Genomic DNA, 144,179 nt, shown 5'->3' with positions numbered 1-144,179 from the left:
TTAGTGATACACGTAAATTAACTTAATTTTCAAAAAGATGATATAGTATTTACGAATAAATTTATCGAAATAATTTTGGTAAAGATGTATATAAATAATAATAATAATAATAATAATAATAATATAAATATATAATAATGAAAGTACTCTTAGTTCAAAGGTACTCATATTTATTACCTCATGCAAGATCAATTTTGAAGATTTTTATTTTATTTTTCACTTAATCAAATAAAAGAAAGTATAGCATTATTTATATCTTCCCTCTTTTTTATTTTATCACTCCTCGCATTGAAATAGACAGAGGTGTGAAAGAGAAATGGCTAAATGACAAAAATCCATTATAAAATTAAGGCTATTTTTAATTTTTGAAAATATAGTGAAATTTTTACTAACTTTATCAAACAGAGAGATTTATATGATTGGACATGCTAACCTTGAAAAGGGAAACAAAAGCACTATTGTTCAAAAAATGTGGCATATTGAATATGATGCAAGAGAATTCAAAGAAACAAAAACCTCTGTGACCACCTCACTCTTGTTGGCCAAAAAATACAACATGTGATCATATATGTCTACATGTGCATGGAAAAAATAAAATAAATAAGGGACGAAAATATACTAATAAAATTGTTGTTATTTACAATGTAATTTTAATAAGTTTAAGAAAATTAAAATTAACCAACAGACTTATATTATATGTTTATTGGAGTGCAGTATATCATGTTTTCTTATCAATAATTAATAATTAATATGAATGAAAGAAAATAAATATTTGATATCATGTCTATGTATATTAGTAAATTTGTTTTAGATAATAGATTAGTATTAAAACATATCTTAACTCAAGAATTATATATATGGACGTGAAATAATTAATCTATCTTATAAAATGACTCATAAATTTTATAACCCAATTAATCATTTCATCAATGGTGTATTTTCTTAAGAAGAGAGTGTGAAGATGAATTCGTGTGAATTTGAAGTGATGAATATGTGTTTCTTTGAGTGAATTTAGATGGTAAAATGAGTGAATTTGAAAATTAATTTTGTGAAAGTTAGTAAGTAATTTAAGTTATATGATAGGTGTTATCAAGAAGAGCTTGAAAACAAATTAATGCAGTTCCAAAGGGTGAGTGAAAAAAATACACCTTGGAGGGATAAATGAAAAATGCCAAATAAGGTTGGAAAAGGAAGAAAGAAACTCATGTCATATGCATATTGTTAAAATTCCTTTCTCAGTGAGTTTTGTTTCTCTTGAAACACCATGCTTTCTTGGCAATCCAACCACATTACAACCCTTAAAAGACCTTAGTGATCAATGCTAATTGTTTGTACATAGTGATTGAAAATAAAAATACAAAACTAAGTGGAAGCTTGCAAGGTTGCCTCAAGTGAAACACTCAACTGGGGAGGAGAATTTCTTGCACTTGAATGCGAATTTTGATGAGAGAAATTGTGTTCAAAATTGTTTAATGATTTTTGCACTTGTATTTTGATAGTTTGAATGGACGTCGTTTAATATTATGAGCAATGCCTTGAGATTTGATATTAGTTCTTGGGCCAACTAATGCAAAAATTATTTTGACCCATTTTGTACAAACTAATTTTGTTTTGCTTTGTTTGGGGACAAACAAAGAGTTAAAGTGGGGTTTTGTGATAAGTGTCTAGAATACATAAATTTTCATATAAATTTGACACTTATCATGCTTTAATTGATTATATTTTGTAAATAAACAATCCATTTTAGCTTATAATTACAGAATGAGGTACTAAAAAGAAGAAAAATAAGAAATTGATGAATTTTTGACGATTTTGTAGCAATTTCTTGAAGAATTAAAAATGATGCAGCTGAGCCCCAAAATTCATGGGTGAGCTCTAGTAAGGCGGTCAATGAAGGATTCATAATATGAATTTTGGAGCTGAGCTAGAACAAAATGGTGTTTAACACTTAAGATGATGTATGATTGAGCCACAAGAGAATGTGCTCAGCACTTAAGACAGTGCATGGTTGAGCCACAAGATAATGTGCTTAACACTTAAGGCGGTGCATGACTGAGCGCCAAAAGTTGGGCTGACCACTGCCCAAAAATTTCTATAAAGAAAGACCTTGGGTACTCATTTCAAGCATCCACTAGAGGCTCTACAGTGTAGCAAAAAGATAGAATAGGGTCTGTGAGGCACGAGGGAGATGCTTTTAGTGTAGATCTTATGTGTAGATGTTGTTGGAATTGCATTGTAATATTCTATGAGTAGCTGAACTCCCTCGTGTCTAAGTTTGATGTAATCAGTTCTGATTCTATTCACTTCTACTTCTTGGGTATTTATCTTTGCTTTCATTCAATTGTTTATGGTTTGATTTATGCTTAATGATGACTTGATCACTCATCTTATTTCACGGGTTTGATTTGAGTTGGAAGATTGATCTCAACTTGTGTGGATGAATTGACGACTCATCCTATTTCACTGGTTGGAATTGAGTTGAAAAAGTGATATCAAACTAAGGTTCAATCGATCATCATATTTCTATTAGTGTTGATTCAATAGCTAAAGGGGATGCTAGAGGTGAAAGTCTTGTACATTAAAGCAATGATTCATTCTACCAGGAGTTGAATCATACTGGGTTTGAAGTCCTTAGGTTCTAGTGTACCAGGGATGAACCTAGATCTACATAGAAAGAATACTCCCAGGATATTGAATGATTTGCAAAGTAAGAAAACAAGATTGTAGTGATGTAGTAAAAAAAGATGAGATGAAATTAATTCATAGCCCCTACTCCACTCAATCTGTCTAATAACTACTATATATTTTTACTTGCACTCTCTATCACAAACATAAAACCCAAAAATCAAACTACCACTACCAATATACTTGTTAAATCCCTCTGGATACCACTTGTTGATACTACTACATACCAGTACACTTGCTGGGAAATGGTTGTTGAGAAACAGTCATCAATTCGCTTCAAGAAATTTAACGAAAAAGACCAAATTGCATCATTTTTTTAATAACCGGGATCAAATTCAAACTTAAAAAAATTGAAGGATCAATTTGACATTTTTGGACAAAAATAAAGATCAAAAGAGTAATTAAACCCTTAATATATTATTGTTGAAGATAAATTAACTTTATGTTACACCTTTATATATATTATTATAATATTTATATTTGCTTTGAGTCAAGAAAATGAAAAGAGAAAATGAAAATGATAATAATTAAAAAATAATAATTTATTTTAAAAAAATCTAGTTTGACTTTTTTGAACTTTTTGTTCAAATTCTGCCATGTTTAATAAATTGATAAAATTTATCCGATTAAAAAAAATCACTATTTTAACTTTTAAAACAACTATTAAAGATCTTTCATGTAATCTCTGTAATTTTTTTAATCTGAGATATATTGAATAAACTAAATAGATAAGTTGAACTTTTTCTAATATGACACCAGATTACAAAACTTGCAAAATTATTCGAAAATCAGTTCACCCATTTGGACGGTATGTTTGGATGAAAAGAGTTCAAACTTCATCCGTAATTGATAGATTTAATCTACTAAAAAAATTATTGTTTATTTTAGGGTTAAATGTGTTTTTATCCTTTAAGTTTCAGTAAATTTTGAAATTAGTTTTTCTTCAAAACTTTATACTAATTTAATCTTTCATTTTCATAAATGCGTGAATTTAATCATTCTAACAAAATTTTGTTAAGTTTATTTGACATTTTAAATGCATTTTATTATAATATTTGAGTTAACATTGAAGCGAAAATGTGTTAAACGGTGTAAACAATTCAAATGCTATCATGAAATGCATTTGAAATGTTAGATAAACTTAACAAAAATTTAGTTAAAAGGATTAAATTCACGTATTTTCAAAGATGAATGACTAAATTGGTCAAAATTTTTAAAGATGGACTAATTCCAAATTTTACTGAAACTTGAGAGACAAAAACATATTTAACCCTTTATTTTATCAACACACATTGTTATTTTAAATAGAAGTGTACGTGAAAAAAAAAATTCCATGAAATTTGGAATTCATAAAACATCAATATTTTTACAATGGAGTTAGTACAATAATTGTGAAGATATTGTTACAAATGTGACCAACTATATGACTAATTACAACGAGAATTGTGTTTGTTATTGTGTATTAATTAGCATTGACTTTCTCCAATTAAGATGTCCTCAATAATGTGGCAACTACTACGAAATTATTCATTGTGTTAAATATGTTTGTATCCTTTTTTTTTTCATTATTAATTCGTGTTTTGAAACTTAAATGGTCACAAACATATTCAACTAATTAGCAATAACACTCTTTTAATGGATATTTATGTATGAATAAGGAAAGATATTGGAGTCAAAAATGAAATAATTAGTGTTAATGAAAGATATGGATGATTAAAAAAAAGAGTCCAAATTCTTTGCTTATGTTTTAGTTCAGATTAAAAATGGAATATGCTTAATATCAGAGAAAAAAAAAATACTCTTTGTTTAGAAAATCAGATTTGATTGGAGCTGGTCAGATTAAAAATAAATTATAAAATCTACCTAAAGAAAACTTATTAAAGAATAAAAATAGGGTTCAAAACTGGTTAAACTAGTTAAAATTAATATTTTTTAAAAACTGATTCAATTAGAAAAAAAAAAACACTTAGTAGTATATTAGATTTAAGAAAAATAAAGTTTAATTTAACTTTTTTATTTTTATTTAAGCACAAAACTATTTATATCACTAAATAAAGAAAATACACTATTTGATAAAATTTTCTGTATCATCCTTTAATTAAATAATTTTACTTTTTAATAAATAAAAAACAATTTATCTTTAATAAAACAATTAAATAACTTCTCTTTATTTTCAAATAACTAAAGAACTTTTGTTTTTAAAAATAACCATGACATAACTTTTCTATTATTATTTTTACAAAAAATTTATATATATATATATATATATATATATATGTATTATTTTTATATTTTTCAATTAATTACTTATAAAAATGGCAAAATAATAAAATAATATTGTTTTAATATAATAAAAATGTAAATACACCAAACCAAATGTGTTTTGCTGATTAATAATAAATATTATAAAATTTTAATTTAAATACATATATTTAATTTATGGGTTAAATATATTTTTCGTCTCTTATCTTTCAAATGAAAATGGAAATTAATTATTCCTCGAAACTTTGATTCAATTTAGTCCTCCAACTTTAGAAATGTATGAATTTAGTCATTTTAACTAAATTTTACTAAGTTTATTTGACGTTTCAACGTATTTCATGATAGGATTTAAGTTGTTTATACCGTTTGACACATCTTCGATTCAACATTAGCTGAGAAACACATCTGAAACATTACATAAGCTTCGCAAAATTTGGGTAAAATGACTAAATGTACGCATTTATAAAGAAGGATAACTGAATTGGTAAAAAATTTCAAAAGAAAAGTAATTTCAATTTACACAGAAAGTTAATAGATAAAAAATATATTTAATCCTTAATTTATATATGTATTTTAGAAGTTAAACTGTATTATAATAATTTTATAACATTGGTTTAACTTCCATCCCACTAAAGTTGAATTATTGAACTTGAATCAATTGGCCAAACCCCACATTGATTGATAAAGTAAGATAAATCTAATCAAAAATTATTCCAATAAATTAAAAAAAAAACTAATTATTTCTTACAAAATAAATAGTATACTTCAAATTTCTCTTATTATTGGACCTTGTTTTTAGAAAACGGAGTTCAAACTTGGTATACTACTATTGGAATTTGCTTCTCCTTTTAGGCAAAAACTAAACCAAACTCATTTTCCATAAAAAACTCTGAAAACTGAAAAAAAGAGCCTCATAACAAAAACTCTCTCATTAGCTTTTATAATTCTTTTCGCTTATTTACACACACGTTTTCAAAATACTATTCTTTTTAACTACAAATTTTAAAAATGAAAAAAAAAAAAACTACATCATTAATAAAGCACTCTTTAACAACACCGTGTTCGATCGGCAATTTTGTCAGCCATAAGTGTTTCCTTAAATAGAATCATCACATATTTGACTTAGGTGTATTTGGTAGAAGATAATTTCACTTGAATTATATAAACTTTTTTTTTCTTAAATAGTCTCATTCAATAGATCCATTATCTTCACGGCATGTGTGTATAGTTTACAAATTATTACTAATAATTTAATTTTTATTAATGAAAATAATTTGATATTTTTAAATTTGCTGTTTTGTAATACTTTTACACAATATTTGTTATTTAAGAAGGTTATTCTATTACATGATAAGATAAATTTAAATAAAAATAAACCTTTTAATTTGTTTTACCGGAAAACTACTAATTTAAAAGAATATTTTAAGCTAAAAATAAATAAAATAAAAATAACTTTCTAAGTTCGTTTGACTTTAAATTAAAAAGAGATTTTAATTTATTTATTGATATAAAATGATGGGGAATCATTTATACTTATTTTCTAAAACCTTTTTTTTTTCTAAATTTAATTCAATTGTTAACTTTTAAACAGAAATAGAATTCAACCAATTTTTAATAGGAATACATGCATTGCTGCATCTACATGTATACACCAACACAAAATAATCTTTTAACATCTTGTATTTTAAGTTTTTGATGGTTTTTGAAGGTCTGACAACCTGTTTAATTGACGTCTGTTATCTCTAAACAAACATTGATCAACATGTGTTCAAAATCTGTAATAAATTTTAACCAACGTTTGTTGTAGGAATAACAAACGTCAATTTGTAGGTTTGTCTTTTAAAATTTTCACCAATAGTTTTCTACACTAAACTCATGAAAAATCAATATACAATATAAAATAAAATCACAAAATATATTCAAGATTTTCAAAGTGCTCTAAGTATCTCAAATAAAGCTATAAGGTATTAAAAAAATTGGTGAAAAATAATACAAAAAAATAAAATTTAAACAATGAATTTTTAAAAAGTCCAAAATCCCAATCCCCTTTGTATTGGCAAACACGTTCGTCATTTCATTTTCAATAACTTTTGTTTTTGAAGCATCTCCATTTGAGGTTCATAGCAAAATTTATGACTTTTTGAAGTTTTTCACCATCACAACTCTTAGTCTAAGACCAATATGTAATATGTGAACATTCTAGTTATTTAACAAAACTCTAAAACTAGGAAAGAAGATGAGAAAACATCAACCTTTATGAAATGCAATCGGAGAGAAAGAAAGCTTGAACCCAAACGATAACCACAACGTTAACATGAAGCGAATGAGTTGAAGATGAAGTTTTTTACGTATGTAACGAGAAAGAGGAAGAACAATGAAGAGATTTCGCCGAAAAAAATGTCACTGATAATTTTTTATGTTGGTTTTTTCGACTTCTAATGTTGAATAAGTGACATTATAAGTTTTTTTTTTGTTAGTGAATATGTGTAGGTGTGTCCTTGATTTTTTTTTTAAATTATTACTATGTACTTAAAAAAAATATTTTGTCTCCTAATTTCATATATTTAAATATGTTAACCGTTGTTCTATGATAAACCTGTGTGTAATTGAGAGTATACAATAATACCACTTGATTTGCTCTACTGACTTAGAGTGTTAGATCTGTTACTCATGTGATTTTTTTTTTAGAATTAAATTTTTGAAAGACTTCATCATAATGATCGGTGTGAATCCAACAATTATTGGATAGATATGCAGGGTAAAGAGATAATACGGGTGTGAGGATAAAATAATTAAAGAAGAGAAAATTTATGAATGGTTCAAAATGAATAATGTTGCTAATATAATAATATCTATGTGACTTAAGTTTAATATTTATATATGTACTGTATTAAAATTTCGTTATTTAAGTTATTTTAAACCAAATAACATCCAAACATTAAATCCATCCTCTCTTTGATCTATTTTTCTTTAAAAGAAATTAATTTCTTTTCTTATTTTATTCAAGGATGATAATATGGGTTGATTTGTCCCATTTTGACCTACATCACATAAGAATTACAGTTAATTTTATTGGATTATACCCACATAAGGACTAATTCGCTAAACAAAATATTAAAAAACATTATACTTATAACAATAAAATTTTATATTTTATATTTCACATGTTTATCGTACTTCATGAGTATATTATTCACAATAAAATTAAAATAAATTAAGCAAACATAAGACTATTAAACTTTATACCATAAATATGTCAAAGTTAAATTTTTTACGAACAAGGAAACATGAAAATAAATTATATTGGTTAAGCTACCAAAAAATTATAAAATATTAATCAATACTAGATAGAAGTAAGATAACTGATTTAAAAATTCAAATATAAAGTAAAATAATAATAATAAAAGAATATAAAATAGAAGAATTATGTCCGAATTAAAATCTAAAATATGATAAAAATTATTGTGTTACGGGATCCATCTTATTGCATGAAAGACTCGCAGAAACTACGAGTTATGCGAGATGAAAGTAAAAATACTGACTTTATGCTTACTTTTGGTTGTATGCTGTTGTATGCTATATTTATATAAAAGAATTATATTTTGACAATTTTATTTTATAATATATAGTGTTATTTTTTAAATGATTTTAGAATATTGAGAATGAAAAAATAAAAAAAATAAAAAATTACTTAAAAAATGATAGCTCGTATTATAAAAGAAAATTGTCAAAATAAGTGTTTTTCATTTATCTATTCTCTCTCTTTGACCTTTCTTTTTTCCTTTGCATTAAATATTTCAATTGAAGCAGCATTTTGTGATGTAAAAAGGCAGAAGTGTTAGATCTATAAATTGTGTTGCAAATGAAGTTGAGAGCATGAAGGTGTGATTTCTGAATCTGCTATATATGAAAATGGGTGAGACAACAAAATCCACTACCTTTGTTCTTCTTCTTTTTCTTCTTCTTTCGTCTTCCATGGTTAGCTCACAGAACAATCCAACATTTACTGACCTCATTCGGATACTCCTAAGCTTTTTACGCATGGGGATTCCTAACCCTTGTAATGTCTTAAGCACATCACTTAATTCCACCATTTGCCCTATACTAAACCGTGTTGCACAAGGATCCAATTCAACACCCCAAGCTGTCTTCAACACTACACGCCTCATTTGTGGATTCAACACCACGCAACCCTTCCCATGCAACTGACCCATGCATATGCATCCATCCACCATCATGTATTATCCCATCTTATATATATATATATATATATATATATATATATATATATATATATATATATATATATATATATATATATATATATATATATATATATATATATATGTCATGTACTGATGTAGTAAAGGACGTGATCCTCCACTGTTGATGCATATGTATATGCATGATGCATGCCAATGGACACAACTATATGTCTAGTATTACCAATAAACGTCCATGTATTCTGTCATCTTAATTATATATATTTCGTGTAAGTGATGTAGTCCTGTTACCGTTAATGCACATGTATATGCATGATGCATGTTAATGGACAGAACTACATATATATGTAATATTATCAGCAAACGTCCATGTTTATGATATATTAATTAATATCAATATATGTAATATTACCAACGAATTTTCTTTTCCACTTAACCCAACATATCAATAACAACAACATAAACAAAAATGTGGGTTTTTTTTATTTTTATTTTGAGGTCTATTTGAAGTGAAATTTGTATAAATAGATTCGTACATTTTTTTTTGCCAAGAAGGATTAAGTCGTCAGGGTATAGAACAACATTACAGGTGAAGTCGTCCTCCACCCAGCCGGTATCTTTATATTTTTTTAAAAGCAATGTTTTCTCTGTAAGAACGTTTTGTGTGTGGTGAAAAAAATGAAATCGTCCTCTAATATGACAACTTCACTTCTTCAATTTTTTTTTTTTCTTTTCATAATTAATGATTTTTAACAAAATACATAAAACTAATAACTGAATTTTTTTTAAAATAAAAAAAAGAAAAATAATCAAAACTGAAAAATTTGAAAAAAGAAAAAATAATGATAAATGATAAATTTGAAAAAAAAAAGAAAAATAATGAAATCTAAAATATTTGAAAAAAAAAGAAAAATAATGAAAAGTGAAAATTTTGAAAATAAAAGTAAAAAAATAATAAAAAAAGAAAATAAAAAAAGCGAAAAGTGAAGTCTTAGAGGACAACTTCACTTTTCATTTAAAACCAAAACCGTCGTCTCCAACGACGACATTGTTTTTTTTTTTTAAATGAAACCGGTCGGGTAAAGAACAATTTCACTTTGATGTCGTCCTCCCCATAACCGTTTGACCCAATTTAAAAAAAATCAACATACCCTATTTTACAATTTTGTGATAAAAAAACCCTAAAATACTAAAATGACACAAAAAATGTGCCACAAATAATACTTTTGGTAATGTTGGATACTAAAGCAAAATTTATATTCATTAAGTTAAGTTCCATTTGGGTGACTTAAAAGCTAATGTAGATCAGCTTGGTCCCCTTTGCCTTTTACCCTTACAGCAGCCTTATTTGTCTGAAAAATCAAGATATTAAATTATCAGAAAAAAAAAGTTTATTCATTGACTATATATAAAATAATTTTTGTGTGACCATAAAAGGTTTTGTAGGCACTCAACATTTTAAATGCGATTTCTTAATTTGGCAAGGATAGAGTCTTTATAAGAATTAAAACAATTGATAGTAAAGAAGCACTTAAGATATAAACAATTGATATATATATATATATATATATATATATATATATATATATATATATATATATATATATATATATATATATATATATATATATTATGACAGGAAATATGACAGGAAAGAAATTAGATGGGGGTACATAACCTAATCACTAGGAGGATTATTAAATTATTCAATTTGGCAAATAAAAGAAAATTCTCTTTAACATATATTTCCTGGTGTGATTCACTTGAGTTATTTCTATATTTTTTTGTCCAAGTACACCAGTAAAGTGTGTTCTAGTCAACTACAGAATTTTGCATAATATTGCTTTTTTCAACTTCATTAACACTACATGAAAAAAAATGTTTAATATAATATAATACCGTATGCAAGAAACTACATGCATCTTTCCTATGTACTAGGAAATGTTTAATCACCCTTTGGAATGGACTTCAGTTTCTACTTCCCGTTTTCTCTCTTACGTGTGTACTTTCTAATAATGTTTGACCTTTGTGTAATTAAAAATGGAGATTAAAATAAATATTTTTTATGTACAAGATGGTTTAGGAAGGCAAAAGTACGCATGCTGAAATTAATTATTAAAAATATTTGAAATAATTTAAATTTCATATTTAATAAAATTAAGAAATTAAAGTATTATATAAAGATAAAGATTATAAATCTATTATTTTAAAGTTTTAGATAAAAAATATGTACATCAATTTTAATCGGACACGATCGATTAGACAGAAAAAAAAAATAAAAAAAAAAAATTTTAATAGTTTTGAATAAAAGAGAGGAACCAAATACCAGGAGGATACATACCATTTAGAGATGGCAAACAAACCCGTCTCCGTGGGTATTGTCCGAACCCGTCCCCGTTTTGACGGGGAATCCCCGCATTGACTGGGTATGGGTATGGGTATGGGGAATCCCCGATTTTTTCAATTGGGTATGGGGATGGGGATGAATATATCCCCGCCATAATACCCATCCCCGCCATATCCTCATCCTCATTTAAATTATTAAAATATTTACAATTAATTAAGTAACCCTATATATATATATATATATATATATATATATATATATATATATATATAGGGTTACTTAATTAATTGTAAATATTTTAATAATTTAAATGAGGATGCTTTTTATTTTTTATTTCTTCTAAATATTTGGTTTGTCATGAAACTCATTTCGCATCTCCAATATATTTTTTATTTTATCACAACATTTATGTAATTATGTTAAAATGATGTATGTCAATTAAAAAAAAATTATGTCTAACATTTGAATATTTCTATTATTTTTTAATATTTTTTTATTGTATATTTTCCTTTCACATGAGAATATTTAATACTTTCAATTTAAGTGTTTAATAGCATAAACATTTCATTTACTAGGTAATATAAAAAAAAATTCTTTACTTATTATTATTAATTTTTGTTTCATTTGAAGAACTCTTTTGTTTCGCTAAAATAATTTTTGTTATTTCTCAACCATTGAGTATATATGTTGATATTTGAAAAGTTTTCTTAGATCTCTAAGATGTTTTTCGTCTTATCATACCCTTAATTATACATTTGTTTTTCTTTGTGCAGTTCCTTCCAATAATCTCCAAATTATTTATAAGACACACATTTGTTAATTTTTTAATATTTTTATTTTTGTTTATTTTCATCATATAGAATACTATTTCGATACATTTTATCTAATTATTTTTTATTTTCTAACTCATTACAATCATACTTTAATATTTTCAATATAATTGTATAAATAATTTTTATTTACTACAATATAAAAATTTAATGTACTTGTCATGAATATTTTTTTATCACCATTCAACATATATTGGAGTTTAAAAAATACCAGATCTATGATAAAATTTTATTATGTTTATTATTTGTTTGTCATTTTTTTTATCAAACATTGAGTATATATGTTGATATTTGAAAAATTTTCTTAGATCTCTAAGATATTTTTCATCTTATCATATCTTTAATTATATATTTGTTTTCATTTGTGTGATTCCTTCCAATACTCTCCAAATTGTTTATAAGACACACATTTGTTAATTTTTTTATATTTTTATTTTTTGTTTATTTTCATCATGTAGAATACTATTAAATTTTATCTAATTATTTTTTATTTTCTAACTCATTACAATCATACTTTAATTTTTTTCACTATAATTGTATAAATAATTTTTATTTACTACAATATAAAAATTTAATGTAATTGTCATGAATATTATTTTACCACCATCCAACATATATTGTGGTTTAAAAGATACAAGATTTATGTTAAAATTTTATTATTATATTTATTATTTGTTCTTTGCGTTATTTTAATCAAATGATGTATTATAACTTTTATTAGTGTATAAAAAATAGATTCATTATAATTTAAAAAATTGAAGTAAACAAACATTTAAAATATATTTTAATTTAAATATTTTTTTCCTTTTATATTTTTTTAAGAATTTTTTTTCCTTTTATATTTTTTTAAAAATATTTTTAAAATTTATCAACTAGGTTTCATTAATGTTTGCAAATTTAATAAATGTTTTGGTTCTCATTAAATTTTATTTGGTATTCTAATATAAAATATAAGCAATTATAATTTATTTCAAAGTATTTGATATCGAAAAAATAACCATACTCTTAATATTGAATATTTGATAATATTATGTTTCCTTTACCATAATTTTTTATTATTTTATAAAAATTAATTAAAATTAATATTAAAGTAGTAAGAAAACGGGTACGGGTATGTGTATAAGATTATACCCGTTACCCGGTGGGGATGGGGATGGGATAAAAGTTTGATACCCGTTGGGTTTGGGTATGGGGATGGGGATGAACTTTTTTTACGGAGATGGGTATGAGATAGTGAAACCCGTCCCCGCCCCGTTGCCATCCCTAATACCATTACACGAGTAGTCATATCCTTAAAAACGTATTTAATTATATAAAGAAAAAGATTATAAGTACTAAGACAACCAGGATGATTACATTCTTTTCAAAACATATTTAATTATTTTTTTCATTTATAGTTTTATAATTTTTTTTATATTATCTTATAAAGAAAATTATTATTTTTATAATTACTTTTAAAATATATTTTTATTTTATTTTTTTTTAAAACGTGCTTGTTTGAAAATTTAAGAATCAGTTCAATTAACGGAAAAAGAAAAAAAAAAAGAAAAATAACATGGAGTGTGAGAATAGAAAAAAATGGTGCATTGAGAAGTGTGTGTAATGGAAGTAAGGGTGCAACGAGTAAACACAGAAACACAACTAAAACAATAAACAAAGTCAACAGGGGTGTAGATTAACAAAATACGACGGGGTGCACATGAACAAGCCAATACAAAATACAAAATGAGGAGGTGTAAGAGATGAAACCAAGGGGTGCACGAAGAAATGATAGGTTTAGGAAGCCCTTTCTTCTGTCTTTTGCAGAAAACCCCAAAGGATTCTTCTCCCCTTCACGCAGCATGGGACGTCCTCCCACCAAGCACCACCGCAGACTACCACAGATGCAAACAACAGCTACAGCCACCGCACGTACCACGTTCGTCGCCGACGAAGCCGTTCGTCACCGGAGTGCCCATTAACGTCGCTGGCCACCACAGAAGGCGTCGTCGGTGCTGCAGCGGCATCATCCTCCTTCCCTCCCGTGGAATGCGCGAAACGCAGCAGCCCCATCGGCGAAAGCCATCGCCGGCGATGTCCGTCGCAGTCAGAGCCTCCATCGGCGTCACCCGAACTTCTCACTCTTGGCGTTGAATCAGGGCTCGCAACCATGGCACGACACCATGCCGCTGTCGCGCATCTCAATTCGAAGCTCCGACTCACCGGCAGCGGTGCTGGTGCTGGTGCCGGCGATTGTTTTCTCCTCCTTCTTTTGTTTCTCTTTTTCTCTGTGTTGGTTTGTACTGTATTCTGGAAATGTTGGAGTGGTGACTAGTGTTGGAGGGACCCGACGGTGAATGGATGATAACGAGAATGGGAGAGGCGAAGGAAATGGTGTTGGTTGATAGTGTATAATGGATATGTTGGTGTGTGAGCCTGGACTTTGTGAATGTGATTGAGATTTAGTGGATGTGAAAAAAATGAAGAAGGAAAGATTGGTGTTGGTTCGGTCAATTTTGCGTGTTCAATTGTGTCGATGGAGAGAGAAATGATGATTGAGTTGTTGGTAGTTGCTTGTGTGGTGATGGGTTTGTTTACTGTGACTGTTGGTTGGAAGAATGAAAATTTTGGATTGTCACACCAAAAAGTGTATCATAATGAGAAAAAAAAATAGCTATAGGTGTTAAAGCACGTTGAATGTGTGTTTAAAAGACGAGAGAGTAAAGTGTGTTACCTGAATAATGTAAGTGAGAGAGTGAATGAGTGATGTGTGTGAAGTGAGTGAGAGAGTCAATCAATGATGTGTGTGAGAGAGTGTGGGTTATTCTATTTATTATTTTTTAATTTTAAAAATACATTTTATTTATCCGGATGAATTTGAATGTTCACAAATATTATATAAATATTTTATATGTAAAATAAATTTTATTTTATAACCACAAGTCATAGTCCACTTAATATATCCTATCCTATTCTACTACAATCATGAATAAATTTCATTGGTATTATATTTTTTTATTGAATCTTACATCATTTTTTTATTTATAAAATATCTTACTCATTATCATTAATAAAATAAAAAAAATATTATATTTTAAATATAATTATTATATGAAATATTAGATAATAAATTATTATATATCTTAATTATATTAGATAATCGATTATTCTATAGTAATGTTATAAAGATAATAAAATATAATAATAAAGAGTTATATTATAATATATTAATTAATATTATTTTACAGATATTTTGCAATATTTTAGGAATATAACAAAATTTGATAATAAAAAATATAACAAAGATAATAAATTATTAATAAATATTTTATCAATATTTTGCATGTAAAATAAATTTTATTTTATAACCACAAGTCGTAATCCACTTGAAATATATTTATTATTTAATTCCATTTTACATTTAAACTCTTAAAATCAATGTGCTATTCAGAATCTAATAAAACTAAATATTTATTAGTTTGTGAGCATAGTTGGATCTCTGTAGTTGAGGAAGAGAGAATGGGGTTATCCAAAGAGGAGATAACAGAAGAAACAAAGAAACAGCTATGGCTGTCATGGCCTATGATATTTGTGTCTGTATTTCAGTTCAGTTTACAACTAATATCTCTTATGTTTGTAGGCCATTTGAGTGAATTGCCTCTTGCTGCTGTATCTCTCTCTACTTCAATTGTCAATGCTACTGGTTTCATGCTCATGGTAAGTTCACACCATTTTTTTCTCTCTCTATAGTTTAATGTCATGCTAACTTCACACTTTGTTGGATGCTAATAAGAAGAATATCTGTTTTCAATAAGAATCTCTGTTTTCTAGGTTGTTCTCTTGGACGACTCAAATTCCTTTTTCCTACTTTGATGTAATATAATGAGTAATTTTTCTGTTATCAGATAGCATAGAACATGTTTTATATTGTCTATGTTATCATTATAATTCACTTCTTTGGTTCTGATATATAATGGTAATGTTTCTGACTAAGGTTGATGATTGACTTTATTTAGATGGGTCTGTCAAGTGCACTGGACACATTTTGTGGTCAAGCACACGGGGCAAAGCAGTATCACATGCTGGGTGTACACACCCAAGCAGCCATGGTGGTTCTCACCATTGTTAGTATACCTATTTCCATTATTTGGGTATTCTTAGAACCTATTCTAGTCCTTCTTCATCAAAACAAAGATGTTGCAGAACTAGCTCAACTATATGCCAGATATTTGATCCCAAGTCTTTCAGCCAATGCTCTTCTCCGGTGCATCATTAAGTTCTTACAAACCCAAAACATACTCTTTCCTATGGTGCTAGCCACTGGCCTTACTACCTTACTGCACTTGCTACTCTGTTGGGCTTTCGTTCAAAAACTTGAGATTGGTATCAAAGGATCTGCCATTGCATTTTGCATTTCAAATTGGTTTAATACCATAGTCCTTGCACTTTACATACGACTCTCCCCTTCATGCCGATCAACTTGGACTGGTTTCTCTAAGGAATCATTGCATATCATCCCTAAATTTTTCAGACTTGCCTTTCCTTCAGCAGTCATGGTGTGGTATGATCTTGTTTTCTGAACTACAACTTTCTGTCATCAATATCTCTATTCATCTTAGGATTAGGTTATGTCATGTGACTAATAAATAAAGGCTGTGTAATTAGTAAGAACCTGTTTCTCTTCCCTTGTGACTAGAATGGGAATGATTGATGCTGAGATATTCTAATTCTTGCTTCTGTTGTATTGTATCATTTATTTATGTTGCAGCTTAGAAGCATGGGCGTTTGAGATCACTGTGATCTTGTCTGGTCTTCTTCCTAATGCGAAATTGGAAACTTCAGTTCTTTCTATATGGTTAGTTTTTGTGTTGATATCTGAAGTGATAAGCTATTGTTTGTTCTGGATACGTATAGAATATGCTATAATAATTTTATCTTTCTCGTTTGAAACTCCACTTTTTTTCATCACAGTCTTAACACAGCTGGTATACTTTGGATGGTGCCATTTGGGGTTAGTGTTGCTGGAAGGTTAGTCTTTCTTAAAGAATTGCATTGTTTATATTCTGTTCATTAGTTTTCAAAACATCATGTTCAACACTGTGTATGCTATTACCATATGTAAGATGCAACCACATGTCATTTTTTTTTCTTATTATTGACCATAACAAGTCTAACTACATGTTACCTTTTAAACAGTACAAGGATCTCAAATGAATTAGGGGCTGGTAAACCAAAAGCTGCATATTTAGCGGTTAAAGTCACCATGTTCCTGAACTTTTTGGTGGGACTCGTAGAATTTTCTGTCCTTATGTCATTAAGGAAAGTTTGGGGACGTGCTTTTACCAATGTGGATGAAGTGCTCACACATCTGATTCCCATGATGCCAATTCTCGCAAGTGTTAAATTCTTAGATTCAATTCTAACAGGATTTCAAGGTAAATGAGGTTCATAAATTCCACTTTTCCCTTTTTCCCTGTTGATTGATACTCAGGAATTGGATTAAACTGGTTTCAAGAAAACAAAGTAATCTCATCCAATGCCATTATTTCTCTTACTTTACCATCATATTATTAGCTCAATCTCATTTAAACCGATCTAGACTTCTGCAGAATCAAATTATAGAATGTGAACTTTTTCACTAATTGTGAACAGGTGTTGCCAGAGGATGTGGTTGGCAGAAACTTGGTGCATTTATCAATCTAGGATCTTATTATATTTTGGGTGTTCCTTTTTCTGTTGTCTCAGCTTTTGTATTACACATGAAAGGACAGGTAAAGTTAACCATTAACTTTTGATTCTGCAGAATAATAGCATTGTGTAATGTATTAACAACTTAAACTAGTAAATGTTATTTGTTGATTCTCCATGAGTACAGGGACTATTTTTAGGGATCGTATTAGCCCTTATTGTGCAAGTGGTGTGTTTTCTTGTGGCCACCTTACGCGCCAATTGGGAGGAAGAAGTAAGTTGTGTTATCTTCAACTCAGTTTTGTGATGTCATGTATTCAAGCAATTATTATTCATAAACTCTGTTAGGAATTTAAGTGTGAGTTTAAGTCTCACATTGGTTAGAAATGAGAAAGTAGAGCATTATATAAAAATAAAGACTCATAAACCAATTGTCTTAAGGTTTTGAGTTGAGAGTGGTGTCAATGCCTTATATGGTTAGGCTTAGATCTCATTGGTGTTGTATCTCCCCAATAAAATTTCCTCTATCGACCTGAAAAAATTGTACATCTCATTAATATTAGGAAAACTTTAAGAAAACAATGTCAACTAATTAATGTAACTAATTAAAATGATTAGTTTTCTTAATCTTGATGAATTAGTTAGCTAGTGTTACAGAAAAAAAGATAATCAAATTTGATTCTTTGGTGGTTGTTCCTTAACTAGAAGTAATTTGTTAATTTTTCAGGCAAAAAAGGCTTTTGCAAGAGCAGGAGGCAGTAAAGTCCAAGTTGAGGAGCGTGAGGGTGACCAAAGTGTTCATACTCCTTTCATAGTTCAACAATCTTTGTGATAAGCTCGAAAGCAATGAGGTGGACTGATAAAGTAATGAAATAATGTTTCAGATATTCCTTATCAGGTTGTAGAATCCATTAATTCATTGAAAGATAGTTAAAAGACATTCTAGTTTAAATTATTGTGAAAAATTAATATAATTAGTCGAACTTTTTCATCCAAACTCCTTAAGAACTCTTAAAATCATTTGACTCCTTCATTGCTTACTTGGTGGTCATGAATATAATGTATTAATAGTAGAAGAAATTTGGCCTTATGTTATGAAGCAAAACAGTTATACCAAAGAAAGAGTTAGCATTTAGCAATTTTTAAGTTCACCTGATTATCTGAAATTTTCTTTTATAATTTATACATCAAAATACTTCATCTAAATACTCAAATTTGCATTAAAATTCAAATTCTAATGTTATGAATGACTAAACTTTTTACATGTATGTCTAGTATGTGAAATCTATTAATTTTTTTATCCTACTCAAAATTTTCAAACTATCCTCAATTGACCGGTACTTTCAAATATGCAATCAATAATCATGCGCGTTAAAACAAGAATAGAACACAAGAGTGATGAGAAAAAAATATATTGAATAGTAAATTTACTAAGACTTAAAATACATTATACCAAATTCTTATGAATAAGGAAGTTGACTACTCCTTAATATTTTGAATACTAGAATCAAAATAAAGATGAATGTCTACAATCTTCGTAATGCACCTCTACCTTTTCTCATTTTAGGTAAGTGTCCTCCTCAAAAGAATTATTATTCCCTCTTTCCCCAAAGGAAAAGTTATTCCCCAAAAGTGAAAATTATTTTTAATCTCTATTAAACCCTTTATTTATATATTTTTTTGAAACTCACAACTTGTTGGACGAGTCACATATTAGGAGAATAAAAAATTTTCTATCTTTTATCTATTTTCATAACAATGGATGAACGGTAACCGAATAAATTAGGTAAGAAATATTTGGGTGCTCAATTTAAAATATTTGGGTTTTTATATATTTGGAATGATTTTTTTAAGAAATATATTTTAAGTTTAACTCAATGTTATAAAATTAATTTGTATGATGAGATTTGCATCCACTTATATACTATCTCTACTCAATATATATGAGATCCAATATAATTCTTAAGATATTCTTCATCCAAATACAATAAGAACAATAACACTATTTTAGTTTTAATTTATTTATTACTTTACCTCAACAATTTTCTTTCATTTTAATGTCACTTTCTTATCAACAAATAAATATATTTTTACTCTTTCTTTTTTCTTTGCACATTTTTTTCTTGCAACACAATATGGACAGAAGAAACTAAATCATAATTTTTCAGAAAACTTAGGGTTATATTGTTTTGGTAGTGTGTGCTGCAAAGGTATAATGGTTGTGTTGTAAGTACATTGATGCTAAGTTTGGGATTCATATATAATTAAGCAGCCTTAATTTTCCAAGGTAAATGAGTTTAATTAGAATAAAGATTAATTTTCCAAGGTAAGTGATTCTACTTAGAACAAAGATTGTTGAACTATGAAGTAGTAGTATGCACATTTTGGTCACCCTAATGCTCCTCAACTTGGACTCCATTCCCTCCTACTCTTGCAATTGCCCTTTTTGCCTGAACAATTAACAAACTGCTATTAGTTAAGGAACAACCACCAAAGAATCAAATTAGAAAGATAATACTCTCTTTTCTTTTCTTTTTTACCACCTAGCTAACTAATTAATCAACACTAAGATAACTAATCGGTTTATTCACTCTAAATCTATCTTAAATAACATTTTTTTTTTCTTAAAGTTTCCCTAGTATTAACAAGATGTACAATTGATCAATAATAATTGCTTGAATACATGACATTGCAAATGTTGGGTTATATATATATATATTCTTTCATATATGGATTATGGTTATGATCATTGAGAAATTGTGGTTCCATATGGTTATATGACATTAGTCTTACACATATAAGATATTTGACACAAGTTTTACACCAAAACCTTAAAGCAATGATGTTATGGATCTTTATTCTTATATAGTGTTTTAACTTTGTCTATTATATCCAATGTGAAACTTGATTCACACTTAGACTACTCCCAACCGTAAGACACTTCCTTCATAATTGCTCGAGTTAAAGATAAGACAACTTACTTCTTTCTCCCAATTGGCGCGTAACGTGACCAGAAGAAAACACACTACTTGCGCAGTAAGTGCTAATACGATCCCTAAAAATAGTCCCTGTACTCAAGAAGAATCAACACATTAATGTTTACTAGTTTCAATTGTTAATATATTACACAATGTTATTAGCTTCAGCTACAAACCAGATTCTCAAGTATTTTATTGTTTACTCTAAGATCTTTTCTCAAAAGTTAAATGATTAATGTTACCTGTCCTTTCATGTGGAATACAAAAGCTGAAACAACAGAGAAAGGAACACCCAAAAGATAGTTACATCCTAGATTGATAAGTGCACCAATTTTCTGCCAACCACATCCTCTAGCAACACCTGTTCAAAATCAAGGAACAAGAAAATTTTACATTCTAAAATTTGTTTCAATTCGATGTAAATCACTTTAGATGATGAGACTGAGTTAGTAATATGACAGTGAAATAGGAGAAATGATGGAAATTTTAAACCTCATCATTGAATGAATTTATTGAATACCTTGAAATCCTGTTTGAATTGAATCTACAATGGTAGAACTTGCAACTATTGGCATCATGGAAATCAAATATGTGAGCACTTCATGCACATTGGTAAAAGCACGCCCCCAAACTTTCCATAACGACATTAGGACAGAAAATTCTACAAGTCCCACTAAAAATGTCAGGAACATGGTGACTTTAACAGCTAAGTATGCAGCTTTTGGACAATCAGCCCCTAATTCATTTGAGATCCTTGTACTATTTAAGAGGTAACATGTAGTTAGACATGTTATGGTTAATAACAGGCAAAAGTGACATGTGACTGCATCATTACATAGATGGTAATAGCATACACATTTTTTAACATGTATTGAAAACTAATGAATGTAATATAAATAATGCAGTTTTGTAAGAAAGACTAACCTTCCAGCAGCACTAACTCCAAATGGTATCATCCAAAATATACCAGATGTGTTAAGACTGGGATGAAAAAAGGAATATAGTTGATCATTAAGAAGGGAAGAAAAGTGGGGTTTCAAATGAGAAAGATAAAAATATAATAGCATATTCTATGATGTGGTATGCAGAACATAAAGTAGCTTAACACTTCAGATATTAATAGAAAAACTAACCATATAGAAAGAACCGAAGTTTGCAATTTTGCATTAGGAAGAGCTCCCGACAAGATCACAATTATTTCAAACGTCCATGATTCTAAGCTGTAATATAATGATACAATACAGAAGGAGCAAAAGTTAGAATATCTGAACATCAATATAGGATTAATTGAATACTTTGACAAACTATGGATTAAATAACTCATGTATCTTTAAAATGATAGAGGAAAATGTACTCATGCAATGTTATATTCTATGAAAGAAAGTTGTAGTTCAAAAAACAAGATCATACCACACCATGACAGCTGAAGGAAGAGCAAGTCTGAGAAATTTTGGGATGTTATGTAGTGATTGCTTAGAGAAACCAGTCCAAGTTTGTTTGCATGAAGGGGAGAATCGTATGTAGAGTGCAAGGATTATGGTGTTAAACCAATTTGAAATGCAAATAGCAATGGCAGATCCTTTAATACCATAATCAAGTTTTTGAATGAAAAGCCAACAAAGAAGAATGTGCAACAAGCTAGTTAAGCCAGTGGTTAGGACCATAGGAAAGACTATGTTTTGGGTTTGTAGGAACTTGGTAATGCAGCGAAGAAGAGCATTGGCAGAAAGACTTGGAATCAAATATCTGGCATAAAGTTGAGCTAGTGCTGCAACTTCTTTGTTTTGATGAAGAAGGATTAGAATAGGTTCTAAGAATACCCACATAATGGACACTGGTATACTAACAAGGATGAGGACCACCATGGCTCCTTGGGTGTGCACACCAACCATTTGATATTGCTTTGCTCCATATGCTTGACCACAGAATGTGTCCAATGCACTTGAGAGACCCATCTAAGCAAGTTGAACCATCAACATTAGTCAAAAAGATTAACATTATATATGAGAAGAAAAAAAGTGTATGATAATGGTACAAGCAATATAAAACATGTGTCATTCTATTTGATAATATGAAAAACTTACTCATTATATTAAATCAAATTGAAGTGTAAATAAATTTAGATTAATAATATAAAGAGTTTAAGTATGGAGTGAATTTCCGAGTGAAGATTAATACATGAATATATAATATATAAAGAGGAAAACCAATAAAATTTACTACATTTAAATTTTAAGTTAAAAGTAATATTTTTATATATGAATTCACCATATAAACTTGATAAATTTATCAAATTTCTCACATTCAAAAAAAAAAACAATTTTAAGTTTTAAAAGGACTAACTTAAAATATTGGTTATTTAGTCTATAAACTTGTTGTTATTAAAAATATTAAGTATGGCAGGATATTTTGTATACACTTCTAAAATTGTAGTTTTATATTCTTTATAAGACTAATTGAACTTTAATTTGGTTTCGTTTGAGATACTAAACCCTAAATTAAATCAATGCATGTACGTTGACCAAATCTAGTGAGGAGACATTTTAATAGTTATGCACATCAAAATAGGAAAATGATGTTTGAGTTGTAAACAATAACAACCTATGAAAGAGACATTCTTATTATACCATCAACAAGGCATTAATAGCATGTTGGAGTTGTGACCACACTCCAACCTAAGAGTTATTTTAATATTTAAAACAACAATCACTCTTTTAGGAGAAACAAAAACAATAAAATATAAAGTTTTATAAGAATTTTATTAAAATTAAATATATATATATATATATATATATCTTTTTATTTATTTATTTAAAAAGCCTTAAACCATCATTTAGAAACATACGAAGACAGTAATATGAAAAAAGCGACCTCAATAAATAAATTCAAACTCATTCATGAATTAAACCCAACTTTAGCAACTTTTGTAAATTTACATTTACAAAAAGAATTAGTGTTTGAACACATATTTATCAATATACAATTACTAAAAATTTTCATATTACATATAATTTTTTTTTAATTTATTAAAAAAATTTGCAAGAAAATATTTTCTTCTGTTATCTTTTTTAAAATTTTAATTGGTAAATAATTTTTTCGTGAGTAATTATTTTTTATAAAATTATAAAATTTACAAATATATTTTACAAAATTTATTGCGAAAAATGTTTTATATATAAAATATTTTATAAAAAAATTAATAATACTTTCTTGCAAATCTTTTTTTACAACAAAATTTGTAAGTATTTTCTAAAATAAATTAAAACAAAATTCACTGAAAATATGAGATTTTTAATAATGTATTAAGATATCAGTTTAAGAAAAACACTGTAAAACTAAAATGGTAACCGAGAAAAAAAGACTTCCATATATGACATATAATAACGCAGAGTAATTATTATCAGCTTGTACGAATAGATCTCATCTCACAATACATTTATCATTGAAAATTTTTATATTAGATGAGTTTTTCTTCAAATTTGTTAAATAAATTATGTTATTATTTTTAAAATTTTAATTAAGAGATAATTATTTCTTACAAAATTATAAAATTTGTAAATATTTTATATAATTTTTATAAAAAATGTTTTATACAAAATATGTTATAAAAAAATTAGCAATAAGTAATTTGTTCAAAAAAAATATTAATTCTTTAGCAGTGATTCTGCAACCATGACATTGAAACCAAAAGCATTGTAACAGAGAATGGTGTGAACTTACCATGACATTGAAACCAAAAGCATTGGTAATGGAAGAAGAGAGAGATACAGCAGCCAGAAACAACTCATTCAAATGACCTACAAACATAAGAGAGATTAGTTGTAAACTGAACTGAAACACACACACAAATATCATAGGACCTGCCAGCCATAGCTGCTTCTTTGATTCTTCTGCTATCTCCTTTTTCCATAACCCCATTCTCTCTTTCTCCACTCTCCCACACAACACAACTTTCCCCAACACAACATTATTTATGTACTGAGAGAGAAACACGGAATTCTCGTATCCTCAGAAATTAATAAATATTTGCTTTTATTAAATTCATATAAATACATTAATAACATTAATTACAACTCTGCAAGACTTTATGATTACTAAATAGTCAATAAATCTCAACATGTTCATTCTCAAAGGTTGGTGCAGATTTTACTATAATTTTTTTCGTTCAATATTGATAGCTTTTTGGTAGTCTAGTGTCTTCTCATAAATCTAAATTAAAAAAAGAAAACCAATAAAAGACTAAATTTATTACGAGAATTCATCATATCATTAAATGCTACACGTTTTTATTTAAAAGCTTTAAATTTAGAAATTGACATCTTCTGAGACTTTTTGGAAACATAAAAAATAAACAGCTTTTTGGTTTTTGCATGGCTACGTGGCTTGATAGCCCTGGTTTTCTCGTAAACGTCGCATTGACGTGGTTGGGTTGGAAAATGAATAAAGAAAACAATACTTTAAAACTTCTTAAAAGAAATACACTAATTTAATAACTCACTTTAATCCATTTAATTACACACTTTAATAATCTAATAATACATATCAAAGTTTTAAATTAATACTTTTTTTTCTGAACCTCGCCCTTAATTAATTAAGTTTTCCTGTATTTTCTTCCTAATTATATTTGTTCTATAATTTTTTTTAATTCAATAAATTATTAGAGACTAATCTCACTTGATAATTAATTAATTAATAAATTTTGAACACGTGAGAATGGTATGATTTAACATATGGCTCCCATCTTCCCACAAATTAAATTAGAGTAATGTTGCTTGATTTCATGTTCAACCATTACACGTGAAACAACTGGTAACCTAATTTTGATTCGAAAGTTTGAAACTCCAAAATGTTCGAAGTGAAACTAAACGTAGTAGTGAAAAGTTAATCAGAAATATTTTTATTCATTTATATAGTAAAATAACAAATATTTTATAGTGATTATCCCACCAAATGTTTGGCTTACTTTGAAAATTTATCTATTACCAAATTGTATTAATAGAATATTTATTTGTTTTTTCAATATGATTAAATTAAATGTTCTAAAGTAGGGATGACAATGAAATTGAACGAGGTAGGAACGCATTTTATTATTACATCTTTGAAAAAAGAATTTATCTTTATATCTATATTTATATATAACGGATATAATATTTTTATCTCATTTTCATCTCTATCAAACAACATGTATATTTGTATTCATGTTCGTATCCACTTGCTTGCTATTTTATATTAATTAATTAATTTTTATAAAAACATTAAAAATCACATAAGGAAAGTATTATATTATCAAATAAATGCATTCTCATTTTTTTTAATATCAAATATTTAGAAAAAAATTATATTGTACATATTTTAAATTAAAATTTCAAATAAAATTTCATGTTTATTAATTTAACAAACATTAATAAAAAAATTGATAAAATTAAAAAAACACGTTCAAAAAATTATAAAAACAAAACAAATATTTAGGTTTAAAAATATTTAAATGTTTTTTTACTTTATTTCTTTGAATTTTAATGAAATCTCGTTTTTCATATTTGAATAAAAGGTACAATACACTATTTGAATGAAAATGCATGAAGCAAGTATTAAACTAGTAAAATTTGAAATGTAGTATAAATTGTTCATATTTTTAACTTTAATTTTTCGGTGGTAATAAACAAGATTCATAATAACATTAAATTATTTTATTATAATAAATTAAATATTTTTATATAATTGTGATGATAAATTGCACTTATAATAATAATAATAATAATAATGAGTTACAAAATAAAAATATTTATGTATTTTTTTTCTTAAATATAAAAAATTTATTATATATATATATATATATATGTATATAAACTTTTTTATAACAAGAAGTTATACGTAAGCTTGATTTTCAATAAGTGAATATAGTATTTACGAATAAATTTATCAAAATAATTTCGTTAAACATTTATATAAATAATAATAATAATAATTATTATTATTATTATTATTATTATTGTTACTTTGAACTCAACTCTATCGCCTCGTGCAAGTTTCCAATTTGAAGATTTTTATTTTATTTTTCTCGCATTCAAATTGACAGTTGAATAACACTATATACATTTTTAGAAGTGACCATTGAAGTGAGAAGAACATTCTATAATTATTTATGAAAATAAAAAAATCCAGAAAACTTATCATGAAAGCACGTGTATGAAATAGAAAATGCCTAAATGGCAAAAATCCATTATAAAATTAAGGTTACTTTTAATTTTAAAAATATATTGAAATTTTACTATGGATTTTGGTGGGACCACTTTATCAAACAGAGTGATTTATATGATTGGAGATCATGATCTTGAAAAGGGAAACCATCACATGCAAGACAAGATAAAACCATTGAAAAAGACAACCTTTGTGACCACATTGTTGTGCTACGTGTGTTATGTGTGTTGAGTGTGGGTGGGGACTCAAAGTGGTGATAGATTCAAAATCTAGGGCTGTCTTATTTGTTAAAGTCATTTTATTAATATGATAATAAAAAAAATTATGTTATGACTTATATTTTTTTTATTATTTATTTTTTAAAAATTATCTACACTAAATCATATCAAAAAATAAAAAATAGAAGTTAAAATATAGGAACCATACTGATATCTTAATAATAACAATAATCAGACAAATTTTGTATCTAAAAGTGAGAGATCTATGTAATGGCATGCCATATAAAATTTTGTTTAATATGGAGGTTGTTTTTATTAATTAATAAATGTTATTGAACATGTAAACACTGTCTCTTATTATTTAGGGAAATTTTCTTTTCCACTTAACCCAACATATCAATAACAACACAAACAAAAATGTGTCTCAAAAAATTCTTTTGGTAATGTTTCATACCAAAGCAAAACTTCTCTTCAACCGTTTAAGTTCCATTTTGGTGACTTAAAAGTTAATGTGTTTCAGCTTGGTCCCCTTTACCTTTTACTCTTATAGCAGCCTTATTTGCCTGAAAAAAAAATCAAGATATTACACTATCAGATAAAAAGAGTTATTCCTTGTCTATATAAAATAATTTTTCATTGTCATTTAATTACAAAAAACTATTCGTGCTGAAGTTATTGATTTTTTTTATAATATTTGTTCGAAAAATCATATCAACAGATACATAATTGCATGACTGTTACACTGTTACTGCATAAACATTGAATTCTTATAATATATATTTGAAAAATACCGTTTAACTATTAAATTTTGACAATTTTCTGTCATAACTTGATATACAATATATTTTAAATTATTTTTTATATTTTATTTTTGTATTTTTTTAAATTTTAAAATCATTTAAAAAATATCATCTTAAATTATAAAAATAAATTATCAAAATTAAAGATGACAATGCAGACCGGTCCGATTTGTTTAGGACGGGTCACACAGACAAGGCACATGTTGCCATTCCGTTATCCAAATATCATTGTTTTGTTTAATAAAATTGAAGACAAAACTGAGTATAGAAGACAAGAAAACTTTACTTCTTTCTCCCAATTGGTGCGTAAGGTGACTGCAAGGAAACACAGCACTTGTATGCTGAGTGCAAGTACAATCCCTAACAATAGCCCCTTTTGGTTTTTAAAACAATATTTGAAAGCATTAGGTTAGGTCGAATTGAACAAGTTTTAATATTAAAAAACATGGTAAAAGATGGGTTAAATCTTACTTACCACTCCCTTCATGTGGAGGACAAAAGCTAAAATGATGGAAAAGGGAACTCCAACAACATAATATGATCCAAGATTCACAAATGCACCCAGCTTCTGCCAGCCACATCCTCTGGCTATACCTTTTAATTTCACAACCTAAAGAATTAGCCATGGCCAAGTTCACGTTGATGATGCTAATGCCTCTGTTTTTAGGCCATTGATAAACTTCAGAATTGTCTCTTTTATCTATTTATTTTGTATGGGAAATAATGTTTCTCAAAATCCATGGAGTGTTTTTCATTGAATACCTGAGAATGCTGTTTGAATTGAATCTACGAAGACACAGCTTGCAAGAATTGGTGTCATGGATTCCACATATGTGACTACTTCAGGTACATTGCTAAAAATTCGACCCCAAAAGTTCCTTGTCAGTATAAGGAGAGTAAATTCTAAGGCACCAATGATGAAGGACACTAATAAGGTGACTTTAACTGCTAAAAATGCAGATTTTGGACAGCCAGCTCCTAGTTCATTAGAGATCCTTGTACTGTTGAATGGAGATAAAATGGAATGAGGCAGGTTAAACCAAAAATATATTAAAAAACAATCGAAAGATATCATGTTAGAAGTGGATTTTAAGTTTAACTGAACCTTACAAAATTGGTTTGTAAGGTGAGGTTTATACCTCACTTATATACTATAAAATTGCTCTATCTCTAGTCGAAGTGAGACTTTCAACAAGATACATTTTAGTGATAGCAGGCACATCTTCTGATCATGAATCATCTTCATTATACATTTTTTTAATTAAGCATGAAAGACTAACCTTGCAGCTGCACCAACTCCAAAGGGTATCATCCAAAAGAGCCCTGCTGTTTGAAAACTGGGGATAATTGAGAAAAGTACAATTAATCATTGACGACAATGGTGCATTCAAACTATCAATACAATAGCACATCCCTAAACTCTTAACTCAGCAACTAACCATATAGAAAGTACTGAAGTTTGCAATGTTGGATTAGTAAGAGCACCAGATAAGAGCACCATCAGTTCAAAAGTCCATGTCTCTAGGCTGTAACAAGGTAGTACCACAGACAAGCAATTAGAACTTGTTATGAACATTGGTTACTCATATATTATGAGTCATAAGGAATAGATATTTGAGAGTTAAATATGTTTTTGGTTCCTTAACTTTCAGCGAAAATTGGAATTAGTCCCTCTTCAAAACTTTTATCTAATTTAATCGTCCAACTTTATAAATGTGTGGATTTAATCTTTTTAACCAAATTTTGTTAAGTTTATTTGACGTTTCAAACATGTTTCATGATATCATTTGAGTTGTTTACACCGTTTGACACATTTCAATGATATTTGAGAAACGCGTTTGAAACGTCAAATAAACTTAACATATGTTTGACGATGGTGAAGAATTACAAGTTGCTATACATATATGGAAGTTAAGTTTTGAGGGATATCATACCAGACCATGAGTGTTGAGGGAAAGGCAAGTCTGAGAAATTGAGGAATATCATGCAAGGATTTCCTTGAGAAGCCAGTCCAAGTGGTTTTGCAGGAAGAGGAGAGTCTGATGTAAAGTGCTAGTAGCACTGTGTTAAGCCAATTTGAAATGCAAAATGCAATGGCAGCTCCTTTGATGCCAAGCCTAAGTTTCAGAATGAAAAGCCAAGAGAGAAGGACATGAGTCAAGGTGGTGAATCCAGAAGCTAGCACCATAGGAAGGACAATGTTCTGTGTTTGTAGGAATTTAACAAAGCACCGAAGAAGAGCATTGGCTGAAAGGCTTGGAATCAAGTATCTGGCATATAGTTCAGCATGTGCTGCAATTCTTTTATCTTGATGCAGAACAACCAGAATAGGCCTCAAATATGCCCAAATTATGTACATTGGTATAGTAGCAACCATGGTAACCACTATGCCTCTCTGCATGTGTATGCCAACCATATCATACTGTTTTGCCCCATATGATTGACCACAAAATGTGTCCAGTGCACTTGACATGCCTATCTGAATCACCAATCAACATAAGCAACAGATAGAGAAACAACATTTGAAAAATACGATGAAATACGAGAAAATAACCATGTTATCCTTTCTTAATCTGTGTTCCTGGTCCGCACAAAGGCTACACAGATCTGTCGCAACAACACTCATTGAGAAGAATCAACAACATTTTCCGTTTGGTCTAAGAGGTCAAAGTTATGCATGTTGAAATTAACAATTAAAACCAAATGATGTGAACATACCAAGACACTGAAACCAGTGACATTTACAAATGAAGCAGCCAAGGAAGCACCTGCTAGAAGAACTTCATCCAAATGACCAACAAACATGAGAGAGATCATCAGCAAACTGTACTGAAACACACACACAAACACCATTGGACCTGCCAGCCACAGTTGCTTCTTTGCTTCTTCTACAGTCTCCTTCCATGTGGCCATGCCCTCTTGATGAACTCTCTCACAGACACCAATAAAGATCTTGAAAACTTATACACAAATGGTGGAGGAGCTCTTAACGAGGAAAAAGACCTTCCATTATTATATGATCGTGGTCAACTTGAAAGGATAAAAGATAGACAAAGTGGAACTATTTTTTTTGTGAAAGTAGTGTTTTGAGGAAACAGAGTGCATTGACTTTAGACAGTTTTTTGTAGTTTATAAACAAAAACTGTTTGAATAATAGTGATGCAGAAGATGATGACTCCAAGTTTGATAACATTAATATCTAATTACTGGTTCCTAGTGCTTTTAAAAGAATTTTTTTTCAAATTGTGATCATTGATTTAACTGTACTTGTTTTTCATCCTTACTAAACTCAAACTAAACTAAGTATATCATTCTCTAAAGTATCTCTTTTGGAAATATCCCGTCTATTTTGACTAAAAATAAGATAATTTTATAATATATAATTGAGATGCAAATCTCCCATTAAAAATTGATTTTGTGAAGTTAAATTAGATTTAAAGTCTACTTCAAACATAATATTAGAATCATTGTTTAAAAAGAATTTATTCTAACGAAATTTTTTGAACATTTTAATTTATCTGTTGTCGGACCGCTAACGGATCATGCATTAATTAATTTTTAGTGATATCGGAGCCGGTAATTATAATTAGCATGCATATATGATCTTATTTCATAGTTCATTCTGCAACAAGTTGGTAAACTATGCAATGATGTGAACTTCCAGGTAAGGAAGCTGCAGATATATAACAAAAATAGACATTGTGGTTGCTACATAATCTACAACTTGTGTTTCACTATTATAAAGATTATAAAGATTGCTCCTTATTTGATGTGACAACACGTGAACATACAAATAAATAATGCTGGTTACACTTCAGCAAATTTTTAATGTAGTTTAGTTACGATGATTACGTTAAAGTCTAAGAATAAAAATTATTCAAATTTTAGAATAAAATAGGAACAAAATTCAATTTCTCGTAAGGGATTAACATCATATTAAGTCTTTTAATAAATATTTTATTTTTTAATATATATAAAAATTAACATATCTTATTCTTTTAGCGATAATTATTGAAATTTGCTCCACTGAAGTTAATTGAAGTTTAAATATCTTAAATAATAATTAAAATTTAAATTAAAAAATATACATATTAATATGTAAAATTGTAAAAATTATTACAATAATTTATAATATAACATAAAAATACATTTTCAAATTTGTAATATAAAATGTATTTCCAGATTTTATAATTATAAAATTCATTTTTAGACTGTGCAAAGACAAATGTAACATATCTGAAGGAGCTAAATTACTCGGGGACTTGTTGGAGGAGGAGGCCGCATATTCTCAGTGAACCTAACAATGTCTTTGTCAAGAACAAGGTTAGGGTTTCGTCTTTCTTATCCCATTCTCAAGTTTCCCCCTTTTCTTCCCAACCCTTCTTCTCTCTCTTTCTTCCATTCTCACTCTCAGACTTCATTACATGACCATGATAATGTTTACGACGCTGTTTCTCACTTCAATAAAATGCTTCATATGCGTACTGTTCCTCCCATCATCGAATTTACTAAGATGTTGGGATTCCCTGTGAGAATGAAGCACTATACTACTGCTATTTTCCTTTTTAACTACGCTCATGAGAGGTCTCTGTCTTAAGGGTGAGGTCAAGCAAGCACTCATTTTTCATGACAAAGTGAAAACACAAGGATTTGGATTTTTGCTCGATCAGATTACTTATGGAACTTTGGTGAATGGATTGTGCAAAATAGGAGAAACCAAAGCTGCCATAAAGTTACTTAGAATAATTGAAGGTAGATCAACCAGACCCAATGTGGTAATGTACAACACAATTATTGACTCTCTGCTTAAAGATGAACTTGCAAATAAGGCATATGATTTGTATTCCGAAATGGTTGACAAGGGAATTTCTCCTGATATAGTAACCTACAATGTCCTACTTCATGGCTCTTTTATTGTCGGTAAGTTACAAGAAACAATTGGTTTTGTAAATGAAATTATATCAAATAATATCAGACCAGATATTTATACCTATACTACACTGATTGATGGGTTATGTAAAGAAGGAAGGGTGAAAGAAGCAGAAATTGTGTTAGCTGTGATCATAAGAGCTTGTGTCAAACCGAATATCATTACCTTCAACTCTTTAATGGATGGGTATTGCTTAATTAAAGAGGTGAATGGTATGGAACATGTGTTCGATGTTATGACCCAAATGGAAGTAACTCCTGATGTCTACAGCTATAATATTATGATTAATGGATTGTGTAAGAGTAAGATGATGGATGAGGCCATCAATCTCTTTAAAAAAATGTATTGGAGAAATGTGGTTCCTAATATAGTGACTTACAATTCTCTTATTGATGGTTTATGTAAATCTGGGAGAATCTCTTATGTTTGGGATTTTATTGAAGAGATGCATGAGAGTGGTCAACAAGCAGACATAATCACTTTCAATTCCTTGTTACAGGCTTTATGCCAGATCCATCCAGATAAGACAAATGAATTATTCATGAAAATGATAGAGAAGGATATTCAATCGAGCAAATATACTTACAAAGTACTTATTGATGGAATGTGTAAAGATGGACTACTCAAGAATGCACGAAAGGTTTTTCAAATTCTTTTGATTAAAGACTACCAATTGGACTTCTGCACTTATAATATCATGATCAATTGTCTGTGCAAAAAGGGTTTGCTCGATAAGGTATTGATCTTGTGGTCCAAAATGGAAGACAACGGTTGCATGCCTGGTGCCATAACTTTTGAAATAGTCATCCTAAGTCTTTTTGAAAATGGTGAGAACGAAAAGGCAGAGAAATTTCTACGAGAAATGATAGCTAGAGGCTTGTTAAAATGATAAAAGGTATTATCATTTTTTCTTGTCAAATTATATTTTCGTTGCTGTAGAGTGTGCATTAAGGATTTGTATATATTTTATCTGTTTGATAGAAGGATTTGGGTTATGTAGTGGCTTCTCTGCCACTGATGTTTTCCATATTGGATGTGAAGAGATTTTTTTTTTCTCTGCATTTTGGTTGTTATAACACTTGTGTGTCTTTTAAAATTACATTTTTATTGTAGAACTTTTAAAATTATTAGTAGAAGGGTTGATATCAATGATTTCATTGTCTTTCAAAGACCAAAAATGTGAACTCGAACTCTGTGCAAAATGCTGATGGCTTTCTTTTTTTTTTTTTTCTTACCAGTTTGATGGTCAAATCCCGTGCTGAAATATAATGCATAGCTGCTGAAGTTGCTTCTTCGTTATCCTTGTACAAAATTTGAATTTGTGTATCAAATATGAAGTGGAAAATACTTAAATGTTGATGTCTTTGTGTAATTTTATTTTAAATCCTTGCAAGTGTCTATACTTGGTTTTTAATTCTTATAAAGACTCTATCCTTAGTCAAATTAAGAAATCGCATTTGAAATGTTGAATGACTACAAAATCTTTTATGGTTACACAATATTCTTTCAGAACAGAATTGGTAGCAGAAGAATTCATTTAGGTTGGGTGCAAACTTTGAATGACATCTCTCATGCAAAAGATACCACCTTATTGGTTGATGTAATGATAATGCAGTTTTTTTAAAAATCAGTTATTAACTAAAAAAATGTAATTACTCAATTATCTTTTTGTTTATCTCCATTAATATTAATTATAACAACTTTTTGAACATACAATTACCTATATGTAGATCTCCTTTAGCTGATTTAACTTATTGAGAAAAATTCTTATCTCAATAGATTCCCTACTAGATTTATAAAACTGGAAGTAAAAACAAATAAATAGATTTGAGGCACATCAAGAGACAATGATAGAACAGAGATTTTGGTTAAAAAGAACATCTAGAGGACGAGGAGAAATCATAGGTACTAAAACTTTCTTAAGGGAAACAATGAGTTGACTTTGAGTAGAAGAAAAAACTTTATTGAGAAACAACAAGCAACAGAAAAAAAATAATTTGTTTGGTTTTGATCAATGGCAATTAAAGTACTTTTTTATGAAATATTGAAAAATGATAACAAAATCTTTAAGTGGTAAATAAAAACCTTAGAAAATGATTTCTCTGATTAACATCAAAACATCCCTAACACCAGTACACAGAAAAACCACATTATTTACGTCTAATCTTCAACTGCATCATCTATTATCTTTCAACCATACATAATATAATTGTCCCTAAAGTTTTTCTGCCAAAGAAGGATAACAAAACTTATATTGCTTTAATTTCACTCACTAGAATTTAACTCAGAATGTGCAATTGCAAATATATTGCACCTTCATGAGACTAAGCTTTCTGGTGTTACTGAATTATAGACTCTATCTGTTGCTTTCTTTGCCTGTATGAGTTAAAAATAGAGGCATGTCAGGAATGAAAGGACAAAAGAAAATGAGAAACAAGAAATGAAAAGTTTCACCTGTTGCTCCCAATCAGTACGAATAGTAATGATCATTAAAGAACAGACTTGAACAATTAGTGCACATATGATTCCCAACCAGAGCCCCTACATGAAGAAATTAGCATGAAAAACCAATATCAGGTAATTGCAATGTAAAATTGATCATCACTCATTAACATCAAGGTTATGGTAGAGAGGGATGAACTTTTGTTTACCTTCCCACCAATATGCAATACAAAAGCTAACACAATAGCTGATGGAATTCCAACTAAATAGTATGATCCCAGATTCACAAATGCACCAATTTTCTGCCAGCCACATCCTCTAGCAGTGCCTAAATTATGTTGACAAAGCGAAGAAAGATGATTATACATCATCTAGTTCATTCTTGATTGATGTGCAATAAGTAAAATGTGAGTTCTACAGAAGATTGACTACAAAATGAACCAATCCTGTTTAAGTCTCTGTCTTACAAATTTAAGCAATCAGCCTATACCAGTGTTTTTGAGTCATAACTTCAGACAAATAATAGTAATGGTGAAAGAAAAACCTGAAAGAACACATTGGAGTCCATCCAGAAAGTTGGATGCTGCCAGAATTGGGAACATAATTGCTACGTATTTGACCACTTCTACTTCATTGCTATATGCATAGCCCCAGACGTTTCTTACAAGTATCATCACTGTTCCTATTAAGAGGCCCTGAACAATGGCTATTGCTAAGACAACACGAACTGCTAAGCGTGCAATCCATGGACGACCAGCTCCAAGTTCATTTGAGACACGAATGCTGCAAGAACCATACAAGAATTGATAAAGAAAGAAAAGTTTTTTCAAGAAAGCAAATTGAGAAGTGAACAGAATGTCTGACAGATGCATGCTTCAGTGAATTTCATAAGTACCAACCTCACTGCTCCACTGAGTCCAAAGGGAATCATCCAAACAGTTGCAGAACTGTTCAAGCTAGCAAAACAAATCCAAGTGTGTGACTTAAGGTGAAGTGTCGTGTAATACTTATGGAAATAATCAAACATATGTAACAAATGCGAAAAGCATCTCAAGTATGAAACCAACCAGATGGAAAGAACTGATGTTTCCAACTTTGGATTTGGAAGAAGACCAGAAAGGAGAACCATCAATTCAAATGACCACATTTCCAAGCTGCTCATCATGATCATGGTTAAAATTTTTGAAAACCGGCAGTAGGATCTTAAGAAGAATTGAAAGTACAAGGTTAAAAGAGTTTATTGTAAGAGATGTTATTAAAGTATTAAGAGAATGCAATTACCAAACCATAACAGCTGAAGGAATGGCAAGCCTAAAAAATGTGGGAATGTTATGCAATGCCTCTTTGGAGAAGCCTTTCCAAGTTTTTGCACAAGAAGGAGAAAACTTGATATAGAGTATCAGCATAGTAACATTCAACCAATAAGATATGCCATTTGCTAGAGCAGCTCCTTTGCTTCCTAGTCCTGATTTGAACACCAGGATCCAACATGTAAGTACATGCAGTACTGTGGTAATTCCGGAGCTGCACATCATTGGATATACAATATTCTGTGTTTGCAAGAATCTGTTGAGGCATTGCAGAAGGCCATAGGCAAAAACTGTTGGAAGCATAAACGTAGCATAGCTCCCAGCTGCTGCAGCTATTTCAGGATCCTGGCCAAAGAAAATCAGAATGGATCTTGTGTTTGCCCAAATAACTGCAAGTGGGATGCTGACAGTCATGAGAATCAACATGGCTCTCTGCATGTGTATGCCTAACATGTGGTACTGCTTTGCTCCATATGACTGGCCACAAAAAGTGTCCAAGGCACTCGCCATTCCTTGCTATTTCAACCAAAAACCAAACAAAGAAAAGAAAAATCATAATGTGTTATCCTGGACAAGATATGTTTGCAATGTAAACCACAGACCAATCACTAATATTTTTTTCTGCTTAAATGATCAGCTCAATTGTTTTGGACAAATAATGTTGAATTTTTCAGCCATATCAAGTCCTATTTTCAAGCAACAGAGTACAATATATAAAACTATGGAAGAATGGAACATTTGTCTTCCCCTAACAGCTTAAACTCTGGAATTGTTAATTCATGGCACAGTATCAAAGCCTCTGAAATCAAGTGGTCTGGAATTTGATCCTCTTTGGAATGAAATCTAACATTTTATTTGGATAAATTTCTCATAAACATGGAAAAGTAAAGAAGATCATGTTAATTTGTGAGTAATGATATATGGTAAAGTAAAAGTATATGTTCAGTTATACTTCTAGACAGCTAGTTGAGTTGTTGACACCAACTTGCAGTAATATATGATTTGCAGAAAGTGAGGAACTAGCTCTCAGAACTCTACTTTCAATTCTCAATTATCAACATTCACTCTCCATCACAGAAGTCAACAGGTAATAAATAATGATCAATTATTTTAAACTAATAATGTTGACTTTCCCTGCCATTTCCAACCCTAGCAAAACTTCCCAAGTTTTTCTCAAGATATGTACTATAAAACCAGATAAGGTTGTTCTGATCCATCAGTTTAAACTTGTGGAATCATCGGAAAACTACATGCTATGAAGGAAAACAGAAGTAACATACCAACAAACTGAAACCTGTGACAGAGGCAAAAGAAGTAGCCATGGAAGCACCAGAGAGAGCCAACTCACCAAGATGCCCCACAAACATAACAGATATAAGATTAAGGCCAAAATTCAAAAGGGTCACAGTTATCAAAGGCCCTGCAAGCCATAACTGTTTTTTCATTTCTTCAACAACATCACTTCTTTCAGTTCTCCTCCAACAGCTTTGCTTTTCGTTCAATACCTGTTCCTCACCCTGCCCTGATGAATGTGAGTGCTGAATCAATGGAGACTGAAGATATGCACTTTGGCTTTGATCTTCTCTCTCCATTTCTCTTCTCTTTCTACTCAACACACAGAGACAAGTGTTGGGTACTGCATATATTGCATGTATAAATAGATTATAAAGGCAGCACCTTGCAGGGTTTTTTTTTTTTTTCACTTTACAAACAACACTATTTCAAAGATTAAATTTAAATTTATGATACTGTAGTTGAATATTTGGTTCTATATTTTTCCCTATAAATGTTACCAATTCGAAAACTTTATGATCCAAGTTTTTCATATCACACATTTCATTTTGTTGCAGGAATTATTGAGTGATGCGATGTATAGAAATTGAAATTTTTTAATGATAGAATCATAAAAAAGAAAGGGTAAAATTTGAGGAGAATAAGGATAAATAAGTGATAAAATATGATCAAAGTTGATATTAAGTAATTTCCTAAAATATTAATTATATAAAGGCTTAAATACCTTTTTCATCCTCATTCTCGTAGTGTTTGTTACAGATGGTCCTCATTTTTACCAAATGTTTAAAATGGTCCTCATTTTTGTAGTATTTGTTGCGGATGGTCCTCATTTTACCAAATGTTTAAAATGGTCCTCATTTTCGCAATTCGTGTTTAATTTAGTCGTGACGCCGTTTAAATCAGTAACGGAGTACTGTCTGTACAGGTGGTACTGTTTGTAATTGTATTGGGGTATATTACATGTACTATACAGGTGGATTATTAACATTAGCTCTTCAATTTGGGGAAAAAATTTTCCAATTAGGTCGTGCTACAATTAGGAATTGACGAGTACAAGCGATTTCTTCATCAGTTGGGGTTAGGGTTTTCGTAATTCTATTTTAGGGTTTGTTTGTGGTTGGAATGTTGTGATATTCTCTCCACAGTTACAAATTGGGGTTAATCCCCCCATTTCTTGTTGAACCACCAACATTGTACGAATTGCTACAACACTGTTGTCTCCAACGATTACAACCAAAGGTAAAGGAAGAAGATTGGACCATGACATGGGATTGCAGGAAGAAGAAAATTGCAACAACACAAACTGAGAATGGAGCAAGAAGATTGCAGCAACTGACCAACTACCCAACAATTCATTTTCAAAATTCTAGTTCACCTATTTATCCCCAAATATCTAATTACTACACTTGTACCGTACACGTAATACACCCCAGTACAATGTAATACAAACAATGTCACTTGTACAGTGCCCCGTTACTGATTTAAACAGCGTCACAGAAAATGACTAAATTAAACACGAATTGCGAAAATAAGGACCATTTTAAACATTTGGTAAAAATGAGGACCATCCGCAACAAACATTACGAAAATGAAGACCATTTTAAACATTTGATAAAAATGAGGACAATCCGCAATAAACACTACGAAAATGAGGACGAAAAAGGTATTTAAGCCTTATATAAACAATTTTCATTAATATTAATAAATTATTTATTTATCTCTTATCATATAAAACATCAGAATTATTGCATTATTATAATTTATGGTTGAATAGATTTTTAGTTATGAATGTTCACGTACTGTTTTATGTTCAAAATGTTAATATATTTATAGATATAGTTATTTAAATTTAATTAATTTAAACAACTTAAATACAAATATCAAACACATTTAATACATAAAAAGTATTTAACATAATTAAATTAGAAATATTAGATATGTTTAGTTTTTAAATTTAAAAATCAAAATATATGTGTTTTATATATTTATAAATTTTAATTTCAAAACTAAAAACACAATTAAAACTTAACCTGTGTTCATTTCTATACACTGTTAACACACAGGTAATGAACTAGATTCGTTACTATTAAAACACTAAAAATAGTGTTGTACTATTAAAACATTAGATCTGTCCTTTTTTACTTTAACCAGGTAAAAATAACTTTCAACCTGTTTAATTGGGACATTATTCTTTTTCTTATTATTATATATTAAATATTTAAACACGATGAGTCATGATTATGATTTATAAAGGTGGCTCTGCCGCAGAATTTTAGTAGCAGAAGAAGAAAATTTGTACACCGACAACCACGTGGTGTGGGAAACACAGCTCTTGCTTCCCATAAAGAAAAATAATAGGCTAAATTAAAGATAAAAAAAACAGTGTAAATAAGATTTTTTTTTTTAAATTACTCTCTTGGGAATCTTATGTTAATAAGAAATAAGATAATATTGATGGTCTTTTTTTATTTCAAGATCTTTTGAACTCAAAATTGTAAAAATGAGTTCATTCTTCAACCTACGTAAAAAGTAAAAAGTGAAGTCGTATTGGACGTGAACATTTTACTTTTTTATTTAATAGAAATCGGTTTTTAAGATAACGATTTTATTTTTTGAAAGAAAAAAAAAATTGGTAGGAAGAAAGACGACTTCACCTGTAATATTGTCTTCCACCCACCTTGACTTGTTTCTGTTTTACAAAAAAAAAATTCAGTTGACCCATTTTTATAATTTTGAATTCAAAAGAACTCTGAAATACAAAAAAGTCTATTCATGCTGACAATTTTTATCTTATAAATTATTTTGGGATAATTTTCACGGTTTCATCAAAATGAAATAAGTTTAAGTTCATTTTCTAATTACAGAATCAAATCTATTTTAATAAAGTTTATAATGAAATTTGTAGCACTTATGGTATGTTATGGGAGTCATTTCTTAACTCTCTTTTATTTATCTACATAAGAATCAAAATTTGATGTTTCCGTTTTTAAATAGTTAACTTTTTAATTTGCAATGGAAACACATCATCATAAAAACAAGGAGACTAGTTGTTGAATAATAAAATAGAGAAAAGACAACTCCAAACCCAAGACTTCCATAAAACAAAACTTTTGTATGAAAAATATAAAGAAAATTACATTTGACAACTCAATTTCCATTAACAATCAATGAAAAATAACTTTACAAATATTTTTTAACGGAATAAATGTTTGATGATAAATTGTAAATTTATAAAATTTTAAGTTATATAGGTATGAAATAATTTTGGATATATCATTACTTTTTTTTCTTTTTAAGAATTCTAATATAAATTTAAGTCCTATATTCAACAACGATAAAAAATGTTAAACACCGTATAATATAAAGATAAATATTTACAAATTTATTATCTTAATGAGTTGAAATAATATAAATGTTAAATTTTATTGTCTTCCATAAATCATTTAATGGGTTAAATAATTTCATTGTGTTAGGTCTCCTTTCATTTCTTTTTTTATCTGTCTCTTTCTTTCATTTTGCACTTTTTTCTAATTTTGTTTGTTTAATGTTTTCTGTTTGACACTTGGATGCTGCAAGACAAAGCAAAATTCCACAATACATTTTATAACAAGTTTCACAATTAAAAGATGTAGTTTCCTATTGTTTTATATATAAAATAAATTAGAAGTTATTAAAGTAGAAACTCATTAGTATGTTAATTTAGACTGAAAAAAACTGTTCATTATGGTTTGTCAAACAACGTAGACACTTGGGACACGACACTTCAAAGGATAGCGGATAGCTACATTCTTAATATGATGTATCATTTTCATTACCATTTATGATTAAAATATGTCAAACTAAAACTCAATCAAATTGAACTCTTCTTTTTAATATGATGTATCATTTTCATTACCATTTATGATTATCCTCTAGAATAAAAAATATATATTTCACTTAAATTATACTTTACAAATGAGTACTTCAAAATTATTATTTTATTACTATTTATATAAAATAGTTTAATGAAATTTGTAGGGTTTAACTTTTTTGTTTATTATTTTTAGTGAAATTTAAAATTAGTTCTTTAAAATTTTGATTCAGTTTACTCTTTTAATTTTAGAAATGTTTGAATTTAACTTTTTAACTAAAATTTTGTTAATTTTTTTGACGTCGCATTTTATGATAAAATTTGAGTTGTTTAGCCCATTTGACACATTTATGTTTTAATGTTATCTTATAAATAAATTTAAAACGTCAAATCAACGTAACAAAATTTAGTTAAAAAAGACTATATTTATATATTTATAAAGATAAAAAATTAAATTGGTCCAAAATTTTAAAATAAAACTAGTTTCAATTTTTACTTAAAATTAAGAGACAAAAATATATTTAATCGATATTTTTAAGTTTAGTTCTATTTAAAAATAATTTGGATTTGACTTATCATTTTGATAATGTTTATAGCTATACTTGGACAACAAGTATTGCTTTTTTTCCATTTGGCAGCTACTTGTTTCGCATCTTATTTTATTATATTATATGGTAGTTTATGTTGACATTTCATGTTTTGGGTCTTCTGAAATTCTCCATTCAATAGTGGTGGCTAACTTTGAGAGATACAAGATGAAACACTCTCCAAGATCAACACTTGCTCACTTAAAGAATTAAGATTCTGATAGGATATTTTTTTCTAGATGAATCAGAGTTGGTCAATACAGGATTCATTATTCTATTTCTGGCATTTCATTGGGACTGATATCTGCAAGATTAAGCAGTGTCATACATGATACTGAGGAAAAAAAAATCAGAAATGTTTATTTCTGATTAAGACACAAATGCTGCAAGAAGTTTGCAAGCATTGATTTAAAGCTATGTATGTGTTAATAATCTCAAGTTTTTGTGTAACTGTGAAAAACGTCTGAAATTCATCGCAGTGCAGTTTTTACAGCCATTTATAAAGAAAAAATGTGCAATATTTTTACAACCAATGAGAGTCCCACATCGACCCTGTCAAGAAGAACGCCGAACAAGTAACATAATAAAAGTCAGGAACAATATTTTGTTGCAACTTGTCTATCTTAATGTCTTGGTTGGGGTCTAACTGAGTTAAAGAGTATCTTATATAAGATTAAGTTATTATAATAATTTCTTTAGGAAAATGAGTTAAATGAGTATGTTATTACAATATTAAATTAATTATGTTAGGAATAGTTATTTGTTATTTTCTTGAAAAGCTTATCAAAATTTGAAATGATACACCCAGGACAAATAAATCATTCTTAATTTCTCGAAATTATAAATTCTTGAAATGTATTACCTAAATCGAGGATATGAATTGGAGCTTTTAGAACTGCACAAAAGTGCTCAAAAACCTAAGTGCTCAAAAACCTATCTGAAAAAAGAAAAAGATTTGAATTCAAATATATTATGTATGAAAAAGATATTAGCACTCGGCATAATAAGTGTGAGTGATATAGAGAATTATATATGATCAATCCACAATATATTTAGATATTTGAAAATTTTAATCTAATACTAATATATATTATAGTAGTTGTTATAGGTTTTTACCTTTTTGTTTGTTTAATTACGGTTCAATCATACCTTAATCAACATTAGTTGGTTGATTCGTAATTATTATTGGCTAAGTGTTAGTATGACATTTATTCTGCAATTGGTTGGTCTGGCTAGCCGGTCTAGGAGATCATTCCAAGGATGTACCGGTCGATCTTGCTAATTGGTCTGGGAATGGACCTAAAGGTGTACTGGTTGGTCTTGTTAGTCGGTCTGGGAGATCGGTTCATGGGTGTCCTAGTCGGTCTTGCTAGTCAGTCTAGGAAATCAGTCCAATGGTATGCTGGTCGGTCTAGGGAATCGGCCCAACGATGTGCTGGTCGGTCTTGCCAGTTCGTCTAGGGAATCGGCCAAGGATGTATTAGTTAGTCTTGCATGTCAGTCTGACTAATTGTCCAAAAAGGTATCTACCATACAGTTATCATTCTCTACCTTATTCATTATCAATAGAAAACATGCCATAAAAGTGATTTACAATATGATCCTAGTCCTTCAATGTTTTCTTATCTGACCACCTTTTCCTCAATTTTCAGCATAGAAATAGTATCATGCTAATTTATTTACATTTGAAAGAACATTACACGTAATAATTATCATTCCAATGTTGGCAGTAATAAAATATCTCCACTGATATGTGAACTTTATATATGCAAGAATACTGAACTTGAGAACTATAGCACATAAATTCCACCAAGTCCAGTTATCCATAAGTGTTGTGATTTAATATGGAGAAATGATTTTTAATAGCCACGCAAGAAAAAATGGACACAATTTCTCAAGATTCCTTTTAATATATGAAGACTGAAAAGTGAAAGATAGTCAATATTCATAGTATTCATGTATAGTCAGTGTAACATAGAGCTCAAAGAGTCTAGCTTGTATCTTTGACATGACAAATATGATGGGATAACTACATTTGACCCTGTAATCAAATGTCAATGAATTGGCTTCTCAGATGAAAAGAAATGCACCAGAAGGCGTATTCCTTAATCAAACTTAGCCTTGAGCACCATTACTTTAACTGCTACATCCAAAGTTTCACACTTGAAATGCTACTAACTAGGACCATATATCAGTAGTTATTCAAATTCTTAAAACCAGGACTACACATTCTGTTCTTGTCAACAGATGGACCAGTCATGGTATGTCTTTGGAAGCTGCATCAATTTCTTTATTCTCTTCCTCTGCCTTAAGCAAGGGGTTTGTTAGTGATGATGACTCGGTCACTTTTTTTTCGTTGGTTTTGCCCCATAGGACTAAGTATAGACCAAGCACAATGAGAACTGCACCAATAAGCCTGTAAAAAAGAATTAAACAACTCATTTATGAAATTGTGTACTTCAGTCATTTCATTAATAGGGACTTTTTCCAGTAATGATCAACAGATTTAGCACGTACCCTCCTGAGTATAACTGATCACCAAGAATTAGAGCTGCCATGACAGCAACTAGAATAGTTTGCACAGGCTGGAACACAGCAACAAACACAGGACCACCCTTTTGAATGCACCATGTTTGGAGAGATATGACAACACCAGATGCTATAATTCCCTGCAATTACCACCATCATGGAATAGTGAAGTGAGTTAACTTCAAAATTTCCATTATTTATGTCATATAAATCATATTTAAGAATGTTTGAGAATTGAAGTGATGAACATTACAGCATATAGGATGATAAAAAGCTCTTCCAGTGACTGTATCTTCCAATTCTCCCAGTCATCTTCTGCAAAGGCTGCTATGATCAAGAATTGGATCAATCCAAAGAAGCATGTAAACGAAGTGAGGGTTAGTTTTGCTGGATACTTCTTCACCACAGGAGCCTGCACCAAGTTTTTTGCTTTCACCATTCAGGTCACAAAATGATACTGAGGAAACTGAGTAAATTTCATGAACATATGTCTGATCACAATAAACTACAATATATTTGTATGGATACGTTTATCTTAAGTAAGAATCAACATATTGGTTATCTGAATTCTGAAATTTCAGTTTATATATTTTGCTTATGTCATTAGTATTGACAAGACCTGAAAAACTATCCAACCAGCCCATGACAGACAATGTCCAAGCAAGTATATGCAGCCCCAAGTCCAATTTTGAGTTTTTGTTGATTGATCTACTTCTAAAGTTCCTCCTTGTGTTAGGTCCATCTGCAGGTGAAGAAGAGGAGGACCTTTGTAAAGAGTAATTACTGTGGCACCCCCCACACTGGCAATAGTTCCAAGAACTTTTGCCAACCCATCTCTCCTTGTGATGTTGACTTCCTCAAGCCTGGTACAAATAAAATGAATTCATCAAGTTATGCCAAGATCACAGCATAAAATAATAAAGAATGTTACAAGGAGACTTGATTACCTTAAAGCCAAAGCCAAGACAAAAGTGATTGCAGGAACTGAGTTTTGCAATGCAGAAGCAAAAGTTGGAGAAGCATAGTATAATCCCAACAAGTAAAACCCTTGGTTTGCTGTGATCCTTCATTGTCAATGTGTATGAAAAGAAGAAAATATTACAACTCATAAGAAGGATATTTGAGTATGGAAATCTGCAACTTGGATACATTCTTACCCCAGCAATGCAAGTAGGAAGAACTGAACCAGTAAAGATAAAGTGAGGGGTGGTCTTTGATTCCTGATTATAAAGATTCACATTGCTCCATGTTAAAATTTGAGTAAATAGTATATGCAATGACAGTGTAAAAGTTTGTACATGTCAATCAATTAGAATAACTTGATTAACTTTTACATTAACTATCTTGAAAGTCATACATAACATGATTTCTAATTGATTAACGAAACAAAAGTTTTTACAATGACACTGCATAGAAATTAAACTCCAAATATATATATATAGCTCTAAGGAAAATGAAGTAAAATAACAGAAGGATTTTGATAGGAAAGGTGAAAAGTGAAAACAAACTTCATCTGAAAACTCACTTCTCTAACACATAAGCAAATGGGCTTAGCAAAAGCAAAGCAATCAAATTTCGATAAACGGGGTAAACAACTTGGCTGACTCCAATATTTAGTGCAAGTCTAGACACAATGTGATATCCTGCAAAGCAGAGCTGAAGGGTAAGTAATGCCACAAGAAGCTTCACTTTCTCTGTCACAACACTAGCCATTGTTGTTTATGAGAGGCTGTGAGAGTGAAGGGTGCTTATATAGAGGGAAAAAGTTGATAGGAATATAAAATTATACAACTTGCTATTGTTAACATCAGTAGTTAGTTACTCATCATGGTGTTTGATGTATCGAATAGCAACTACTGTGATATGTAAACGTTTAACATATCCTCTGAGTTATTCATGCACTACAAAATCTTGTATATAATACAATATATTTTGCTCGTTGACTTTGAATTTAATAATTTAGGGAGACAGAGTCAAGGTGCATCACGTTACTTGGGTAGCTTGAGACTAACCAACCTCTATCATTTGTATGAACATGTTCCCACCATCCTTTTTTTCATACTATGTTTATCAGACCATTGTCCCAACTCTCTATCTTTGTAGAGATTAATAATTGCGTATCTTTTTAGTTTAAACTATCCCTTTGGTTCCTTTAGTTATTCTCATTTCAAGTTTTAGTTCCTTTTCAAGAAAATTGTACAATTTAATCACAATACAATTTTTCTGTAACAATTTATAACTGTAAAATAATTTTTGAAGCAGATTTATACTGTTAGAAATTGTTGACTGATGTTTAGTCTCGGTGACTAAAACTTAATTATGCATGTTAGGAACTAAAACTTACAATTTGTTTAAAATAAAGAGACTATAAGACCAAATGAATAGAATGACCTTTCTTTTAGCATTTGCAATAAATCTAATCCAACAGGGGTTTTATTATCTTATATATATAAAATCCAGATATCAGCCATAATAATGATGATGATTGGCTGCTCCAGACTCAATGATTCTTTTGAATGCATTTGAGTGAGTAGGATAATGAGAATATGAATCCACAATGCATGTGCTACTGTTTATAACTAGGCATATTTTATGATTAAACTTTCTATATTGCCTTGAAGATTGGCATAAATTGCAACTGAAAGTTTTTCTTTTGGTCTTCTTCATAGCAGAATCATTTTTTTCTATGAATTGATATATTCATTAAGTTGTTAAACGAAATACGGTTCTTTAAAGAATGAAACTACGTTCTAAGACGATTATCATAGCTAACCTTGAGATAATTCAGTGATGTGAAACATGATAGAAAATGTGTGGGTTCAATCCTTACGAGGTACTCCACCCTTTCTTTTTCTTTATGAGAACTTTCAGTGAGCTTTCTCACAGGTTCTTCGGTGGTTGGTAGGTACTCAGTTGAATAAAAAATAATATCTTAATCATTGCAGCAACTAGATCATCGGAGGAACATTATTGACTGCATGTACTTATTCATGAACCTAAGGTAGAGACTGGTTCATACAAGTGTCAATCAGAAAAGAAAAAAGAAAAATAGAAGAAACATGTAATTGAAGAAATGAGAGAATATTCGGGATTGAGGATGATACATCATGTATCTGCTACGCCGTATAGGTGAGGCAACAAGATTTCTTCACTGAAATTATAAAATCACTAATTAATATGTTGTTCGTTGGTAGCAAAGTTCGTAATTTGTTGTGATTGCATACTTTAATATATTATTGCATTATGTCTCTGCCAAATGCCAAATTGTCAATCCTTTCAAACCAATTCACCTTCCACGAGTCTTGTCCTACTCAAATGTAGCCTCGTTGTTTTTCATTCTGTTGCATTAAACTACTCCTTCGTAGAAAGCAAGACCATCTTTTCAGCATTCAATTCTAGTGTTCTTTTGCACAAATGGTGATAAGGGTTGGTAGAGTCAAGCAGTTCCATTAAATTTTAAATTTTTATTTTTCAAATTGGAAACTGCGCAGCAATTACTCGTATGTTAACGAACTTGTCGTTTTAATTAGACAGTGTAACTAACTTGAACAAAAACTGAGCGACTGACATAACTTATCAGTATCAAATTTCAATTAGCAAAAGCATATGGCACATGTTGTGTCCAAAACACAACTTATTCAATTTGTGATCAAATTAATGTTTATGTCCTACTCAGTTTAATGAAAATAAACAATAATTTCAAGGGGAATTGGCATGCATTACTTTTCTGTCTCTATCATGAAAAGATGACATTGAGTTCTTAACTAGTATCACTTATTATTCAAATAAGAACTTGATTCTAAGGACTATGTTTACCTTTATTATCCCACACTATCATTATCATGCACGAGGGTAGCAGAGCTGTAGAAGTAATGAACTGAAATCAAAGATGCTTTTGCAGCAAATTGACCTTCACTACACTTCAACTTGTATTACAATAACAACAACCTGTTTCAAGTGTGATAAACTAGTTGGTATGCATTTAGTGCCACCATTTGTTTGCAGTGGGAAGAAATTCACATATTTTACATTCCTTTTGAAAGCAGAATCTGAAAACAAAATCCATAGCAGCTGGTACAACACATGGAGATCGTGCCATGGGTTATTTGTGCTTAAATACAATAATAATGGCAGTGCAGTTATCTTTACAGCGACGCTCACGGACAGCCTCCCTTACAAGACGACGGCACACGGTGGCAACAGGTAGCCCCTCCTACAAAGGTTCAATTCAATTTTTTCTAACATAAGACAGAATCCTCAATAAATGAAAGAACATAAAAAGAAAATGAAATGAGCCTATTTGAGAATTATGCAGGTCGCTTGATTGTAAAACTAAAAAGGGCTCGCACTTAGTAAAAGAGAACACCCTCGAATGGAGATATTTCTCCTTTTTTCTGTTCAGATTTCATTCACAATTGTACACCTCTTTTCAAGTTGCAACATAGGAAAAGATATAACAAGCACTTACATTCAATAATTTCTGAACAAAATCAACAGCATCGCTGGGACCAAATACCTGACACAAACAATGTGCCATATTCATCTCAGAATAGCAACTTCTAACCCAGCAAAATGAGTAAAGGAAAGTCTAGGGGAAACAAAGACACATACCCCCCACAAGCCATCACAGCCAAGAATGATGAAATGCTCAGTATCTGTAACTTCAAAAGTATAGACATCCGGGCTTGCAACAAGTCCTACCTGCAAACACAATTCATTTTTGGGCCAATTCTTTCCTGGTCTACTTGATGCTATAAAGAAGTTATCTATAGAGAACTAACAAAAATAATGACTATCTTTGAATATGAGGCAAACCTTTTTAAACTGGCGATCTCCAAAAGCTCTAGAAACTTCAAGACGCCCTAATAATCGTCCATCTGGACTCACGAACCCCCCTGACTGTAAGTAGAAAATATCATACAAGAAAATGAATCAAATATCTGAAAAGAAAAGTCCACTCTCCCCTCACTGATTCTAAATTAAAATGAAACGCAAAGAGTGAATGCTTCAATCTCTACTGATACTTCAAAAAGGGGAACCGTACTAGTTAGAACTGGTCCTTGTATATTCTGAGTAATTTAAGTTGTGATGGATTAGTTAATTTTGAATAAATAAATGCAGCTTCTTGTCCATCTTGAAAGAGTTTTAGGGAAAAGAAAAACAAGATTGTGATAATCAAGTGCGTTTAATTTAATCTCTATAGATCCACTTTCGCTCAACTCAATAGTGAGTGAAGAAGTATGTTAGGAAATGTGCAGTTGAAAGCTCCATCAAAAGAAGTGGTAATGATGGCAACTTCGATGTATGACAGGAGTCAGGGTCTTATTTGCTAACTTCATACTAAGTATCAAATAACTCTGGTGATATAATAAATCATCATTGAGGAATTTCATGCCTTCTGAATGCGTGTACGCTCCAGTGGGAAGATAGGTTTGTGTTCTCTAGTCAGAACAATGGCCTTCAGTGCCTGGACACCATCTGGATTTTGAGATCCATCAGTTGACCGAGCTAATACTGCCTTGGCATCTCCTATATGAGCAACCGCAACCTAACAAATATCAAAATGTAAAAACATATAACTTTTTGCAATTTTGTTGCAAGATTGCTCAAAAAAAAATCCATAACTATACTGCCTGTGATGTCTATCTACAGTAAGCATCAGAAAGAAGCAGTATAAACAACCAGTATGGTAAATGTAAAATAAATAACAGGAAACTTACTTTTTGTCCCAATACCCAAACACATACGGCTGTAGCCCCATCCTGCCATCCTCCTGGAAACAGTGACTAAGAATCAGCAAGATATGAATCACTTCGGAATATCCCATCATTATTAGTACAGGAATTGATAACAGCAATGCCAAAATCACAATAAAGAGTGCAAATAACCTTGCATTGTGGTACATTGTTGCCAAAGCACATAAAGGGAAATTAGATGGGTTTTTGAAACAAGTAAACTTTGAAATTGAATTAAAAACAAGATTAATCCACTTATATAAACTAAGCTTACACTAGATTTAGCATTTATATAACAGAATGTGAACAAAATTTTAAAGAATTGAATCAGAAACTTTACCTTCAGCACTTTCTTGAAGAAGAGACTCGTCAGTTTTAAGGAAACCTAAATCAGAGTAAAAATACCAAATGACAACTTACTGTGGAAAAATAAAACTAGAAATAGAAAATTTCCATGAATATTTAACAAGGCAACTAACAAAAAGAGGGAAGCAATAGGGGCACCAAAATTGAAAAGCTTACCATTCAGAATAGATCGTTTAGTTGCCTTTGCATCATACTGAAATATACACAGAAAGGAAAGAAAACAAGGAAAATACTTAAAATAATGAGATAGATAAAAGTAGATAAGAAACAAAAATTGTTTACATTTTTAAACAAATATCTCTAGAGGACACAAGAATTCCTTATTAGTTTAATTGAGACTCATGCATCAATCAACTTAGGGGACTTTAAATTATTTTCCAAACAGACAAGATTCAAGACTTACAATATCCTACATATCCTTTTTTCTCAAAGGAAAAGACTAATTCTCAATCAAAGTTATTAATAGTAAACTATAGTAGTGTAGTATTGAATGAGGCCCAGCCACTTGAATGAGGCTATTTTCAAAAACCCATTTGCCCTCAAAACAGTCTCATTAGGAGGGAAAAGATGAGACTTCTCCCTTTGTTGTAATTTCATAAATCCCTAATTCAAAGTTTCCCACCCTTTGATATACAGTAACACCCCCCCACTGTTCAACTAACACCCACTCACCTCTGACATTATTTCCAGCCATACTCACATTCCATTCTTTTTTCTACTTTGAACCCGTTCTAAACTCCAAATCATCTGACTCCTCTGTTCTTTTCCTTGTGCAATGCCAACCCCAGCTTTTCATTTATTATTAAAGATGTTTTGTATTAATTAGTAATATGGTAATGCTAAGTATTTTTCTAGTTTTTGAAGTACTTACACATATTTGGAATAAATTGTCCAATCTATATGTAAAAATTCAATACTAACAGTCATCAGACCACATCTTAAAATTATAGCATTTCTGGGGTCAGCCACCTCACACCACTATCTGAGATTGATAACATGTTCTAAATTATTAACATTTGTGTTTATTTCTTGGTGCCTCAACCAACCAAAAGATAAATACATCTCCGTTTCCAAACAATACAACTCTGTTAGAATGGCTGAACATAGAAAAACCAAAACCAAGCAATAAATTTCAATAGATTTTTTAGTTTGCCACAGTCTTAAGAGCCTATTTGATAAAGTATACACAAAATTAGACCAAGTAAACACACCAACTCACGTGGTAATCCTGCAGAAAGAACATTCCTATGCAAATGCTTTTGAGCATATTCTGCAGCTAACCGCCCTCCATGTCCATCATAAATTGCAAAATGTGCACATCTGAAAACCAAGCAGCCAGAGTTACCAAGGAATCAGTACATAATAAGTCCACAAGCACACACAACACAAGTGCTACATGAATAGCAATTCTTCCATCAACACAGTCACAACCAATGAAAAACTCATATAACAATAAAACTAACTTTCACAAGGACTTGGTGGTCTTCAACTATCATTTTGATGTATTTATCTTTAAATGATTGCTTTATCATGCACAATTCTCATTGACATACCCTCTCACTCAAACTACCCAAGAAAGAATCAACATAAACAAAACAAGAATTTGATAATGTATATAACGTGACCGTGTACTAGATATATCCATACATTGTTAAGAGATTCCAAACTAAAAGAAATCCCTACATTTAGAAGAATCAAAACATAGTCATTTTTTTTCTCAAAAATGAAGAAACTGGTTTTTGAAAATATACTTTATGGAATTTGTCAAACTTTAGCCATAATAAAAATAACAATAAATCAGATTAAACAAAAGGAAAAAAAAAAAAAAACCTCAATTTCCCAGGATAATCTAAACTTGCATCGAGAAGCACGACCCATGCATCCTCCATGGTGAGCCTCGAGCCCTTGTCTTCGGCGGCATCTGCTTCGATGAGGAAAGATGGCTCCTTTACACCATTATCATCCGAACCCTTTGCACAAGACTCAATCTTTGGCTTCTTGGATGCAACACCATCCTTCTCGCCCTGTGAATCGGCAGATTCACGCTTCTGGGCGTGTGAGCTTTCGCTCATTTTCTTCCTCTGTGTTTTGCAACAATGCAACAACCAGTGGGGAAGGTCTTCTAACCCTAGAAATCAAGTAGTCTCATTTCTATTGGCCACTACTGCTGTTAATCAATAACAACTCTTTTGAAGAAACTAGTTAATTGCATTTTAGTTTTATTCCAAAATTATTTATTTAGTGGCATAAAATTTATCTTTTCATTTTTTGAATACTATTTATAAATCTATATTATAAACTACTAGAGAGTATAAATATACATAAAAAATTTAAAATATAAAGATTAAGAGGTAAAACTTGTTCAACTATTATATGTGAATTATTAAACTCAAATTTTTGGGTTAGCTATTTTTTTTTTAAGAGAAAATAAGTGTTTCTACTATTATTTTTTTCACCTAGTTTTACAGAAACTTTATTATTATTATTATTAAATTTTACTGAGAAGTGAAATAAATGAAAATCTGTTTCACATTTATGAGATTTTTATTAAACTTAAATGGACAATCAAATATTATTTTAACATCTGTTTTTGTGTGTTCATTCGGACATGACAAAAAGAAAAACCATAAAGCACGCAATTCTAACATTTATGTTTCCATATTCATTTCTACTTAATTCATTTATAAATCCAATCAGTTCTCTTAACTCTCTCACCTTCTTCCCCCAACACAACTCAACAAAACCCTAATCTGCAACTCCGATTTTGCTTCTTCTCGGACAAAACCCTAGTTTTCCTCCGCTCTCCCGCATGACAACCGTGTAGCTCACTTACCCCGCTCCGAGAATGTCGCTCCACGGCAGCGACCGCCGCGACACGTCGAGCGCCGGCGGAAACGGCACCGTGGCGGCGGCGAGTCTGAGGCTGCGGCTGAACCCTAACAAGGAGCACAAGCCAGATGGCTACGAGGACCTGCAGTTGGATTTCAGCCCTAATATCTTCAGCTCCTTGGAGAGGTACCTCCCTCCAAGCATGCTGAACGTGCCTCGTGACGATAAGGCCAAGTTCATGCGCGAGATTCTGCTCAAGTATCTACCCCTTGGGGAACGCAGCAGAGTGTGTTTCTCATTTTGGCCCTGATATTTTTTTTCCACTGCTTCTTGTGTGTATTTACAAGTTGTTATTGGTTTTTACGTGTTTGTTTATTTGTTTGGGAAATGGAAGAAAATTTAGTTAAATGAGCTGATGGATTGGGATTTTTAGTGTTAGTTGCGGGAATTGTGTTACTTGTGTGTCAAGTTAGGCTACTTGCAGGAATGAGGAGTATGCTGTTAATTTATGTTAACATAACCAGGTTGAGTTTAGTTGAAGTACTTGTTACTCACAAACTAACTTACCGAAGTTCTAATTTTTTGAAGGAGGATATAATATGGAAAACCAAAATAAGTAGAATGATTTCTTAGATCAATGATTTAATTTGTCTCTAAAATGACACATTTGCCCCTCTTTCAAGTAGGTTGTGTTGGAGGAAGTGTTATCCGGGTAGGGCCAGTTGAAAACCAGACATAAGATTGGTTTGCTTTGAAAGTCAGATTTGAGCTGTAATGGCACGGTAGAATTTAGTTTGACTCAGCTGGCTTTAGAGGAAAATGGTAACATGCTGGTTCACAATAAATTGTGTGGTCATGTTTGAAAAATATACCTGCTGACATGGGGTGTGCCTCCTTGCCAGAAGTTTACTGCTATACGAAGGGATAAAACAGAGAATTGCGGGTGGATGTTCTTTCTTTTCTTAAGTGACAGTGTGCATTAGTCATTTAGGATGGTTTCATAAGCAACCCAGCCCACAACAGCCAATTTTCTCCATTCTTTTGGGCTCCCCTATTGGATGACTTATTTAATTGAATGACGCCTTTTTAAAGAATTGGGATTTTTTGGTGTAATATAGAATTTATAGGTTATAAAATTTTAATTCTTAATATGTACCATTTCATGCTATTTAACTAATGACTAGCGGGTTCTACTATTCACTCAATGTCTTGACCAGAGTGAGTGATCACTGGGCCGAGTCTGATAACATTGGTTAGAGTTCTGACTCAAGTATTCATAATAGAAGTGATGCTTGTTTGTCATACTCATTTGGAAACTTAAATTGCATGTAGCTGTGTTTTATAATTAACTTTTTAATTTTTTATACCAATACCTGTTTTGGGAATGTTACAATTCATAGATTAACTGTGGCATTTTCTTACTTAAATTACAACTTATGATCAGTGCTTAAACGTTGATTTCATTTTTTTAATTCAGGATTTGCTTTTTACTTTAGTTCCAACTAGGTTGGCATCCTATCTTACATCAATCATCTTCAGCATATTCAAATAACATAAAATAATGAAAAGAAGTACAAAAGAGTATAGGGATTACACCAAACCTACCCAAGGAGCAAACCCATAGAAAGGTTGAAAATACCTATTCTTAAAGAAAACATATCTGTGAAAATCTGGAATGTCATCCTCCCACTGATTACATCTTTCATTCTACCAAAGCATGCGAGCTTATCAACACAATGATTCCTTCCATATAAATATGAGAAACATGAAATCTCATATTTTTATATTTAAGCTTCATATCATGCCATCTAGATAGAAGATGCAAAGCAACAATATGATCATTCTGAAAAGCCTGTACAACCAGCATCGAGTCACTCTACAGCCTCTAGATATCTCGACCATTATCATAGGCAATATCATCCGCATGAATAGGTCCATGATTTCAGCATGAATAGAAGATTGAACTCCAAGAAAATCAGAAAAGCAAATAAGTGTAAATTTGTTTCACGTTATTTTTAAAAAATAATTGCATATTATTTCCTGCTGTCCAAGAGAACTTTTAAAATAATAATTGATCATTTCTGAAAAAATAATCTGTCTTAATCATTATTACCATACCCTTGTGTCTTTTTGTTATTTTACTTCATATTTTTTTATACGATAGTTCCTGTGTTACTTTGGCAGTCTCAAAAGCATAGAGAATACAGACAGAAGATAATAGAAAATTATCAGGTATGTAATAACCAAATATTCATTTTTTTTACTGTTTATCTGGCTGTTTTATTTTTTTGCCTGAAATTGATGTTGAACCTAAAAGAGTTATTTCAGCAGGACTTTGAGAAGAAGAGAGAATGTGTTTCTCATAAAGTAAATTCGTAAATAAAAGTAAACCATTATGGCTAAATCTAGCTATGAATCTATTTCCCGATTTAGACTACTGTTATAATGAGCAGGCCTGGAAATACACAAAATTAGAACCCGGAGCCATAGATATAAATTATGTTCAATAGTGGTGATTCATTGCTAGAAGCTGCTGTAGATATCAGTTCACAATGCTTTTGTGTCACGCCCATTGTTCTGTACTTTGCAGCTCAAACAATTGTGTCCAGTCCAGTTACTGTTGTTTACAGTCTCATGTAGGAGGGTAAAGCCCCATCTTATCCCTATTTTTTTACCTCATCCAACCCTGATTGTATTATGGTTTTGCCATTTCCATCAGAAAATTTGAAATTCACGTTTATCTCTGATCATTATTCATTTTTTAAGCAAGCTTCTGCGTGCCTTGTTCCCATGATCTCGCTTTCATTGATCTCCACTGATTATTTCTAGCCATTTTTGGCATTTTCAGTCACCCATTTGTTGCCATTGACCCTTTGCTTTCTCAACCTCTACGAAGAACTCGCTACCCTTTCTGCATCTTTCAGTTGCAGTAGATTGCAATTCTTTTCCCCATGTTTTACACATTTTTTTAATTATCGTGTGAATTTGAGTTTTGATATTTTTATTTATATGTATATAGTATAAATTCTGTATATTGAGTTTCTAATCCTTGGAAACACGGCCTTCCTTACCCACTGAGATGTGTTTGGGGCCAGCCACCTCATGATGCAATACAGATTTGATAACATGGCCCAGAACCAAATTAAAAATTTCAATCCTCTATTTTTTTCCTACTCATAATGAGTCTGATATTTCTCATTCTTGCTGTACATGTTTTCCATTGATATATTATATATTCTCTCCAACTTAAGGATTTCTATCAGCACCTGAATGTTCTAATTAAGACTTATCACTTTCCATGGGTTAAGAGCATCCTTGGCCCTTTCCCCCGCCCTTGGTGTCATGCCACTCCTTTAAGGGAACAAAGGTGGGAGCCTGCAGTTTAACGAATTTCTAGTTATAAGTTGATTAGAACTTTCTGAGATTCTTTCAAATTTGTGCAAAAAGAAATATGATAGTAATTAAATCTCTTCTCCACTTGGGATGCTGCTGTTGAAAAGGTGCTTAACATCCATGCTAAGAAAATAATGAATGATAATCTTTAAAAGCTGTTATATTTCTGATGTGAAGTATGATAATTCATAACAATATTTCCCTTGTTTTATCTACCTCTTCCTTTCCCATGTTTTTAAGCAAATCTTAAAAAGTTTTTTAAACACAATATGTGAAGTATGATTATTCATTACAATCTTTCCCTTGTTTCTTCTACCTCCTCCTTTCTCGTATTTCTTAGCAAATCTTACAGTTTCTTAAACACAATTTGCAGCCTCTACATCGGGAGTTGTACTCTGTGAATCCTGCTACATTCTTCGTTCCCTCATTTCTGAGAGCAATTAATGATAATACTGAGCAAAGCTTTAGAAGTATAATGTCTGAGCCCTCTCCCGGCATTTTTATATTTGACATATTTCAGACCAACTTTTGTGAGTTATTGCTATCTGAGGTACCTAATCATTTAACTTTTATTACCTATGGTATAAGCAGTGTCTTATCTTTTAAATTGGAAGACTAAAAAGATGACGTTGTGTATACTTATGTTTTGTGTATGTTCAAATTTATTTGTGGTCTCCCTAGATTGAAAATTTTGAGAAGTGGGTGACTGAAACAAAGTTTCGGATCATGCGTCCCAATACAATGAATAAATATGGTGCCGTACTAGATGACTTTGGACTTGAAACAATGCTTGACAAGCTTATGGAAGGTTTTATTCGTCCTTTATCCAGAGGTAAATGAAGACTGCTTTACAATCTCATAGTGGTTTGACATTCTTTTCATTCTCGTAAGACATGTTCAGTCACTCAATTATTTGTTATGCAGTCTTATTTGCAGAAGTTGGTGGGGCAACCCTCGATTCTCATCATGGTTTTGTTGTAGAATATGGTAAAGATAGAGATGTTGACTTGGGTAAGATTTCTGATTGATGTGTTTGTTTTATTATTCCATAGGTCATGTGCATAATATATAATCAATGAACCTGCATCATGGTTTATTATACTAAGGGGTTTTGTGGTTAATAAACAAATTAGACAATTTAATACTTCTTTTGAAGCTTCAAATTCGAATAAAACTTGGATAGAGACCGTAAATGCTTTATGGTCAAAAATGTTTTGATGATGATGCATTCATATGATATGCTAGTTAATACGGCTGCATTGCTGATGTTAATATGCCTCTTGTATTTTACAATTAAGAATCTCTTGCATCTATAGGTTTCCATGTGGATGACTCAGAAGTAACCTTGAATGTTTGCTTGGGTAAGCAATTTTCTGGAGGGGAATTGTTTTTTCGGGGCATACGTTGTGAGAAACATGTAAATACTGGAACTCATTCAGAGGTAAGTCACCACGATTGAATAACATCAAGTTGTATTGGTGTTAGGAAGATTCAATGCCTGCTATTTCTTTTGTAACTGTAAGTGTTTGTTAATCTACTTTCTTTAAATTAGTAATGCCTCAATCAGCAAGAAGCCTTAACACCTTTGCCAACATGCAAGTTGACATCACCACGATGCTTGAGACCATATACATACTAAAGTGGTTATATATCTATTCTCAAGTATGTATGCTAAATACTGACATGTTTTTGGCCTAGATACAGTCATGTGCGTGAGAATAATAATTTCATTTAAAATTTTTTGGAAATTATATATTGATCCTGATGAAGTGTGGGCTTGGTTTAATTAACAACGTGAGCCCTTACAGCAATAACTTGTGAATTAAAGATAATGCTATCAATGTATGTCTTATTTCTGTTTTTAAGTGTAGTTTTAGCAGTATATATATAGCATACATAGTGAAAGGAAATCCAAATATTCTGGGTCAATTTCTGTTTCAATGAAGTTAGTTAGTGTTGTATGTTTACTATTGTAACGAGATTTATGGACCATTGCTTCTTGCTACTTCTCATGGTTGTACACTTTTCTTATGGGGTCTATTATTTGAAAGTAGGAGATATTTGATTATTCTCATGTTCCTGGACGAGCTGTGCTTCATCGTGGTCGACATCGCCATGGTGCTAGAGCTACAACATCTGGCAATCGGGTCAACCTACTTCTGTGGTGCAGAAGGTGATTTCACTTTTTCCTTCAGCTTGTCTAATGATTGTGAGTTGTTTGCTTCATATTAAATTGCTCCTGTCTACTCACTAATTTCAGAAATCACACATTGTCTGATTTCTGTTCATTTTTTCCCTCAGTAAATTAAGTTTGAAGTTTGTACGTTGTTGTAGTTCTGTCTTCAGGGAGATGAAACGGTATCAAAAAGATTTCTCCAGCTGGTGTGGCGAGTGCAGTCGTGAGAAAAAGGAAAGGCAACGGTCAACAATTGCTGCTACCAAATTGGTAAATCCTTATGTAATCTGAATGTTGCATGCATGTGCATTACGTTCTGGGAAGATGTTATAAGTTTTATGCAAACAGATGCAGGTTATGTTGTCTTTTTCTTTTTCCCTTTCTACCCATCTGTTTCCCCATCTTCTTTGTAACCCATTTCCATCTCATGTTTTTGGTGGCCACTTCTTCCTGAGTTGACGAGTAAGGAACTTTCAATCACAGATGCTTTTCCATGCTGCTGTGCCTGAAAGCATCATTGTTGTACCTTATTTTCTTCTCTCCTGTTCACTCCCTCAATCTGTGAGCACGAATCAATCCAGATCTGTTCCACCATAATCATAGCACATAATTCAAGATCACCCCACTTACACAATAAATTTCAAGGCGATCGTTAGGTTCCCTTGTTGCCACACAAATTTTTAGGGATTTTCAACATTTATACTTTCCAGTTGATCAACCCTCATTGTTTTTATTCAGGAAGGGAAACCTTTTTTTAGCCATAGCAACTTTTGTGTTTGATTGTGTTGCAGTGAGGAGGAGGATGCGGGATGTCTTTGATGTTCGTGCTTTGCTTGTCAACGATGTTGCTTGGTTTTTTTTTTTTTTTTGTAGAGGAGTTGTGTGCATGCTTGGAAATTACAGAGATAGAAAATAGGGGGAACAAAATGAAGGAAGGACAGGGAAAGGGGAGTGCTGCGGCCTATGGCTGCTGTAACAGTGAGGTTGAGATAAACGAAAAAAAGAAAAGAAATTGGGAAAGGGAGAGGTATAATGGGAAAAGGATAACTAAATAAATAATTTATATATCTGTAAGGTTGTAAATTTCCTCTCCCCGGAGACATGATTAACCCTCGTACTATAAGCACACAAATTAACTTGACTTCTAATTTTGTGTTGTTGGAATATAACGTAGCTGAGGTTGCGGAATATAACTTTGATCTGATGATATTACAGGAGTTGTTCAGGAAGGAAGGTGAATCCACTGCATAATCTGTTTTACTGGGTGGATCATTGTAAGAGCGATTTACCTGCAATCATTTGTTAATACTAGTAAGCTATATGATTACTGATCCAGGTGTCTGTACAAGATAGCTGCTGTACTTAGATAGTTTTCTGAGTAACCTTGAAGTTTTCCTTAGAAACTGTGCGGTTTATGGGATGCCTATTTTGTGTAGTGGAGCTGGCTGTTATGTAGGCTGGCTTAATGCTCATAGGCCATTTTTTAAATGCGTTAAACCGCAGAATCATGTCCAGAAATGTAGATTTAGACTGTAATTAGTGTATACTGAATTCTTTCTAAGATTCATTGGCTACTGTAACAACTGCATTTTATGTTCCTTTATTTATTTATTTATTAATTTTTGGTAGAGTTGAAGGTATGGATGAATGGTAACGTTGTTCTTAGCATTTACCGTTTTTGTTTTAGCTTTAAAAAAGGTGATATATTTTTTGGAGACATTTTTTTTTTATTTAGCTTTGAAATCATGAAATCACACATTTTACTTTAAAATATAATTGTATTGCATTTTATGTAACTGTATATAACTTGCTTTTTTTTCTTCAGGATATTTATATTTTTGTTTTGCTTTAAATTTATTTTTTTAAGAATAAATAAGTTTTTAGTAGTTTTTTTCATATAAAGAAGGTTGAAACAATGAGGATTATATTTATTGTAAAGGACATGTGCAAAGTACTTTTTGATCATTCAGGAAAGATGTACAAGTGTGCTCTATATTTATCACTCCCCTTTGGGTATAAATGAAACAAAAAAAGAAAGAAAAAAAACAGGAAATTAAGATTAAAGAAAAGGGTTATGCGTTAATCAATGGTTGCTCAAAAAGAATAACTTATTGCCTTTAAAAACTAAACAAGAAATGGCCTAGGAAAAGAGGCACTGGGATTATTTGGAAGAGACAATGCATTGAAGAAATGGCTGTGATCCCACTCTCGACATCTTCTACAAGGAAACGGGACTCAAAATCAATGTTTCTAAAAACAATATATGCAATGAAATAGACATTAATCAATAGTTTTCTATGGGCATAAGAAAGGGTAGAGAACTTGTAACTAAAGAATATTGTGTGGGTCAAGGTGTTGATTCTAATATCTGAAAAACAACTTCATCTTGAATGTGATTACGAGAATGTCACATGCAAACAGGAACTTTGGATGTTGTTGCCTTATCTCGTGACAAGAATGTTTTAATAAATTTGTGGTGATTGCTTCAAATCACAACTCCTTGCATAATCAGAATTTTTATTCAGCAGTGTGGTGGATTTGGAGATGGAGGAAACACAAAATCTTTGACAATGATGCATGGAATACAAAGGAAGTCATGAGAATAATATTCTCTACAAGATGATATTAGCATATGTGTCGTAATGACGAAGGCTTCTGTTTAAATGCAGCACTTCATCACCCAAAAAGCCAGATGAAAGTGAATGCTGATGGAAGTTGTGAATATCCTTATTGTGAAATCAACCTTTGAGGTGTTATCAGATGTCATAATTCAAAGCATACCCTGAAAAGTTCTACTATGCATCAACCTTGCTAGAGATACTCATGTGTTCATAAATAAACCTTTGAATATAGCCTTAAAACATGTTACATAGAGATAAACTAAATTTGACTCACTTACCTAAACAACAGGTTGACCAATTACAATAAATTATTGTATTGGTTAATTCTTGGAAGGGTTAAATATATTTTTGGTCTCTCAAGTTTCAGTGAATTTTGGAATTAGTTCCTCTTCAAAACTTTATACCAATTTAGTCCTTCATCTTTAGAAATGTGTGAATTTAGTCATTCTTACCAAATTTTGTTAAGTTTATTTGATATTTTAAACGTATTTTATGATAATATTTGAGTTAACATTGAAGCGAAAATGTGTCAAATGGTGTAAACAATTCAAATACTATCACGAAATACGCTTGAAACGTTAGATAAACTTAACAAAATTTTCTTAGAATGACTAAATTCACATAATTTTTAAAGATGAAGGACTAAATTGGTCAAAAATTTTGAAAATTGACTACTTTTAAATTTCATTGAAATTTGAGGAATCAAAAACATATTTAATCTTCTAGGAATGATAAAGTAGGTTACAGTCCACGGACCAGCCTCCTAATTCGTCAAAATGAGATAAATTAGTTTAAAAATTTCAACTTTATCTACCTGTTTTGATTCAGTCGGCTAAATCTATCAAATTGACTGATAAAAAAATGAGACTAGACAGGTTGACTTGCTGACCTATTTTTTTAATTAAAAATTAAAAAAATAATTTGAATATTACTTTTATATTATATTTTCTAATAATATAAATATACAAAAGTATGGTAACTTAAATTATTAGAACTTACCAAGTAAATTTCAATTATTAATAGAGTAATTTAATACGTAAATATAATGATTATTTTAATTAATTCAATTAAAACATTAATTAATCAATTAAAAACTTTTAAAAAATATTTTTATAATTACATATACCTTTAATAATTATATATATATATATATATATATATATATATATAATTAAAAGTAAAAAAAAATGGCAAACCAATCCGCTAGCCTGTTAGTCCATCCTTTGACGAAACAGGTTATAGTTTTTAAGTTATTTTGTTGTGATGGGTCAGTCCGGTCCAATCTAATTTTAGTGGGTTAATGACAAATCGGGTCAAAATAGGTTAAATCACCTTGTTTTGTCACTCAAAGATAATTCTTAAGCCTTACTTTGATACAACTTTGTTTAAAGATATTTTATAAGTTTGTATTTTGTTTTTGTTGAAGAAAAAAACAAACAACAAACAAAAGTATTTGTTTTATTCATTTATCTTTTGATTAAATATATATGATTTTAATCTTCAATTGTAATGTGAAATTAGAATTCGTTTGTCTGAAACTATAATACATTATGGTTCCCAAACATAAAAAAAAAATGAATGGATATAATTTTTTTACCCAATTACTTTAAATTTTGTTGTTGTGTGAAATGCGTTTTCATGTTAGCATTTGAGTTATTTATATTGTTTGATACATTTTCGCTTCAATGTTAGTTGAGAAACGTATTTGACCCATAAAAAAATAATATAATTGGATTAAAAGGACTGTATTCATTCATTTTTTTAATTTCAAAACTAAAATTATCCAAATTTCGGACTTAAGTGAGTTTCAATTTTGCGTCAAAGTTCAAGAACTAAAAACATATTTAATCATTTATTTTTATCTTATATATCGTTTCTATTTTACTCATTATAATTCAAACAAATATGGATGATCTCTTCTAAGCAGAAAAAAACGTCATTCTTTTGTTTGATTTTAAGCAGAAAACCACTCTTTAGCACAAAATAATTAACTTAAAGAAGTCTCTGTGTGTTTCTTTCATGAAATTTAAAAGTTTGAAGGAGAAAACTTGAAACTAGTTTTTTTTTCTTTCTTTAAATGTAATGAAACCCTAATTCTACATTTCCCCTTTCATCATTACACATTACGTCCTCCTCTCTCGATAAATGTACATGACTTTTTTTTCTTATATGCTCCACTTGATTTGATAGTATATTTAATATATATATATATATATATATATATATATATATATATATATATATCCAAAATTTAAATATTATTTATTTTTTATGAATAAGATCACTTTAATATTCATGATTAAAAATTCAATTTTCACCTTTTCTGTAAGATGTTGGTATTGTATTGGCAAGGTTCATTCAGCATTAAATTATCTTTAGTTAATAAGATAAAGGTTTTTTTATATAATTTTTTTTTTAAAAAAAGACCTTCTTTTTAAACAAGAGAAAATAAAAATCTGGTTGAATAAAACTGGTAAGATATCGTTCAGTTTTTCAATTAAAATAGTAGCACATCTTCGAGGAGATTTTCTTTTTTTTAAAATATTTTTCTCTTATTTATATTTTTTATAATATCTTGTTTTCTTCCGCAACTTTTTCTATCTAAGATTATCTTTCTTTAGAAAATACTTTATCACATATCATTTAGAATATCAATATTAACTATAACAAATTTACAAATCAATATCTATATCCATATCTATCTATATATTTAGATTAAGTTAAAAAATCATCTAATAAAAATCTTAAAGTTAGTTATCAAAATCACAATAAGCAACGTTAATAAACCCTGATTCCTGAGCTAATTCACTCTATATATCTGACAACAGTCAATAACCTACTATACCAATCATGCTGTGTTCCACTCTCAAGAAGAAATTATTAGAAGCTTCAGATTGCAATTTTGGAGAATTGTTTGAAAGTTTTCAACAACTTTATGATCTTCTGTGGTTTAACAGTTTCTTGGGCTTTCCGATTATTCCTTTTGATCAAGAACTTGAGGTCATCAACTCTCAACACACATTTTCTGATAATTCTTTAGACACAACGCCTTCATCAGTTAGCCACAGAATATGCAGAAAGAGGAGCGACGTAACCCTTGTTCTTGATTTGGATGGTAATTTTCCTTCATCTTTCTGTAATATACTAGGGTTTCTAACCTGTTACAATTTTTGTTTTGTCAGTATATAACTAGTTAGGTTTTAGAATTTGGATTTTCTATCAGTATTTAGTGTTGTTCCTTTTCTGAATACACATATACACAGTAATTTTGATGTTTTAAAGTATGTTTACACTTATACTAATAGTGTATTTTGAAAGTTTAGAAACAGTATAAAAAGTGCAGCAAGATTCTGGATTTTAGGTTTCATGGAGTTCTTCATCTGCTCACTTTTCTTCCCATTCAAATCATTTAGGTCAAATCGAGTATAGTTACAAAATAGACTTATAAAACCGGAAGTTAGGTATTTTGTTTTTTAGGATGAAAATAGAACAATTTTGTTGGAAAACCAAAGAAATCTGAATGTTAAGGATTAACCTTTTCATAACAATGCATCAGAGTCTTGCAACGAAATGTCTCGAGTTGGAACGTTTTATGATATGTGATGTGATGTTTGATTGTGATGATGAATTCTTAAAATTTGAATTGCTCTACGCAGAAACTTTGATTCATTCTTCTACGTTTCCACGCGATGCTGACTTCACATTCACAATGATGAGTAAGGGAGAGGCCAGTACTGTATATGTTAGAAAGAGACCTTTTCTTGAAGAGTTTTTAGAAAAAGTAGCAGAGATGTTTGAAGTCGTAATTTTCACAGCTAGTAGAAGTTCATATTCTGCAACATTGCTTGATATTCTTGATCCTCATAATAAGCTTTTTGCTCGAAGATTCTACAGAGATTCATGCAAACGGGAAGATGGTCACTGCCTCAAGGATCTCACAGTTCTGGGAATTGATATGGCCAAAGTCTTCATCATTGACAACTCTCCAGGGGTATACATATTCTTTCTTTCTTTCTCTTTGTTTTTCTTTACATTTTTTCTATCCATCAAACTATATTTCTTAGTCACCAACATTTTTTCTATCTCATCTTCGTTGAATATTTCCTAGTAAATTCCCCAGAAAGACCATCAAATCTCACTGGATTAGATTTTTGGATTTGTAACTCTAAAAGTGTGTCAAAACCTATAAAGTCTGGATACAAACATAGACACGTATATAAATACGGAGATACAACTAAATTGAAAAACATACCACGAAACATAGCATGTGTATACATATTTTCAAACTTTTAACTAAATTGATAATACATATCATATATGAGTGTCATACAATTGTTGGTGTTCGATATGTGTCAAACACGAAACATTAATGAGAGGTGTCCGGACTTTGTAGGTCAAAACTTATGGTTACAACAATTTCTCTTTACAAAAAGTGGTTATTTGTTTGTTTGAATGATTTATTTATGATGTTCTGTGGTTATGACAGGTGTTTAGACTTCATGTTAACAATGGAATTCCTATCAAAAGTTGGTATGGGGAGTGCCCAGATTATGCTCTGATTGATTTGCTGCCATTTCTGAAGAAACTGGTTGATGTGGATGATGTGAGACCCATTATTGCAGCAAAATTTTGGAAAAAATTTAATTCTGCACATTCTTCTCCTGCCCCTCTTCCCATTAGAAGAATATAGATCTTTTAAGAAACTTCACCTAATATTCATGTATGGAATTATAGTACTTATGGTTTTTGATTATTTAGATGCAGTTATTTTTAAACAATTTATTTTAAGTTTAGTGAATTTTTATACAAATATGGCTATGTATATATCATTTTGTTATAGCCAAAACAGCCTTATAATAAAAGAAGAAAATTGTACTTTAGACAACCTTTTTTGTTAGAGAGGTTTGTTGCTGTTGTCATGTATTATCTTTTCATGAGTTATGTTTACCATTTAGGTGTGGTAGGATTTGTAAAAGTGTTTGATAATTTTTAAAATATTGAATATGATTTTAAAAAACATATGACTAATTTGTATTATTGTAAAATATTTTATTGGGTATATTTGTAAACAGAAAACAATGTAATTATAATATTTTTCATGGTTTTGTGTGTATACCTATAATCTGAAGATTTTAGTATTATATACTCTTCGTATCATTTGAACTTAAAAAGAAATTTATTTGAATAGGTTAATGTGTTTTTACTCCCTCAATCTATATGCGAAAATATAATTCATTCGTCTCCAATAATTTATATAAAACTCATCTTTAATAATTCTTAAAATATTTTTCAAAATTAACTTTTAGATGCATTGTCTAACGGTTGGATTAAAAATCAGAACATTACTAACATGTGTATGACACATGTAATATATATATTTATTGTTTGTGTGTGTGTATTCTTATTTCTGTTTTTACATTTTTTCTTTTATCTTTTTCTTTCTTCTCTTCTTCTTCGTCTTGACTCTACACCTCCGTTCATGGCCCAACCCTAACCTCCCTTCTGCAACCAACCGCCGACGCTGTTACCAAAAAGCACGCAACTTTTTTACGGTTTAATTACTCAATCTTCTTTCCATTCATTTGAAGATTAAAGGTGATATTATAATCTTCATATCATTTGAATAAAAATGTTATTTGAATACTAATTAAAAAAGTATTGAACTTTTTTTTTTTAATTTGGGTTATTTGACATTTAAAATTTTAGAAGAAATCTATTTGATATAATCAAGATTATATATATATATATATATATATATATATATGTATATATAATATAGAAACAAGAGAAAGTAAAAATCTGCTTGAATAAGACAGGAAAGATATCATTCAGCTATTCAAAGAAAATAATAACACACACGTTTAAAGAGAGATTTTTATTTAAAAGAAAAATAAAGATTATCTTCACAAATCAATATTGACTATATAAAAAATTCACAAATCAATATCTCTATCTATCTATATCTAAATTCAATTAAAAGATCATCTAAATAAAACTTTAGAGTTAGTTATCAAATAAATTTGGAAGATGTTTAACAAAAAAATTTGACAAAGACAAATTACCTTTTTTAAGTAAAAAAAAAGATTATAATTATTACTTTATTTTGATTAAAAATAAAAAGTTAATCTATTTAATTCTATTTATAGAAACTTTGTCCAAAGTTTGTTAAAAAAGTTTGTGAAAAGATAATTTTCCAATAAATTTAGCAATAGGGCATATCTCAAATTCAATAAAGCATAAGTACTGAGATAATAAACCCTATCTGACAACAGTCAAACCTAGGATTACTAAATATGGTGTTTTCCTCTCTCAAGAAAAAATTATTAGGAGCTGCACTTTCCAATTTCGGAGATTCCTTTGAAAGGTTTCAACATTATCAAAAGGTGTTTTCCTCTCTCAAGGAAAAATTATTAGGTCTGTGGATTAACAGTTTCTTGGGCCACCAGGTCATCCATATACCTCAAGAACTTCAGTTCATCAGTTAGCCACATAATAATCAAAAAGAAGAAGAATGTAACCATTGCTCTTGATTTGGATGGTAATTTTTCTTTGTCTTTTTGTAAACTCTTAGGGTTTCTCATCTGTTACAATTCTTGTTTTTTCATTATTGATCAAGTATTCATTATTTTTGAATTAGTGTCATTCTTAAAGTTTATACTGTTCTACGCAGAAACTTTGGTTCATTCTTCTCCGTTTCCACGCGATTCTGACTTCTCGTTCACAATGATCAGTGATGGAGAGTCCAGAACTGTATATGTTAGAAAGAGACCTTTTCTTGAAGAGTTTTTAGAAAAAGTATCAGAGATGTTTGAAGTCGTAATTTTCACAGCTAGTACAAGCTCATATTCTGCAAAATTGCTTGATGTTCTTGATCCTCATAAGAAGCTTTTTGCCCGAAGATTCTACAGAGATTCATGCAAATGGGAAGATGGTCACTGCCTCAAGGATCTCACAGTTCTGGGAATTGATATGGCCAAAGTCTTCATCATTGACAACTCTCCAGAGGTATATATATATTACTTCTTTGTTCTTTAATGTTCTGATGCACCTTTTTTCTATTCATTTCTTTCTATTCCATGAAACTGTATATTTCTTAGTAAATAACAATGGTTTATGATGCTGAAACTTGAAACTTGTGTTTATGACAGGTATTTAGACTTCATGTTAACAGTGGAATTCCTATCAAAACTTGGCACTGGGATCGCACAGATCATGCTCTGATTGATTTGCTGCAATTTCTGGAGAAACTGGGTGATGTGGATGATGTTAGACCCATTATAGCAGCACAATTTGGGGCAAGAAGAATTAATTATGCACATTGTTCCTCTCCTATTCAAATTAGAAGAAATAGATCCTTTTAAGAAACTTCACCTAATATTCATGTATGGACTTATACTAGTTAGGGTTTTGGTTATTTAGATGCAGTTATTTTTACACAATTGTTTTTATTTTGGTGTTTTTTTATACAAATACCTATATGTACATGTCTGATTCTGTTATAGCCAAAATAGACTTATATAATATGTAGAAGAAAATTGTACTTAACAATTTGCCTTTTGTTAAAAGGTTTTGGTTGTTGTTTACTTTCTTGAGTTATGTTTAACATTTAGATTATTATATTATTATGTTTTTTGTTTTACAAGAGTGGTAGGATTTGTACAAAAGAAAAGAATGGTGATTTTCAATAAGTAATAGTTTTAAAATATTGAATATGATTTTAATAAACATACGAGTAGTTTGTATTATTGTAAAATATTTTATTAGATATATTTGTAAACATAAAACATTGTATTTATAATATTTTCATACTTTTGTGTGTAATACTACATAATTTTTTATGTTTTATGAGAATTTTTTTTGTTTGTTATAAAATTTTATTAAAAAAAGGTTGTATTTTTTTAAAAATAATAAATTATTTTTCATAAAAAATTTATAAGCATCTTTTACGAAAAAACTTTTAGAATAAAATCGGGCATCATCTGAAATAAAAAGGAGATGAATTTGAATTATAATTTTTACACTTATCTTAAGTACTCAATTCTTTGTTCCATTCATTTGAAATTTAAGGTAATACTATAATCTTCTGAATAAAATGTTATTTGAATACTAATTAAGTATTGATTTTTATTTTTTAATTTTATGTTGTTTGAAATTTAAAATTCTAAAATATTTGATATGATAAAAAGTTATATAAACGTAAGTAATATATATATATATATATATATATATATATATATATATATATATATATATATATATATATATATATATATATATATATATATATATATAAATAACATGAAGCTCAGAATTATGGATGTATTAAAAACTCCCTAATAAAAAGGGAATTGGTCTAGGGTCAATTCAGTAACAAAAAAAGATGAAATTCTAAATCTAAATTTCTAACTCTACCCACCTCGTGAAAAAAAATCAATCTTTTTTCTTGTAGAATTAGCTATTCTATCTTTTTTTTTAAAAAGAACTGAAATTATGTTTCAAATAATATATCGTGGTTGCTAAAGTCTATATATCGCTTATAGGCTTAAGGACAGCCTGACATAACTATCGAGGCGGCGTTTGGACCTAAAAGATCGAATGCAATAATACATAGACAAATAAATCTCTTATGAATTTTGGAATACTCCGTTATTGAATATTTAAATTTCGTTTTAATGAATTAATCAAATTAAGGAGATTCCGCATTCGAAGGGGGGTAGACTACTCAAGAATCTTACTTTTCTTTTCTATCTGAAATTAGAATTGGATAATTAATTAAGAAAATCAATAAGAAAAAAAGAATCCGTCAATGAAATGTTAATTGGGATTTATTGAGAACTTGAGTAAAGAGTAAACCTTTTTTATTTTAGATTAGAATTTTTTTATCGAATTTGATAGAATTTGAAAATGAAAAACCTTTGTTTTTTTTATTTTGTATAAATACTTGAGCCGGATGAGAGGAAACCTTCATGTCCGATTTTGAAAGGGGGAGATCTTATTGGATTGGATCCTATCTAAATTTTTCGTTTGCTAGACCCGTAGTTAAAAAACCCACTTTCTTACGATTACGAGGTTCATTCGAATATGAAATCCAATCTTGGAAACACAGCATACCACTTTTTTTTACTACCCGAGGTTTTGATATATTTCGAAATCGAGAAATTTCAAGCGGAGCTGTTGCTATCCGAGAACAATTAGCCGATCTGGATTTGAGAATTATTATGGATTATTCGTTGATAGAATGGAAAGAATTAGGGAAAGAGGGATCCCCGGACAATGAAAACGAATGGGAAGATCGAAAAGTTGGAAGAAGAAAGAATTTTTTGGTTCGGCGTATAGAATTAGCTAAGCATTTTATACGAACAAATATAGAACCAGAATGGATGGTTTTATGTCTCTTACCAGTTCTTCCTCCCGAATTGAGACCGATTATTCAAATAGATGGGGGCAAATTAATGAGCTCAGATATTAATGAACTATATAGAAGAGTTATCTATCGGAATAATACTCTTATCGATCTATTAACAACAAGTAGATCTACTCCAGGAGAATTAGTAATATGTCAGGAGAAATTGGTACAAGCAGCCGTGGATACACTTCTTGATAATGGAATCCGCGGACAACCGATGAGGGACGGTCATAATAAGGTTTACAAATCTTTTTCTGATATAATCGAGGGTAAAGAGGGAAGATTTCGCGAGACCCTACTTGTGAAACGGGTTGATTATTCAGGTCGTTCTGTCATTATTGTAGGTCCATCACTTTCATTACATAGATGTGGATTGCCCGGCGAAATAGCAATAGAACTTTTCCAGACATTTCTAATTCGTGGTCTAATTCGAAAACATTTTGCTTCCAACATAGGAATTGCTAAGAGTAAAATTCGGCAAAAAGAACCGATTGTATGGGAAATACTTCAAGAAGTTATGCAGGGACATCCCGTATTGCTAAATAGAGCACCTACTCTGCATAGATTAGGTATACAGGCATTCCAACCCATTTTAGTAGAGGGGCGTGCTATTTGTTTGCATCCATTAGTTTGTAAGGGATTCAATGCAGACTTTGATGGCGATCAAATGGCTGTTCATGTGCCTTTATCCTTAGAAGCTCAAGCAGAAGCACGTTTACTTATGTTTTCTCATACAAACCTCTTGTCTCCAGCTATCGCGGATCCAATTTCTGTACCAACTCAAGATATGCTTATTGGACTTTACATATTAACGAATGGGAATCGTCGGGGTATTTCTTCAAATAGGTATAATCCACGTAATTGCAGAAATTTGAAAAATGAAAGAATTCCCCAAAAAAACTATAAGTATACGAAAAAAAAAGAACCTTTTTTTTGGAATTCCTATGATGCAATTGGAGCTTATCAATAGAAAAGAATAACCTTCGATAGTCCTTTGTGGCTCCGGTGGCGACTAGATCTACGCATTATTTCGTCAAGAGAAGTTCCTATCGAAGTTCACTATGAATCTTTAGGCACCTATCATGAAATTTATGGGCATTATCTAGTAGTAAGAAGTACAAAAAAACAAATTCGTTCTATTTACATTCGAACCAACGTAGGTCATATTTCTTTTTATCGAGAAATCGAAGAAGCTGTACAAGGTTTTTGCCGAGCCTATTCATATGGTATCTAATCATATAGATGGTTGTATCTAAGATAAACAAATTTATGATACTGGTGTAAATTCAAATCTTCATGATTTAACATTTAACAAGGATCTTAGTTTTTTAATTTCTCAATTTCTACACAAATTAAGATAAAGAAAAGGCAGTTTTTCAATCATTGACTCAAATCCATTGTTGAACTGAATGAATCCCATTGAGTGGAATAGGGAGGTACTTATGGCAGAACAGACCAATCTAATGTTTCACAATAAAGTGATAGGTGGAACTGCCATTAAACGACTTATTAGCAGATTAATAGATCACTTCGGAATGGCATATACATCACATATCCTGGATCAAGTCAAGACTCTGGGATTCCGCCAAGCTACGGCTACATCTATTTCATTAGGAATTGATGACCTTTTAACAATACCTTCGAAAGGATGGCTAGTCCGAGATGCTGAACACCAAAATTTGATTTTGGAAAAACAGCATCATTATGGAAATGTACATGCAGTAGAAAAATTACGCCAATCCATTGAGATATGGTATGCTACAAGTGAATATTTTCGACAAGAAATGAATCCTAATTTTAGAATGACCGATCCTTTTAATCCAGTCCATATAATGTCCTTTTCGGGAGCTAGAGGAAATGCATCTCAAGTACACCAATTAGTAGGTATGAGAGGATTAATGTCGGATCCACAAGGACAAATGATTGATTTACCTATTCAAAGCAATTTACGCGAAGGGCTATATATATATATATATATATATATATATATATATATATATATATATATATATATATATATATATATATATATATATATATATATATATATATATTATTGAGAGATGTGTATATATAAGGCATCTTAAAAGAATGTATCTAAGAATGAAATACGTATTATACTTTTTTTACGTATAATTTTAATTATTTTAAATTTAAACACATTGCTGTTTTAAAATTATAATTCGAAAATTGTATGGTTTTCATAATAGTTTAAATTAATTTCTAAATCCAATTAAATTATTTAAATTCAGTTACGAATTTCAATGCAAAAACTATAATCATTAAAAATAAATTCAATTACGGATTGTATCTTCATCTCATAATTATAATAAAAAAAATAAATTCAATTATGAACACATTTCAACCTCCAAAATAATACTATTCACATCTCTTAAACAAAACATATTCATATGTTTAATAGTTTCATCTTATTTTTCTTTTCTTTTTTTCCAATTTTAGTCAATATAAAACCGTTAAATCACAACACAATTAATCACTCTCTTAACGTTGTACCCCAATTAATTTTACCGTTATATGATCCCACTCTGAACGTTAGCAGAAGAAACTAAATTCATTAATTTTTAATAAAATCAAGATTAAATTTAAAAATCAACAAATATAGAGACGAAAAATTACTATACCAAAAATATATTATTGATATTTGATAACATTTGTTTTTCATTTCTTTTAATTAATATTCTTGAAATATTTCGACATGTGCAACTCAGTGTCGGTTCATTATTGTAGTCTTCTTCCACTATTAAACTATTTCCATTTTTTATTCTTTCCATGTGCTCCCCTTTAATTAATTTATTATTATATTTAACTTGTTTTTTTTCTCATTTAATAAAGCATAATGTTCTTTAACACCAACATTCACCCTGCTATCTTTTAATAATAATTCTCTCACATGTTTTTTTTACTACCCCTCATATTATAAAGTACAATAACGTGGGTGTTGGTGGAAATATTATACATGACTTGGTAAAAAGAAAAAGAAAAACTTTATAAACCATCATTGTTCTTTTTAATCTTAAAACTAAAAACTAATGTTGAGTTGACTTTGCTATTAATGCAGTATTATGACATTTTCTTAAAACAAATGACTAACGTTAAGTGTTTAACATAGTTTTTTAGTACTTTGAAAATTATCTAAAACTATAATTTGTATGTATATTCTATTCAAGGACTTTCTATTGATAATTTTAATTTTTAGCAATTATTTTTTATTTCAAACAATATGATATAATATAATTCCTAAAAATAAAAAATACAGTGTTAAACAAATAAAGATGAAATGAATAATAAAACTTAAAAAAATTGAGTTGATGATGAGAGAAGAAAGAGTCGATGGTTGCATATCGCTGTACTTTAGAAATATACAAATTGTCACACTCAACACTTCAAATCTCCAGTTGTTAAGATTCTTCCTTCCACTGTCCAAATCATTACTTTCAAAAAAAAAAAAAAATAGTAAATTGTCTCTGAAATTAGGTAGAATTTTAGAAAAATGTTTGTTTAATTGGTTATGATATTTATGTTAAATTTTTAGTAAATGATATTAAAAAATCTTGACCTAAGATACCTAATAAACAATTAAAAAGAACTTGTTTTTTCACTGAAAACCATACATGAGTGTATTGAGAAAGTTATACAAAGTATACTTTTATGCAATTTGGTTTTTTTACATTTTTTAATTGGTATCTCAAAATTGCTCCTTACTGTTTAGAAACTCATCTGTCTTTTTTCAGTAGTTATAAACTAATTATTCTTATTTATGTATAGAAATACTGTAACAAACATCTTTAGAAAGAGTTAAAAGAATGTGGTTTTAAGATGAAAGATGTATTTAGCAGTATTCTTTTAAAAAAATTAGTCTTTTTTATTGTAATGCTGAAAATTTTATTCTGTTCTAATTATTTTTATAACTTTTAATAATTGATTAATCTGGGTATTTTATTTGTAAAGAAAATAGTAATAAAAGAGACCTTCCAAGAAGAAGAAGAATCTTCATCATCTGAGTCCATTCACACACATGTGCAGTGGGTCAATAACCAAAACTCAATACACATAACAAACATACACAACACTTCATTTTTTTTTTTCATTCTCTAACAGCAACAACAAAAGAACATAGAAAAACACAGAACTCACATAGAAAGAAGATGCACGCGAAAACAGACTCCGAGGTAACAAGCCTCGCCGCGTCCTCCCCCACGCGCTCCCCTCCTCGCCGCCCTCTCTACTACGTCCAGAGTCCGTCCCGGGACTCCCACGACGGCGAGAAGACCGCCACGACGTCGTTTCATTCCACCCCTGTTCTAAGCCCCGTTGCCTCCCCTCCCCACTCGCGCCACTCCTCCTCCACGCGCTTCTCCAAGAAGGATCACAGCCACAGTCTCAAGCCCTGGAAGCAAATCGATGTCATTGAAGAGGAAGGCCTTCTCCAAGGTGATGATCACCGCAATGGGCTCCCTCGTCGCTGCTACTTTCTCGCCTTTGTTGTTGGGTTCCTGCTTCTCTTCTCCCTCTTCTCGCTCATCCTCTGGGGCGCTAGTAGACCCATGAAGCCCAAGATCTCCGTCAAGGTCTATTTCCGTTCTGTTTTTGCTTCTGTGTTTTTGGTTTTGATCCTTGGCTTGAGCGTCTCAGTGTGGATGGTGAGGTGGGTCTTGATTGGGTTTGAGTTTTCAGCATGGAGTCTGAGATGGGTCGTGGTCAAGTTTTCATTTTTACAGTGGAATATGAACAGGGGCTTAATGGTTTTGCAATTTCAATACGAAATATGAAGAGGGTCCTGGTCAATTTCGCGTTTTTTAGGATGAAATATGAACTGGGTCTTCCCAGTTTTTGAATTTTCGAACAAAATCTTAACTGGGTCTGGATAATATTTTGAATTTTGGAATGAAACATGAAGTGGGTCTTGATCGATTTCGTGTTTTTAGACTGAAATCTTTTAATTCTACAATGAAACATGAACTGGATCTTGGTACGTAGTAATTTTTATTTATTTTATAATGATTTATACGAGCTTGTTCATGATCAGTTTTGAAGTTCGGGACGAAATCTGAAGTGGGCATTGGTCAATTTTTCAGTCTTAGAATGAAACACGAACTGTGTGTCGATCAATTTCGCGTGTTTAAAGCGAAATCGAGAGTGGGCCAAGTTCTAGTTCGATATGTCATTTTTGGAGTGAAAAGTGAAGTAGGTGTTGATTAATTTGATGTTATTATGATGAGATCTGAAGTGGGTCTATTTCTATTTTTTGGGCATTTTGCAGAGCATAAAGTTTGATGATCTAAGGGTACAAGCTGGTTCAGATGCAACTGGTGTGACCACCGATATGATCACGATGAATTCCACTTTGAAATTCACATACCGAAACACAGGCACGTTTTTCGGGGTCCATGTCACAGCCACACCCGTGGAACTCTACTATTCCGACATCGTAATTGCTTCAGGCGATGTAAGATTCATGAAAACCAAACACCACAACAACACAGAGAATGTCTGGTGTTTCTGTTTTTCTAACGTTGGGCTGGTTTTTGTTGTTGTAGATGAAGAAGTTTTATCAATCTAGGAAGAGCCAAAGGTTGGTGAGTGTAGCAGTGATGGGTAACAAGATCCCTCTGTATGGAAGTGGTGCAAGCCTAAGTAGCACAACGGGTATGCCCACAGTGCCTGTGCCATTGAACCTAAAATTTGTGCTACGATCGAGGGCTTATGTGCTTGGGAAATTGGTGAAGCCTAAGTATTACAAAACCATTCAATGTTCCATCACTTTGGATCCCAAAAAGCTCACTTCTCCGGTTTCTCTCAAAAAATCTTGCACATATGATTGATACATGTACATGTGATAGAGAAAAAAAAAATGAAAGTTAGAACATTACTCTATTATTAATGATTCTTTTGATGTTTGGGAAGAAATGGGGGTTATACAGCTAAGATAAGGACGCGTTTTTGGGAGTATTTGGCTGCCTCAAATTGCGGAAAGACAAAGACATAATGTTTTATGATGTTGGGTTGGGTGGAGAAATGTAACATTGTGGATTTGTGATTGGTCACTTCAAGAAGACTTTTTTATTTTTATTTTTTTGTGTTGATTATTTGTCTGATTTTAATCTATTAATTGTAAAAGTGACAGGTAATTTGAATTCATTCAATCTCATTGTTGTAATTGCATCTTTGTCCTTGTAATTATGGTGTAATTATAGCCATAAAAGTTTGGGTTTTTGAGAGTTGTTTTTTTTTTTTTTTGAGTTAGGTGAGTTTTATGATGGTGGAGTCATCATGGGATAGTGCATCACTAGGATCAGTTCAATGGATCTTTCAATTCATCATGATTCAAGAAGAGGATTATTTTACATCCTTTTTTGCAAAATATTTTGTTACTTACTTTCATACTTATCAATAAAAAAAAATATCGAGTATATTTTATGTTTCTAAAACATTAAATTTACTTATACTTTTTTATTCTAATCAAAATTACAATTTCTATACTTTTTTATTTATCTTAGTCTCTTTTTTTTTTTAAAATCTGTGATTTTGGTACCATATTTTAAACAATACAATATATTAAATTTACTATGGTTATTATGTATAGTTATGATAAAATGTATAAAATTTAAATAAAACTATATGTTATAATATTTCTTTAATTAATGGATTTACTATAAATGTTATACAAAATGTTCTTTAGTAAACAAACGTGTTCTTTATACAAAATGAAGTTGGAATAATTTGAAAAACAATACAAACTCGTATAAAAGATATATTAAATTTAGTTTGTATTATGCTACATATAGATTTCTCTTTTTTTGTGGTCATTTTTAACCTCTTGAGTGTTGAGGTTTTGATATAAAAAAAATTAATTAGTAATTACTCTTGATTAGAGCTAGAGATACTGCAAAATACGTACCTTTTTCTTTAATTTATACTGTTTAAGAAGAAGGAGAAAGTAAAATGTAATGTAAGTGGGTTGAAGAATCCTAGATTGGTGTGAAAGTGAAAGGTTTGTTGGAAAGATGGTTGGTCCATGCATGTGTCTTCTTGATCACAAAGAGAGAGAGATTGTGTTTGCTCCCCAATCTATGAAACATCAATCTCTTCATTACTCTTCCTTATCAACTTTGCCTATTCTTTTTTACTCTTTCAAGCACATAGATTCAATTCTTTGCTACCTAAACTAAATCACCTTTACCTATTATATTTTACTCTTTCAAGCCCATAGATTGAATTGTTTACTAATTAAATTAAATCTACAAATATAAAAAGAAAAAAAAAGTAAGAATTTATTATAAAAAATAATAGTTGATTTGACTATTGTTATCACATTAAAGTCCCTGATTTATTATGATAGAATAATTGGAAGCTCACCATCTAATATTCATTAATTCCTGATTTTTTTATTGTGTATTTGAAAAATATAACTAAAATAAAAAATTTAAGAATTAATGAATCTACATCCTCCTTAATGATGACCTTTCTAATTCATTTTATGAGTGCATATATATATTCATAAAAAAAAAAGTTAAATGTGTTTGTAGTTTTTATATTTAGAAATAAATTATAATTTGTATTTGTCTTAAACTTTAATATACAGCGGTGTTCAAATTTTAAAAAATAAATTAATATAATTCTCTTTATCCAATGTTATATATTTTGTGTTTTAAATGTATGAGTTACTTAATATTATTATTTTAATATTAAAAAGTTTTAGTATAAATAAAATTAGTATAAGCAAAATTCATTATTTTAAAACACATTATATCTCTATAAATTATTTTTCCAGAGTTCTCTAACTTCTCTCTAAGGATTATCCTCCTTTGTTGTTCACCTGAGTGAAGATTTGAGACCATACGGGTGATTATTGTGGCAAGCTCTTCAAATTGAACTGGTTAGTTTCTTTGTTCACGTAATTTAAGTTTTAACCTTTTTTTTGTCTCCTTTTGTTTTATTGCATGTGAGATTTTTTTGCTTGCATGTGAGGTTTTTATCTTCTATATGAGTCTTTGTTGATCAATGATCATAATGATATGTCATGATCGTTCTTGTGATATTTCTATGTGTAGATAAAACATCATGAGAAATTAGAGATGTTTTTGTGGTATTAGAGTTATTTGGGTATGTGGAGTCACTTTGTTAGGTAAGGGAAGCTATGTTTGTTTTGAATTGATCATCTTGGTAGTTAATTGTAATATTTTGTGTTAAATTGATGAATTGTATGTTGAACTATTTGATATTTGATTTGTGTTTGATCTTGATTTGGAGAAAAGTTTGAATTTGGGTTTTGAGTGATTGGGTATGAACTTTGAGTTCATTAATACTATTTGGAATCAAAAACACACAAAGAAAAGGTGCCCAATTATAGTCAATTACACAACATCATTTTTCCGCCAAATTGTTGTTTCTGATACACCGTCAGGCACCGTTACTGTGGTGTCGGCTGCTAGGCCATTGACTTGATATCGTCGGGCGCCACTTTTGGACCGTAAGGCGCTAGAAGTCAGTTGGTGCCAGGGGTCGGGGGTCGGGCATCGGGCACCACTTTTCCAACACTGGGTGCCACCCTATTTTTCTAGTTTGCGTCCTCTTGGTAAAATTAAGATTTAAGCTTCATTAACTGTCATATCAAACTGAAATTTTGACAACTGATTCTAGACACGTAATTATTTACTTTGGGATTTTTGTTTTGAAGCTTGTGGTTATAGAGATGGTTTTGCACCATTTTTGTGTACTTTATGCATAACGTTAATTGCCTTGTTTTTCATGTTTCTCCTATTTAATTGTTTTAAATGTTTTGTGATTGATGCTAAGCATGCTTTATGACTTTTACTATTATAACTTAAGGTGAAAATGTTATTGTAGGTATATAAGATGATGATTGGTATGAAATGTTGTGTGAACATGTGAAGTTATGATGTTGAAGAAATTTCAAGGAGAATTTCCTGGTGGTAATGGTTGTGGTGTTAGTATATGCCTTGATATGGGATAATGGTTAGGGAAGAGATATACTGAACTCTAATAATCATTCATATTCAAGTTGAGTATAATGGATTATGTGATGAGAGTAGAGAAGATCCTAGTCTTGGGACGTATTGGACCCTAGGCATGAATGAGATTAATCATGTATGTGGTTGAGTGATGACACCTTATGGCTAGTCTATGCAGAGTTTAGCAACCATCACAAGTGCACACCCCGTATATCAAAGACATGCATTTAGATAATTGAGTTTAGTGTCAACTACTTGTGTGATTATAGACATAGATATGTTTTATACCATGTTTATGGGGTTTTGACATGATTTAAATATATGTATGAATAATTCTTTTGTACACTAGCTTACCCTCTTTTGTGTTTTGTATTGTTCGTCTTTTTCTTTTACGATTCTCACCTATTTGGTAGGAGCAGATGAAGTTGCATGTTTAGAGACACATTTTGAGGATGAAGGACCATCAATTAGGATAGTAGAAGATTTTGGGAAGTTGTAATAAATGGTTAGTCACTCTTGTAAAGTTGTATTAATATATTTTATACATTGGATTACATATTTTGAATATTATAATTAAACGTTCTATTTTATTAATTTGAAGGTAGTAAAATGGGATGTTATATCATTAAAATTAATAAAATAGTTAAATATTTCGTAAATTGATAAGAAATATTAAAATTGATCTTGAAATAAATAAGATGGACCGGTTTTTCAAATTATAAAGTAATAGTTAAATCAGTGAATAAAATTAAAATAAATAAAATAAAATAAAATAAATTTTTTACAGAAATAAAGGTATATTTGATTAACGAACTCGAAACTTTTCTATGCAATTAAACGTTTTAAATCAGGAAACAATTTAAAAATTATAAATATATTCATTGATAAATTGTAATTTTAAGAATGATCTTGTAAATGAGTATTCTAAAGACACCTACTAAGAATAATTAATAATTATTAAATTTAGTAAAAGTTCATAATTAAAGAAAATATTTACGAATTCTGATTTTAATTATTATTAGTACAGTTTTATTTTATTTAAATAATAAAAATATCTATTAATATTTTATTTTCTATACATAAAAAAAATAAATAATAAAATAATTATATTTAAATATTATTAAAAATAAAAATATAATTAAACGTAAAAAAATTTATAATCACATTTATTTAAAAAGTAACATGAAAAAAGTGCATAAAAAGAAAATAAATATAAATAAGTAAAATTTGAAAACTTATACTTCCAATGATTTTTTGTTTTCCATTTTTTCTAAATTATTGAAAGTGGAAAAAATGTATACTAGTGTAATAGAGAAATTATTTAATATATAAATTTTTATTTTCTTTTATCTTCGTAAAATTATACTGCATAATGTAAAATATGTTATCGTATCTGTAAAATGTTTGAGTTGTAAAGTTTAATTTTAGTCATTCTGGTCCGTTTATTACTTTGTTTAAAATTTTGAAACGTCTATTTTTTTTTTTTTTATAAATGGTTGAGATAATCTTTTATAAAAATAAAATTTTATTTAGTTGATGTTTGTAAAATTAAAATCAGAGTATTTCTAAATTAGAAAATCGAGTTATCAAAAAAGATTATAAAGATAGAGAGCATACTATTTCTTTGACTGAACCCTAGAAAATCTTTAAAAACAGAAAATCTAAATTAAATATTTTTTATGGAAAATGGAAAAATATTTCTTCGAGAGGAAATGTTTTACCGTATAATATTATATATAACACTACAAGCATCACAAGGCTTAGTAGAATTGGTTTATTTGTCGTGTATCTTCGTCATTGTCCAAAGTGGTTCATCAACAAGCTGTTACCCAAACCACATCCAGACTTTCTCCTTCTATCTGTAAGCATTTCTCCCTCTGTGTACAGGTTTTCTTTTTAATCTTTTTGAAATGTATTCTTTTTTAATTTATATGATAAAATATGTAATAATTCAATATATATTCTGCAATTGAAGGTTTTGAGGTTCAATTCGACTCCGGTGGAAGTGGTGCACCCTCAAGAATTCATCAAGATGAAGCCTTTTCAGTTCTGATTCATCTGGGTCTCGCGATTGCTAGGTTCTTATTTAGTACTTTAGGGTTTCAAAATTTGAAGTCCCGTAGAAGCTTTGTACTCTGTCTAGGTTATCGTTTGCAATGAAATGCTTTTGGGTGGCTTTGTAATTGCTTTCCCTTTTATTATTTCGTGTTTCTGTGGTAAAAGTTCATGGCTTTGAACATTTCCCCCAAATAGTGTACAATCAACAATTATCACAGCGTTGCTATTGTGTTTTTTCTTTTTCTTTTTTAATTTTTTCCTCTTCTAGTTGTATCATCTTGTTTTATTTGATTTTATTGGGAAAAAAATTGAAAAATATCATCAATATTTGATAACTCTCACAGCTGCTCTCTCTCCCTATCGTTGAAACAAAAAAAGATATTATTAAAAGTAAAAAAAAAAAAAGAAAGGGAAAAAAAAAACTGTCCCTGTTTGTTCATGGGGATCCCTGGATTGAGCGATCAGAATAGTGGGCAACAAAGATTAGGCATAACTGAGCCTATTTCGTTGGCTGGACCATCTGAGGATGATGTGATCAAGACGCGTGAACTTGAGAAGGTTCTGTTTGCACTTATTTTGAATTCATGTATGTATGCTTTAGAGCTTTTGAACTGACTTAATGCTCAATATGGATTCTGGGTGTTCAGTACTTGCAAGGTGTTGGATTGTACGAGAGTCAGGAGGAGGCTGTGGGTAGGGAGGAAGTTCTTGGCAGGCTGGACCAGGTTGAATTTTGTTTTTGTGTTTAATGCTGTTTTGTTTCATTAACTTTTGTCCACCCAAAAATTAAAAATGCTTGGAAATGTTGTGGACATCCTTGTGAGTATTCTTGTTTTGATTGTGCCGTTGTGACATGAATTAGATTGTGAAGATTTGGGTCAAGAACATCAGCCGAGGAAAGGGGTTCAATGAACAACTGGTTCAAGAAGCAAATGCCAAGATTTTCACCTTCGGCTCTTATCGGTTAGGGGTATGAAGCTATTATTATGTTCCTGTCTCTTTAATTAGTGTGTAAACACAATTTACTCTTTCTGCGTTGCATTTTTATTGTATCCAAGCATCCTGCTGGAGAAAGCTTGTCTGGAAAAATGATCTGAGACTGTGAATTGAAGGAACATGAAACAGGCACTTCATCACAGTTCCATCGAGATATTTTTCAGCTAGTTCCTGAAACGTTGGTAATGGGTACTGGGTTGTAAAAGGAGAAAATTTGCTGAGGTTGTGGGGGCAAATATAATCCATCCCTGAAGCAGAGTGTAAGGCAGAGAAACAACAAAACAATATGAAATTAGGACCAAAACTGAGATCAAAGGCTATGCAATCCAATATATTGAAACATTTTTTGTTGGTGACATTTGTTTTACTGAAAATTCCTCTCCAAATTCTGTAGGTGCATGGCCCTGGAGCTGATATAGATACTCTTTGTGTGGGTCCTAGACATGCAACCAGAGATGTATGATAATTCTTGCCATTTTATTGTGTACATGAAAATTTTCCAGGTCATATCTTGTATCAGCTAAAGTTTTTAAATTGGCCTCAGGACGATTTCTTTGGTGAGCTTGGGAAAATGCTATCTGAGATGCAAGAAGTAACAGAATTGCACCCTGTGCCTGATGCTCACGTCCCTGTGATGAAATTCAAGTTTAATGGTGTTTCAGTTGATCTCTTGTATGCAAGACTAGCTTTGTGGGTTATTCCTGAAGTAAGTGATTTATATTTTATGCAAAAACAAATAACATTTTTTTAGGTACAATTGTTGTTCCTGTATATGTTTTCTCTCCATATCTCCTTCCCAGAATTTTAGACAATTTGAAAGCATTCTGTATTGAAGAAGATCACAAAATATGAGAGATGCCCGGTGTTTTAAATGACATTTTGATAGTATCCTCTTTTTCTCCCTGAACCGTTACTGGATCATAGCAGATATTTCACCAGTGATTGCTATTAGAGAAGCAACTTATTTTTTAGCTCAATAATAGAACATTTAGGTGTATCAGACCCTTAAGGGCTGTTTACTTACTGAAATAAAAATGCTACCCTGTTTTCACTTTGTTTCCTATTTTCAAAAGTTTGAGGAAATAGTGAAAACAATTTTTTATTTTCTTTTTTCACAATGTCCTATGCAGACTTTTAAAAACAGGAAATAGAAAATGATTTTATTTTTTTCTAAAACCAAATGCTCCTTAGTTCCTTTGAAAATTAAACTTCTACAGATGTGGATACATCTCCTTTCCCCCATACGTGTTTTGTTTAGGCTTTATGAATCTTTAAGTGTAAATTGTATCTTGCCTTTTGTTTACCATTTAATAACAATGGATTTTTTTTTTTGTGCAGGACTTGGATATATCACAGGAATCAATATTACAAAATGTTGATGAACAAACTGTTCTTAGTCTTAATGGTTGCAGAGTAACTGATCAGGTCCTGCGATTGGTTCCAAATATTCAGGTGGTGGATATGAAGTTTGTACTTCCATAGATTTCTCTGTGTTCAGCTTTTCTGTGGCATTATTATCATACTGATTGTATTCTGTTTCTGAAAGCAGACCTTTCGCACAACATTGAGATGCATGAGGTTTTGGGCAAAGCGTCGTGGTGTTTATTCAAATGTATAACATTATTTATTATTTATTACACAGGATGGCTTGTTTGCTGTTCTACATTTTTTCACTATGTTTTTGACACACTCTGCTGATTTTCCTATTCATCCTTTTGCTATTTCCTGGGCAGGTTGCTGGTTTTCTTGGTGGTATAAATCTGGCATTGCTTGTTGCTCGAATATGCCAGTTATATCCTAATGCACTGCCTAATATGTTAGTTTCACGATTCTTTCGTGTGTATACTCAATGGCGATGGCCAAATCCAGTCATGCTTTGTGCTATTGAAGAAGGATCTCTTGGACTACCAGTTTGGGATCCTAGAAGAAATCCCAAGGATAGATATCATCTAATGCCTATAATTACTCCTGCTTATCCTTGCATGAATTCTACTTACAATGTGACATCAAGTACATTGCGTGTTATGTCAGATGAGTTTCAGAGGGGAAGTGAAATATGTGAGGTATGGTTTCATGATTTTAAGAATGTTTTCTTCGAAAATTCTGGAAAAATCTTAACCAAGCAGTCTAGTTCAATGTATAGAAACATAAAGTTTGGAAATTGAAATAAATTTTGTACAAAATTGTTTTTCACCCGGTTCATCCCATTAACTGTAAGGGGGACTTCACCATTGCCTCAACATGGTTTGACATTTAGGGTCTTCATGTTAGATTTTCCATGATCAGATGATTTGGCAGTGGGGCAGTTATACTGAAATTATGCTAGATATCTAAGGTAAATTAACTTGTTTAGGAAGTTTGCCTATGCTTTTGATTTATAGGTAATGAATATGTTTATATTTCTTTACCAGTATTCAAGTTTTAACAAAAGGAGTGGTTATCGATCCATGTTAGATGGGATAAGGATTGGAAATTGGTTGGTTGGTGGAAATTTTCTTAAATGTAATGAATATCGTAACTCGGGAAGAAACAATATCTTGTGGGAATCAATACGTTTTGGCTTTGATTTTTGTTAAATATAAATTTTTGGTGGATCTCATAAGTTTCATGTTTGTGGTAATTGTAGGCTATGGAGGCTAGCAAGGCCAATTGGAATACTCTTTTTGAGCCTTATCCCTTTTTTGAATCTTACAAGAATTATCTACAGATAGACATAACTGCAGAGAATGCAGATGACCTTAGACAATGGAAAGGCTGGGTTGAGTCTCGTCTCCGCCAATTAACATTGAAGGTATGACACTGTTAAGTAACATTGCCTTCTACTCAAAGGGGTTGCATACAACTGTGTATACTCTGTTTCCAAATCATATACAACTAATTTGGCTGTTCTTAAAACTTCTAGATTGAGAGGCACACTTATGGCATGCTTCAATGTCATCCACATCCTGGTGAATTCTCAGACAAGTCTAGATCTTTTCATCACTGTTACTTCATGGGTCTGCAGCGTAAGCAAGGAGTTCCAGTGAATGAAGGTGAACAATTTGATATAAGGCTAACTGTTGAAGAATTCAAGCATTCTGTCAATGCTTACACACTATGGAAACCTGGTATGGATATTCATGTGTCCCATGTGAAACGCCGTAACATACCTGCCTACATATTCCCCGGTGGTGTCCGGCCTTCAGGCCCATCAAAAGTATCTGCTGAAAATAAACAAAGTTCAAAACTAAGGGCTTCTGGTCACGGTCAAGCCGAAAAATCTCAAGGAGGTAAAGGAGTTGCTGTTGGAGCAGATGATGTGAAAAAGAGAAGGAGATCAGAGGACGACATGGATAATAGTTCAAAGAATTCCAAGTCCCCTGTATCTTTACCTCCCCCTAGCAGGGAAGTTAATGAAGATATGACTCCTATTAAATGGGATGAATCAGAAGTCAATAGTATTGACGGACAAAAGAGCAAGAAACTTTGTCTGAGATCTCAAGGGGAGATTCCTCCTGGGGATAGTGTGACCAATGGATCTGTGGCAAGCAACCAACAAGTGAACCCTATGATTGCTGCTACTGATATATCTAGTTCTAAAGAAGAAGAAAAACTAGCCATTGAAAAGATTATGTCCGGACCATATGATGCACATCAAGCCTTTCCAGAAGAACCTGAAGAACTTGAAGATGACACTCAGTATGGAAATCAAGTCAAAGATACTACTGGGAGCATGAAAAACATTTCTGAATCTTTAGTCTTAAAGCCTGCAGTGACAGAAGAGCCAGTTGTTTATATGGAAACTACTTGTTCTTCTAGTTTATGCTCCAATGAGGGCGTGGAGGAGCTTGAGGTTGGCCTCTTTTTATACCTTAAATTCGGAAAAGAAAAAAAAAATACTAAATTTTTCAATAGAATATATAGCATTTGTAAATAGTAAATGCCAGACTTCCCTAATTTGCTTGCCATTTCCTGTACTGAAGTTGCACAAACCTCAGTCCAATCTGCATAGTAACTGCAAATTTTTTAGACTTGTTTGCTATTCCGCCTTCTACAGTACAGCTGCATGCACTATGTCTGGTTCCTGCTGTTGGTTATTGTACTTTTATATGACTAGGTTGTAGAGCGAATTTGCTTGCATTTTTTTCAATGTTATGTAGTACGAGTATATACAAATGTTTGATGAGGTTATTTGGAGTCAATGTAGATTATATGATATATGCCACATGAATCTGATAGGTTCTTTTCTGAATTTAGATGAGTCATTACAGTAGCATAGCATGTTTATGAAAATATCAAAGTTATTTTACCATGCAGTAGCATTTGGTTCTTACAATTCTATTTTTCTCTTCCTTTTCCCAAAAGTCTGCTGAGCTAACAGCACCATTGTTAACTGTGCCTCCTGCACCTGCACCGGTGAAGAAGCCTCTTATCAGGTATATTCCATTATTAACACTGTACTTGTCATGGTTTTCATATTCCTACTTTTACTTTAAACTTATTTTCTTTTGGTGTTTAATTCTCTTTGTTCATGTTGAATGATTATTTTCAGGTTGAACTTCACTTCCTTGGTAAAAGCTGCTGACAAGAGTTCTTAGACACTTCAAAACTTAATCTGCAGCTATCTGATTTATGTAAAATTGACATTTCTAGTTCATCGTTTATTTATGTAATAACTATGATGCAGTAAATAAACCCGAGCTAGAAAACCATCAATTTTCATTGATATGTACATGAGAATATGTTGCACCGGCAAAATAAAAAAGATTTTGACCAGTTATATGTGTTTGACCAGTTATATATGTTGGCATGATTGTTTTTTCATTGATATGATTGTTAGAAGGAAAATATACTGACAATTTTTTTTTTCACAAACTTTGATAAACAACTTATTTTTGGAAAAAAATTTAAAATTTTATTACTTTATTCTTGTAATTTTTATAAAAAGATAAAAAATTTATCCTATTTAGTAATTTTGTCAGTGAATTAGGAAAAGTTTAATTCTTATATTATAGCATATAAATGTGAGCAACTATTATCTTTTACCTTGCACACTATTTTGGAAAAATACCATTTGCAGTTTGACTAACATTTTATGAATTTCATTATTTATGTTTAAATACATTATTTTGCCGACAAATAAATACTTTAGACTTTAATTTATTTCAATATATTATTAAATTTTATTCATTTGGTAAAGTAAGCACTTGATATTTTAGTTTGTGCAAATTGATATGTTTTGTCATCTCTAAATAGGAGTGTAAAAGTGGGTTAACATAAGTTGATTCACTGTTCAAATTCAAAATAGATCAATTTATAACCTAATATAATTTTTGGTGAATAAAAAATTTTGTAACTGGATTCAACTCATTATCAAATTGATACATTAGTAGTGTCTTAGTTTAGAAAAATTAATCACTAAAGAATAATACATTATTGAAATAATTTAAACTCTTGTCACATTAATAATAATAATAATAATAATAATAATAATAATATTCGAAGAATGGTATAAGAGGTTAATCTTTATTCTTACTTTTTAATTGTTTCTCAGAATGTATTGATAATAAAAGAAATATTTATAGAATAAGTTGATAATGTTGTGATAGAATTTTTGCTCCCATCCCACCCAAGCAAGGGTTGTATATTAAAAGAGCATATAAATATTGATCGGAGAAGATTTCCATATGAAGAATAATAGATATATATAGGTCAAATGATTGAAGGAGGTAATAATTTGATTGGAGAATGGGCAAAAGCCTTTACACTTTTGTTTGATTGACCATTGTCAGATCTTAAACCACTCGAATCCTGTACCATTGCCAATTTCCATGGCTCTTGTCAAAATTAACTCTTTATATGCCAATTCTCTTCCAAACATCATTATCCATCAAAACCTTTCCTAATACCTTAATTTGTGTCATATATACACTTTTCATTTCTTAATACCTTAACTTATGTATTACAAACTCAGTTTTTCCATCATTTTAATGTATTCTTTTCCTAAAATTATCAAATTTTACGTATATAGATAACTCATGTTTATGTAACACAATTTTATTAAAAGTTGTGTATGCATAATACAATCTCAAATTTATCAAAACAAAATCATATATATATTGACTTTACACAACTTCTGTAAAAGAAAAATAATATACAGATCAAACATCACTTTAATCGTACTTAATTATTATTTTTTAATTTAAATTAAAGTTATATTACTTATATCAATCTTCTGTTATAGACGAATAATCTCGTGAATTATTGATGTGTCAATTTTTTTGAAATGATTTTGTTACATTTACAACTCACAGAATTATCCATTTTTAGTGGACGGTCTTTGACCACCTATCCTTGAACGGTCTGATCGAGAGTCTGACTGAGAATATTAATAAATTATATTTTAATTTATATTATAAATTAATCTTATTTCTATCATCTTAAACACTTTTCTTCTCATGGTAATTTTAGATTTTTGTTTCTAAAATTTGATCCAAAATCAATGAATGTGCAAAGATTTTGTTTGCCCTAGAATATGGCTACATTTATAATGTCTACTAGTTCATATATGGATGACTCGAATCTTCCAAACCAGAAAATTGCACCCATTTTTCAAAGCTTGTTTTGAGGCTAATTAATCAATACCTGCTACAACCATGGAATCTTTCTGTCACTGTTCCATTTTGTTACAATTTAATATAATATTCTCTCACAGTTTCTCACTAATAAACCCAAATCATTGCCATTTGAATCTTTCCTTAATTATTATAGCGTTTTAATCGAATAGTTTAGTTGAAACATAAAAGTAGGGGTGAGGAACAAACTCGTCCATACGGATATTTTACTAAATCGTTTCGTTTGGACGGCAAATTATTGTATTGATTATGGAAAATACTTTTCAGTTGTATATAAAGATGTGATGTGTATATTCAGAATTACGTGTTAATTAAATATCTTTTATCGTTTATATTTAAACATTTTTATTTATCGTATATTTATTTTATATGAAAATGTTTAATATTTTTAATTTAAGTATTTAATAGCATAAATATTTTATTTATTAGGTAATACAAAAAAATTATCTTTTTTATTCTATTATTATTAATTTTTGTTTCATTTAAAGAATGTTTCGTTCAAACAATTTTTTTTATTTTTCAACCATTGATTAGGTTTATATTTAAAAAGTTTTATTAATCTCTAAGATATTTTTTATCTTATCATACTCTTAACTATACAATTATTTTTCTTTGTGCGATTTTATTCAATAGTCTCCCAAATTGTTTTTAAGACAAACATTTGATCATTTTCTTTAATATTCTTATTTGTTGTTTATTTTTATCATGTACGATACTATTTTGATATAATTATTTTTATTTTTTAACTCATTATCATACGTGTAATTTTATCATTATAATTGTATAAATAAATTTTATTTACTATAATATAATTTCTATGAATATTTTTATCACCATCTAACATATATTGAAGTTCAAAAAATGAACTATTTAAAATTATATTATTATTAGTTTAATCTTTATTCTTTGTGTGATTTTGATCAAGTGATGTATTATAACTTTTATTAATGTATAAAAATAGAAATTTTATTAGAATTTACAAAATTGAAGTAAACAGACATTTAAAATAGTTTTTAATTTAAATATTTTTTTCTTTTATATTTTACAAAATTATTTTTAAATTTTATCAATTAGGTTTCATTAACATTTGAAAATTTAATAAATATTTTGATTTTCATAAAATTTTATTTGATTTTCTAATTTGAAATGTATACAATTATAGATTCTTTTTGAATATTTGATCATGAAGAAATAATCCTGATTTTAATATTAAATATTTGATAATGTTATATTTTTTTACCATAATATTTTTATTTTATAAAAGTTAATTAATTAATATTGAAACAGTAAGCCAACAAAAATGAAGATGAGAAAAAAATTTAATATAATTAAATTTGAATATGAAAATAAAAATGATGATGAATTATTTTTTAAAAGTAAATATGGGATAATAAAACTAGTCTCCATCCACCTCTTATCATCCCCACGTAACATGCATTTCTTTTGTATAATCTATGCCTATATATCAATTATCATTATAGTTTATTAATATATGTATGGTACATTTATATACAATTTTGTAACTTTTTATGGGCTAATCAGAGAAAATTTAATAAGTTACTTTTATATTACTTTTGGTATAAATTGTTATATTGATTATTATATAATTTTTTATCTCAACGTACTTAGGTGTACGAGAAGATTCCACCATTGGTGATCTTAATTTTAAGATGAGGTTAACTCTCATCCCTTAATATTTTCCACGCAAAATTCCTTGTCTGTCTGTTAGACTTATTCTCCCACTATTTTAATAAATAAAAAAATTATACGAGAAATATATATTAACAATATATAGTCCTCATATATATTAAAAGAATTTTAAAACAAAACAAATTTGTCTTCAAATAAAATTTCTAAAATTACTTCACAACAAACTTTAAGAAGCATTATTAAGATGAATCAAGAAATGTAATGAACAGTATAAGAGAGTTATACATTAGAGATAAAAAATAGCAAAGTTTTTTTTTTTTTCTACATGAATCATATTCAAATTGAATCCTATCACTTAAGATGGAAGATGGATAAAAAAAAATTCCTTACAAGCTTTTCGTTTTTCTCCAACATGTTGTTCAAATTGTTTCTCCAAAGAATCTTTAAGTATTCTCGATTTTTTTTTTCCTATTGCAAAGTAAAAGAAGTAACAAGTAATTAATATATATTATTTTACAATTAAAGAGAAAACCGTTTTATATTTAAACAACAAAGTTGCTTAATTACTATTTTTTGTAATAAAATACTTTTATTTTATAAATTCATAAAAAATAAATTAATCAATTATTTCAAAGAATAAAATAATTATTAATTCAAAATATATATCTCAGTTTTTTTATTTCTATTCGATATAAAAATGAAAAATTAGGAGTTTTAAGATGAACAGTGTGATATAAAAGACAAAGATGATGAGAAGAATGATATCTGAAAAGGTTGTCTACTTGATGGATGAAGATGAAGTTGCAGAAAACAGACACCTGCACATGATAATGGGCCACCTATGCCATGCTAGCCACCCAGCCACTCCAATTCTCAGCCCAAAGGTACAAATTCTATTAAATGTATAATCAAATCATCCTTTGCCACATAATAAAGACAACAACGTTATAATTGCTATGCATCTTCATTCATCACCACAAAGCCACAAAATAATAAAAAAAAAAACAAATGCAATATGTAAAATATTATATCACAAAATTAATAAACTATATTAACTATTCTTAATCTTTTGTGAAATTGCATATAGATAGGTTTAAAGGGATGAATTTATCGACAAGACACGATAGACTTGACTTCAATAGAGATGAAAATTAATTTTAATTTAAAATTTTAAGATAATAGATTTATAAGTATTTTACATTATATGATATGATTCACTTTTTTATGTTTATTTGATGTAAAACTTATATCTACATTTAAATTATCAATACATATTATTTTTTATTTTTCATTTTCATATTCTTTACTTATTTAAAAATATTATATCAGCACTCTTTTACATTATATTAATATTCTTAAGTATTTTAAAACATTCCCGTATGTGTTGGCAGCATAGAAAGTTTTAAAAATAAAAGAAAAAGAAGAAGTCTTTAATGACAAAGTAAGTGATTATATATAAATATTTTTTATTATTAGATGTTTCTCTTAAACTAATTAATATTAGTATTAAGTGAAATTTTATTGTCCAAATCACACACACGTAATTAATATTAATACTTGAGACAAGCCACGTGCGACTATGTCTTCCCATTAATTACATTGGAATTACGGGTGTCTTTATCGCTTACTACATAATTCATGCACAAATTATACAAAACATGAGATAACTAATAGTTCCCATGTATTATAGCAACACAACACACGAGAAAAAGTTTCTATTCAAAAATATCAAATACAAGATACAAAATAAATGTAAAAAAAATAATTAATGTGATAAAGGTGGCTTGTGAAAATTCATTTAAACATTAAAAAATAGGAAATCGTTTAGCAATTTTTCAGTTTTTATATGTATTAGTATTAGTATATAATTTTCCACGTGTTTGATATCAACCGTTGTAAATCTAAACACATTGTGTTTTATTCTTTTACTAGTCATTTATTTTGCATTATTATGTGATATCAGAATAAAATGATTGAGACATGATGTACCTTGACTAGTAAAACTAATTTGCTTCAATCATTTGAGGGAATAGGCACCAACTAATAGTGTTTATTTGTACGTATTTTGTTTAATAGTTATCTAACTTCCATCCAACATTTATTTAATTTGAAAAAGATATCTCCCTTAATATTTGATATGCTCATCACAGATTAGACAGGGATTCCATCTTTATCAAAATGTTCGTTTTGCTTGAATAAACATGGATCCCACTCAAATTAATTTTTGGGAATATCGGTATTAAAGGAATGAAATATTTGTTGAGTTCACCCACATCGGAACCTAATTTCATTTTTATCTCCTCTCATATTTTCTTTATATTTGGTAAACATTAGTGTAATTATCTTACAAGTTAATGATTTAAAAAAACAAAACAAAACTTCCTTCCACCGTTTTATTACTTCTCCAAAGGGACGTTTGCAATAAGCTTAAATGAAAAGCTGTTAAGGGACCTTTGCAATAAGGTTTGACTGCCTTAACATGTCCTATAGGTATAAAAGTAGGAACAATATGTAAAGAATATGAAGGTTGAAGATTATTCTTTGGAGTCATTACATGTATGAGCTCTTTAAATATAAATGTGGGGTGGATTACTGAAAAGTATTTTGAACATCATCACAGTGGTATTAGTTATAGTGCTCATGTCAATGTAAATTAGTTACTTTATTATTGTTTTAGTGTCGGGAGTATTATGGAGTTACAACATAATAGTAAACAATCTGTAATGTTTTTGTAACTTGTAAAAGGATTAGGACATCCCAAATGTCCTATTATATTTATTTAATTTTTGTTGCTGATAAAAAAAAAAACCTTCTCCAAAGAAATGGATTAGACAATAATAATTATTTAAGTTGGTTGGGTGGGATTTAGAACGGAGGATGAAAGAGGTTATGAGTTCAAATCTTTCCACTAATAAAATCTGACAAGAGATTCAATGTAAAATACGTAAAATTTGACATTAGGTCAAATTAACATATAGTCTCATAAATAAGTAAGGTATTGATATCATTCTCAACCCAAAACATTAAGACAATGAATGTATGAGTCATTATCTTTATATAGTGTTATACTTTCTCTTCTCTAACCAATATAAAACTTAAACTCACACTTAAATTTCTAATAGTTGCAAGTATTTCGTGGTGGTGGACTTTTTTTTTTTTTTTTTCAATTGCAATGACATTTTGTGGGTCTAAATGTGTCACTGAAGTATCCGATTATGTTTCTACTTTATTATTGAAATTGGATTGTGATTGTTTTCAAAGATATTAATCACGAAAATGCAAAATATTTCTTATATCTCAAAATTTTGTTGTATCATTCCAACTATGATTTTCAAACACTATAGTTTATTATTTGTAAATGAACATTGATATATATATTTTTTAATTTTAAATTTTGATTTAAGTCCCAAAACTGATCATTTTTCAAAAAATGATATAAAACCTTAACGTTAATTCTCATCAAATCCGCTGTAGCGTAAATTTACATTAGATATTTTGTCCAACATAAATCTATTACTCATAACTCTGTAAGACACTTACCAGATATAGAATTTCATAAATAATGAATATAATAAAACTATTTTATGATAATGATAATGATGATTATTATTAACGTTATTATTTTAGGTTTAACCCGATCGACAGCATGAGAATAAAATAGCGTATCGAAACTCAATCGGCTAATATGGCTTAGGATGCTTTGTCATACAGTGAAATTAATAAAAGATGGCATGTTGGAACAATTTTTTTTATTAATGATCCTAATTAAATGAAGAACACAAAGCTCCAAGTTGAAAATCATGGGGAGACAAATTGTTTATCTTTTATATTTTTTTCTTCATGTTACTCAAAATGTGGATATATTAACCATTTTGAGTTGAACTTTTCTTGGATGTACCATGTGGGTTAGGGTTTTCTTTTCACACTATTGCATGTAGGTGTTACATATTATTTGTTAAAAAACAATTAATTTCTTAAATGAATTTTAATATATTGAGAAATGAATATCTAATTCTTAGTTAGGAAATATTCCGATAAGGAAAGTTTTTTCTAGATAAGACAGAATATATTCATGAAAAGAAAAAGTATTCCTCATCCAAAATAGTTTTTGCGTAAAATACTTTTAGGTGTACAATAAAAATAGTTTAAAATTACGTCTCATCCAAAACTATGATTAATAAAAAAAGGGTTAAATATGTTTTTGGTCCCTTCACTTTCAGTGAATTTTGGAATTAGTTCATTTTGAAACTTTGGACCAATTTAGTCCTTCATCTTTCGGAATACGTGGATTTAGTCCTTTTAATCAAATTTTGTTAGGTTCATTTGATATTTCGTACGCATTTTAGGATTGTATTTGAGTTGTTTATACTATTTGACACATTTTTGTTTTAATGTTAAGTCAAATACTATTGTGAAACGCGCTTGAAATGTCAAATAAACTTTACAAAATTTGATTAAAAGGACTAAATCCACGTATTTCAAAAGATGAAGGACTAAATTGGTTCAAAGTTTCAAAATGGACTAATTCCAAAATTCACTGAAAGTTAAGGGACCAAAAACATATTTAACCCATAAAAAAAGAGAATTCAACAAATAATTAGAAAATAATGTTATAGAAAACATACTGTTCTTCGATCATCGTATTGTAGAATAGGCGTGTGAAGATAGCGACCAACAATGCAATTTTTTTTACATATTTTTATTATTGATAAAAAATGGTTAGAAATCATAATTTTGTAATGTTGCGAGTCTCATTCCTTAATTAACCTTCTTTATTGATATAATACGAATAAAACATCAATGTAAGACAATGAGACTATCTTTAACACAAAATTATAAGTTAATAAGTTTGAATTTTCTTTCATATATAAAGTTCAGCTTTTTCATCTCTATTCAATTTCACATGTTCCCAACATTTACGCTTTGGTATTTTAACTTATGTTAAAGATTTAAGTATGAATAAAAAGTTTCATATCAATTAAAATGAAAAAGTTAAAGTGACATATAAGAGAAAAAAAAAAACTCACTAACCCTAACTTTAGGATATGAAGATTGTTTATGTATCTCTTTTTTAAAACATGTTTAGTGTCTCTATTTATCAATTTTCATTTCAAATTATTGTACACATCATTCTATTTATTTTATTTGAGGATCTAAATGTAATTTGTCAAGTTCTCATAAATATTGCAGGATGGAGGAAGGGGAAACTATGACACGATTTCCCTTCTAGCTTATTTTGTGTACTACCTTTTTCTACTTCATTTAACTTTTTACATTCATTCTTATTTTGTTGAAGTTTTGAAGGTGATGTCAATGTTTTCTTACGTAGACAACACACTAGTACAGTAAGGACTTTTGGTCTCGGTTATTTTCATTATTCTGCCTCGATTTTAGACTCGAGACATATTGGGATGAGGCCAAATGCGGGTGTCTTTTGGTCTCGGTTGCAAAGGACCGGAGCCAAATCTGGAATTGAAAATCCCCAAATTTGCTATCCTGGTATACTGATTCTCGAGGGTTTAGAACCCTAAATCCAAAATGTTTCAACTTGCTTTTAAACTCATCGCACTGCCTCTATCTGCATCCTCATACTCTGCTGCCATGGTGGAGCACGCGTCTCGGGAGGGTTTTTTTTGCAGCGGCATGCGTCTCGGGAGGGTTTTTTTTTGCAGCGGCACGCGACTCGCAGTGGTGATTCTGCAGCAGCAGCGGCGAAGGTTTCCGATGGCAGTGTCGATATATAGTACAGTCGCGCGCGAGTCGCATGTGATGTTCCTTCAGCGACGCGACTCGTGGTGGTTGCCGGAGGTGCGAGGCAGATCTGGTTCGCAAGACAGAGCAATAGTGGTGAGGTTGATGGCGTCGCAACAGAGGTTGTTTGCGTCTTCGTCATTGAAGTATGGCTCTGAACGCGTAGCAGCAGCCTGGTTTCGCGTCGATGTGGCATGCGGTGGTCTGACGTCGCGCTGGCTCCCGGTCTGGTTGCATTATGGGGGAGTTGCGCAGAGGAGAAAAAACCAGTTCGTGATTTCGGTTCGCGCAGAGAAGATGAACAGTGCAGGGTTTGCGAATTTGGAATCCTAAATAAGGTCTACGGCCTCGGTTCCATTAATAACCGATGCATAAAGTCGTATAGGCCTCGATCCTATTCCACCCGAGGCCAAAGCCTCTGCTGTCAGTGGCAATTTTGAAATTTTGGGGAACACTAATGAGTTATAGGCTTCGGTTGAGTGATAACCGAAGCATATAAACCCTTATAGGCTTCAGTTGGAAAGGGACCCGAGGCAAAAAAGTTCAAAAAATTTCAAAAATGTCACCGCGTCCTTATAGGCTTCAGTTTCGTAATAACCGAGGCCTATAAGGCGAGTTAAAAACGCGATTTCTGCACTAGTGACATGTATATCATAAGTTGGGATGTGAATGGGACGGGTAGGGTACGAGTAGTAGCTCCTTCGTACTTTACCCACTCAATAAAAATCTGTTACGTACCTATATTCTTATTCGTCGGATATCCGTTATGCGAATATTCACCTTTTTTTTTATATCACGGGTATCTACGGGTATCCACGAATGGCCGTGGGTATCCACAGGTACTTGCAGATATTTACAAAATTATTTAGAAAATAAATATTTTATCATAAATTCAAATAAAATAAAATATCAGTGTCACAAATTTTAAATAAAGTTCAAATAAACTCAAGTTCATACAAGTCCAAATAATTATAAAAATAAATATAAAATGACATTCAACACAGTGGAAATTCTTTAATTAGTGCTTTGATCAACAAGCCAACTTTCTCCGATTGATTCCTGATAAATAAACAAAATAAACAAATAATAAACCTCAACTGCCACATGTCAAGTATTCTTATTTTGATTCCATCATTTGACAACAAGCATACCATAAACGTCACTGTTTATATGTCTATATAGGGTTTGATGTATATGCCCAATTTCAAAGAAAGAAAAGAGAAAAATGTCAAGAAATGTACTTAAAAAAAGACAACGTACCAATACTTGAAACTAGAAGAATATAGATAGAAAATAAGATACGCGGCTTAAAAAAAATTAAGTAAGAATATGTTTTACTAATATATATATATATATATATATATATATATATATATATATATATATATATATATAATCTCTCCGTGTCCATAATTCTAGAAAACAAAACATCAAAAAGGAAAGAAAAGGAAACACATTCACCACGGTATTGGCACCTGCCCCTACATATATACTAGGACATACATATATTGTTATGTGTACCATTAAACCTCTCCATGAAAAATCAAGTGTTACAAAAAAGAAATCCTCTCTCGAAAATCTACTTTAGACGTGTTCACGGTGCTTCTTCAACTTCTTATCCTTAAAATATTGAATTTCTCACAAGTCTTCCCCAACTTTTTCATCAAACAAGATGAGCTTGCATAGAAAGAATCAAAATCACAAAAACATCTAGAAAAACAATTTTTTGAATATACGATTTATCTTTTTTTCATCTTTCCAACTTTGTACTCGTACTTAAATTTCTAACAACTTAACACACCAGAAGTGAAAAGTGAGTTAGTGTATCTTAACCTAATTGCCATACAAACTATTTATTTCATGATATCTAAGACTTGGCTTCTTTTTTTTCAAACTTATATTTATATAAATTATAATTTTGAGTATTATATAGAAGAATAACCTGGTGAGTCTCCTTTTGAAGCATGTTATATATAACATGAAGGCAGAGTAATAATGGAAGTTCTTCAGTCCTCTCTCTTGCAAGTTGATAGTGATAGGAGTGAGAAGCAACGACAGTAATGATAATAATATTGAAGTATTCAACAGTAATATTATTGCACTTCAAGTACGCTTTGTACTTCAAGTAATAATATTTTCTTGGCATACCCCCAAAAATTAAGAAAAACAAAGTAATGATAATAATTTGCACTATGTACTATTTGATTATACCCATCACGCATGTCCTTAGGGTAATTCTCATAAAAAAAAAAGTACGCTGGCAGAAGTTTGAATATGTATATTTTTTTCATCAATAATTATCTTGACATTATCATATCCAACAAAATGTTACTATCATTCATCAATGCAACCAAAATACAAGCTAAAAGTTAAAATCAAAACTGTGAAACTAATCAATATATAATAATTCCTAATCTTCAGCACATAATCACTTTCATTATCACTCGCATTGCCCAAGAGCTTAAATAAATTTTACATAGTCTTCGTGTACTTGAAAGAATTAACACAAACTTGACCAATTTGTAAATAGAAAATATTTAATTAATTATCAATTTTAATGACAAAAAATAATTATATCAGATTAAATGTCAATTTATAAACTAAAAATTATTAATAGTTAATTTAGAAATCTATTCACTATGGAACCAATTTAAAAATTATTTTAGTTACCAATAAATTTTAATTTATCAATTGATACCTAAATTAGTCACATTAATTAATTTTTGTCACTAAAATTGATCATCAATTAGACATTTTTTATTGTGAAAATTCATCAATTTATTTTATCAAGTATCTATTTCTTCCGTTTATCTCTATGTTCGTTCTTCTTTATGACTTTTATATTTATCCAAATTGTTTGTAAGGAGTGAATTCATAAGGGTTTTTAATTACGTTAATTAAAATCCATTTTTTTCGCTTATTGTTTATGTATCAAAATATTTATTTTATAGCTATCTAGAAAAAGTATACATGATGTATATAATTTTAATATTTTATGATAAATATTCTGTCACAAAATTATTTTTAATAGTGTTATTTTAATATTTTCGCACCCATGCTTAAAGAAGATAAACACTATTGTAGACCTTAAGATATTATTCTCTTCTCTTATTCCATGCTCAATCACATCTTCATGAAATTTTATACTAAACCGATAAATTCTATTTCTAGCTCATAATTTTTTTTGTTATCCCTTTATTTTAATATATATGTGTCAACATGTCTCTTCTCTACAGATATAAGATTGATTTACTTATAAAGTTGAAAGAAACGTCGAGAGGTTGTGATAAATAATTTTAATATTTTATGATAAATATTCTGTCACAAAATTATTTTTAATAGTGTTATTTTAATATTTTCGCACCAATGCAATGCTTAAAGAAGATAAACACTATTGTAGACCTTAAGATATTATTCTCTTCTCTTATTCCATGCTCAATCACATCTTCATGAAATTTTATACTAAACCTATAAATTCTATTTCTAGCTCATAATTTTTTTTATTATCCCTTTATTTTAATATATATGTTGTGACATCCCATTCTCAATAGATTAAACTATTAAATAAAGCATCACAAAATTATAGTAACGAGAAGCACTCAGATGAACATAAACGTAGAAAAAGTAACGGTTACAGTCATCCAGAAGTATATTGTGAAAACAAATTTAGGCATACCACCATGCCATAAACAACCTAAGAGAAGGTTAACAGTTTTACAAAAGGCGATGCTCCTCTAGAGCATTAGATTACAAAAAGGCACTTAGGGCCATAGACTGATCCTGAGAGTCACACAGACAGATCCCCTAGGCTGCACCCCTGCTACCACCGGGCCTACTCCCAGAATTTCCTCCATCTGCTCCCACCAAGGGTGATCATCGCAAAAGAAAAAACACAACAGGAACATAAACAGAAAAACAAGGGTAAGCTAGTGTAATTTAATCTTATCGTGATACAACGGACAAGTACTCAAACATTCCTTAACATGCAACACAACAGGCATAGAACATCATGTTATAGCAAACAAGCAGGACACTATGACTCAATTATCTGGATAAATATACTAAGATCAGATTCACTGGACGCTTGCACTTGTGGTGGCCTCTACTGCTCTGCAGAGCCATTGCCAATGGGTTTCACCCTACCACGCACAAGGTTAGCCTTTAAACGTCTAGGGCCATTATCCTGCCATAGACTAGGGCCTCCCGCTACTCTCACCACTTGGGTCAGTTTGCTCTACTTGAGACTCACTGACTCTTTAGAGTTTCGGGATGCGGTCCTTACTTGAATCCTTATCTTAATATATACACTACACGCCACCATGAAGTCTCCCCACGAGACTTATGGAATTACGGCTAACTCACAATCAGAATCATGTTTCTCATACAATCCCCACCTCTTTTTGGTCATTCATCCAATTTTCATGTTAAAACATCACGAAGCCACAAACCCATGATCAATCTCATACCAAGCATGCCAATTTCGTTCATAAAATCCAAACACCCAAGCATATTCACGTACATCATATTTAGGAGGAATAATCTAAACAATACATGCAACAAATCATCCAAACAATCAAGAAAACATAGCACACATTCGCAAACTCGCTCAGGCGAGAAGCTGGCCTCACTGAACCAGCGGATTCTCGCCCAGGCGAGACGCGCGACAATGGAGGCTTCACGAGTTCTCGCTCAGGCGAGACCTTCTCGCCTGAGCGAGACTATGCGTCGCTCAAAACGGAAACTGGGCCGCCTAGGCGAGTGCTCGTGGCAGAACCAGGGTGAGCATTCTAATACTCTCGCCTAGGCGAGACGAGCTCGCTTGGGCGAGAATAACAAATCTCACCACTGTCAGCCCTCATGCAGTGGCGAAAACAGCTCAGATCAACGCCCAAATACACATGCAACTCCATTTCATCCAATAAAAGCATACTATGCACGCATATAAACATAAAATCGACCAAAAACAGCCAAGAGTAACTTAGGACCGATGAGTCTAGCTTCCCTTACCTCTGTTTGAGTACTAAAAGCAAGCAGACCCTAACTAAGGGGGTATTACAGTTCCAGGAACTCGAGTAGAGCTGAAACATGAAGATCCAAACAAAACGACGTTAGGAATCTTAACCCTAACTTGACCAACGTGCTCAACAGCGAAAAAGGGTGAAAATAATGGACGAAAACCTTAGAACTTGACTTACCAGGAGGTACAAGATGGGTATGCTAGCTTGAAGACGGGCGGAGGTCGGGTGCCCTAGCAGAGCTCCTGTTTTCTTAGACTGTTTCTGAAAAGGGAACAAGAGACAATGAAAATGCTGAGTGGGGTAGTGGGGTCTTACTGTAGGGCTGGTCTTGGGCCTACAAAGGGACCAGGCCCAACACATGAAACTGAAAAATAGGGCTTACATATGTGTCAACATGTCTCTTCTCTAAAGATATAAGATTGATTTACTTATAAAGTTGAAAGAAACGTCGAGAGGTTGTGAGTTGATAACATTATAAAAAGACAATGATATTTTGATTAATAAATTTTGACAACTTTCTTCTATAACATGATGTGTGTTATTTTTTAACAAACAAACATGTTTCTCTTCTCCCAATATTAAAAGAACAGAACAGGAAAAATTATAGTTTAAATTCATGACATTTCTCTCTTTCGCACTATCTTTGTCTGAAATTTTGTCAAAAACATATATACAAGTACTGACACATGACGGGGCAAAAACACCCCAGAAACAAAAAGTAGAATGTCGATGATCAATTAATGTGTGTACAATGTGAGAGTTTCACCTCAGTGATATTTTCCATCGATGTCGTAAATGATTTATGTACAGATATCATAGTACAAACACAATCAATTTTCACCTCTCGGTCTCTTATCTTTCCGTACATTGTTCCCATGTTACTAGTAACAAACAACATCCTGAATATGCAAAGGGTCTTTTTCATTTACAGATATGCTGTGACCTTGAAGCCAATGCAGACAAATACAAATTTAATGGCTCACCCATTGCCTTAAGACAGGCTTTATAAATGATGTCCCAACCTGCGACCTCTTAAGGGTTCATCTCAAAACAGTACACATGAGCTATAGATACATAGCTAGGAGCTACGATTCATCAAACACTGTTTTTCTTATTATTGGTTTTTCTTCCTTTTGCCAATGCATATGTCAAATTGGCAAATAATATAATTTCTCACAAAGATCTGGTTTCTATATCAGAATTAAGTATAATCTTAAATATTTATTTTGATATTTTAAATAATAATTACTAATTAGTTTAATGAGTCCAGTTTATAAGTCCAACAGAAACCATAACGTTTTCACTAATCAGTTTAATGAGTGCACTAGCCCTTATTAATTTTATCTTTCAAATCTGATAAATGTGTGTTATATGTAAAGTAAAGACGAAGATATATGAAACTATGATGAAATAAAAACTAGGTATATGACAGTACAATAGATTCATACATATAATTATCAAGAATAGCTTGTTTTTGATGATGAATAGTGTACTGTTTATAACCAATGGTGTTTCTTATATATTCACATCAAATGGGTAATGAGAAGCTTGATCCCATTGAAAATCATATAGGTCTATTGACTGATACAGAGGCCACCTTAGCGAATCAGTGAACAATTAATTGTGGGGCACTGACTTGGAAAATTCTGCAAAGTATATGCCCTACAATATGTCATGCCCATTTTGGATCCGTACATTATACTTGCTTGCTTTGTATAACTGGCTTCCTTTGCTTCCATAGTTTTCCAATGCAGAAAATTCTCATTTTCTTTTGGTCCTTCCACAAACCAAGTTGTAGTAGACTCCTTCCTAGAGAATCATCTCATCACAGTGATTTCTTTCATGAAAGGACAAAAAAATAAACGAGAATATATATCACTTGATCAAGGTCTAATTAGTGTTTCCACCTCCACAAAAATGTTTAATGATTTAGATAGAACTAGGATATCAAATCTAAGTATACTAGATGATGTATATAAGATAAGTAACAACTTGAAGTGTTTGACATATAGAAGTGTTTATATCTATATATCTAAGCTTTGATCGGAAACATTATTATGAATTCAAAAAAAGAGGTATTTGGATTGGAAAGGAATTACAGTACTTGCTCAAGCTAACTCCTTCTTCAGCTTGTCACTGTATAGCTTTTTCGTACCATCAACAGACAGATTTATGATCTTCAGTAGCCAAAACTGGTGCGTATCTAGCTGCAAAAAAATGCAGAAGTACAAGACCATTAAATGGCTAACTTTATCTAGAAAACCACCGAGGGTTATGTATAAAAGCTGAACTTTTGAGATGTGATGAAAATCAAGGTTAATTAGCTCATAGTGAAAACATTGATATGATCATCACCATAAGTTGAGGATTATTATTGCTTACACCTTTGTAGTAATGGAAGAGTGGTGAGAAATGGAGGGTGGTAGTGAAGGTGGATGACAGAAGCCTAGAGAGCACAAAGGAGTGAGACGCAATTGCTTTTGTTGTTCCATATGTTTCTGCATATCATCTTCTGTGCTCTCTATCTTCTGTCAACAACCTTATCAACTACTTCCTCTCTTCCTCTTTCCCCAAGGATTCATTCCTCACAAACCTAAAAGAAAAAGAAAAACACATACAGAAAAGAATGGTGAATTAGTGTGTGTATATAGAGAAGAAAAGGGAGAGAGATGAGAATAGATATAAGAAGTAAAATATATATATATATATATATATAGAGAGAGAGAGAGAGAGAGAGAGAGAGAGAGTGAGTTGAGTTGGAACTTGGAAGAGTTGGGTTTCTCAGTGGCCAATAACACCTATTTATAGGAAAAATGAAAAAGGAGAAAGGTTGCAACTCTCTTGAGAGAATGGGTGAAAGAGGCATCAAATATTCCACTAACTAGTACTACCAATGGCCCTTTTCCATGTACTCTCAATTTTGTAACCACTTTTTCATGAAAAAGAAAAAAACAGAAGAAAAAAAAAACCCTGAATAAAGGACACCCTAGGTAACTTCCCAATCTATTCATTCACGTAAAACCATGCATGTTGGGGTGTGAAAGATTTTAATCTCTCGACCACACCCTAGGTAGCTGGCTAATTCTTAAACATGGTTGTGGAATGGTGTTTTTGTGGCACAACAATGGCGTGAGGTATTGAAAAGATGTTGAGTGCAGTACTATGAGGGTCCATTGTTGAGTGCATTTGGGACAGTTACTGATATGATATGCACCCATGTGCAATGGGATTTCTGTAAATCTTGTGAGATCATCATTATACATATTTTGCAAGTGCTACTATAACAGCAATCCAAATTCTATGCAGAGTTGTTGTGATTTCTGTCTATTTTCTTCACTTACTATGAGTGGTTTGTGGGGTCCAAAATTCAACTAGTCTTCGTAGGGACCTTCGCAAGTGAAACTGTCTGGTGGTTCAGAAAAATTGTTCAATAGATAAGTTCATGGACAATGTTTTAGAGAGAGGAAAAAAAAAAAACTATAAAGCGTATTGTTAGTATATTTATAGTATTTTTATGTGTATATATTTTCTAGAGTTGGAACCTGAGAATTGCTTTGGCTTGTGTCAATTGATTTACCCTATTTGGATCCAAGCTAACCACACAATGGTGTGTGTTGCTTTGAATACGCATGGTTGGGAAGTCAGCGTCAGGGCAAAGCAGATTAATAAATTCAGAGTTTTTCACTCACTGCTCTCGTCCTGTTTCTTGTAATATTATGTTTCAGACCAATAATTTTAACATTGAATTCATTAGTAAAAATTGTCATTTTCGAAGGGACGAAAATGTTAGGATTACGTTCAAAATATATATTAAGTGTAAAATGATAAATCAACATCAACCTAGGGAGGCCACAGAAAAATTAGGATGGGGCTGTGAAGAAAATGTAATAGGAAAGAGGTACACAACAACTTTGCTAATGGAAACACAGAATATTTATGTAGGGAAGGACTAAGTGAGACTTGTAGTGGGGATATTTTTTCAAGTACCTCAAATGGGTCAGAGTTTGTATGTATCTTATTGTTTAAAAATAAAGACCGGATTGAACTATATGTAAATGAGGAGTACCTTTTCTTAGCTCTTTCACGTCAATAATATGCATTTATGTGCATAATGTAAAATGGGTTGTAGCATCTAATTGTTTTTATATAATTATATTTATTCTTTGTTGATAAAAAAATTAATTTTAAAATAAAGAATGAGTATAAACACAATCATGAGGGAATGAATTGGTTGAAAACAAAGTTCTTTTGATATTATCTTTGAAAGATATGTTATTCTTTTTTCTCATTTTCTTCTTTCAACCTTTCTACTTCCTATTCATTAGATGTGTCAATTTGGCCAATATCTCATGGGTCAGCCCTGACCCACATTTTATTAAGCTCCATTTTAAGGCCTCAAATGAGATGGCGAAAGAAAAACTTCAAAGCCCTCTCAAGTGGGCTTAGGCCAAGACTAAGTTGGGCTAGGTCCCCCTAAAAACTATACATTGAGTATGAGTCAAAGATCAAGCCGAGTCGTCTTGGAACGATCTAGACGGAAGTTCAAGACTGACCGACCAGGTTGGGTGGAGGGTGTACACGAGCAAACAATTAAGATAGGTTGGTCTGAGCTGACGACCGAGACAGGTTGGCCGAGGCCGACAATCGAGATGATACGATCTAGGCTAACTACCGACATGGGGCGACCTAGGTCGACGACTGACACAAGCCTGCTTGGACCGACGACCGAGAGGGGCTAGATCAGACTAATGGCCGAGACGGGTCGATGACCGAGATGGGATGACGATCGAGATGGGCTTGACTAGACCGACAATCAAGATGGTCTGTAGTGGTCCGACCATCGAGATAGGCTGACCCAACGACTGACACGGGCCAACCAGGGATAACGACCACATGTATTGGCCTGGGCCGGTCGATACTGACAATTAACACAAGTCGACCCTGGTTGCTGACCAACGAGGGTTGGCCCGAGTCGACAGCCAACACGGGCCGACTTGGATGAATGAATGAAACGGGGTTGCCCAACTCGTGCCTACTTCTCGGACGGGTATGCCTGGGCCTTTGCTCGAGACAGGCCAACATGGGTCGATGGTCGAGACAAGCTGACTTGTGTCGAAGGCCGTTATGGACCAATTTTGGTTGAATGTCGAGACAGACTGACAGCCAAGACGGGTCGACTCAGACCAAAGGTCGAGACGGGCCGCACAAACCAAAGGCCTAGATGGGTCGACCCGGACCGATGACATTGTTCTATTTTTTAATGTTTAAAAGAATAATATGTTTTTAATGTTTAAGAAAAAAGCCCATTAGTTGGCCCTAGCCCACATGTCTTTTGTGGGACTTTTGGCCATGTTGACTTTTTTAGTGAGAAACTTTTGGTTTTGTGGGATTTTTTGGCCCTTTCCCATGTGGGTCAGGGTCAAGCCCTGTTGGCTGGGTCAAATTAACAATTCTACTACTTATGCTCCCTAAACTTACCAAACAAGGTTGTCATGTTTTATCTTAGTGACATATCTTGATTCAAGTTAACAAGTGACCTTGGTTGCCATGATCTATTTAGACTTTTCAAAAACTTAATGTTCAGATTTTCTCTATCATATATCTTTCCAAGAGCAAGAAGATGATTTAATATATGAGTAAATCTTTTTTGAAAATCATAAATGTTTTCTCATAATTGCATCCTAAATATCTCATACTCTTGTGTAGAGTGTTTTTTCTTACTCTCATAACTTCTTTTGTCCCCTCGTGAGTAAATTTTTAGACATCTCACAATTCTTTAACTTAAAAACACAATGAAATTGGAGAATTAAAGTAGAAAAAAAAATATTTTTAGCTCTATTTAACATCATAATGATTTCTTTTGTTTTCATCAAGAATCCATGAAAATAACTGTTTATATACATCATTATCAACAATTTTGATTGGCTCAAAAAGGACCATTTACCGCGGCTTCCTAAATCTCTTTATCAACATATTAAAAAAATAATAATCATCCTAGCATTTTAAAAAGGATAGTTTTATAAAAAAAATACAGAGGTTTATATGGATGCACACTTGGTAAGTAATTCACTAGCCATTTTAGAACAAATTGAATAACTTTCAATAACCTACTCTGGCTACCAATTGTAAAACAAAAAATTGATCACCATGCAACAAGAGTTGGTTAAAAGAAGTTCTTTACGAATTTTAAAGAAAACTTAAAATTATTGATGAAAGGAGAATTTTAATGTGGTAATTAATGAGTACAAAAAACAACAAAAATTCAAGGTAATAAGTAAAAATAAAACTGAAGAACACACTAGTTTGGTTCTTCTTTGAATCTATTAATCCAAATAACCTGAATTGAATTTTCTTTCGATAGTTAAAGCATATGGAAACTTAGTCGTTAATTTTCTTTCTTCTTTTGTCTAAGTTAATTGATCCTTGGATAGACGAAAATGACCAGCGAAAAGTGTGCTAATCCACTTGGCATCTCCCATATTAAATTTATGCAATAACAATTGATGCTCTTGCTTGAGATAATCACAATTTTATTTATTTTTTGCTTATTTTGTGTGATTCACATTCTAAGAATCTTTTTCACTAAACCTAATTCTTTCTTGTCAATTTCTTTTGATTATTGCATATTCAAATATTTAATTTCACCCATGTTTGAAGTTGCCATTAACATATCGTCAACATAAAATAATAAAAAGATATAAAGAGTTAAAATATTGATAACTAATGTTAGAGAACAATTAAAATTTTAATTTACAAACGAATTATAAATTTTTATTTATAATAGAGACTATTATAGATACTAATAATTTCTATTTTATAAAATAGTATATAATATAATAATTAATTATTTTTTATATTTAAATAATTAATTTTAGAGATAGTAATCACTACTAAAAAAGTTATATTTTCTACCAATTTTGTTTTGAAATTTTTTTTTAGAAAATATTTACAAATTTTGTCGTGAAAACAAATTTACAAAAAATTGCTACCAATATTTTTGCAAAATATTTTGTATAAAACACTTTTCATAACAAATTTTGTAAGAAATACTGGCAAACTTTATAATTTTTTAGGAAATAATTATCCACGAAAGAATTACCTGTCAATTAAGATTCTTAGAAAGAATGACAGAAAAAAATCTTTTCTTTCAAATTCTTTTAACAAATTTGTAAGAAAAATTATGTAATATGAAAATTTGTAGTAGTGAATGGATTTTGTTTTGTAGTATGTGAAAACGCAGACCAGTTGCTTTGTAGGATTACAAAGTCACTAACTGTAGAACCTACAAGTAATTACACAAATATATGAGGATGCATAGAAATCAAGGACACATGTTGACAAGTTGGATCAGTGGACCTGGAGAAACTGAAGATGTGAGTGCAGACAATAAGGAGGGAGTATATGAAATGTGGAAGCAAGAAATGTTTTTTTCCATAGACCAAACTACAACATGACGGAGTTAGCTGAACATGGTGCACTCAACAATAGAGACAATAATGAAAAATATGACACAAGGAACATTGAACAAACTTCTTGTTGCAAACTAGACTTAACTATATTTTTAGTCCCCAAATTTTTACACAAAACTGAAGTTCATCCTCATCCGAAACTTTGATGTATTTTAATCCTTAAACTTTAAGAATGAATGGATACAATTCTTTTAATTCAATTACGTTAAATTTTTTTGATGTATCAAATACATATTTCAATAGAATATTAAAACATGAATATGTCAAATGGTGTAAATAACTAAAACGTTAGCATAAATCGTGTTTAACACATCAAAATAATTTAAAGTAATTAGGTTAAAATGATTATATCATTTAATCTTGAAAGTTTAATGACCAAAATATATCAAAGTTTTAAATAGAAACAAATTTTAATTTTACCTCAAAATTAAGAACTAAAAGCTACTTAACCCATGTATTATGTACATAGGGATTGACCTTAGTTTATTGATTTGAATTGCCTTGCGAGTTTTGAACTTGATGGGTCATTTTCTGATCCATGCAAGCCAAGTATTCGAATTTGCTGTCACTGTACCAGCAAAGCTATGATCATATCTTTTTGATGTGTGGACCAGTGATCTTCTGATAGTAATCATAATATAATGGGTAGAGTACAACTGTGAAGGCACTGGTAGTGAAAGCAAGAGATTGGTTAAAAGGCATTAACTATTAACATCATTGTTCCTATTATTATATAAAGATTAGGACATGAATTCAAAAAGAGTACAAAACATTTATGAATCATATGCATGACAGAGAAGAGGGGTATTTGGCAATTGGAGAAGGATATTCTCAGAAGATGCAACATGTCAGGAAGCAAAGCATGGAGAAGAAAAGGAAAAATCAAGAGCATCCATCCCACAACACTCATTTCTTATCTTTTTCTTGTTCACACTTGCATTAGCAAATGGAAAAAAAAAAAAAACAATCAGAGGTACTAGATATGAAAAAATAAAAGTGAGGATTGCATTAATTAAAGTAAGATATAGAAAGCAATTTATGATCAACACCTGTCAGCACCCCATACCTTCTTTCTTCATTATGTCTCATTTGGGCCCTCTTCAGTGGCTGGGAATCAGAGACCATAGAAGCTGCCACAGAATGTGGACACTGTGGTCTGCCATTGGAGAAGACTTATATCTCTTTGGAACCTTTTGGACTTTCCCTTTTTGGGTTTAGGACGATTCTTCACGTGTGGTCATTTCTTAGGGTTTTTCTTTTTCTTTCATTTGGGTGCCATATGACCAACTTGATTGGCCAAAAAAAGGTTCTCAGTGCGAAAAAGTTGGAGTGAGTCAGAAACTAATCAAAATTAACCAAGCAGCATCTCATTATTGTTGCAAATATCTTGGTGGCTTTTGGTGGAATTATGGTTGGTATCTTTGAAAACTACTAATCATACATAGCGTTTAGACCACGAATTGATGAGATTTACACGAATTGTAAAGGCCGAAGGGCATTCAGAATATATCAAAAGTACTTTTCAGTAATGGCTAAGTAGCACATATATATCAGAACATTTGCATGTGCAATTGTAGTGAAGGATACGGAATGAGAATGACGGAAAGAGAACCGATCATCATGATTAATTATGGGATGAAACCTTAGGGTTTAATTAAGCCACTGTTGCATGTTTTAGACACATACTAATTATGGGATTAAACTGTTCAAACTAAATAAAACCTCAAACCAAAATGATGGCAACAGATCAAGTGGGTCACCCCACTATCTAAATTCCATCACATATATGGTGGTGGCTATGCAATACACTAATCGACAAAACTTACGAAAATATATATATATATTTCTAGTTAGTATTTTTCATAGATGTATTTCTAATACTAATTATAGTTTATTTTGATAATGTGAGGTTTTTCTAGAGAGAAAACATCCAAAGCTTTTATATTGTCTGTTTTAGAACGTGTACTTCAGTTTTATCCTTTAAAACATCTCAATAAATAAAAAAATGAAGAAATATTTAAACTATCTTAAATTATGACTTTCAAAGTATGTAGGACGGTTAAGTATGGTAAGAACAAACATAATTTATGATAATAAAACTCTAAGACTAGAGGAATACATAATATTAATAAGGGTTAAATATGATTTTGGTCCCTTAACTTTCAGTGAATTTTGGAATCAGTCCATTTCGAAACTTTAGACCAATTTAGTCATTCATCTTTCGAAATGCATGCATTTAGTCTTTTTAATCAAATTTTGTTTAGTTTATTTAACATTGCGCGTTTCATAATAGTATTTGACATAACATTAAAGCAAAAATATGTGAAACCGTCTAAACAACTCAAATACAATCATGAAATATATACGAAATATCAAATAAACCTTGCAAAAAATTTGATTGAATTGACTAAATTCACATATTTTGAAAGATAAATGATTAAATTAGTCCAAAGTTTCAAATAGACAAATTTCAAAATTCACTAAAAATTAGACGAAAAAGATATTTAAACCTTTTAGTAATATGGAGAATGATCGAGCTTTTGTCTTATTATTATATTGAATGTAGTCAGAAAATGCAGGTGCAGAACTCGTCTTCTAGTGTTTTCCTATTGAAGAACAGCGTGTCTCTAAGAATAAGGTTCTTATTTTTGAAACGAAATGCAATGAATCCAGGTCTTCTAAATAACATCATTGAGACTTGGGTCGCTCAACTGTTACATTGAAAGGACAGTATTGCGAGAAGATGTAATTAAAACACAATACGAATATGTTATGAATTTGTTTTAATTAAGAGATTCTTGATGCATAATATTAGGTAGTTGGAATTGAAACAGTACATGCAGTCCCCACAAAATCATGGCTGAGAGATTATTAAAGAATTCAGATTTCATGACTGTATAGTGTTGCAGTTGTCGTGTGTTAATCCAAGTGAAGGGAATTCCGATTCCATGACTATATATTCCATGAGATTTAGCCCCTCAATTAGTGGGTGAGTGGGAATATTAATAATTAGAAACAGAAAAAGTCTCGAAAACTAATGATATATACCTCACATCACAAATAAAAATCTTGGCAAAAATTGACCAAGTCGTTCTTGCATCCAACCTCTGATATATGTACAATTTAGGTAAAAAAAAACAAATATAGTATTTATTTGGAATGTCAAACTAAAGTTGAACTTAATATCATATTTTTCCATAGAAGCTACAACATTCTGAAATTTGATCAGATACCACTTATTAGATTTACTACTCTCAACCCAAAATCTTAAGATGATAAGTTTATGGGTCTTTATTTTTATATAATACTTCACTTTCTCATTTTTAATCAATGTGGGACTCACACTTGGATTCTTAACATATATTAATGGATAGTTCGATAGTGATCCAATAACGAGTGAAACAATATGTTTAACAAAACCAATTTTTTAGGATAGACTCTTCTAACACATGACTATAATACCATATTAAGAAGTAGAACAAAAGTAGAATAATATAAAAGTTGTAATATTTTATAAGCTGCAATATGATGTCTAAACTGCAATATTTTATAGTGGTTGTGTGGTCCAGACATGCATTATAACATGGAGATTGGGGATTGGCTCCTTCATTCTTCAGTACTTTTTTTGCAACAACATGCAGTTTTGATGCTCATAACAAAAAAAAAAAAAACTACAGTTGGTGCTCAATAACGAAGACATTTGTTGTTATGATTTTTTTTGACAAAAGTTGTTGGAGAAGAAAAAAATGAGTTTCTTAAAAAATTAAAATCAATTTGTATATGATTGAGGATGTCTGCATAATTGGTTCCCTTCACAGAATAATGATTGAGGATATTGCTGCTACAAGACAAGCTTCTGTTAAATACTCTGAAACTCAAACTCAGCAACAACACCACATGCACGAAGTCAGAGTAAAACTTGCTTTTACTAATTCTTCTTTGGCTTCATTCATGCTAATTACAAGTACAAAATAATATAATAATTTTGAAGCAAAAATTTAGTTGAATATGAAGTTTATTTTCTTTTATACAAAAAATGTTAATTACTAATTTTTATAACGAAAAAGTTAAACTCATGAACTCTTTCACCCTTTTTACAGAACGTTGCAATGAATCTGTTAGAACAAACAGTTTTCAATAATCTAATTTGTTTTCATAGTATGCATGAAAATTGAAGACAATATAAAAAGAAAAGACTCTTATATGAACAAACATTTCCTGCATGTTATTGTCTGTCAATTTTCTCATAAAACTTTTATTTGAAAACTTAAATAAAAATCATGTAATAGGGAATATTTCAATTGAAATCTTGACAAAATCTAGTTCAAATATCTAATGAGACTCCTGAAAAATTGGAAGGTTTTAATAGTAGTTTTGCGGGTGCTAATAGTAATACTTTATAACATACTTCGAAGGTTACGACCCAATAATGCTGATACTGACAAAAATAAAAAGCCTGATATCTTCGTATTGCAAATTATCTCTTGTTCATCCATTCAGCACCAATTATCTTAGGTTTATTTTAAACATAGTAAGAAAAATTAATACTAAATAAATAAGAAAGAGCCAAGTTATACCTTATTTTTAATGTTTTATGTTTACCATTATTATTAGGGACAGAAACAAAAAACAATGACAATATTATTATATTAAAAAATTAAGACGAAACTTATCTGGATTTATTTTTTCTCAGACCAGAATTATTATGAACAAAAAAAAGAAGTAATGTTATTATAAATATATGCTTGGAACCAAATTACTGATATATATATATATATATATATATATATATATATATATATATATATATATATATATATATATATATATATAGCTTGCAATTATATAAAAAACAGTACTATGTAGGGGAATATTAATTTATTTTTATCACAGAAATATAACTGCATAATTTGAAATTATGTGGTGTGTGTGGTGTAGTCCATGGAACAAAAATACATTGAGATTTTTCCAGTTCATGGTAACTCTATTTTTCCAGGCATTGGTGCTGGGTTTGGATATGGAGAACGAGGTCGCGGTGGCATTTCACCCAGTTTCCGAATATTCAGATCTGCAAATTCAAAAAACAACATGATTTCAACGGTTCAAAATGTTTTTTCCAGAATCAACAAAACCCTACGTTTGGATGATATGCTAAAAAAAAAGAACAGCATATACGAGGTGGAAGTGATCGTGATGATCATGTTCTTTTATGCATTTTCATGGTTAATTATGAAGACTAACCTGAACCAACACTCAACTGCATAAAGAGAACAAAGGCTATGATTAACAGAAGAAAACGTGCAGAGATTGATGATGAGAGACTGAAGATGTTAGCCATCATCTCACAAGTTCTTGCTTCTTCAGAATCAGAAATTCAGAGAAATTTATAATGACACGAGAAGAAAACCCTAATTTGTGAATTTCATACCAAAAATTTGTCAAGTCACGATATCAAGAAAATTACTATTAGTTTGACTGGTGAATAATCAAATGAGAAAATTTTCGTGGTCTTCACGTTGAAATATAAGAATTAGTGTAATATGATAACATATTAATGGGGCGATGAATTCAACCTTTGAAAGGGTCCAACTATGTTAATTGATTATGTCAATTCAATTTTAAAACTTTTGTACGCGCAAAAGTCATCAATAATCCATCTTCAAACACTTATTCATATTTTTTTAGGTTCTAACTTGTAAACATTTTATTTCATTATAGTAGTTTAATAATTGGGATTTTTTTTTTCATCTTTTCTTAGTTTTATTTCTAGTGATCTGGATATTCTATTAATTATTTAAGGATTTTAAAATTTTGTGATGAAACCTATTGCTTTGTTAGATTTTTTTCTTCTTCTAAAAACTGACATTCTATATAAATAATTTATTATTTAAAATTATGGAAAAGATTATGTTTCATTCCTCTTATCTTTGATTTTTTTTTCACTCCCTTATTCTCCTTTTATCAATAAAAAATAATTACATACTAAAAAACTCTACAGTGCAAAAGCTTCACCCACTGACGTAGTATCTTTCCTCATCCTCTCACTACTAAAAATTCTCATATTACATGAGATTTTTCCTGTAAATTTGTTAAAAGAATTTGCAAGCATTTATTTTTTTCTGTCATTTTTTCTAAGAATTTTAATTGGTAGGTAATTCTTTCATGAGTAATCATTTTCTATAAAATTATAAAATTTGTAAGTATTTCTTACAAAATTTGTTGCGAAAAGTGTTTTATACAAAATATTTTGCAAGAAAATTAATAGCAATTTCTTGCAAAGTATTTTTCTCAACAAAATTTGTAAGTATTTCTTACGAAAACATTTTCAAAACAAAGACAGGAAATTTGAGTTTTTTTAGTAGTGTCTTATCGTGAATTCAACACGAGAGGAAACACTTCTATTATACCTTCCAAATAATTAAGAATATTCTATTTTCAAGCGTACCTTTTATTTTGATATTTGTTATTTTATTTTGTAAATCTTATAATAAAATTAAGTAATATTAACTGTTTCCAAATTAATTAATTATACTTTTATTTGAATGAGGAGGAAATTTACAACAACATATTGTTATCAAAGACATTCAAAGTATACAATAAATAGTGTCTTTCCTACTTTGACATAATAGCTTTATTTATTTTATACATATAAGGCAGTAGTATATAAAGCATAGAAACACATGATTAGAAAATACGTAGCTGAAGAAGCATAGATGATTAATAATTGAAGATGTTATGCAGTGGAACGAGGAGGTGGAGTAGCATTATATTTGGGTTTTCGTGGAAGGGCTGAACCGGGTGGAGGAGGTGGACTTGGTCGTACACCCAACTTTCTCATCTTCAAATCTACAAATTTAAACAACTTTTTATTGTATAAATATATAATATATCGATATTTTAATTTGTGTTATTAATAATAATTTTATTTATGACAATAGTTTATGATTTTTTATTTTGACAATATTTAATGTAATTAATTTTAATTTGTATTAATACAATAATAATCATATTTATTATGTTCTTAAAAATTTATGTATTTTTTAATATATATTTGCATTGTGTTGTTGTTATTTTAAAAATAAACATATAAGATATTATATACATGTAGTATCCTATATAAGTATCGTATAATAGGTGGTAATAAAACACATATATTTCAACCAAATTTAATTACTACACTTACACATCCTTTATTATATTACATTGTGTGTTATAACTATTATGGTAACTAATGGTAGGTGAGGAAGGGTTCAAATTCATATATCAATGGAATTATAATATATAATTGAGTGTAGATATTGTCTTATTGATTTTATAAAATTGTATTATATTTAAATTTCACTTTCATTACACTAAAAATACAGAAACGGATTTCTTTTCTTCTTTTTTCATTTCAATATAGTTTTTAATTTTGTTAAGAAATGTCAATTCGAAATAATATAATTTCATTAAATGGATGCTAACATGTTTAAAAGGTAACAACGTGAAATTATAAATAATATTTAAATTATTTTAAATATTTAAAATGTCACATTGTCACTCTTTAAATGATTTAACATGGAAGGACCTTATTAATTAATTTTAACAAAAAGTGAAAACTACATAAAAATATAATTGATAAACCGCGTTAAATAATTTTAACAATAAAAACGCTATTATATCGTTTATATATTTTAGATAAAGTTGACTCAAACCTATAGTGTCTCCCTGTACTGTCCTCTTTTAATAACATCTATAACATTTAAACACAATTTGATGTGTAATATGAAGGATCTTGATGAAACAACGTTGGTATCCACACATCACAATTTAAAACAATGTTTTCACACTGAACATTAGATATAATTTATGTATAATATATATATACATGGTTGAAATTCAAAGTGCTCATGATTATAGTGCTATTTTGAAATATATTTTTTTCTTAAAGTTTTCAATGATTGAATGAGAGACAAACCTGCACTGATCACTGGAACTGGATGCATGAAGAAAGTGAAGATGATTATGAAGATAATAAAAAAAGATAGAGACATAGCCATCCCAAGTTTATGTGAGTTCAATGCTGAAACCCAAACCCAGTTAATATACACATTCTGCCTCATAGTCACACCAAAGAAAAATTTTGCATCTCTTTGACCTTACAATGAAATTTCCCATAGAAAAGGACGTCAATAATCATAATAAACCCAGCAAGTTTTGGTAGAAAAAAATTAACAGAAAAAAGTAACTTGCTTTTCTTCTTATGATATGAATTATTCATCAAATTTTTTTAAGATTCTAAAATTAATCACTTGTAATTTTTTTTTTCTTATCTAATCACTTGTAAAATTCCAATTATATTTTACTTAATAGAGCTTGAATCCAAATTTACTTGCAAAAAAAAACGAATATGTGAATTTGACCGGTTCTAATTGAAGAATTGTGTAAATAACGATCCTGAAAGCTATTATAAAAAGAAACTTCGTGGTAATGTTTATATATGACAAAAACATGTTACTTGAAAGTATGAAAGAAAGAAAATACCATGCAAATTGATTAGACATTTTTTCAAGCCACGTTCTAACCTTAACCTCTTTTCAACATGAGTTTTTCCTCAGGAACATGCAATGAGGAATTTATGCGCAATGTCAATTTTCTTGGTTTTAGACGTGTGTATCTGTCTAATTCATCTAATTTTTTCCTTTTTACGTTATAGATACATACATTTGATTTTTATTTTTTATCATTATTATATATATATATATATATATATATATATATATATATATATATATATATATATATATATATATATATATATATATATATATATATTGTAAATGTATCATATCTTATTATTATTTTTAAATATATATGTTAACGTATCAGATATATATTATATTTAATACATGTATGTATCGTATATGTGCATAGAACTTAATAAGTTTGGTCTTTAATGATTTTCAACGCATAAATGTATTGTATATGTACATTTAATCATTAACAAACATTTTCTTGTAGTCTAAAAATACAAAAAAGTTAAACTAATTTAATCTTATATAATCTGGAATACCTTTTATTTAATCAATATTTTATTTTTGATGACTTATTTAATTTTTGAGGGTATCATCTAAAATTTTAATTCTTTCTCCCTATTTTGATGGTATCATCTATAATACCTTCCAAATAATTGAGAATATTCTATTTTCAAAGCCTACTTTTTATTCTTGATATTTTTTAGTTTTTATTTTATAAATCTTATAACAAAAATTAAGTAATATTAACTCTTTCCAAATTAATTATACTTTTATTTAAATGAAGAGAATTCACAACAACATAATATTATCAAAGACATCCAAAATATACCATACATAGTGTCTTCCCTCCTTTGAATCTGATTTGCACATACATGCATGTTTGGAATCAAAGTTTGACATAATAATGTTATTTATATTATACATTAAACTCAATAGTATAAAATTAAAATCGATGGTGTATAAAATAAAGCAGCAAAAGAAATGATGAGAAACATTTGTTGATTAATAATTGAAGCTCTTATTCCATGGAAAGAGGAGGTGGAGGTGAATAAGCAGCGGGTGTTAGTGGATTGCCTAACTGGGGCGGAGGAGGTGGGCTTGGTCGTAGGGGTGGCAAACGGGCCAGCCCGGCCCGTTTTGGCCCGGCCCGTATGTGGCCCGTCAAAAAACGGGCCGGGACGGGCCAGCCCGTCAAATAGAAACGGGCCAATAATCACAACCCGTCCCGTATAGGACGGGCTAACGGGCCGGGCCGGGCTGGCCCGTCTAGTTTTTTTTTTTAATTTTTTAAATTTTTTTAATTAGTTTTCAAATTTTTTAATTTGTTTTATTTTTTAAATTTGTTTATATATACATATAAATTATTATTAAAGTCATATTTAATCAAATAAAATATTATTTTAAATTTTAATTGATTAGTTAATGTTTTTAATTAGATAAGTTAAAATAATTATTAAATTTACATATTAAATTATTCAATTATAACTAATAATTCAAACTTAATTTGTAGGTGTTGATGATTTAAATTACAATACTATTATATATTTCTACATTTAAAATATATAATCTAAAAAGTTAATCTTTTTAATTATTTTTATTTTATTTTATTTTTTTAAAACGGGCCAGGACGGGCCAGCCCGTACTTTGGCCCGTCAAGTTGACGGGCTGGACGGGATGGGCCAGAACGGGCTGACGGGTTGAAATCTTCAACCCAGCCCGTTCCTTTTAGCACGGGCTGGCCCAACGGGCCCAGCCCGTTTTGCCACCCCTACTTGGTCGTACACCAAACTTTCTCATCTTCAAATCTACAAATCAAAACAACTTTTCATCTTACCATATACGCTATTAAAAATTCTTATAGCATAAATATTTTCTTGTAAATTTATTAAAAAATTATAAAAAAAAAAACTTTTTTCTGTTATTTCTTTTAAAAAAAAATTAATTGACAGGTAATTCCTTCGTAACTAATTATTTTTTACAAAATTATAAAATTCATAAGTATTTTCTACAAATTTTGCTGTAAAAGGTATTTTGTAAAAAAATTGGCAGTAATTTCTTACAAATTTTTTTCATAATTAAATTTATAAATATTTTTTACAAAAAAAAAATTCAAAACAAAATTCACAGAAAATATGAATTTTTTTAATAGTGATATAATATATCCATATTTTAATTGTCATAGTTGAAATTATAATATATAATTGAGTCTAAATGTTGTCTTGATTTTATGAAATTATTCAAATTCACTTTCATTACACTAAAAATGTAGAAAATCAAAATTAATCCCTGTAATAAAACATGATTTTCTATTAACAAAAAAATTAATATAAAATGATCGCATAGAATAAACTCATCTATATTTATCTATACTTATACTTATATACAAAGGAGATTTTTCATGTTGGTCTTCATTTGTTTTCACTAATATATAATAAGATACTTACATCTTATTGGTTTAATAGTCGCTAAAAATGTAGAAAGAAAAAGTAATCTCCATAATAAAAAATGTTTTTCTATCAACAAAAAAGTTTAACATAAAATATACTACAAAAACTCATAAAATAATAATCAATTTTAAAGACAAAATAATTATATTGAATAATTTATATATTATTTTATAAACAAAAAATATTAATATTTATAATAGTCTTTGTTATAAATAAAAAATTATAATTAATTTGTAAGTTAAAATTTAAATTGGTATTTAACATGAATAGCAAAGTTTTAGTTACACAAGAATTATAGTCTAAATTGTTTTTTAATTTAAAATTATATACTATTTTAGAATCACTAACTAAAACCATAATAGATAATGTTAGAGATAATTTAGAATATAATTTCTAAACCTGTTATACATTTTTATTCTTAACAAAGACTATTCTAAATGAATGCTAAAAATGATATACCATGAATCCATGATAGTGCAAATGATACTTGGGAGTATCTTGAATATTTTAACTTTACCATGTCACATATCATTGATATTGTTACATTATAACTCTTTAAATGGTATTAATAAGGAAGGGACCTTGTTGATTATTTTTAACAAATACAAAAACTACATACAAAAAATAATTGATTATTCACATTAAACTGTTTTAACAAAAATTGAATAAAGAAAATACTATTAAATCATTATATATTTTAGATAAAATCTACAATCTTCCTATAATAAAATCTATAGCACTTAAACACAATTTGGTGTAATATCAAGGATCATGATGAAAAAACGTTGGTATCCACTCAATTAAAACTATGTTTTCACACTAATTAAGCATTTGATATGATTTATGAATAACATATACATGGTTGAAATTCAAAGTGGTCATGATTATAGTGCTATTTTCAAATATATTTTTTTCCTTAAAGCTTCGATGATTGAATGAGAGACAAACCTGCAGTGACTGGAATTGGTTGCATGAACAAAGTGAAGATGGCTATGATGAGAATAAAAAAAGAAAGAGTGATCCTAGCCATCCCAAATTTATGTCTGTTGAATGCTGAAACACGAACCCTATAAATATATATATATATACACACTCTGTCTCTTAGTCACCAAAGCAAAATTTTGCTTCTATTTCAGCTTACAATTAATGAAATTTCCCATAGAAAAGGACGTCAATAATCATAATAAACGGAGCAAGTTTTGGTAGAAAAAATTAACAGAAAAGTAACTTGTTTTTCCTCTTATGATATGAATTATTTATCAAATTTTTTTAAGAATCTGAAATTAATCACTTGTAATTTTTTTTTTCTTATCTAGTCTCTTGTCAAATTCCAATTATATTTTACTTAATAGAGCTTGAATCCAAATTGCTTACAAAAAACGAATATATTAATTTGAACGCTTTTAATTGAAGAATTGTCTAAATGACGAACCTAAAAAAACTATTATAAAAGGAAACTTTGTAGTAATGTTACATACTACAAAAACGTGCTATTTGAAAGTGTGAAAGAAAGAAAACACCTTGCAAATGGTTTAGACATTTTGAAGCCACGTTCTAACCTTAAACTCTTTTCAAAATAAGTTTTTTTCTCAGCAACATGCTAGTAAAACCTATACACAATGTTATATTGTTTTTTCTGGTTTTAAATGTATGTATGTACTTAGGTCTGATTTATCTAAATTTTATCTTCTTTTTTTTGTTATAGATACACACATTTGGCTTTTATCTTTGAATCATTGATTTTTATTTTTTTCTATATGTGTGAAAAAGAATTGAAGTATCCTAAGTATTCTATAATTAATATATATTCCTAATTGCTGATAAATAAAATTAACCTCTTATGCATAGCTGTTTTTTGAAGAAGATAATTTTTTTTTGCTTAATTTGTAAGTCATAATGTTAAATGATTAAACAATATATATTAAATGATCAACCCACTTTATTTAATAACACAACAAAAAAGTTTTAATCCGAGATTAACTCTTCTTCAAACTCACCTCAAAATATACCCTGAATTTGATGCTGTTGAAAGTTAGAAATAATTTCAATGTCAAAAGTTGTTAGAATTTTCTATAAATGCCTTACAATTAATTTTAATATTCTCTTTTGCTAAAAATGTGTTAGTATTATAATTTATTTTATGATAATTGAATTTAGTAATAATGTGATTAATTGTCTACGAGTTTTGGAAACTCAATTCTTATTAATTGACACAAAAATAATTTAAATTTAATCACTAAATTTATAATGGTAGACATCTAGGATTAATATATATTAATTAAATTTGTTTCACTGTTACTCATTATCAGATATTTTCAAGGATTTATGCTATTCAAAACTCTAAAATATAAAGTTTATGCGTAGATTCAAGAATTTGTTTCATTAACCTTCAGTACATCAATAAGTACTTTTCAATACTTGAAATTCATATAAATTATTCCGTTTTTGGTATATTAATTATTTAATCTTCCAAAAGTGCTTTCCATATTACTAAAGATTAGTTTCATCTACTTAAATATATGCTTATTTTTACTAGCTTCTATTTTATACTTGAATAAACGGTTGATTTAGTTCCTAAAATTATATATCAAAATCCTATTAATTCTAAAACTAAACAAAATCAAGTATGTTTAAACTTCAAGGTTCTATTTAAGTTCTTAAAACTAATTATTATCTTTTACTTCAGTCCATAAATACATGTAACTATTATCACTATAAGAAAATTTTTAAATAACAACAAATTTTAAAGACAATAAATAATTGGTGACTAATTTAAATATTAATTTATATATTAAAAATTAATAATCTCTAAAATAATCAGAATATAAAATTATAATTGATTAATAAATTAAACTCTCCATTACATGAAACTCGATGGTATAAAATAAAAGCAATATATATATATATATATATATATATATATATATATATATATATATATATATGATGATGATGATGATGAGAAACAAAGTAGATGAAGTAGCATAGATGATGAATAATTGAAGATCTTATGCCATGGAAATTGGAGGTGGAGGTGAAGTTGGAGGTTTTGGTTTCACAATAGGTGGTTTGTATATAGGTGGTTTGAATTGGACTCCCCGCAAGGGTGGAGGAGGTGGGCTTGGTCGTACACCCAACTTTCTCATCTTCAAATCTACAAATTCAAACAACTTCTCATCATCTCAATAAATAAATAAATAAATAAATAAATAAATATATAAATATCCAACTAAATTTAATTATTACACTTAAATTGTTTTATTTCACAATATGCATTTTTTAATAAATATGGTAGTTGTTTATAAATATCCATGGATAAATAGAAACTTAAAATTATTTTCAACGCAAAATCTTAAAATTTGATACTTATGAATTTTACTTTTGTTATATATCATATCATCCAATTTTTTCAGTTTTATTTAATCTAAAACTTTGAACTTATTATACTTAGATTCTTAATGGTTTCTCCCACAAATGTTACTTGTGTTTTATCACTCGTTATATCACAATAAGATATATTTGTTTCATCTATTTATCTCACCATTTTATTATAATCCTAATTATGGTTTAATTTTTATGACAAAGAGACGAATTTGGATTTTTTGTTAAATTTTTCTGTGTTGTTATTCTGTTATATCTTTAAAATATATTTGACACTTATTTTAATATTTTAAAATATGTCAAAAAAAAATTTAAATTACATCAATGTATTTTCAATATTCAACGAAAATAATACTAAAAAATCTAATAAAGAATTTAAACTCTACGTGGATACATCCATTTGATTTTTTTTAATAGTCAAATTTGTATTTATTATTTTAATGCAAAGACTTATATAGTCGGCGCAACCAAACGTAGTTACAAATATAACATCCAATAATCGATAACCATAATTTAAAACTATTTTTTCTGCACTAAACATGCGATATGCACTATTTAATGTAGTAAATGTATATCCTGGCTAACCTCTGTAGTTCAGAGCCTAAAAGTGTCATGGTGATTAATTATGGCTGCCTCTGTATTATGTGGACCACAATATGTTGTCATAAATTATGTTCAATTGTTCTGGGTGAATTTTGGTTGATGATGCTTTCTTGTTAAATTATGCATCAACACTAAGTTGTGTATTTTTGTATAAAGATTAGAATATTCCTCACGTGCGCTACTTAATAAAATTTTATATGATAAAATAAACGTATATGTGGTTGAAACTCAAAGTGATCATCATTATATATTTTCGTTTTGCAAAAAATGAAATGATTCAATGAGAGAGACAAACCTGCTCTTACTGGAGTTGGTTGCATGAACAAAGTGAAGGTGATTATGAACACAATAAGAAAAGATAGAGACATGGAAGAAAGATCGGTCCTAGCCATCCTCAGTTTGTGTGAGTTTGATTGCTACCCAAACCGAATTAATATACAACTTCTGCTTCATACTACCAAACCATACTTTTGCTTCTCTTTCAACTTCTTCAATGAAACTTCCCATAGAAAACTTGGTCAATAATGATAATAAAAGGAACTCGTTTTGGTAGAAAAAATGACAGAAAAATAACTAGTTTTTCTTTTTAATTTTTGCATCACCATATTACAATATGAGTTATTTATCAAATTTTTTTAAGAATCTAAAACTAATCACTTGTAATATATTTTTTTCTTATCTAATCACTTGTAAAATTCCAATTATATTTTACTTAACAGAGCTTGAATCCAAATTTACTTAAAAAAACGAATATGTTAGTTTGACCGCTTCCAGTTGAATTATGGTCTAAAATGACGAACCAGAAAAAGCAATTATAAAAGGAAACTTCGTGGTAATGTTAGATATGACGAAAACGTGTTATTTGAAAGTATGAAAGAAAGAAAAGACGATGCAAATGGATTAGACATTTTCAAGCCTGGTTCCTCTTTTCAACATAAGTTCTTTTCTCAGCTACATGTGTATGTCTCTTAGGTTTCATTTATTTAAGGTTTTTTTTTTTCTAGTGCTTTTGGTTTTTATCTTTGCATCACTATTTCTTTTTTTTTTTATATGTGTAAAAGAATTAAAGTACCTCAAGTATTGTATAATTAATATATATATATATTCCAAATTGCTGATATAAAAAAAATTACTACTAATCCTCAACATCCAAATTGCTGATATTAGAGAGCATTATTAGAAATGAAAAGCGTTTTTATTATGTATCTCCATTATATATTTCGAAGAAATCTTGTTCAAGACACTACGAAAACATGGTTTAAATAAGATTGAAATTTCTGAAAAGTTGGAGGGTGGGTTTTAATAGTAGTTTTGCAGGTGCCAATAACAATCTATTTTTAAACATAGGTTGAAGGTAACGCGACCCAATAATGCCTAAAACAAAAAACTTGACAACTAGTGACAGACAATTCGGCAGTTGCGGATTGTCTCTTTTTCATTCTTTTACTATTCGTCACTCTAGGTTTATTTTAAACATGCAAAGAAAAATCAAGAGTAAATAAACAAAAATGAGACAAGTTTACGAAATTAATCTCATGATCGTTAACTTATTTTTTATTTTTTAAGCTTACCATTAATATTAGTAGGGATAGAATAAAAAATTAATAATATTATTAATATATTAAAAAATTAAAACGAAACTTATCTGACTTTATTTTTGGGTTAAATATGTTTTTAGTCTCTTAAGTTTTAAAACGAAATTTGAAATTGGTTCCTCTTCAAAAATTTTGACCAATTTAGTCTTTCATCTTTATAAATATATGGATTTAGTCTTTTTAACAAAATTTTGTTAAGTTTATCTAACCTTTCAAGCACATTCGTGATAATATTTGAATTATTTACATCGTTTAACCCATTTTCGCTTAAATACTAACTCAAATATTATCATAAAATGCATTTGAAACTTCAAATAAACTTAACAAAATTTGATTAAAAGAACTAAATCCACATATTTCTAAAGATGAAAGATTAAATTGGTCAGAAGTTTCGATGAGGGACTAATTTTAAACTTCGCTTAAACTTGAGGGACCAAAAACACATCTAATCCTTTATTTTTTCTTAGACCACAATAATTACGAATAGAAAGAAAATGTGTACTCAAATATATGTTTGAAATCAAATGAGCTGCACCTTTTAATCAAATCCCAATATATATATATATATATATATATATATATATATATATATATATATATATATATATATATGTATATAGCTTGCAATTATATCTAAAATAAGAGGAATATTTATTCATGGAACAAGAATAACATGAAAATTTTCTAGGTCATGGTAGCCCTAATTTATCTTGCAGGCCCCAGTGCTGGGTTTATATAAGGTGAGGGAGGTGGCGGTGGCAGTATACCCAGTTTCCTCATATTCAGATCTACAAATTAAAACAAAAAGATGATGTCAACGGTTCAAAATGTTTATCCAGAATGAAAAAACCCTACGTTTTGATGAAATTGTCTAAGAAAATGAACAGCATATATATAGGTGGTGGAAGCGATCGTGATGATGATGTTCTTTTATGCAAGTTTTCATGATTCAAGACGAAGACTAACCTGAACCAACACTCAACTGCATAAAGAAAACAAAGGCTATGATTAACAGAAGAAAATGTGCAGAGATTGATGATGAGAGACTGAAGATGTTAGCCATTATCTCACAAGTTCTTGCTTATTCAGAATCAGAAATTCAGAGAAATTTATAGAAAACCCTAATTTTTTTTCTCTTTGATTGCGTACTATAAATTGATCGAGAAAATCTAATAGGGGATGACTCCAAAAATTTTGTCAAGTGAAGACCAGGTTATTGGTGAAGAAAAAGAAAATCATGGCTCTTAATATTAGTTTGAGAAGTCAATTATCAAATAAGAAAAATTGCGTAGTCGTAACGTTAATATATGTGAATTAGTAATATAAGGAGAAAACATGAAGGTCGTAATTAGTTGCTATTAGTTTTTCATAAAGGAAATCAATCTTCTTTGACAACGGGGTGATGAACTCAACCGTTTAAAGAGTCCAACTGTGTTAATTATGTTAATTCGAGTTTAATTCAATTTTAAAAATCTGATCTGCGCAATCAACCAGACATCTTCAAACACTTACTCATTCTTTAGGGTTTATTTTGTAACTTTTATCTTATTATGGTAGTTTAATAACTAGGACGTTTTCTTCTTCTTTTGTTAGTTTTAGTTATATGTTCACGATAAGTTATTAATGTTTTAAAAAATTTAAAACATTTTGTCATGATTTTGCTATCAATGATTTTTTTATATATATACAAATAAATAATTATATTAAATGGAGCTTTCGAAAGGTGCTTCAACTCTTATACAAGATAAAGAAAAAGAAAAAAGAGTGAAGTTTGTTAGATGTTCCTCGTCGACTAGAATAAAATAATTTTATAATATATAAGTAGGTGTAAAACTCATTTTATAAGTCAATTTTATCGAGTTAAGTCAGACTTAAGTCCATCCTTAACAAGCACTTTAAATATAAATATCTTTAATTTATTATTTGATTCTTAGGTCTCAATCAAAAACATTTTCAAATTTTGTTTTGGATAAAAAATAATCCAATATCTCTAAACAATATCTTTAAAATTATTAGTTGAACCAAACTCAAGGAAAAAAAATTATATTTTTGTTATGAAATAAAGCGAATAACAAAGAGAATAGATAAGAGAGAGAATAGAGAATAAAGAATAGGGAGCAACTCATCTATGTATTATTATTGAGAGGAAGAGTCCTATTTATAGATACAATATGTAATCCATAAAGGAAATAAATCAACTTAGTTAATACAAATATTTACCATAAAGAGTAATGAATCATATGAGTAAATGTATCAAATCAATGGACAGTCATTAATTCATAACACTTCCCCTTGAGTGTCCATTGATAAAGAATGTGCCTCGTTAAAACCTTACTAGGAAAAACCCTTTGGGATAAAAAAAACTAGTGAAGGAAAAAGAGTACAACATTCTGTATTCTTTAATACAATATTGTTCATCACATATTCTATTTCTTCCCCTCATGTAAATTTACATCATTAAGGTGACGAAGTCTGAATTTGTGAGTCATTTGCTCAAAAGTTCTTCTTGGTAAAAACTTTCCAAATAGGCTTGTCATATTTTCGGATGAATGAATTTTTGGATGTCTATATCATCTTTTCAATTGAACAATACACTATTATCTTCATATATGGTTGTTGATTCCATCTTTGTTGGGATAGTCACAAGTTTCTTGCACATGTTGCATTATAGGCCTTAACCAAACATATTCACAACTTTTCTCGTAATTTTGTATGATTAGACGATATTGCTACTATAGTTTGTTTCATATACCATCATGAAACCATTGTGCTACCACATGTGAACAAACATCTTGTTTGTGATCAACCATTGTGACATTGTAAGAATATGTAAAATAACATGCATATCCATAACCCATTGGTCTGAATCTGAATCATTTGGATGGAATAAGCTCATATTCGTAGTACCCTTAAAGTAACGAAGTATATGTTTTACTCCAAACCATTTTCTTCTTGTAGTTGAAGAACTATATCTTGCTTAACAAATTTACAGCAAATGCAATATTAGATCGAGTATAATTAGCAAGATACATTAGTGTTTCTATGACACTAAGATATGGTGCTTCTAGACCAAGAAGATCTTCATCATTTTCTTGAGGTCTAAGAAGAGTCTTTATCAACATCTAACGACCTCACAACTATTAGAGTGCATAATGGACATGACTTGTCCATTTAGAACATTTTAAGCACCTTAATTATATAAGTTTCTTGACGTATAAAAACACCTTTATTTAAATACTCAATTTCTAATTTCAAATAAGACTTTGTCTTTCAAAGATCATTCATCTCAAATGATTTCTTTGAGTAATCAATTGTCTTTGTGAGCTCATTAGGAATTCCAACGATGTTTATGTCATCTACATAAACAATAATTATGGCAAATTCATTATTTGGATCTTTTCATATAAATAGAAGAACAAATAGGATCATTTTTATATCCTTCTTTTAATAAGTATTCAAAAATACGGTTATGCCACACACGTCTTGATCTCTTTAATCAATAAAAGAGCATGTTCAATTTTATTGAATAACCCTCTTTAGAATTTGTCTGGTTGGGCAAATAAAATCTTTCAGGGATTTTCATATAATTATGATTCTCAAAAGAACCGTACGAATAGGTTGTAACATCATTCATTAGATGTAAATGCAAACCTTGTTGTGCAATTAGAATAATCAAATATTGCAATGTTGTTGCATCCAATACTAGTGAACATGTTTTTTTCACTAATCAATACAAGGTTTTGTGAACAACCTTGAGCAACCAATTATGCTTTGTATCTAACAATTTCATCATTTTTAATTTGATTTTTGCGCAAAAATCCATATGTACCCAACGAGTTTCATAACTTCATGTGTGCGAACTATATGTTCAAAAACCTTTCGTTTAGCAAACAAATATAATTATGCTTATTTGCATATTTTCATTTTGGCCAATCTTTTCTTTGCCGACAATCTTCAATGATCATTGCTTATTGATCTTCATTGTCATTCATAGCATTCATCGTTATGTTATAAGTAAAAGTTTCGTCAATGTTAACTTTATTTTGGTTCCATATTATATGATTCATGACATAATTTATTGAGATCTCATCATTTTCAACAATTTCAGGTACCTGAGGTTCTTCTGGAACCGAACCATTAATTATGTCAAATAAATCTTTTGGGATTTCAACCTTTTCGATTAGGTCATTTTGCATTTTAGCTCCCTTTCTCATTCAAGAGTTTTTATATTTGGAACCAATAGGTCTATCACGCTTCAAACGTGTCCACATGAGTTTTTAAACTCTTTTTTTTTCGCATCATAATAATTGATCATGTCAAATAAGGCAATCATTTTGATTTGTAAACTTCTGGGTTAACATGACATGCATTTTAATTGTACTAATAAACTTGTAGTACAAACTATAAGAGAATGTTGATAATTTCTCCAACACATTTTCTTTTTCAACTCAATCATAGAGATATAAAGATATTTCATAGCTTTTTTATTGTTTGTCTCAATATAATATCCATTTAGACAAATATCATTGAAACTTAATAAGTTTCTATTCAACTTCTTGGTAGAAGAATAATAGCTCTTCTAGAGTTTTCAAATATATTTGTAGTACTATAAATAATACTAACATTGATGTCTCGCATTATCAAACAAGAGAAAAATTTATTACTCTTGAGAATTGTATAAGTTGTTGCACTATCAATAAGACACATATCTTTTGACACTAGTGCAAACATTCGTTTTTCATATATAAACGTAAATATCAATATGAGATTTTTTTTTTTAACACTCTCATAATCAATGAGGTGATCAATGCTTTCATTTGCTTTAGCAAAGAAAATAATAATATCAAGATGAGTAACATCCATATGGCCATAATCAAAATCACCATCTTCATAAGCAAAATATGTTTCTATGTTTTTCTCATTATTTGTAAGATGCTTTGGTGTATAATAAGTACAACTCAAATGACCTTTACCACCTATAATGATAATATATACTTTCATTTTTTTTGTCAGCATTTTCACATTTTCCTTTTCCCTTTTTCACATTATTGTGCCATTTCTGGTGACAAAATGTGTCTTTGAAATTTTCTTTATAACCATGTCCATAATCAATATCACGATCACGATCATGAAAATATAAATCAAATGTTGCGGCATTCACTTCTAAGAATGTAGCAGAACCAATTTGGACATGTTTCTTGATTTTCTATCAAAAGCTCATTGCTTTGTTCAGCCATACAAAGGCATGAAATAAATTCATAATATTTATTGCTGCATTCACTTCTGAGAATGGAGCAGATTAGGCGGATCTCATGATTTTTCATCAAAAGCTTTATTGCTTTGTCCAGCCAGCCATACATAGGCATAAAATAAATTCATAATATTTGTGAATCCTTTTTCACAATATTTTTGTCGCATGAGCAATTTAGTTGCTTAGATGCGTTATTTCTTTATTTAATGGTATCCCAATATCCATTGCATCTAAATGTATTTCAACATTTAAAATCCATCCAATATAAGGAATTATTCCTTGTAATATCAAGGGTCACAAATCCAAATTTTGCACCGTTTCGCGTGTTTAGAACTAGCACATAAAATAATAATAATAATCATCATCAAAATAATAATAATCACCGTCATAATAAAAATAATAAGACGGAGATGAAAATTAATAAAGCTAAACAATTATTATCACAAGAGAAAGAATATAAGGTAAAATTATAAATTGAGAAAGAATTAGAAAAAGCCTGGATTGAGACAAGCAGAGAACTGTCCTTATAGAGAACAAATTTTCACTAGTCCTCAATTGGTTGGAGCATCGTGCTGATAACGTGTAATGAAATAAAGCGAATAACAAAGAGAATAGATAAGAGAGAGAATAGAGGATAGAGAACAGAGAATAGGGAGCAACTCATCTGTGTATTATTATTGATAGGAAGAGTCCTATTTATAGATACAATATGTAATCCATAAAGGAAACAAACCAACTTAGTTAATACAAATATTTACCATAAAGAATAATGAATCATAGGAGTAAATGTATCAAATCAATGGACAATCATTAATTCATAACAATTTTGATATATAGTTTGAGAAATCATTTGTTTAAACAGAACCTCAAACTTTCATGATGTAAATAGTTAATTTAGATTAACTTTGAGATATAATTTTCATTGCGCGTAATACAAATTATACAGTGAATATTCAGATAATATATTAATGAGACAGGCGACATTAATTTATTTATTAGTTTATAAAAAAATCATTTCATTAGAATTAAAAAAAAAACATTTGAAGTACTTTTAAACTTCAATATTTTTTCTTTTTATAATTTTTTAACTTTATCGACTTTTCCTTATAAAATTAGTAGATATTTCGGTTGTCATGGGATTTTATTGTTGTGTAATTGTGTAATATTTTTATCAGTTCTTATTTAATACTCTGATTTAATTTCCTTATAAAAGTTATTTCCATTTTACTAAAAAGGATTAATTTCAACTACTATATGCTTATTTGACTAGATTATATATGTGACGTCCCATTTTAATAGATTAATCTACCGAATAAAATATCACACAATTATAATAACGAGAAGCATCCAGATGAACATGAAACGAACGAGGAACAACTATTACAGTCATCCATAGGAGTACTTAGGAAAGAACCTGGGCACACAACTATGCCATAAACAAAAAGAGTTCTAAAGTTTAACAGTTGTGCAAAAGAGATGCTCTAGGAGCATGGAATTACAAGGCACTAGGGCCTTAGAACTTCTACGAATAACCATAACAACTGGTCCACTAGGCTGCACCGCTACGACCATCAGGCCTACCTCCAGAAGTATTCCCATCTGCTCCCACCAATGGTGATCATCGCAAAAAGAAACATAACAGAAAACAAACACAAACATGCAAGGGTAAGCTAGTGTAATATAATACTTATCATGGTAGAAAGGAATAAATGCATAAACATTCCCAGACATACAACACAGAGGCACATAGATCATGTTATGGCAACCAAACTAGACACTATGACTCAATTATCCGGATACATATATTAAGATCGGATTCACTGGATGCCTGCACTCGTGGTTGCCTCTACTGCTCTGCAGAGCCATTGCCAATGGGTTTCACCCTACCACTCACGAGGTTAGCCTTCAAGCGTCTAAGGCCATTATCCTGCCAAAGACTAGGGCCTCCCGCTACTCTCACCACTCGGGTCAGTTTGCTCTACTTGAGACTCACTGACCCTTTAGAGTTTCGGGATGCAATCCTTACTTGAATCCTTATCTTAATATGCACACTAAACGCCACCATAAAGTCTCCCCACGAGACTCATGGAATTACGCCTATCTCACCATCATAATCATGTTTCTCATACCATAACCACCACGTTGATCTCATGCATACAATCCTCATGTTAAAACATCATGAAACCACAACTCCATGATCAATCTCATACCAAGCATGCCAGTTTCATTCATAAAAACCCAAACACCCAAATATATTCACGCACATCATATTTAGAAAGAATAGTTTGAATGGTACATGCAACAAATCACTCAAACAGCCAAGGAAACATAGCACTCCCCCGAGAACTCGCTCAGGCGAGACGCTGGCCTTCCTGAGGCAGCGAATTCTCGCTCAGGCGAGATGAGCAACAGGGTCTCATCTCGAATTCTCGCTCAGGCGAGACGCGCAACGTGACCACTTCACGAATTCTCGCTCAGGCGAGACGCGCAACGTGGGTTTTTCACGATTTCTCGCTCAGGCGAGGCCTCCTCGCCTGAGCGAGACATGGCGTCGCTCAGGACGTGGACAGGTCGCCTAGGCGAGCTCTCGTGGTGGTGAGTACTCTGATACTCTCGCCTAGGCGAGACAAGCTCGCTTGGGCGAAAATAGCAGCGTTCACCACTGTCAACCCGCATGCAGCGGCGGAAACCGCCCAGATCCACTCCCAAATACACATGCAAACCCATATCATTCGATAAAAACATACTAGGCACGCATACGAACTCAAAACGACCACAAACAACCCAGAAACACTTAAGACCGAAGAGTCTAGCTTCCCTTACCTTCGTTTGATGGGAACAACACGACACTGACCCGCAACAGAAATACCACAGCTCCAAGAACCAAATTATAGAGCTGAAACAGAAAGGTTCGTACAAAACGAAGTTAAGAGACTTAGCCCTAACTTAACCAACGTGCTAAAACAGTGGAAAAAGGGGAATGAATAGATCAGAAATGCTAAGGTTCAGCTTACCTGGAAAAAGGAAGGGGTTTGGTAGCTCGGAGACGAACGGAAGTCGTGCCCTAGCAGAGCACTTTGCTGGAGTTTGGAGAGGAAGAGAAGCTGCTCTGTGGAACAGAAGAGTGAGGAACAGATGAGAATGTAGGGGGGTCTGTGGTAGGGTAAGGTGCCCTCCAGAAGGGTAGGGCCTTGGGCCTCCGAAAAGGCCAGGCCCAAAAACTATATACACTGAAAAAAAAGGTCTTACAATATCTCCCCAACAACAAAAATTTTTCGTCCTCGAAAAATTAGACTTACCAGAACAGATGCGGGTATGAACTCCTCATGTCCTCCTCTAGCTCCCAAGTAGCATCACCTGTCCTCCGGTCCCAGATGACCTTCACAAGACTGGTGGCTCTTCCCTTCCGCTCCTTAACTTGACGATCCTCTATAGCCACTGGCTGTACCACAACCTGGAGATTCTCCCTGACTTCCACGTCTTCAGCCTCTAACACATGTGATGGATCGAAAACATACTTCCGTAGTTGTGAAACATGGAACACTGGGTGTAGATTCGCCAACTGGGGTGGCAATGCGACCTCATAAGCCACGGGCCCTATCCTCCTCAAGATCTGATACGGACCCAAAAACTTAGGTGACAACTTCCTTGAGCGGATAGCCCTCCCCACACCAGTGGTTCGGGTCACCCTCAAGAACACATGCTCCCCAGCCTCAAACTCTAGAGGTCTCCTTCTTCGGTCCGCATATGCTTTCTGACGACTCTGGGATGCTTGCAACCTGTCTCTCACTAACTGCACCTTCTCTGTGGTCTGTTGCAGCAACTCTGGTCCAACCAAAACTGACTCACCATCCTGGTACCAACATAAAGGAGTCCTGCACCTCCTCCCATACAAAGCCTCATAAGGTGCCATCCCTATACTCGCCTGGTAACTGTTGTTATAGGTAAACTCCACCAGTGGTAACACCTCGTCCAAAACGCCAAGGTGATCCAAGATACAAGTCCTCAGCAAATCCTCCAAGGACTGAATCACTCTCTCTGACTGGCCATCCGTCTGAGGATGATAAGCAGAACTCATCCTCAACCTGCTACCCATAGCCTCCTGCAGTGCCTGCCAGAACCTGGAAGTGAACCGGGGGTCTCTGTCAGACACTATGCTACTAGGCACTCCATGAAGTCTCACTATCTCACGAATGTAGAGCTGAGCCAACTTGGTCATAGACATCCTGAGATTCACGGCCAAAAAGTGAGCACTCTTCGTCAAACGATCCACCACCACCCATATAGCATCATGTCCTCTCACGGTGCGAGGCAAGTGGGTGACAAAATCCATGGCTATGCTATCCCACTTCCACACCGGAATATCCAAGGGTTGAAGCGTTCCACCGGGTTTCTGATGCTCCACCTTCGCCTTCTGACAAGTCAAACAGGCCGATACAAACTGTGCAACTTCCTTTTTCATGCCCTGCCACCAAAAGTTCTCCTTGAGGTCCTGGTACATCTTAGTCATGCCAGGGTGCAGACTAAAACGACTCTTGTGTCCCTCCTCAAGGATCAACTTCCTCAATTCTGCATCCTCTGGTACACAAACTCTGCCTCTGAACCTCAACACACCATCACTGCCCCAGGCAAACTCCTTGGCCTGATCTGTCCCCAGTAGTTCTTTCACCTTCTGTAGACTAACATCCGTTGCTTGTCTTTCTCTGATTAAGCCCAGAAAGTCACTAGATATGACCAAGGTGCTACATCTAATGAATTCCGGCTCCAACTCAAACTGTAGTTTCATGTCTCTGAAGCTCTCAAGCAACTCCATCTCTTTTATCATCAAGTGTGCCACATGCACTGTCTTCCTACTCAGTGCGTCTGCTACCACATTCGCCTTCCCTGGGTGATAGAGAAGCTCGAAGTCGTAGTCCTTTAGAAACTCTATCCATCGCCTCTGCCTCATGTTTAACTCTTTCTGATCGAAGAGGTACTTCAAGCTCTTGTGGTCACTAAACACACGGAATTGTGCACCATACAAGTAGTGCCTCCATATCTTCAAAGCAAAAACCACCGCTGCTAACTCTAGGTCATGAGTGGGGTAGTTCTTCTCATGAACCTTCAATTGCCTTGAAGCATAAGCCACCACCTTCCTCTCTTGCATCAATACACACCCAAGACCCTGATGAGAGGCATCACAATACACCTCAAAGGGTTTACTCACATCCGGAATTATCAGAACTGGAGCACTCGTCAACCTCTGCTTAAGCTCTCTGAAGCTCTCTTCACATCTATCAGTCCATGCAAACGGTTGATCTTTCCTGGTTAGCTGTGTCAGGGGTGCCACTATCTTGGAGAACCCCTCTATGAACCTCCTGTAGTAGCCAGCTAGACCCACGAAACTCCGAATCTCAGTCACTGACTTGGGACACTCCCACTGTATCACGGCCTCTACTTTAGCTGGATCCACAGCTATACCCTGAGCTGATATAACGTGCCCCAAGAACTGCACCTCTCTCATCCAGAAGCTACACTTTGACAACTTGGCAAACAGTTGTTTCCCCCTCAAGATGCTAAGCACTATCCTCAGATGCTCGGCATGTTCCTCCTGCGTCCTGGAGTAGATGAGAATGTCGTCTATGAAGACCACGACAAACTTATCTAAAAACGGACGGAAGATCCGGTTCATGTAATCCATGAACAAAGCTGGAGCATTGGTCACACCAAATGGCATAACCACATACTCATAGTGCCCATATCTGGATCTAAAAGCAGTCTTCTCCACATCTTCTGCCTTCACCAGAATCTGATGATAACCCGACCGAAGATCAATCTTGGAGAACACTGACGCCCCATGAAGCTGATCCATCAAATCATCTATTCTTGGCAAGGGGTACTTGTTCTTAATAGTCAGTTTGTTCAGCTGCCTATAGTCCACACACAACCTGGAGCCACCGTCCTTCTTCTTCACAAGCAAAACAGGCGCTCCCCACGGCGAAGCACTCGGCCGTATTAACTGTTTCTCAAGCAGTTCCTCTATCTGCTTCTTTAATTCCACCAACTCGGCTGGGGCCATACGGTAAGGAGCTATCGACACTGGACCGGCTCCTGGTACCAAGTCTATGGAGAACTCAACCTCTCTCCTAAGGGGTAGACCTGGTACCTCTTCAGGGAACACATCCTCAAAGTCCCTGACCACTGGTATCACTGTTATCCTTTCCTCTTTCTCAACTTCCATCCTGGCAAAGACCATAAAACACTGTGCACCGCTCTGAATTTCCTTCATGACCTCATTAGAAGACAACAACTCAGGCTCCTCTGAGTTTGAGAACAACAGCTTCTTCTCCCGACAGTCTATGAGAACGTGATTGGCAGAGAGCCAATCCATTCCCAAGATCACATCTAACCCTTGCAGAGGGAGGCATATCAGATTGACTTTGTATACGCGCCCCTCTACCTCAACTGAACATCTAGAACACACAGAAGAAGTCCTAACCAACCCAGATGCCGGAGTCGATACCACGAGATCAAACTGTAGCTCACACACCGGCAGACCCAACTCCCGCACACAAGACTCTGACACAAATGAGTGTGTCGCTCCAGAATCAAAAAGAACACAACAGGACTTGCCAGATATCACACAACAACCAATAACAAGGTTACCTGAACCTGCCGCCTCTGACCCAGTCATAGCAAAAACTCGGCCTGTAGCCTGAGGCCTGCTGCCTCCTCCTCTCTGCTGAGTCTGGCCTGAACTCTGACTCGGGGTGTGTGGTGGGGGTCGTGCTACTGCCCCTCTCCTAGAAGGACAATCCCTGCCGAAGTGGCCTACCCTGCCACAAAGATTGCATCTGCGGAAACCTGGTAGCTGTGGGCAGAAATTCTTCGCATGCGGTCCTCCGCAATGATAACACTGTATCCTGCCGGGCGGGGAAGAGAAACCTCCAGATCCCTGTTGCTGAGGATGGGGTCTTGCATATGGCTTCCTCTTCTCTTCAACCCTCTGCCTGGACCCAGATGGTCCGCTAACCCTCTGCTGTGGTTGCTGCTGAGCTTCCACCTCTACCTTCATACGTTCCATGACCCTGGCCTTTTCCACTAAGGCCGCAAAGTCCTTGATGGACAGTGGAGCTACCATCAAGCGGATGTCTCCTCTGAGACCGTTCTCAAACTTCCTGCAACGCCACTCCTCATCGAGCGGCATGGTGTAAAAACGCCCCAGATGCTTGAACTGCTCGGCGTACTCAGCCACTGACTTGTTCCCCTGTGTCAGCTGGAGGAACTCTACCTCCTTAGCGTACCTCACGCTATCAGGGAAATACTCAGATAAGAACCTCTTCTTGAAGGCTCTCCAGGTGATGTCCTCATGCTTCTCTTCCATCACCAGCTTCATGCTGGCCCACCAATGCTCAGCTTCTCCAGTGAGCATGTAGACAGTGAAAGCCAGTCTGCTCTCATCCGGGCACCTCTTGGCATCAAAGATGCGCTCCATGTCTTTCATCCATTGGTCCGCCTGGTCGGGACTCTTCTTGCCATCAAACTTGGCAGGTTGGTGCTTCAAAAAGTCTTCCAAACTCCATTCAGGGGGTGGAGGTTGGGGATGAGGACCATACATCGGTGCACCAGCAGCATTCTCCCCTAACTGACGGAGAGCATCCACATGCTGCCTCTGAGCATCCTCTGCAGCCTGTCTAGCAGCTTCCATCTGCTGCATCATGAAGTGCTGCTGCTCTAGAGAGGCTTCCTGGCGCTGCATCGCCGCCTCATGCTGTTGCATCATAGCATTACTCTGTTGCGTCAAGGCTGCAGCCATAGCCTCGATCGCCCTAGCCAGGTCTTGCCCATCACCCTGAGAAGGTTGAGGAGGAGCTACACGAGGGGGTGCCATAACACTGGACACACAGAAAGAACCGTCAGAACTCAGTTAGATTGGAACTCATCTAAACACGACAAGGAGGGCACAACAAAAGCTAAGCGAACACATAACCCACAGACACTTAGGAACGAAGGCTCTGATACCATAAAAGTGTGACGTCCCATTTTAATAGATTAATCTACCGAATAAAATATCACACAATTATAATAACGAGAAGCATCCAGATGAACATGAAACGAACGAGGAACAACTATTACAGTCATCCATAGGAGTACTTAGGAAAGAACCTGGGCACACAACTATGCCATAAACAAAAAGAGTTCTAAAGTTTAACAGTTGTGCAAAAGAGATGCTCTAGGAGCATGGAATTACAAGGCACTAGGGCCTTAGAACTTCTACGAATAACCATAACAACTGGTCCACTAGGCTGCACCGCTACGACCATCAGGCCTACCTCCAGAAGTATTCCCATCTGCTCCCACCAATGGTGATCATCGCAAAAAGAAACATAACAGAAAACAAACACAAACATGCAAGGGTAAGCTAGTGTAATATAATACTTATCATGGTAGAAAGGAATAAATGCATAAACATTCCCAGACATACAACACAGAGGCACATAGATCATGTTATGGCAACCAAACTAGACACTATTACTCAATTATCCGGATACATATATTAAGATCGGATTCACTGGATGCCTGCACTCGTGGTGGCCTCTACTGCTCTGCAGAGCCATTGCCAATGGGTTTCACCCTACCACTCACGAGGTTAGCCTTCAAGCGTCTAAGGCCATTATCCTGCCAAAGACTAGGGCCTCCCGCTACTCTCACCACTCGGGTCAGTTTGCTCTACTTGAGACTCACTGACCCTTTAGAGTTTCGGGATGCAATCCTTACTTGAATCCTTATCTTAATATACACACTACACGCCACCATAAAGTCTCCCCACGAGACTCATGGAATTACGCCTATCTCACCATCATAATCATGTTTCTCATACCATAACCACCACATTGATCTCATACATACAATCCTCATGTTAAAACATCATGAAACCACAACTCCATGATCAATCTCATACCAAGCATGCCAGTTTCATTCATAAAAACCCAAACACCCAAATATATTCACGCACATCATATTTAGAAAGAATAGTTTGAATGGTACATGCAACAAATCACTCAAACAGCCAAGGAAACATAGCACTCCCCCGAGAACTCGCTCAGGCGAGACGCTGGCCTTCCTGAGGCAGCGAATTCTCGCTCAGGCGAGATGAGCAACAGGGTCTCATCTCGAATTCTCGCTCAGGCGAGACGCGCAACGTGACCACTTCACGAATTCTCGCTCAGGCGAGACGCGCAACGTGGGTTTTTCACGATTTCTCGCTCAGGCGAGGCCTCCTCGCCTGAGCGAGACATGGCGTCGCTCAAGACGTGGACAGGTCGCCTAGGCGAGCTCTCGTGGTGGTGAGTACTCTGATACTCTCGCCTAGGCGAGACAAGCTCGCTTGGGCGAAAATAGCAGCGTTCACCACTGTCAACCCGCATGCAGCGGCGGAAACCGCCCAGATCCACTCCCAAACACACATGCAAACCCATATCATTCGATAAAAACATACTAGGCACGCATACGAACTCAAAACGACCACAAACAACCCAGAAACACTTAAGACCGAAGAGTCTAGCTTCCCTTACCTTCGTTTGATGGGAACAACACGACACTGACCCGCAACAGAAATACCACAGCTCCAAGAACCAAATTATAGAGCTGAAACAGAAAGGTTCGTACAAAACGAAGTTAAGAGACTTAGCCCTAACTTAACCAACGTGCTAAAACAGTGGAAAAAGGGGAATGAATAGATCAGAAATGCTAAGGTTCAGCTTACCTGGAAAAAGGAAGGGGTTTGGTAGCTCGGAGACGAACGGAAGTCGTGCCCTAGCAGAGCACTTTGCTGGAGTTTGGAGAGGAAGAGAAGCTGCTCTGTGGAACAGAAGAGTGAGGAACAGATGAGAATGTAGGGGGGGTCTGTGGTAGGGTAAGGTGCCCTCCAGAAGGGTAGGGCCTTGGGCCTCCGAAAAGGCCAGGCCCAAAAACTATATACACTGAAAAAAAAGGTCTTACAATATATATATATATATATATATATATATATATAGAGAGAGAGAGAGAGAATAAATGGTTGATTTAGTTTCTAAAATAGTATATCAAAATCATATTAATTTATAAAAATAAAACAATCAAGTATCTTTAAATTTTAAAGTTTACTTAAGTTCTTAAAATTAATTCATTATTTTCTATTTTGGTCCAAAAATATGTGTAATTATTATTATTACCAAAAGACTAAAGTAAAGATCTTAAGTTTAGGATATAAATCTAAAAAATTGCATAAACATTTGTTACGTTCATATTTTTTTCAAATAACTGAGAATATTCTATTTTCAAACCCTACTTTTTATTCTTGATATTTTTTTAGTTTTATTTTGTAAATCTTATAATAAAATTAAGTAATATTAAGTATTTTCAACTACAGGGGAAGTATACACCAAATAGCGTATTTCCTCCTTTGAATGTTTGAAATCAAATTTTGACATAATAATGTTATTCATATTATACATTAACTCGATGGTGTGTAAAATAAAGCAGAGAAAGAAATTTGATATTATTTTATTTTTCTATTTCAATAAATATTTATGTAAATACATATGATTGATGAACTTTTTGAAATATCAACATAACTAAAATATAAAAAATTTATAGTGATGCATAATATAACATCGTTTGATGAAACATAATTATTAATAATTGAAAATCTTATGCCATGGAAATTGGAGGTGGAGGTGAATGAAAAACGGGTTTAACGTTTGTTGATGGGCCTGAACGGGGTGGAGGAGGTGGGCTTGGTCGTACACCCAACTTTCTCATCTTCAAATCTACAAATTTAAACAACTTTTCATCATCTCAATAATATATACACATATATTTCAACCAAATTTAATTACTACAGTACACATACAAATTTTTTTATATTACACTATGCTTTTATAACTATTATTGTAAGTGATGGTAAGTGAGGACGAGTGATCAAATAATAATATATAATTAATAGAATAGTTTTGTGAAATTAAGTTATACTTAATTTCTACTTTCACAAGACTAAAAATGTAAAAGAAAAAACTAATTCCCACAATCAAAATGTTTTTTAATTGAAAAAAAAAAGAATTAATATAAAATAATAATCACATAGGATGCCTGAACATAATGAGAGATGGGAGATTTCCATCATATTGGTTTAATAGTCTTTTTTATCTTAATATTTATAATATTATTACACTCTCAAATTGTTTTCCTTTACAACATTATTTAACAAAATCGATCATTTTAATTAGTTCTAAAAGAAAAAGAATTATTAAAGTGAGAAAAAAATTGAGAGCTACATTTAATAATCTTAACAAAAATCGAGATTAAAAAAAAACTATTAAATATTTGAGAAAAAATTGTCTCCCTTTCTCTCAGTCATCGATCTTCCTATAATACCATCTATAACATTTAAACACAATTTGGTGTAATTTGAAAAAGAAAATATTTAAAATTAAATAATTTTAAAAAAATTTATTAAATATATGTGATTTCTTTTATAATTATAATTATATTACATTAAATATTAATTTTTATTTCATTAATAACAATGACAAATATAAATATTTTGAATATATTATTTTGTTTTCTAAAATTAATAGTCAAAATTCGTCATAGAGTATCAAACATCTATCCACACATCACGATTTAAAACTATGTTTTTACACTAAACATTATATATAATTTATGTATGAACCATATATGGTTAAAATTCAAAGTATAGTACTATATATTAAAATATTTTTCGTAAAGTTTTTATGATTGAATGAGAGAGAGAAACCTGCAGTGACTGGAATTGGTTGCATGAAGAAAGTGAAGGCCATTACGAAGATAATAAAAAAAGATAGAGACATAGAAGAAAGAGCGATCCTAGCCATCCCCAGTTTATGTGAGTTCATTGCTGAAACCCAATCCCTATTAATATACAACTTCTGCTTCATACTCACCAAACCAAAATTTTGCTTCTCTTTGAGTTTTCAATGAAATTTCCCACAGAAAACTAAGTCAATATATAATGATGATAAAGGGAACACGTTTTGGTAGAAAAATTGAACAAAAAATTAACTAGTTTTTGTATTTAACTTTTGCGTCATCATATTACAATATCAATTATTTATCAAACTTTCTTAAGAATTTAAAATTAATCACTTGTAATATTTTTTTCTT

At 31.0% G+C, this 144,179-nt stretch overlaps 11 protein-coding genes, 3 long non-coding RNA genes and 2 pseudogenes across 21 annotated transcripts; 7 read left to right on the top strand and 9 right to left on the bottom strand.

Moving 5' to 3' along the window:
* The first annotated feature begins 15,785 nt into the window (after positions 1-15,785).
* On the top strand, positions 15,786-19,136 carry LOC114181101 (protein DETOXIFICATION 16-like). Its single transcript, XM_028067447.2, has 8 exons — positions 15,786-16,043; positions 16,343-16,887; positions 17,095-17,181; positions 17,298-17,354; positions 17,523-17,761; positions 17,979-18,097; positions 18,202-18,288; positions 18,742-19,136. The coding sequence occupies exons 1-8, from the start codon at positions 15,846-15,848 to the stop codon at positions 18,844-18,846; spliced, it is 1,437 nt and encodes a 478-aa protein (XP_027923248.1). The 5' UTR covers positions 15,786-15,845; the 3' UTR covers positions 18,847-19,136.
* Positions 19,137-20,177: 1,041 nt separating this feature from the next.
* On the bottom strand, positions 20,178-25,010 carry LOC114181104 (protein DETOXIFICATION 16-like). Its single transcript, XM_028067449.2, has 8 exons — positions 24,713-25,010; positions 22,403-22,947; positions 22,126-22,212; positions 21,917-21,973; positions 21,513-21,751; positions 21,235-21,353; positions 20,996-21,082; positions 20,178-20,464 (listed from the first exon to the last, which is right to left on the bottom strand). The coding sequence occupies exons 1-8, from the start codon at positions 24,908-24,910 to the stop codon at positions 20,408-20,410; spliced, it is 1,389 nt and encodes a 462-aa protein (XP_027923250.2). The 5' UTR covers positions 24,911-25,010; the 3' UTR covers positions 20,178-20,407.
* A 2,727-nt stretch (positions 25,011-27,737) lies between these two features.
* On the bottom strand, positions 27,738-31,318 carry LOC114182520 (protein DETOXIFICATION 16-like). 4 transcript variants are annotated; one of them, XM_028069403.2, is made up of 8 exons: positions 30,927-31,316; positions 30,143-30,687; positions 29,648-29,734; positions 29,489-29,545; positions 28,971-29,209; positions 28,684-28,802; positions 28,495-28,581; positions 27,738-27,971 (listed from the first exon to the last, which is right to left on the bottom strand). In XM_028069403.2, exons 1-8 carry the CDS (start codon positions 31,119-31,121, stop codon positions 27,915-27,917), a joined length of 1,386 nt encoding a protein of 461 aa, XP_027925204.2. In that variant the 5' UTR covers positions 31,122-31,316; the 3' UTR covers positions 27,738-27,914. The 4 variants fall into 4 exon arrangements, with proteins under 4 accessions (XP_027925204.2, XP_027925203.2, XP_027925206.2 ...); XM_028069402.2 differs by lacking the exon at positions 27,738-27,971 and having other exon boundaries at positions 28,397-28,581; positions 30,927-31,318; XM_028069405.2 differs by lacking the exon at positions 27,738-27,971 and having other exon boundaries at positions 28,397-28,581; positions 30,977-31,108.
* A 1,111-nt stretch (positions 31,319-32,429) lies between these two features.
* LOC114182273 (uncharacterized) lies at positions 32,430-34,558 on the top strand (annotated as a pseudogene). Its single transcript, XR_014994650.1, has 2 exons — positions 32,430-34,033; positions 34,377-34,558. The product of XR_014994650.1 is annotated as an uncharacterized LOC114182273 (transcript).
* Positions 34,559-35,209: 651 nt separating this feature from the next.
* On the bottom strand, positions 35,210-38,533 carry LOC114182275 (protein DETOXIFICATION 16-like). Its single transcript, XM_028069106.2, has 8 exons — positions 38,171-38,533; positions 36,862-37,406; positions 36,648-36,734; positions 36,480-36,536; positions 36,125-36,363; positions 35,790-35,908; positions 35,593-35,679; positions 35,210-35,514 (listed from the first exon to the last, which is right to left on the bottom strand). Exons 1-8 carry the CDS (start codon positions 38,480-38,482, stop codon positions 35,455-35,457), a joined length of 1,506 nt encoding a protein of 501 aa, XP_027924907.2. The 5' UTR covers positions 38,483-38,533; the 3' UTR covers positions 35,210-35,454.
* Positions 38,534-44,553: 6,020 nt separating this feature from the next.
* UMAMIT4 (nodulin MtN21 /EamA-like transporter family protein) lies at positions 44,554-46,862 on the bottom strand. The gene is made up of 7 exons (XM_028069440.2): positions 46,675-46,862; positions 46,307-46,369; positions 46,097-46,213; positions 45,769-46,012; positions 45,403-45,561; positions 45,138-45,289; positions 44,554-45,036 (listed from the first exon to the last, which is right to left on the bottom strand). Exons 1-7 carry the CDS (start codon positions 46,860-46,862, stop codon positions 44,877-44,879), a joined length of 1,083 nt encoding a protein of 360 aa, XP_027925241.2. The 3' UTR covers positions 44,554-44,876.
* A 2,160-nt stretch (positions 46,863-49,022) lies between these two features.
* On the bottom strand, positions 49,023-53,446 carry LOC114181140 (Protein phosphatase 2C family protein). Its single transcript, XM_028067498.2, has 10 exons — positions 53,081-53,446; positions 52,462-52,570; positions 51,407-51,443; positions 51,225-51,269; positions 50,870-50,922; positions 50,545-50,697; positions 49,965-50,048; positions 49,761-49,850; positions 49,618-49,665; positions 49,023-49,362 (listed from the first exon to the last, which is right to left on the bottom strand). The coding sequence occupies exons 1-10, from the start codon at positions 53,320-53,322 to the stop codon at positions 49,252-49,254; spliced, it is 972 nt and encodes a 323-aa protein (XP_027923299.2). The 5' UTR covers positions 53,323-53,446; the 3' UTR covers positions 49,023-49,251.
* Positions 53,447-53,922: 476 nt separating this feature from the next.
* LOC114181985 (2-oxoglutarate (2OG) and Fe(II)-dependent oxygenase superfamily protein) lies at positions 53,923-61,276 on the top strand. Of its 3 annotated transcripts, none has more exons than XM_028068720.2 (9): positions 53,923-54,365; positions 56,264-56,311; positions 57,846-58,022; positions 58,154-58,304; positions 58,397-58,483; positions 58,789-58,913; positions 59,527-59,645; positions 59,819-59,918; positions 60,864-61,276. In XM_028068720.2, the coding sequence occupies exons 1-9, from the start codon at positions 54,096-54,098 to the stop codon at positions 60,897-60,899; spliced, it is 1,113 nt and encodes a 370-aa protein (XP_027924521.1). In that variant the 5' UTR covers positions 53,923-54,095; the 3' UTR covers positions 60,900-61,276. The 3 variants fall into 3 exon arrangements, with proteins under 3 accessions (XP_027924521.1, XP_027924520.1, XP_027924523.1); XM_028068719.2 differs by having other exon boundaries at positions 59,807-59,918; XM_028068722.2 differs by lacking the exon at positions 57,846-58,022 and having other exon boundaries at positions 59,807-59,918.
* Positions 61,277-65,119: 3,843 nt separating this feature from the next.
* On the top strand, positions 65,120-66,959 carry LOC146886638 (uncharacterized). The gene is made up of 3 exons (XM_085672599.1): positions 65,120-65,384; positions 65,926-66,260; positions 66,756-66,959. Exons 1-3 carry the CDS (start codon positions 65,120-65,122, stop codon positions 66,957-66,959), a joined length of 804 nt encoding a protein of 267 aa, XP_085528725.1.
* Positions 66,960-68,562: 1,603 nt separating this feature from the next.
* LOC146886637 (uncharacterized) lies at positions 68,563-69,630 on the top strand (annotated as a pseudogene).
* A 6,086-nt stretch (positions 69,631-75,716) lies between these two features.
* LOC114182690 (NDR1/HIN1-like protein 13) lies at positions 75,717-77,853 on the top strand. The gene is made up of 3 exons (XM_028069605.2): positions 75,717-76,264; positions 76,957-77,142; positions 77,234-77,853. Exons 1-3 carry the CDS (start codon positions 75,842-75,844, stop codon positions 77,516-77,518), a joined length of 894 nt encoding a protein of 297 aa, XP_027925406.1. The 5' UTR covers positions 75,717-75,841; the 3' UTR covers positions 77,519-77,853.
* A 4,525-nt stretch (positions 77,854-82,378) lies between these two features.
* Positions 82,379-88,481, top strand: PAPS1 (poly(A) polymerase 1). 2 transcript variants are annotated; one of them, XM_028068425.2, is made up of 13 exons: positions 82,379-82,529; positions 82,644-83,284; positions 83,374-83,451; positions 83,589-83,696; positions 84,117-84,179; positions 84,267-84,428; positions 85,061-85,174; positions 85,272-85,334; positions 85,456-85,785; positions 86,349-86,513; positions 86,625-87,554; positions 88,067-88,137; positions 88,254-88,481. In XM_028068425.2, the coding sequence occupies exons 2-13, from the start codon at positions 83,165-83,167 to the stop codon at positions 88,297-88,299; spliced, it is 2,250 nt and encodes a 749-aa protein (XP_027924226.1). In that variant the 5' UTR covers positions 82,379-82,529; positions 82,644-83,164; the 3' UTR covers positions 88,300-88,481. The 2 variants fall into 2 exon arrangements, with proteins under 2 accessions (XP_027924226.1, XP_085528761.1); XM_085672635.1 differs by having other exon boundaries at positions 82,437-82,555.
* Positions 88,482-104,181: 15,700 nt separating this feature from the next.
* Positions 104,182-105,955, bottom strand: LOC114181752 (uncharacterized). Its single transcript, XR_003603909.2, has 2 exons — positions 104,860-105,955; positions 104,182-104,564 (listed from the first exon to the last, which is right to left on the bottom strand). It is a non-coding gene; the product is annotated as an uncharacterized LOC114181752 (long non-coding RNA).
* Positions 105,956-115,087: 9,132 nt separating this feature from the next.
* On the bottom strand, positions 115,088-115,694 carry LOC114182637 (uncharacterized). Its single transcript, XR_003604153.2, has 2 exons — positions 115,466-115,694; positions 115,088-115,292 (listed from the first exon to the last, which is right to left on the bottom strand). It is a non-coding gene; the product is annotated as an uncharacterized LOC114182637 (long non-coding RNA).
* Positions 115,695-127,393: 11,699 nt separating this feature from the next.
* On the bottom strand, positions 127,394-127,964 carry LOC146886636 (uncharacterized). Its single transcript, XR_014994240.1, has 2 exons — positions 127,733-127,964; positions 127,394-127,554 (listed from the first exon to the last, which is right to left on the bottom strand). It is a non-coding gene; the product is annotated as an uncharacterized LOC146886636 (long non-coding RNA).
* Positions 127,965-134,477: 6,513 nt separating this feature from the next.
* LOC114182012 (uncharacterized) lies at positions 134,478-143,836 on the bottom strand. Its single transcript, XM_085672597.1, has 9 exons — positions 143,794-143,836; positions 141,763-141,857; positions 141,572-141,644; positions 141,254-141,450; positions 140,248-140,347; positions 140,087-140,162; positions 137,744-139,891; positions 135,317-137,614; positions 134,478-134,913 (listed from the first exon to the last, which is right to left on the bottom strand). Exons 1-9 carry the CDS (start codon positions 143,834-143,836, stop codon positions 134,478-134,480), a joined length of 5,466 nt encoding a protein of 1,821 aa, XP_085528723.1.
* Positions 143,837-144,179: the final 343 nt, after the last annotated feature.

Source organism: Vigna unguiculata, chromosome 4 (assembly GCF_037176805.1).
Source record: "Vigna unguiculata cultivar grain cowpea cultivar isolate G323 ecotype 2 chromosome 4, ASM3717680v1, whole genome shotgun sequence".
Lineage (NCBI taxonomy): Eukaryota > Viridiplantae > Streptophyta > Magnoliopsida > Fabales > Fabaceae > Vigna > Vigna unguiculata.
The sequence above is the reverse complement of the archived record's forward strand: the minus strand, read 5'-3'. Positions and strand labels throughout refer to the sequence as shown.

Excerpts from the sequence above, each read along its gene's own strand:
- LOC114181101 (XM_028067447.2), top strand. The coding sequence starts at position 15,846 with ATGGGGTTATCCAAAGAGGAGATAACAGAAGAAACAAAGAAACAGCTA. Across the intron at positions 16,888-17,094 it reads CCTTCAGCAGTCATGGTGTG|CTTAGAAGCATGGGCGTTTG; the intron begins GTATGATCTTGT and ends TTTATGTTGCAG. Across the intron at positions 17,355-17,522 it reads GGGGTTAGTGTTGCTGGAAG|TACAAGGATCTCAAATGAAT; the intron begins GTTAGTCTTTCT and ends CCTTTTAAACAG.
- LOC114181104 (XM_028067449.2), bottom strand. The coding sequence starts at position 24,910 with ATGGGGTTATGGAAAAAGGAGATAGCAGAAGAATCAAAGAAGCAGCTA. Across the intron at positions 21,974-22,125 it reads ACTTCGGTTCTTTCTATATG|TCTTAACACATCTGGTATAT; the intron begins GTTAGTTTTTCT and ends TTTTCATCCCAG. Across the intron at positions 20,465-20,995 it reads GCGCCAATTGGGAGAAAGAA|GCAAAAAGGGCAATTGCAAG; the intron begins GTAAGTTGTCTT and ends TTAATTGTTCAG.
- LOC114182520 (XM_028069402.2), bottom strand. The coding sequence starts at position 31,121 with ATGGCCACATGGAAGGAGACTGTAGAAGAAGCAAAGAAGCAACTGTGG. Across the intron at positions 29,210-29,488 it reads GGAGTTGGTGCAGCTGCAAG|TACAAGGATCTCTAATGAAC; the intron begins GTTAGTCTTTCA and ends TCCATTCAACAG. Across the intron at positions 28,803-28,970 it reads AATTCAAACAGCATTCTCAG|GTATAGCCAGAGGATGTGGC; the intron begins GTATTCAATGAA and ends TGAAATTAAAAG.
- LOC114182275 (XM_028069106.2), bottom strand. The coding sequence starts at position 38,482 with ATGGAGAGAGAAGATCAAAGCCAAAGTGCATATCTTCAGTCTCCATTG. Across the intron at positions 37,407-38,170 it reads TCACAGGTTTCAGTTTGTTG|CAAGGAATGGCGAGTGCCTT; the intron begins GTATGTTACTTC and ends TGGTTGAAATAG. Across the intron at positions 35,909-36,124 it reads ACTCCAATGTGTTCTTTCAG|GCACTGCTAGAGGATGTGGC; the intron begins GTTTTTCTTTCA and ends AACATAATTTAG.
- UMAMIT4 (XM_028069440.2), bottom strand. The coding sequence starts at position 46,862 with ATGGCTAGTGTTGTGACAGAGAAAGTGAAGCTTCTTGTGGCATTACTT. Across the intron at positions 46,013-46,096 it reads GTCTTGGCTTTGGCTTTAAG|GCTTGAGGAAGTCAACATCA; the intron begins GTAATCAAGTCT and ends TATTTGTACCAG. Across the intron at positions 45,562-45,768 it reads CTGGTTGGATAGTTTTTCAG|GCTCCTGTGGTGAAGAAGTA; the intron begins GTCTTGTCAATA and ends AACTTGGTGCAG.
- LOC114181140 (XM_028067498.2), bottom strand. The coding sequence starts at position 53,322 with ATGAGCGAAAGCTCACACGCCCAGAAGCGTGAATCTGCCGATTCACAG. Across the intron at positions 50,923-51,224 it reads TCTTCAAGAAAGTGCTGAAG|GAGGATGGCAGGATGGGGCT; the intron begins GTAAAGTTTCTG and ends CACTGTTTCCAG. Across the intron at positions 50,698-50,869 it reads TTTGGGTATTGGGACAAAAA|GTTGCGGTTGCTCATATAGG; the intron begins GTAAGTTTCCTG and ends GATATTTGTTAG.
- LOC114181985 (XM_028068719.2), top strand. The coding sequence starts at position 54,096 with ATGTCGCTCCACGGCAGCGACCGCCGCGACACGTCGAGCGCCGGCGGA. Across the intron at positions 54,366-56,263 it reads CCCTTGGGGAACGCAGCAGA|TCTCAAAAGCATAGAGAATA; the intron begins GTGTGTTTCTCA and ends TTACTTTGGCAG. Across the intron at positions 58,484-58,788 it reads AGATAGAGATGTTGACTTGG|GTTTCCATGTGGATGACTCA; the intron begins GTAAGATTTCTG and ends TTGCATCTATAG.
- LOC146886638 (XM_085672599.1), top strand. The coding sequence starts at position 65,120 with ATGCTGTGTTCCACTCTCAAGAAGAAATTATTAGAAGCTTCAGATTGC. Across the intron at positions 65,385-65,925 it reads CCTTGTTCTTGATTTGGATG|AAACTTTGATTCATTCTTCT; the intron begins GTAATTTTCCTT and ends TGCTCTACGCAG. Across the intron at positions 66,261-66,755 it reads TCATTGACAACTCTCCAGGG|GTGTTTAGACTTCATGTTAA; the intron begins GTATACATATTC and ends TGGTTATGACAG.
- LOC114182690 (XM_028069605.2), top strand. The coding sequence starts at position 75,842 with ATGCACGCGAAAACAGACTCCGAGGTAACAAGCCTCGCCGCGTCCTCC. Across the intron at positions 76,265-76,956 it reads AGCCCAAGATCTCCGTCAAG|AGCATAAAGTTTGATGATCT; the intron begins GTCTATTTCCGT and ends GGCATTTTGCAG. Across the intron at positions 77,143-77,233 it reads TCGTAATTGCTTCAGGCGAT|ATGAAGAAGTTTTATCAATC; the intron begins GTAAGATTCATG and ends TTGTTGTTGTAG.
- PAPS1 (XM_028068425.2), top strand. The coding sequence starts at position 83,165 with ATGGGGATCCCTGGATTGAGCGATCAGAATAGTGGGCAACAAAGATTA. Across the intron at positions 85,335-85,455 it reads GTCGTGGTGTTTATTCAAAT|GTTGCTGGTTTTCTTGGTGG; the intron begins GTATAACATTAT and ends TTTCCTGGGCAG. Across the intron at positions 88,138-88,253 it reads GTGAAGAAGCCTCTTATCAG|GTTGAACTTCACTTCCTTGG; the intron begins GTATATTCCATT and ends GATTATTTTCAG.
- LOC114182012 (XM_085672597.1), bottom strand. The coding sequence starts at position 143,836 with ATGGCCTTCACTTTCTTCATGCAACCAATTCCAGTCACTGCAG. Across the intron at positions 141,858-143,793 it reads ACCAATTCCAGTCACTGCAG|AGCAGCTTCTCTTCCTCTCC; the intron begins GTTTCTCTCTCT and ends TCTGTTCCACAG. Across the intron at positions 141,645-141,762 it reads AAACCCCTTCCTTTTTCCAG|CTCTATAATTTGGTTCTTGG; the intron begins GTAAGCTGAACC and ends TTTCTGTTTCAG.